Consider the following 144,179-nt stretch of genomic DNA (forward strand, 5'->3'; position numbering starts at 1 on the left):
TGCCACTTCGCGAAAATGTAAATACAGTGGAAAATATCTGTATATTAGAGAACTGATTCTACAGGGTTATTCAAAAGTCCCATTAGCATCCCTGTATAAAATGTAAAGACTTAGGCTAGGATCAATTGGTCTTGATAGAAACAGATTATGCCTAGCGGGAACCATATAGGTGTGTTCCAAGAAGACGTCCGCCATATTGATAGCCGCCATATTGAATTCAACTCAACATTTTTAAATGGGAAGGGGGTGATGTGGTATATCAGTTCAGCCTAGAATTTCACGAGAAATGCAATGGCGAAGGCTTTTTAAAACCTATCTTTAATCAGGAAATCGTTATTACTGCATGATTGTAACAAAATGTCTCATTTTCCAGGTGTGAAAAAACAGTGCCAGAATGTTTTTATAGGGATCTTAAACGGACTTTTGAATTCTTTATCTAATGCATTTAATAGATCTGTCGTAGGGTCGATCCCATCACTGTCAAAAATAAATATTTTCACCTGAGGCCGAGAGAAGAGGCGCTCTCTCAAAACGTCGTTAATTCATTCGGTTTATTTAACTTCGCTTTCCTGTCATTTCTGGATAAGAATGATTGATTGATTGATTTAGTTTATTTTACTTCGTGTTTTGTGCCTCTTGGCTAATTTCGAAGATGGGGATGAATGATGAAATTGATGAATGGACATTCACAAACAACCAAGCCCGAGCGGGATTCGAACCCGGGACCCTTAGCGTCGCAGTGCGATGTGCTAACCACTCGGCCACAGGGTCCGGCAGTTAATCGTGAAAATGAGTGATGTCATATGGTGAAATTGGTAAAGGTGCCTGGAGGCAACCCTTGGGGGGTAATAAAGGCGGCCGGAGCGTGCTGCTGGTACATCACCTCCAAAATGGCCGGTATTGAAAATGGGACCCTTTTCTCTACGTTCCAATCGTACTCCAACGTCGTCTAGTTTCTCGTCATTAAGCTTACGCCGTTTCACCCTTCGCTTCTAATAAAGAACAGACCCTGATTCCCTAAATTGGCCATGCTTTATAATGTGCTAGACGTGAAATGTGGCTGGTAGCACTCTAAGTAGTTCAAATGGCATGTAAAGAGGTCACTAGTGTGCACGTTCGTACGGGCTGATGTGCGGAACGATGCGATTTCCCAACACTTTTGCTTTTGGCACTTACAACGTTTACCACTTTTAGTCGTCAGTTACTATGCCGGTGTAAGGTTGCGAAACTTGGTCTCTAAGTTCAAAAGAAGAACATACATTGAGCGTTTTTGAAAATAGAGAACTCAGGATAATATTTGGGCCTAAAAGAGACGAACAAACACGGGAATGGAGTATATTACATAATAATGAACTGCATAAACTATATTCATTCTCTGTTGGAAGAAAAGCTTCTTGTCTTTGCACTTGCAACTGAGAGTGTTGTATTTCCTTACTTTGAAATTGAACACGGAAACAATATTAACAAATATAAAATTTTGTTAAGAATCTTGAAGTTGTCTAAACATTTCTCCATTTTCCTAAGAACCCGCCAGGACCATTTTTAGGACCAGAAAAACAGGACATGCCCTGGTAAAAGAGGAAGTCTGGCAACCCTAGATCCTTCGCATCAAGGATATGTTGGAACTTTTCCTCTGAAGACGTATTCATGTCATCGCGGTGACATCCGTGGCGTAATGGTTAGCGCAGCACTGTACGGCGCCATGGGCCGGTGTCGAATTCTGGTTTGGGCATGGGCGTCGTTTGTGAGTATCCTTTTATGATTTTCATCATATCACTTCTCATCCTCATCTTCGCGAATACCAAACGAGAGCTATTAGTAAACCAAATTAAACAATGAATAAAGTACAAAGGAAGCAAAACTATATAACCTCGTTATTTCTACGAAAATGTGTCTCAAAATTGCTCCAAATCTGTACATTTTTCCGTTTTCGAAATTACCAAGAAATTATAGAAAGCGTTTGGAGATTTTAATTAATGTAGGTGCGAAATTCTCTGCAGAAATTGATTAAGTCCGCCAAAAGAATAACAACAGTCAAACTAGCGAGATTTCACGAAAACGAAAAGTGGTCTTATTCCATGTAAATAGCTGAATTAATTAATCTGGAAATTATTATTGTTTCTAATTGCATTAAAGTTAAAATATTTGTAAACGCACATAATTTTCATGCATCTCCAACAAAAATCATTAGCACCTGTAGCCTCTATGCTTCACAGAAACCGCAGACAAACTTTTCTACAGATTTGAGGAATCACACAGCTAACACATTTTTGTTAATGCTCGTCATGCATTCAGGCTATGCCATCATACTCAAGACCTTCTTTTTCAATTGTTATCAGACACTGCGAAGTAGTAAATAAATAAGTAACTAAATAAAATATAATAAGTTAACCAGTGACAATGTGATATTTACATTGAGCAAGTCCTGGAGTCCTGGCTGATCCTTTCCTAGTTTTCCTTCAACAATCCATTTAGTCGTCATTCATGCTAACCTTTGCGATCAGCCAAAGGAAGGCTGGTTTCTATTTTCCAGCAGTGAAAGTCAACAAAGTTGCCGCTTTTGTCTCGCCATCGAAATCGGAATTGTCCTCGTTTTGTAATCAAGGTTCACGGGTTCGACACCCGGGGGTGACACCAAAACATTCAAAAGGTTCACTGCGTAATGGATCGCAACTCTAAGCCAAACAAAGGACTCTGTTTACCTAACAACCATCGATTACAATGCGGAACCGCAGTCATGAAAGTCCATTGATTTTTACCCCTCCTTGATATGAGACACCAACATGCGTGCAGTCAATAAATGAATTTCCTTCTGCTCTTACCTACGCCACTATTTGTGATATGGAGTCACGCTTTGTATGGTGAGGAGGTTGAAGTTTTGGTATCACTGTATATTTTAAACCTGACGGGCTGATCCAAAAACCTTACGGTGACCTTCATTTACTATACCCTGTCCCATCTATCTCTGGAGTAAGGTCGCTCATTGTGATAGAAGTGGGGAGAATTTATAGCCGGATCAAAGCAACACACGCTGCTCGAATGCTGGTATCTGCAGGCGCTTCTCCCCTCCATGCAATCCTGTTCCTCTCACGTGTTCATTGGTGGAACTGTCTCACGTCACTACTTACGCAGAGACTTGTTTTCGTTCGCTTTCTCCACAGATATCTGGGACAGAGTATACAAATGGCTAGCAGATCGCCCACTAATGCAGGATCGTAGGTTGGACATATATGCAATACATTACGTTTGACCCTTCACTACCCATTCAGCTCACGTATACTCTGTCCCAGGAATTTATGCAGCAAACGAACGAAAAATGTGTTCTGCGCAACTAGTGACATGAGAGGGCTTCATCAATGAACGCGTGATGGGAAAGTGAGTAAGTGGAGGGGATAACGTGGTTGCAGCTGCGAGCTGTTTGCAATTGTATCAGCACGCACTGCTTTGCTTCACCCACTCGCTTCCTCCCATTCTCTGCCGTTATGCACTGCCTTGCCCCACAGATTTCAGGAACAGAGTATAGGTCAATCATGACGTTGTAAATGCACACATACAACTACTGTGCAACTTAATTCTATAATTTAATTTGAATGACAATTCCATTCGCTAAACTCTGCGAATACATTAATGTGGTGTCTAGTTTCCAAATATGTAAAAATATGCAAAAAAATATGGTAAAAACAATGCTGTGGTATCTAGTCGACACTTCCTAAAAAGATTTATGCAAGTTGATGCTACAAACTTTGTAGTTGCGTTGGGTCAAAAGGATATGAGCTTATAGGATCTAAGATTATTTTCCCTTCAAATTTCTGAGGAAGCAATTTTGCTTCTGAAGTAACTGAAATCAGATCTAATTTGGAAATTCCTATCTATATCCCGCAACTATAAAGTAATAGTGAAGCTCAGAAGAATATTAAAATTTGTTACGCATAATGGAGAGCTTTGTAGCGATTACACTAAATATATTGCAATTAATAATACTAATAATTATCATGAGAGTAATAATAACAATAAATGTGGTAGCCTTGAAATTGACTATACTTTTTTAAATGATGAATAGGAATGCATCCCCTCAAGAGAAGCAATTCTGAAAAGTCATTTTTACCTTTTTTTTGTAACAAAAATTGAAATTTAAGATGCTTCGGAGGAAGACAAAACAACCAACTTTTCACATAAGCTCCGACATGACATGCAATGTTGATGCACATACTATTCAGATAGACAACAAAAAGCACTCACTATATTTGCAAAATAATTATGAACAATCTTCATTCATTTTTTTCAACCTGTCTAATACATTACACTTTTATTTTTATCATCGTAATACATGAATGCTTTGAGCAACAGCCACCAAACTATTCATCGGCATCAACCCGCTCTAGGACTTGGTATCAAAGCCCTTAGCATAGATCAACAGGAGATGATCACCGACTGAATGGTCGTGCGCCATTCTTCGAAGCTCATTGGTATCTCAAAATCGGCCATCTGCAGAGTTCTACTGTGGTCCAAGTTACTGGGAGGCGTTGTCGAGATGACCAAGGCCAGGTGGCTGCGTGTGGCAATCGGAGCAATCTGCATACTACCCGAGCCAATTCCCGCCTGTCGTCCAGGAACGTTTCTCGGGAGGGCGGTGAGCAAAGCCACCGTCAGTGGATAATGAATAGGCGGCTGGGAAAGGGGAGACAGTTCGGATGTCGGCCAGTGAAAAATCAAGTACAGGAACAATGGACGAAGGAGGTCCTGACGTGAACGTGGAGCAAATAGAACAACGGGCTGTGGACCTATGAGAACAACTCTTTGAAATGAATTGTGAGGAGTGAGTACGATACCTCAAAGCCAAACGGTGCACCACCGAGTTCAAGATACCTACCGTCATGATGGCGGTGGATGTGATGGTGCTTCTCTGCACTTCAATGTGCCCCTACACCGTATCGAGGACAACGTAGAACGGTACACGTACAGAGACAGTCTCGCGAATGTCATGTACCCGTTCGCTCGTCAGCACATTGGACGCGGCTTCTTCCTGCAGGAGGACAACGACAAGAAGCACCGATCGGTGGAAGTCCAGAAGCAGATCAACCACCATCACACGACTCGCATGAAGTAGCCAAGCTAGCAACTGGACGTCAATCTCATCGAAGACATGTGGAACGACGACTCAAGCAAAAGGGAGCAAAGAATGGTAACGAGAAGTTCTCCCTGCTGAAGGAAGAATGGGGCAACATCCCTCAGACAGTCATACACACATATTTCGACTACATGCCACGAATGTGCTAGGCTGTGATCGATGCTAAGGGCTTTGAAACCAAGTACTACAGTGGTTTGACACCGACGACTAGTTTGGTGATTGTTGGTCAAAGGATTCATGTAATACGTACATTGACAAAAAAAGTGTCATCTTTTGCCAGGTTGAAAAAAAAACGTAATAAAGATTGGCAACAGTTATCTAAATAGTCCGAACTGATCTACCAGCTATTCATACGGATGAACCTACCTCTCTGCTAAACACATAAAAATATCACTTGAATCTATGAAGTATGAAATATGTTGTCGGAAGGAAACGAAATGTTGATAAACTATTGCACGATACTGTGGAACTCATAATAAAATACCTGTCCTCAGAAATGTAGAATTTGATGTATGACTTAATCAAATATTGCTAAATTCTCCTGTGTGCATGGAAGGTCTTTTGAAACAACAGGAAGCTCATAGTTGATTTTTCATACCTTTCCAATCGGGAGATATGCTTGTATGAAAAATATGTTTCTGAAGACAAGGAATAACCTTCACTCCAATTTTCAAAATAATTTTACCAAATTTTAATTGTGCGTATATTCAGTATCAAAGCATAAGATGATGCAATGCAGAATTATGAAACAAACAATGAATTATTACAAAATCGTTTATTTACAAATAATTTACCTTTATGACATGATATAAAAACATTACACACAGGCATTTCCTCGCATAATTACAATACAAAAATAGACAAATATGTGTGTACATAGAAAACATCAGTAATCATTACATTCATATGTGTTTATATATTTTTTTAAAAAAAAACAAATTCATTTCATAGTCTTGCATGGAATATAAATCAAAACTACACAATTTTCACTTTTGCTAACATGTTAAAAACACGGTCTTCCTCCGAAAAATATTATTACTTGTATCAAATGAACACCTTGGGTTTCTGAGAATACTTATTTCTACTAAATACAAACTTTGAGGCAACAAATGCTACTTCTATTCTCAAGTGTGAAATAGCCTACAAAAGTTTTGAAATGGTGTAAACTTTTTCAATCCAAAATATTTCCATTCCACTCCCCTCACATACTTTTGACAGTTATGAAAAGTCGTGTTGGATCTCGTTTTACTAAGAACGGAGTTCCTTCTGTGTGCCTTATCTTGCCTTCAAACAGGTATTGAAACCATTACATATTTATACCACGTTATGACGTTTAGGGCTGAGCCGATACCACCATTTGCCGATACCCATACCGATACCCTGACCGAGTCCAGCCGATTCCGATGATTGTATAATTCCAGTTTAAAATACCAAAGGTTTGTTACAGAGCCATAACAACTCATTACATCATATTCTATTAATGGCATTTAATTAACTAAAGACATTTTCTCATGAAGTATTATAGAGCTTTAAAATGTCTTCTGATATTTGATGTGAGCTTCTTTCTAGACCCAGGCGTTGCAAAGGAAGGAACAAGAAGGAGATTTTGAAAAGTTGCAAGCCTTTCTAAAGTGTTGAAGTTACACCGAATATCGGTGGATTATTTTAGGTGGCCCTGATTCAATTTCATTTTAAAAAAAAACAACATTCTTTTCATTTGAATTAGGCTGGAGAGGAAGGAAAACGACGTACGTATATGCAAATTCAACAGATATATATAATAAAGCCTATTTGGTCGGCTCTGTTTGTTTGCTTTCATAATAACCACTGAAGAACAAAATGCATCTTAATTTCTCTTATAATTGTTTCATTGTATATTAATATACAAGTATATATGAAAAATAAAATTCCATGTTTCACATATTTTGCTTTCCATTTAATATTCTTGGGACATACATTTAGAAGTTTAAATTTAACTTACAACATACTTGCACGACATTCACAGTATGTTGTTCTAGTTATAATTTTCCTTCAATATATGAATATAATTTAAAAATATGGAATTTCCACTAATATCACGGAGTGAAAATATAAAGCAAGCCCGTCACGTTTACTTTCAAGCAGCATTCAATAAACAAACATACCTTGGAGTAAGTATTACTCCGTGTCGAGAACACGACAATGTTCACATCTTATTTTCCTTTAGCAATACTTCCCATTCTACTGAGATGCATGAGCGTGAATGGTATACAAGCTAAAAATTGCAACGATGGGTTGTCGAAACCCAAGGCGCTTTGTGGTCAGACTCGAGATATACACACGTCTGTTTGATTGTGTGGTTGGAGACATGAATTCTAGAGTTCTTTCTCACGACTTACTCATAATTTCGAACCAGGAATCCTTGACTAAGGTATTATATTCTGATCCGATTAATAAAATTCTGTTGTCACAGAAAGTTCCAATATACATCACTTATGCACATAGACTCACAAGTAAATATCACAAAGTAGAGGAGAAAATTAACCTAAGAATAAAATACAAATATTTGACAGGAATAAAGATAAAATAATATAATCAGTAAAATAAAATAATGCAATCCCAACAGGCAATCCAAAAAAAAAAAACATGTATACATTCATTCAACCATTCTTGGTAACATTATACAGAATTACTAAATCATGTAAAAATGACTTCCTCCTATTACCCTTATGTATCACTGTTACTGCTCGATAATTTGGAACGCCATATACGGGGGCGGTTTAGGCCCAATTTCATAACAATATTCGGGCATGATATTTTGCTAGTCAAAATAGTATCTATAAAGTAGGATTCAACATAACTTCTTCCTACTAATGGCAAGCTTTCTAATAAAGAGACAAGATAGGAATGAATAATTCAATACATGCAACATGCGTGCAATTTCCTAAAACATAATCACCCATTTTACTTAATTATCTCCAGCGTAAATTCTCTCACCCAGTGATAGTAATTGACAAAATACATCCTTTCGTATATGCATGCTCCGTATGAAGAGGATGACGGATCTTCAAAGTCTGCTACAGTAATTTGAAGATTCACTTGAAGATTTACGATTGCAGTAAATCGAAAGTGATTTTATGAAAACCAATTGAACAATGTTTTGAAAAATGTACTTTTCTTTTGTGGTTTGTTTTCTGGTTTCTTTTCAAGAAATAAATATTCCATGAAGTAATTTACTTCATATGTTGTTGATGTCGCATGAAACACTTTTGTATTTCATCCTCCATTTCCTTTTTTATCCATTGAAAAGCACAAACACCATATATTTTCCAATGACACTGCCCGGTTTTATGATCATGGTTCTCCTTGAAGTAATCTAGGCAGTTACGTTCGAAGGAGTCCCATCGCATAATAAAAGCCAAAAGGTTATTTCCATGAGCCATGATTCTCTCAAACAAGAAGTCGAAAAATGTTCCTTTCTAACCACATTCAGCAGAATTTAACAACGGTGCCTCAATAATTGGTGTTTGCTCCCTTTTAATTTCCGCAACAATCAATTTGATTGGTTCAAGATGCATAATAGAGCAAACAGCACAATGCAGAGGTGTACGTCCAATAGAATCCTGTTGGCAAAGGTAGAATACGACGTTTCCTTTGTTTTCTCTGATGAAGTCAACGAAAAAGCGCAACAGGCCACAATTACGTCTATAGGCTGCTAGATGAATCAGTGACTCCGCTTGAACATTCTCTGGGAAGAGAACTGACAAAATATCTGTTCCCTCTTCCTGCAGCCTGCTATAGATACGTCTCACTGCTTTACCTAAATCGTATGTTGCTGCAAAATGCACCAACGTCTCACGTGATTCAAACGGTTTAAGAATGTAAGAAGGAAAGTCTTTTGTGATCTCAGATATTTTATCAAATGCTATCGCCATTAAATCGTCGTACTCTGAGAAGATAGCTAAAAGTACTATCTCCTTGAGTGGATCTTTCCTCTTAATCATAGAATCTACCATTGCAGAAAATACAGCTTTGATATGTTCTTGATTGCCCTCAGAAAGAATTTCCCTTAAGAAAAGGAACGCTCTTCTCCTAAACATAAACTTCAATATTAATTGCAAACAGGTTCCTTGATTCTGTGACATAGACGTAGTTTGTTTCCAATTAGGAGGGAAGAAAAACAAAAATGTAAGATCATGACGTTCAGCGCTTTTTTGAAGAAACCTAATCGTGCCAACATCGCCATTATCTACGGATGTGTTTAAGTATCCACTCGCATTTAACGTGTTGTCTCTCAAAATTTCGTTATATTCTTTTATTCTTCCGTTTCTGTACAGGCATGAAAGAAACCAATAATTTAAATTTCTGATACTGCTCAGTTCTAGAGCTAGTTTACATGGTGCAAAGTTTGCAACACTTTTCATTAGCCTTTAGATCACATCCTCGGCTGACGAGAAGCTCAAATGCTTCCTCGCACTCATGGGCACCTGCTACACTAAGTGACAAGCGGGTCTTCCAAGAGCATCTCTTTCGTTAGTTTGCTCCGTTTTCTAATTCCTCTCTAAGGGCATGGACGTCATTTGAAAGAGCAGCAATGTGAATTCTGCTCTTAGCTAATGCACTATCTACAAACAGTCTTATTACTTGATATCCTTCTTCATAAAATTTGCTCTCAAGAAATTTCCTGAATTTCTTGCAAGGTCTTCCGTTTGTTATGATTTGTGCTAAGTGTAATGCAAAGAAATATTCTGCAAAACTCCTGTGGACAAAGGATATGTTTCCTTTATCGGATTTGTGCAAAATCCCAATTTTAAGAATATCCTGCTCATCCAGAAACCGTGATTTCCTCAATGTACTTAGACAGCAGTCACATCGGAGTACATTGTCTGGGAGTAGCTCATCAAGGGCTTTCTCTGCGCACACGCTTTCGTGCTCCTCGGAAACCATGTCGATGAGGTTCTTCTGAAACAATGAGCTATGTTTTGAGTCACTTTTTATGAATTTCTCGCATTTAATATTTTCAAATTTACTGTAAAGTAAAAGTAGTTTAGTGAAAGGAAATTCAACAGACACATTTTCTGCCTCATGTTTGTTGCAAAATAACTTGCATCTTTCTTCATACATCTTTCTTCGCGAGCAAGGTTACTTGCAGGGGAATGCCAATGAGGCTTCCTATCCTTCTGTTGGCCTTCTTAGAGAAATATTTGACTACATCTCTTGCATACACATACACGCGTTCTAATTTCTCATAATCGGAAGAAACATCCAGATTCTTAATCCAAACTTCTGCCAGCAGCTTTCCCTGTTCTGTTTCGTCCAATGGCTCCAAACGATAAGCAAAGGTTGAAGTCGCCTCCTCCAACTCCTCCTTGAAATGGAGCCTCGTGGTGATTATCACCTGTCCACGTGAGTGCTCCTTCAACTTCTGAAGAATTAGAAGAACTTTCTCCCTTTCTTCTCTTGATGCAATCTCTTCGTATCCGTCCAAGAGGAGGAGAAACTTCCCTGTTACTCCGAGGCTGTGTTGAAACAGGATCTTGGAGAGAGTTGTTTCTCCTTCCAACAAGATTTCGCTCAAATACTTAGAGAAATGTGTAGTACTTACATCCATATTCATGTTAAGGAGTCTACTAGTTAAGTCCTTGAGGGCTAAATTAACAACCCACCAGTCTCTGTGCTTCTTCTTCACTTCTTCTGCTATGTAAGACAGCTGAGTGGTCTTCCCCATTCCTGGCTCAGCTGCTAATACAACGATTGGAATCTGATCTGTTTCCTTCTTGTACAATTTCTCACTCTTCTCTACATACGATCTCAATATATCCAGCGAACCGTGAGACCAAAGCCATTGTAAATGTCTAGAATTGCCTTTCATTGAACTCTCAAGCACATGGATGTTTTTCCATGGATTCGAGAGACGACGTTTATTAAAGGTTTCACAAGTTTTTTCACTATTCACAGGGAATATGTTATTTATTTCTTTATACCTGTCAATTAATGCTTCATAAAACCCTTCTCTTGATGTAATCACAACATACTCATCGTCTGATAGACTAAATAAATATTCCTCACGTAAAAAACTTTCAACATAAAATTTTCTTGAAACATAGCTATTCACAGTGGTCTCTGTCTTAGGTACATATTTACCTACAACTACCTCTGGCTGTGATAATAACAGCTCAATATGATGTGATCTTAACGCTGGAAAATTGTTCTCGCCGCAGATTTCCTTAAATGTAATTGAATTTCCTTGGAACGTTACCCTCGTTTGCATTAATAAATGCTGCGTTTCACTGTGTAAGTTCCATCTTCCCAAGGAACTACATTGCTTACTTCCATAATGTCTTGCATGCTCTCATTTCTTTGAACAACAATTAACTTTGAAACATGACTAACACTAGGAGTTTGCATCCTTGTCCAGCACCGATTCTGCTATTGAAAGTTTGTAGTAACTCAACTTGATTCCGAGGTTCGATGTTTCATTTCCTGCCTTTTAGGGCCAAGGCCTAACTTGAAGTTCTTCAATAACTCGAGTCTAAAGGGAAAACCAGGTTTCATAAAAATGGAAGATATTGAACTGATGGATACCACTCTCTACACATATGTATCTGTTCTTACATGAAAACGTTTTTTTAGCAGTAAAATGAACACTTTCATTTTTGTTCTACTATGGTTGGTTTATGATTGTAACCTCGTGACATTTCACTTGATTTTTCAATTAATATTGTTTGAACTCTCCAAAATTACCTTTTCCTATGTATTGCGTGTAAGTACAGTCGTGTACACTTCTGGGTTGCAACGACCCTATTGGGAGAGCATTATAGTAAGCTCTCGATATCTGACCACCGAACGCCTTGCGTTTAGACAAACAAACCAACGTTGCAATTCTGGGGCTTGTATACCATTCACGGGTAGCTCAAAATCTCAGTAGACTGAGTAATGATGCCAAGAAGAACTACGAGATGAAAACGTGTCGGAACTAATGCCTCGTGTACATTATTAGGTCTCTTAGGAAAATGAAAGGATATGTTAAAATATCAAAATAAGATGCGGGTTTTCTGGTGAAAATGCCTGGGAGTCAATAAGACTTCGTCAAAGATATAATAGAATAAATATTTTTCCCTTGGCTGCGATCACTCCTAAGGCTAGTTGACGGAAGCTCCGTACGTAAACCAATACCCTACCCATAACACTTTTCATTTTTCAGTTAGAGTCCTTGCTTCCTCAAAACCTGAAGAACAAAATACCGTCATTTCATCACATAATTGTTTCATTGTTTACTAACAGAAACCACGTGTATGAAAAAATATATGCATACGTACTATGGGAAAGCACATGTTTTTCATATCGTGCTTTTCATTTAACGTTTTTGGTACGTAAAAGGAACCGCGAATGTGTTAGTAAGCTCTACGGCGAAGTGGGTTGGAAACCCTGCGTGCTCCAGGGCAGCTTTATTAAGGCACCTGGATTGTCTCTAGCTGAACCAGGAAGTGGGCGATCTTTAGTCCCGAATGCCATTCTGCAAAACGCATTCCAAAAGAGGTTGGTGTGTGGATTTGGTGAGCATGAAATAGCTGAGTGATGATCAGTGAAAGTTTTTCTTCTGTTTTCGTTATTTTACGTTGCTTTGCGACCTTTGGAAGTTGAATACAGAACTGAGAAACACGAAAAAGCCGACCCCGTGTCTAATTGGTTAGCGCACGCGCTTCGAAGTCGAATATCTGGGGTTAGAACCTTCGTCAGAAAATGTGGATGTGTCGTTGTCTTCATCCCACATCCATCTATCACGTGACTATGACAGTGATATGAAATGTTTCTCATTTTATAAGCTATAGTAACACGATGAGAGCGATAGATATTCCTCGTATTTTCGATTTTCTCTTAAAGTAATTTCCCGTTTGCGGTGATAATGAATTCTACTTAGCATGGGAAATATTTTTAAATCAATTTTTGCTACTCCATGCATACGTAACTGATTAAAGAGAGCCTCCACGATCGCCTCGTTGCAAGCAAGGAGTTTTCGTTTCGATGCCCGTTGAAGGCACATAGTGATTAGGATTTCAGTTTAAACTGTAGATCTGGTCCCGAGTTGCCTACCTGTGCACAAAGTGGACTTGAATGAAATACTTCTTCAAAATTTGTGGCAATTAGTTACTGATGGTAAGTTGTATTCTTATGTGATCTGCGGATAATAGACGTGTTGAAAGCAGCTTTTAATTTTCACATAGATTTTAATTTTTGTCATTTAGTGTCGCCTTTCTGTCACTTTTGAGTAATCACGACGAGGAATATGAGTGATGATGTGATAGATGGACACTCAGAAGAAAAATGCCAGGCAGAATCCCTGTCGTCGTACCGCGCTGTGTTAACCACACCTCCACGGAGGTCGAGAACTTTCACATACAGTAGATGCTTACACATCTTCCCAACACATTTTGATAGCTACAGCTGTCGCTTGGCAGTGAATGAGTATTGTATATTTTCATTTCCTGTCGAGGCACAAATTCCATCACCCAGATTTAATATTTGAAAATTGTAGGTCCAGTATAGCTTAATACAGGCACGTAGTCAGTATTTTATTTCAAGGGGGACTCACCCCTTATCAGCATCCACCATCTAAAGCTAAAAAGTTGGGAGGGTAGAAGCCCTGACGATAAATTCCTCAGTATATTACAACTAATTATACAAGACTTTCAATCCTGCTAAGGAAGTACAATTAATGACCACTATCCAGTGTAGAATTTCGGGAGGGGCTTCAGCCTCCTTAGCATTCTTCTTGGCTACGTACCTGTTTAATGATTGTGGATTCGCGTAAGTCAGAAAACATTTTCCGTTGCAATGTCCAACTGATCTCCGTTTAGCACGTCACCCTTGAAGTGTAAGCTATGATTCTTTCTCGTATATGAACGAGATGTGCCTCACCCCAACCCCATCAAACAAAACGGTAATTGACCCCGCAGAACGAATTTTGGATCTATTGCCACTTATACATTAAGTCTACAGAAACAGCTATTATGCTTCAATATAACAGAAAATGCTCCTTAGCAAGTACAGTCACGGACACTTCTGAGTTGTAACTATTCCATTAAGACTCAATGTTTTTGTTACAACCCAGAAGTGTCCGTGACTGTACAAATAATTAATATGTGACTAAACTTCCTGCTTTTGGTTCCGAGTTCGAGACCTGGTCTCAGCATGGAGTGATCTCTCTCTGAGTGTTCTTTATCAATTTAATCTATAAAACTGTTAAGAATAATAGAAACACTGCATTCTATGATGTGTATTTGTTTGGTGCTGCCAACTGGTGGTCGAGTGTAGAACTTATCAAGGTTGGTGAGTAGTATGTGTGGTACATCACGGATTATTCTGTGTTAGCAGTCTCAACTGCATGGACGTTGATTTTTCCTCGTTCGTTTTCTCTGTCTCTAATATTCTTGTACGATAAACACAATATATGCTAGTGCTTGAAATTGATACTTTGACTATTTCTTCAAATAACATTAACAGGTTATGGGCACCAGAGCACGTTGTGCGTACAATTTTGAAGTTTGTTTCCGTGTGAGTGCACATGTAAAATTGGCTGCATCCAGTGAATACAAAGTATCCATCGACAAACTTGAAGGTCCTGATGATTGGGCAAAATGGAAGTGGCATATGAACATGGTGTTGGGTGCATATGGACTTGAAACAATTGTGGATGGTTCGCGAAAATTTGTTGAATTACCGGTAGAACCAACGAGCGAACAGAAGGCAGCATTCGCGGAATGGCAAAAAGACGATGCAAAAGCAGCAAGTGTAATAGCTGGTGCATTAAGAAAACCGATTGAAGAACTCGTGTTGACGTGTAATCATGCAAAAGAACTATGGGATAAATTGTGTGCCAGGTTTGAGCACAGCAGTTCAGAACGCCTGAATATGCTCATAGAGACTTTTCCCGAATCCAGCTTATGAAAAAGAAGACATTAGTGCACATGTGGCCAAGTTGTAAAAACTATTTGTGGACTTAAATGATGAAATAAAGAAACACGAAGAAAATACATTATCTGAAAGTATGTTGAATGGTCGAATTTTGTCAACTTTAGGTAAGGAATATGATCATTTCAAGGATCTGTGGGACACAATTCCAGCAGAAAACCAAACTTTGAACTTACTTATTCAGAAGATATGTGCCATTGAACTGCATGACATCCAAAGTGAAAAGACTACGTCTGAAGCTACAACACTTTATGCACATGGTGAAAGTAAAAGTAAAACCAAAGCGTGTGAATATAAATAGGACTGTTCCAGGAAACTTGGAAAAAGTAGTGTTGATCGTGCTAAGAAAAATTATCCCTGTAATAAATGCAAGCAGGTTTGTCATTGGGCAGCAGAATCTCCACAGAAAAGAACAGCCCGCAAAGGAAAACTAGCATTTAGTGGTGATGTATTTTTTCATGTGTAATGGGGGCATCAGTTGGTAAAACATTAGTGCAGATAGATGGTATTGTGATAGTGGTGTATCAAAACATATTACTCCAAACAAACAGTACTTTACTTCATTTACCAAATTTGCAGCTCCTGAAATAATTTTATTAGGAAAGCAAAATATAATGATGCAGGCACATGGACAAGGTACAATTAAGATTCAGGTTCGTCGTGATGGTGCTTGTCATGATGCTGAAATGAGAAATGTGCTCTATGTACCTGATGCAAATGCACATTTATTTTCAGTAAAAGCAGCTACACAGCATGGGTATAGCATTACAATGAAGAATAGGGGTATTGGGGTGTAAGGGGTGACCTTCCGCGTAGTACACCCAAATGTCAACCTCACTTCCACATTAGTACACCCTGGACTGAAGACTAACGAGGCTCTGGCGACTGGTCCCATGGCCAGTATAATTTTGTTTGTATTGTCCTATTGTCCTTGTGTGCTGAGTGCCCCTTTACAGCCTCAGCTTTTAACAGAAGTCAGAACATTTTAAGATTTTTAATTATGCAACGTTAGAGTTGTTCTTTGTAATGGTAAGGGACTGACCCCCGTATAATGTGACGGAAGCAAAATAGCCTAAGTGCTGACGCTCCCACAATTTTAAAATCAAAATTAAAAAATCAAATCAGAATAGGGGTATTACCATTCGTACTTCAAAAACTGATAATGTAGTTATGAATGGGTTTGTCAGTAATGGACTGTATGCTTTAAACATGCATGTTGTGAAGCCTAAGCATGCTGTACAAGAAATTTGATTACTACTAGTGATACATTGCAGTTATATCATGAACGTTTTGCTCATCAAAATAAACAGCATGTGAAACAAGTGTTTAAACAAATGAACATTGATGTAAAAGATGGAGATGAACAGTTTTGTGATGGGTGTGCTTTAAAGAAAATGCATAGTTTACCATTTAAGAAATGTTTGAATCGACCTAAAGAAATTGGTGAAGTAATTCATGTTGATGTGAATGGAGCCATGAGTGTTACATCTCTAGGAGGTGCTCGTTATTATGTTTGCTTAAAGGATGACTACAGTAAATTTCGCAGAGTGTTTTTCTTAAAACATAAGGATGAAGTTTCAGCAGTTCTTGAAACTTTTTTGAATGAAGCAAACACTAATGGTCATGTGATAAAAACTTTCAGGTGTGATGGTGGAAAAGAATTTGATAACAAGAAAATTGCAGAATTGTTAGCCAGTCGTGGTATTGCGTACTGTATTACTCCTCCATATACTCCTGAGCAAAATGGTGCTGCTGAACGAGAAAACCTCACTATTGTTAAGGCAGCTCGTTCAATGCTAAATAGTACAAAACTACCAAAGGCTTTATGGGCTGAAGCTTGTAATACTGCAGTGTATATCTTGAATCGTACAGGAAAATCGCCAGTTTATGGTAAGGCACCTTACGAACTGTGGTATAGACGAGAAGTTGGTAAGCTTGAGCATTTACGTATTTTTGGAACACAGTGTTATGTTCATGTGAACAAGAATTTCCGTTCCAAATTTGACAATAAGGATATTTTTGGGTTTCTTGTTGGTTATGTTAATGACAAGGATGGTTATCGGGTTTGGATTCCTTCGCAAAGGAAAGTAGTACTTAGTGATGATGTAAAATTCAAGGGTGAAATTACCTGTAAATTGCACCATGATTCTACCGTATCAGAAGATGATAAGGAACTTCAAAATTCTAACAAGAACATTAATGTTACTGTGACTGAATGTATGGAAGGAAAGAAGGATGTACAATTTGACACCCAGATCTTCAGAAGAAGAATATACCATATTGACATCCTAAGGAAGTGAAGTTCAACCAGTACACACTGATGAGAGAAGAAGTGAACGCAGAAAAGAGAAACCAGCTTGGATGGAAGGTGATGAATTTGTATGTATGACTGATGCGAAAAATGACAGTGATAAACACCCCAATTCATATTCCGAAGCTGTTGAATCAAACAATCCCAAGAAATGGATGGAACCTGTGCATGAAGAATTAGATTCATTGAAAGAAAATGAAACTTGGGATTTTGTTGATGGCTCCTCAAGCTTCTAGTCATGAATGACTCCCAGTGGCAGCATTGCCAACTTATTTTTGGCTGGTCAAAATCTTTTCCTACTCTTATATCTGCTGCTGGGTGTACATACATTTAAAAGTTACACTTTATATATGTCTGTTTCCATGTACGTTTTGGGGAGTGGGAGAAAGTGTGCACGTGTAACATGTTGTTCTACTTGTGATTTTCCTTGAATACATTAATAAAAGTGTAAAATATAGTCTGCATTAATTTAACCAAAACAACATGGACCAGGTTCTATTGCATGTCGAGAACATGTGACATTGCGTCCCAAATGTTCATGTTCTTAATCTCTTTCTCATCACTGTTCAGTCTACTGAGGATGGTATACAAGCCGCATAATAGCAACGTTAGTTAGATTGTCCATACGCAATGCACTTTTAGGTCAGACCTCGAGCTTACTCTATCGCTCATTCAAGACGGTACGTATGTATATATACACTTTTGTGTGTGTGTGGTTGGAGACATGAGTTTTAAAGTTGCTTCTTACGATTTACTCAGCTATTCGAACCAGAAACCTAGGACTAAAATATCACATTCTGATCCGAGTAATAATATTCTGTTGTCGTCATGAGCTGATAGTGAAGTCACACACATTCCAATGAGAAGACAAGATAGGAATGGAGAATTAAATACATGCAATCTGCCTGCAATTTCCAAATACACAATCTCATATTTTGCTTCATTTTATCTAGCGTAAATTTGGTCACCCAAATAAAGGAATTAAACATAACAAATGACATTCCGTCGTACATGCATGCTACAGATGAAGAGAATGACAGATCTTCAAAGTCTACTCCAATAAATATAAGATTGAATTGAACGATTTACAATTTCTCTAAATCGCAAAATGATTTTTATGAAGACCAATTGAACAATTTTCTGAAAAAAATTCTTTTCGTCTCTGCTCTCTCTTCTGACTTCTTTTCTGCTTTCTCTTCTCGTTTCTCTTCTGGTTCCTTTTTAAGAAATAAATAATCCATGAATTCATTTACTTCATATGTTGTTGATGTCGCTTGAAACACCTTTTGTATTTCCTCCTCCATTTTCCTCTTTACCCATTCTAAAGCACAAATACCATCTATTTTCCAATGACATAGCATGGTTTCATGATCATGGTTCTCCTTGAAGTAATCTAGGCAGTTACGTTCGAAGTTGTCAAACCACATAATGGAAGCCAAGAGATTATTTCCATGAGCCATGATTCTCTCAAACAAGAAGTCGAAAAATGCTCCTTTCTCGCCACATTCAGACGAGTTCACTAACTGTGCCTCAAAAATTTGTGCATGCTCACTTATGATTTCCGCAACAATCAATTTTATTGCTTCACAATGACTAAACCGAGCAGCCAAATGCAGAGGTGTACTTCCATTAGAGTCCTGTTGGCAGAGGTAGAATGCGACGTTACCTTTGTTCTCTCTGATGAAGTCAATGTAAAAACTCAACAGGCTACAATTGCAGGCTGCGAGATGAAGGAGTGACTCCTCTTGAACATTCTCTGGGAAGAGAACTGACAAAAAATCTGTTCCCTCTTCCTGTAGCCTGCTAAAGATACGTCTCACTGCTTCATCTAAATGGTATGTTGCTGCAAAATGCACCAACGTCTCATGTAAATCAAAAGTTTGTAGGATGAAAGAAAGAAAATCTTTGGTTATCTCAGATATTTTATGAAATGCTATGTCCATTAAATCGTCGTACTGTGAGAAGAGAGCTAAAAGTACTACCTTCATAAGTGAATCTTTCCTCTCATTCATAGAATCTACCATTGCAGAAAATACAGATTTGATATGTTCTTGATTGCCCCCAGAAAGCATTTCCTTAAAGAAAATAAAATCTCTTTTCCTAAATACAAACTCCATTATTAATTGCAAACAGGCTACTTGACTCTGTGCTATGGACGTAGTTTGCTTCCAATTAGGAGGGAAAGCAACCAGAACTAGAACATTAGGACGATCAGCGCTTTTTAGGATAAACCTGATCGTGTCAACATCGCCATTATCTACAATGATTGGAAGTAAATTGTTTAGGTGTTCTTGCGCATCTGTGCGGCTATCTGTCAAACTTATATTATATTCTTTAGCTCTCCCTTTCTTATAGAGGCACGAAAGAAACCAGTAATCTTTATCATGGACTTTCAGAGCTTGTTCACATGGTGTAAGCTTTGCCATATTATCTTTAGACTGTATATCACATCCTCGGCTGATAAGAAGCTCAAATGCCTCCTCGCACTTGTAGGTTGCTGCTAAGTGACAAGGAGTTCTTCCAAGAGCATCTCTTTTGTTAATTTCTGCTCCGTTCTCTAGTTCCTCTCCAAGGGCATATACGTCATTTGTAAGAGCAGCAATGTGGATTCCGCTCTTAGCTAATGCACTGTCTACAAACAGTCTTATTACTTGGTATTCTTCTTCATAAAATTTGCTCTTAAGCAGTTTCTTAAATTTCTTGCAGGGTCTTCCGTTTGATATTAGCTGTACTAAGTGTAAAGCAAAGAAATACTCTGCAAAACTCCTGTGGATGAAGGATAAGTTTGCTCCCTCGGATTTATGTAAAATTCCGATCCTAAGAATGCCCTGCTCTTGGAGCAAGCGCGATTTGCATAATACTCTCAAGCAGCAGTCACAACGGAGTGAAGAGGATCGGAGTAACGTGTCAAGGGCTTTCTCTGTGCACACGCTTCTGTGCTCCTCGGAAACCATCTCAATCAGGTTCTTCTCAAGCCATGGGACACTCTTAGCATCACTCTTGATGAATTTGTCGCATTTTATATTTTCAAACTTACTGTAAAGTAAAAGTAGGTTAATGAATGGAAATTTCACAGAAGCATTTGCTGTGTCTAGGTTTTTGCAATATATCTTGCAACTTTCCTCAAACACTTCAGCGAGCAATGTCACTTGCATAGGAATCCCAATGAGGTTCCTCATTCGTTCGCCGATCTTCTTAGAGAAATCACATACCAGTTCTTGAGCGTACACATGAACACGTTCTGACATTTCCTCATCGGAAGAAACATTCAGGTTCTTGATCCAAATCTCTGCCAGGAGTTTATCCTGTTGTGTTTCAGACAATGGCTCCAAGCGATAAGCAAAGGTTGAAGTCGCATCCTCCAACACCTCCTTGAAATGGAGTCCAGTGGTTATTATTACCTGTCCACGTGAGTGCTCCTTCAACTTCCGAAGAATTAGCAGGACTTGCCCCCTTAAGTCTGGCGAACCAATCTCGTCGAATCCATCCAAGAGGAGAATGAACTTCCCCGTTTCTTCAAGACTGTGTTGGAATAGCAACTTTGAAAAGGAGGACTCGTCACCCAAGAAAATTTCGCTCATGCTCCTGGACATGTTGGAAATATTGTCTTCTGAATTCAGTGAGAGCAGCTTGCAAGCAACATCTTTCAAACGTACGAAGACAACCCATCGGTCTTTATGCAACTTATTTACTTCCTCAGCTATGTGGAGCAGCTGAGTAGTCTTCCCCATTCCAGGCTCTGCTGCTATTACAGCAATTGGACTCTGTTCAATTTCCTTAATGTACCATTTATCACTCTTGTCTATATACGTTCTCAATGTACGCAGAGAACAGTGAGACTCAATCGGTGTCAAACGTAAACCCCAAAAACCGAAATAACTTTCAATTACGTGGATATTTTCCCTTGGATTCGTTAGACGTAATTTATTAAATGTTTCACACACTTCCTCAGGAGTCACAATGAAAATATTATTTTTCCCTTTATATTTATCAAATAAGGACTGGTGGTTATTGTCTTCAGATGTAATCACAACATATTCATCCTCATGTAAGTTATCTAAACATTCCTCACGCAAGAAACATTCAAGGTACAATATCCTTGGAACAAACAAACTCATACTGGCCTCTGTGCAGGGTACATCCTTACCTACAACTACCTCTGGCTCTGATAATAACAGCTCAATATGATGTGATCTCAACGCTGGAAAATTGTTCTCGCCGCAGATATCCTTAAATGTAATTGAATTTCCTTGGAACGTTACCCTCGTTTGCATTAATAAATGCTGCGTTTCACTGGAGAGACTTGCAAAAGTGTAAGTTCCATCTTCCCAAGGAACTACATTGTTTTCTTCCATAATTTCTTGCATGCTCTCATTTCTTTGAACAACAATTAACTTTGAAACATGGCTAACACTAGGAGTTTGCATCCTTCTTACAAATGACTCCAAGGCTTGTTTTTCCTCAACTACATTGTCTCCTTCTTCAACTACAACAACTATTATTGTGGGTCCATTCAGTGGAAGTGAAGAGAGAAAAATATTTTTCACCTTCATGAAATCCTGGAGCTGCAAGAGAAACAACTTTTTGGAACCCTTTGGATATGTGAGGTATTTTGTACAACAAAGCTTTAGGGAACACGGAACCGTGTGAAATGCACTTTCACTGTTTTCAAAAAGTTTATCGAGATCATCGTAGTCTGAGAATGTAACATTAGCCAAGGCTAGTTTGTCTTTTGAAGTGTCCGAAAATATTTTTAATATAATCTTAGCAACATCAATTTCTGTAAAATATATAGCTTTCGTCTTATCTTCCTTAAACCATTTGTCCAGGCCAGTACACAGATTGTCCTTTAACTTTCTTGGTTCGATTCCTGTATTTGCTTCCTTCAATTTCTCCTCCAAAAGGTTGTCAATCTCGGTGTCTGTTGGCTGTCCTACAGAGAACCACAAATTACCCAGAAAGGAATCTACTTCTGCCTCTGCAGCTACTTCTGCTTCTACTGCTTCCTTCAAGTGATTTCTGATGTAGTCATTTGGTTGCAACTGAAACAATGAGCCCTCACTCTTATCCAGGAAGCTATATTCGTCTGTTACCCTTTTGAACATCAAAACATGATTCATATATGTCATCTTACAAGTATTGTCGTCGCTGTGATTGGTGTCGAAGTGAAGCATTGCTGGTGTGTATATGATAAATTTCTCCACATCTGCTCCTTTAGAATCTTGGTTTTCCCTAATCTTCAAGAAGGACTGGAAATACTTGATCAGTGAGAAATCTCCCTTCTCCGAGAAGAGGAGATTTTGAAATAATATTTTGGATCCTACTCCCTCGTATTTAGCTTGGACACAACACATAATGCTTTGTGATTCTTCAAAAAGTTTAAAGACGACGTCGTCAAACTTCTTTGCAGATTTATCTTCAACCGAAAGATTGTATCGAACGTTCTGTCTCTTCATGGCTGAGGCCACGAACAATGCTGCTATCTTTACTTGATATCCTCCGCCTTTCTGAGCCCTGGGAAGTCCAATCAGCTTATTGAAACCATCTCTTCTCTTTTTGAGCCACGTCTGATCACCACTCTTATTGTCGTCCATTGTTTTCTATCTAAGAGGACATCCAAATATTTCAAATGCAATTTTGATGAGATTCTATGCGTCTTCTTTCTCCTGTCCTTTGTCCTGAAAAAATAAAACAATATTTTGAGAACTCAATAAGGAATCATTGTGATGTATATTAAGTAACTCTCAGTAGAAGCCACTTTTCAAGTTGGTCTGTTTCCTGTAGCGCACAACAAAATCGAGGATCTCAGATTCCAAACCTCAGTAAGGCTTGGCTCAATCTGTTTCCTTAATTCACCATTCATCTTCATCGATGCGATTCGCACGGATTTTGGAAAAGCTACAAATAATATATTTTATATTGGATGATGTTTTACAAGGTATGTGGTATAAAATTATTTTAATAGACATCCCTATACCAACGGAAGATAAAAATAACAATACACAAGATAATTGTTATGCTAAGGTAGAATAGATCTTAAATAAATTTTCCCAGCATGGTGTGAAACTTTTGTTAGGTGACTGTAATTGGTGAAGATGAGACATTTAAACACACTATTGGTAATGAAAGCCTTCATAAATTAAGTAATGATAATGCTATAAGATTAATTAATTTCTCAAGGTCAAAGAATTTAAATGTGTAAAGAACCAATTTTAAACATAAATATATCCATAAATATCCGTGGTCTTCTCCAGTTGGTAGAACTCATAATCATAAAGATCGTATTCTAATTGCTAAATGAAGGCATACTAGTCCATTGAACGTTCGATCACATAGAGGTGCTCACTGGTCCACGGACCATTACTTAGTAATTGCTAAATTAAGAGCAAGACACTTAGTTGTAAATCATAGCGATTAAAATCTAAAAGTTCTATAATTTAGTACAGTAAAATTTTTTGATGAATGAATTAGGGAAGATTATAAAATGAAACTTTGAAAGAGTTTTGATATTTTGCAGATATTTTAAATGATGATGAAAATATAAATGAAGCAGATGCAAATGAGAATTGAGAGCATACACGTAATGCAATAGACTCAGCAGCTATAGGAAGTACCAAGACAAAGTGAGGAGTGGTTTGATAATGATTGTTTGTAATCTAATAGAAATTAGAAATAAGGCTAGAATTAAGTGGTTTAAAAACTCTAATGATACAAGTTTAAACAATTATAATGGAATAGAAAGAGAAGTTAACCACACATCTAGAAGTAAAAAAAATATTACTTGAAATGCAAAATTAACGAAATTGAAACAAATTGAAAAAAATCGGAGATTTATGTGAAGGAGAAAATGATTTTAGTATGGGCTGACAACGTACAGTAAATTTAATAAAACATAAAAACGGTTAACTTTTTGACTGATCTAAGCTAAATTTTAAATACATGGAGGAACTACTTTAGTGAACTTTCAGAAGATCACGTAGGAGATAAATCAGAAGTAAATGAAGTACACACAGTAGATCCTATTGTTCCAGATCTTGACTTGACAGAAATAAAAAATGTTATTAAAAGGGGAAAGAGTATCAAAACATCTGGCATTGATTTAATACCAGCTGAGTTAATTAAATATGGTGGAAATTCGTTAATATGTCCAATTCATAAATTATTTGTCTAATATGGAATAAGGAAAAAAATCCTCAACAGTAAGAAAATCCATCCTTTGTTCTTATGTTTCAAAAAGGTGATAAAACGAAATGCAATAATCATCGTGGAATATCTCTCCTCTCAACATCACTTAAAATATCATCTACCATTATTTTATTTATTTAGACCAAACCCCTATGATAATGAAATTATAGGTGATTGTAAATGTGGATTTAAACGTAACCGATCAAATATACTAGATCAAATTTTTCGCATCGGACAGAGACTTGAGAAAAAGTGGGAATATGATGAACATGTCCATCAGGTATTCATTGACTTTATACAATTCATGATGGGTTAAGACAGGTAGATGTATTACCTTCATTGTTCTTTAATTGTGCCTTAGAATATGCTGTTAGGAAGGTAGAAGAAACTATTGAAGGTCTAAAATTAAATGGTCTGACTCAGTTCTTAGCATATGCAGATGATATAGACTTGTTATGGGATTATATAAATACAATTAAGAATAATGGTAAAATATTTTCCAAAGCAGCTAAACAGACAGTCTTAGACGTTAGCAAAGATAAAATTAAATATATGCTTACAGGATGAAACCAAGTAAGGTAGTAATCTAAATCTAATTATTGATGACAACCCATTTGAATGAGTTTCCAATTCAAGTACTTAGGAGTGATACTAACAATTGAAAATTATATTAAAGAGGAAATAAAAAGCAGGCTTTATTCAGGAAATGCTTGTTACTTTTCTCGTCATAAACTTTTATCTTATCATATAATATTTAAGAAATTAAAAGCTAAAATATACAAAACAGTAGTTTGCCTGTAGTATTATACGGATGCCCATTGCATTAAAAGATGAATGTAAATTAAGAGTATTTGAAAATAAAATCTTTATTAAAAAAATATTTGGACCTAAAGGGTGAGTGCAGAAGGTTTCATAATTAAGAACTACATAATTTGCATTCATGTCCAGATAATATTAGAATAATTAAACCAAGACGACTTAGGTGGGAAGGACCATTTGGCACGAATGGGAGTGGAAAGAGTTTGCAGGATTCTTTTTGTGAAACCTGATGGTAAGAAACTAGTGGTATGGCCCAAGAGTAAGATGAAGGGAGAACGTTAGATTGGACCTAAAGGAAATCTGTAAGGATGGAAAAGATGGACTTGATGTTGTCCACCCAGGATAGGGACAGATTGAAGACTTGTGTTCCTGCGGCCATACACTTAGGGTTTAAGAAGGATAGAGTTAGTTAGTTAGTTGGTTAAAATAACTAAATACAGACGGGCTGTGAATGCATGTATTTGAAATTAGGAAAACTTTTAACAAAAAATGTAATCTCTGAGCTAGATGTTGCACAATGTTCGAATAAATTGTAAGAATTTGCTTTTGAATTGCAAACCAGATTCCATTTATTGTTTGAAAACAACAACATTTTCCTGTTAATTTTAGTTCTTTTGTATGTACACTTCAATGATGAAAAGATTAGCATTGAAAAAATGACTAGTTTCATGGGTTTAAATCTTCCATAAAGCAACGATAGTACTTCCATTGGTTATTAGGCCTAGTCGTTGTCGCGCGTAAACTAGTGACATAGACAAGTCACAAGAAAATTAAAAAAGTTTCTAAAAATAGCGTTGGTCTACTTGATATAGCATCGAGTACCTCTCGCCTCGTAAATAAGAGGTTAGAGAGCACAGCTACATCAAAACCCGCAGGGTAGTGTGACAAACAATCACATGCTAAACAATAGAAAATCCATACAAAATACGTATAAATGTAGTTATTCTTAGTGATAATTTATAGATTATTTAAAATTTTTTTTTCCCATTATATTTGTGCATTACTCATACTGTTTATAACTTCAAAAGGTTGATGTTTCTTGTCTCAATTTCCTTAATATTATTCGGGCATGATAATTTTAAAGTCAACATATTATCTATTAAGTAATTTCAAACATTATTATTTCCCCTATCTGACAATAACCTCAGATTTAATCCAAGTTACTTACTTCCATGGAAATAATTAGTACACAATAATTGAAATGGAAATTAATAGACGGATTCCTTTGAACACTTGGAGTTGGTTATTATACTTAGTGCATTTCCAGCTCCAAATAGCCGTTGGGAATTCAAATATTTCTATAAATCGTAGTCGAAACGATATTACAATTACAGATTTGTACTTGATATGTGACCTTGAACGTAATGTATTGCCCAGGGCTGCTTTAGTTTTTATAACTCTTTGTAAACCACGCAATCTGAAATTCAATCGAGAATCAGATATTATAAATAAGTCTTATATGTATTCAATCTTTTCAATTTTGAAGTTACAAAATATTTTTAAAAATATGTTGAGTTTCTAGCCAATGATAAATTTTTGGATCTATCTTTGTTCCAATCTAACCCATTAACTGATAACAATTTATTGACCGAGTTAATATTTGTTTTAAGATTTCTAAGGTCGTCATTGGATACAATTTATTTATATAAGTATATATCATTGCCAAGCATTAAGTATTAATTACTATTCTTAATTCAGTTTCCTACGTCATTTATACAAGTAAAAAATAATGAGGGATCCAATGAATATCCCTGGGTAACAGCAGATTAGAAAATTCCTTCCTTAGAAAGTCTTCCATTAATCTGACAAATTGCCCATTTACGTTATCCTCAAGCAATTTACAGAATTGGGGGAAGTTAGGCTGTTCGAATGCTTGGTAAATCACTTCATGAAATTCTTTAGCAACATCAATTTGTGCAGCATATAGTTGATGGAGTGTATTAAAAATTTATGCATGTCTGTTCAGATATAATTTAACATTAACAAAACCTTGCTTATTATCTGCAAGAAGTTCCGATCACTTATATACGGGCAAATACAACAGAATGAAGCAAGCTGACTTTAGACAGGTCCCCGTGGCTTTTTCTCACAGGTTGCAATAATATTGAATGTGACGAAATGCTGAAAGTATAAAGGGTCTGTCCTGGATTTCTCGCCCTTGAATTCTCTATCGCCGCCCTTGACATTGGTTATTCTCATTGTTAATTTCCTCGTGTAAATATATAATGAAAAATGAAAAATTTCCACACGAGTGGATGGAGGTGTAGATGCACGTTTAGTGATTGATTTCAGTAAATTTTGTGCATTTTGTGCTTGTTACAATTGGACATATTACCAGAACAACGAAATTTGTAATTGTCATTACCTGGCATTATTGTATGAGTGGAAATCTGAAGCTATATCTGGCAACACCTGATGAATTCAGTGGAACCAGTTTCACATTCAGAGAAACCACAATCCCGTCCAGGAGTTCCTACGAAAGCGTCTTGGAACACGGTAACTTCAGGAATCCTAGAAAAACAGTATGATCTCTAATTACTAAATGTGGACAATCATGTCCTGTTCCACAAATATTACTTCGATTGCAATCAGGAGAGAAAAAATATTTGTTTGAATAAGTTGTTTCAATTTTATGTGACATCCAGTGACGGCATTGAGTAGTAGTATTTGTGGTATAACTAGGACGAGAAAAGAGGAGGTCTTGCTTGTACCAAAATTAGGCTAAGTTGCCTATAAAAAATTATGGCTTAAGTGTTCTTCTCTATCAAATTTAAGATTTTTGTACAAGAAAAGTTTTTGAGAAATGAGGATCTTCTCAAATTGATGTGGCTACACTTGAATTTGCCACCCACACTAATCCCACACCCACCCACCCACACCCACCCACACCCACCCACACCCAACCACACCCACCCACACCTATATATATTTACTTCCGGTCCACTTCTGGTTTATTAAATTTAGAATATTAATATGTTAACTCAAATATTTTAATAGCACACCAGGCTCAACTTGTTTATCTAATACTAGACACAATATTATATGCAAAAGTCTTCTAGAATTGCTCTGTGACTCTTTCATTTCTTACATCATAAACATATGATTTTTCACCTATAAGAATAACACTACATATGGTATCATCAGGGAGTGTTTCATGGAATTCACAGATAATTTTAATATTTGTCCTGTCATTAACCACAACTTGTTTTCTTTTTGAGGTGTTGATAACAAACATGGGTCTCTGTGCTTTGAATTCATCTGGTGAGTAATACATGTCAGTATTCCCAATTGTAACTCTTTTGAATGCTGTAAATGCCTCATATAATTTGAGGAAATCATCCTTGGACATGTTTAAATTATAACTTTCTCTAGGAAACACCTCATTTCTGCCATTTTTAAGATATATGTTTTTGATGTTGCAGTTATCAAATCTACTTGAACTTTTTTCCTGATTATTGTGTCTTCCAGTCTGAAACAGTACCACCACAAAATCTGGCATGTCATATTGTATACTGGAGAATGAGTTTGTAGCATCAAATTCATAATAGCTACCAGTGGCAGGCTTCTGTACACATTGATATGTATAAAATTGTAAAGGCACCTGTGGATTTTTTAGTATATCTGCTTTGTATTTAAGAGCATAACTGGCCTCATATTCAACTACTGGAATTCTTAGCTCCATAGTCTGAATAAGGCATTTGCCTTCATCAGGTAGGGTATTAGGCAGAGCGGCTCCAGTAGAGTTTAATGAACTGTACCTCATCAAAGCATTATTATCATTGGCAGCTCTTCTAAATGTAATTCTTAAACCACCCTTCCACATAATATCTTTGTAATCTGAGAAGAATCCAGGCAACAGGCGCATAGGAAACAGTACTGTGTGGTCCTTAGATAATATCTTATCACCAGCCTCAAATCCACCTATTTTGTAGTATGAGGTCTCGGTTTTAGATAATTTTAGTGTGGCCTAAGCAGTAGATGTAATACCAGGATAGTCTACTCTGTTTATAACAACACCATGTTTTCTAATCTCGATTTCAGAGAACAGATGTGGCACAAAATTGTCTACCAGTCTTATATTTGAGTTAGCCGGATAATCTGTACCATCGAGTTTTACAACATCAAATTTGATATATAGGTCTGCTCTGTGAGGGTGTATAAAGCCATCCCCTACATCAAGGTCAATCTCAATCTCTGTGTTGGCTTGATTTAAATTTGCAAAGGTCCTCCTGTTTCGGGGGAATGATTGTAGCTCATAACTCTCAATATTTTCCATTTTATTTATTTATTTATTTTATTTTATTTTTTATATTTGTATGTATTTTTATTTAAATATTAATTTCTATGATAGCAGTTGTTGTGGCTCCAGCAAAATCAACTAATTCTTCTTTATCATTAGTGACCATCAACTCAATGTAGTCGATTCTATTATGGCACACAGGAAAATATAATGTTGGCGATGGAGTATAGATGATCGGTTCCATAAATTCAGAGTTAGGTTTGAATGTTGCAATAATGCCAGTTTGTTTGTGAGTGCCTATGCCATTTGATTTGGTGATCATACCCTCGGCCACATTACAGTGAATATTCAAAGTTTCTATGGCTAGGAATTTATGTATATTAATAGCAGTGTGTTTAATAGCTGGTTCAAGTTTTGTGTTGTTTTCGAATCCTAATAACTCTCCTATAGTACCCAGATCTACTATTTCTGTAGCAGACACAATTTCTACTCTGTGAGTAACAGAATTTTGAGTTAATACTATACCTCTGGGTAATTGAGCATTTAGAGTAGACAGATTATACTGCCCTGGAGTGATGACAATATTTTGGTCACCAACTGCAATCTTGTTGTTGTGGTGTGTAATATTGGGGATCAAGTACATGGCATAAAATGTTCTGAGAGCTATTGTTTTGGGATATACTATATCATCATGTAAACTAATTTTCAATATTGAATTTTGGCTGGTAAGATGGAATACCCCCATGATGTTTTAGATACCACAAGGCTTTTTGAAAATTTTCAATCCATGGTTTATTTATTTGAGATAGATATCTAAGAACAGATAAACACAAATGTCCACAATTAACATCTTTGAAATTTTGAACACGGGTATTATTATAATAAAGATTAGTTGATTTTAGATATTTTACTAAATTCTCAGGTGGAACACCTCCAAATGAATCAAACACAAATGCCTCATCTTTTAAATATTTAAGATAACAGATCCAGTGAGTGCCCTGATTTTTGTACTTATCCAAATTAACTATGCCGCACTCTTTTTTGAGTGGTTGTTCTGGTAAAGAATCAGACATGTATACTCCTCTAAAATGTTTGATGTCCAGTGGTTTGATTAAAGCTTCAATATCTTGGTTGGTAAGCGGCTCTTGTTTTTTTTTTAACTTATTCATAACTTTCTTAACACCTTTGCCTTGTTTTTCCATAGCCATATTATGGCGCTTTTGTTCATCTAATTCTGCTTTATTCTTCTTGGCATCTATTACTGTTTTTGCTATGGCAGCTGATCCCCAGCCAAGCTACCCACGGCCCCCAATGCTGCTAAAATAGCTGGGATACTAAATATGAATCCACCTATATGTGATTTTTTTTTAGATTGCTGTAATTTTTTTAATTGTGGGGTACTAAGTAACGATTTCATACCATGTCCCTTGGCAAGACAAGAAATTTTTTTCTTGCGCTGCTTTTTGGTTAGAAGACTATCAATAGTTTTAAGAGATTTAAGACCTGCATAAGGTATCTGATACATAACACCCTTGGCCTTCATTTTTTTGGTTTATTATATACATATTCTGGGATTAACTAGTTCAATTAAATTATAGCTAATTTACTTAATTTATTACAACCCCCACCCCAATTTTTGTTTGGTGTTCATAGCTATGGTGGTCCCCAATGCTGCTATTCTCTCACCCAAAGAAGCATCTTTGCTTACAAATCCACCAAATGCAGCCTCTTCTAATTTTTTGTCTGCCACATGTCGCTTGTCAAGGTCAGTATGTGTGTTGTATGCTATGTCATGGTCTCTGCAAGCAGCATCTAGGGGATTAACACCAGGGTCACCTCTGTTTAATCTATGGTCTAGTTTGGTGCCTGGACCACAATACTGATAGCCTGGTATGTGTAGCTCAAATGGCAACTTATTTATAATATCATTAACCAACCCCCGACCCTCAGAGATATTCCAAAATTTAGGTGGTAGAGTATTAATAATTTTTATAAGATATCCAATACCGTTAGTGTCATTGACTATAAAATTAGACAATTTGGTGCTTATCATATCCATAATTCCAACTTTTTCATTGTAAAAATTGTGGTTACCGGCATTTTCTTCCCCAGCTATGACTAGCAATCTATCTACAAGTTTCCTGACATCGTCAACCCAGACAAATTCTTTACGCAAGGTGTTGTACTGTTTGATCCCACTACCTGTCTTGATCTGTGACCATATGGGTTTGATTAAATTGTTGTATTTTGCTCCACTGCTAGACTTGACTCTTTTTTGTGTGGGATCATTGTTCTGGTATAGAGCATCTGATTTTATTAATATTTCTTTGTAATGCTCATAGTCTTGATCTGTATAGCTGCCAGGTCTCTTCCTAGTCATCAGTTCCCACAATCCAGGTGTGCCAGGATACTTAACAAAACCACCTCTTTCTCCAAGATGAGATTCTGAATATACTATTAGATCATCTCCCATAAATGTTACCCTAAAATTGCCAATTCTATGTATGATGCTACCATCACGCTCTGTGTCAGCATATAAACCAAAAACCTCATCTTTGTTGGGTTGGCCGCGGTGGCTCAGTCGGTAACGCGTCTGACTACCATGCTAAAGGTCCCGGGTTCGATCCCCGGCCGGTTCAAATCCGGGAACTTTTCTAACGGTGAAAGCGGCCCCGGCGCCCACCCAGCGTCGAATAACATGGGTACCTGGGGGAAACCCTGGGGGGTAAAGGCGGTCAGGGGCGTGATGCTGATCACATCACCCCCACTCACGACCGGATCAAGAAAGTGTGGGGCGTTACCCCCACATCCCCTATACGCCTTCATGGCGTGGTGCTATGCACAGGGGGGCACTTTACCTTTTTTCATCTTTGTTGTCTTTAGGTGTGCTTAAATATTTTTGAGCAAGAAGACCCAATTCAATAGGATCCTGAGTAGCTTCAATTCTTCGAGGAGCAACAGGACTAGGTGTATGGATACTAGAAAGTGGGGTGATTGGATAATCTAATATGTTCCTAGCAGCTACCGGCACAAGCTCTGTGATTAAATTTTGATTTTGCTCTGTAACACTTTTGATATTTTTACCTAGTTCACTAATAGCATCAATAATAGGCTGTTCTGTGCGCTTGTGTTTTTCATAAATACCTCGGTTCTCTGGTTTCCATCCCTTAAATCTTTTTACAAGATAGTCTCTTAATTTAAGATCATCAATAATTGGTCTTTTCATGGTTATTTATATATGTTTCAATATCTAGAAAATTGTTTATTTTATTTCTATATTTAGCATTATTAGGTTTTCTTGTCATATCAATTGTGACAAGGTGTCCTGGTTCCAACACCTACTGCAAAACTTAGAAAAATTATTGTAACTCAAGTCGCCACCTACATATTCATCATGTATGTGTTTGAGGTTGGTATGGTCTTGATGAAACACACATATAAAATTGCTGTTGTCTCTTATCAATTGTTTTGGTATTTTAGAAAAAGTCTGTGCCAGGTAGAAGCAATCTATGTTTTTGTGTCGCCCCTGTGTAAAAAAAAATCTAACCTTGTTTTGGTTTTCCAATATAATATCATCAAATACAACAACAGAGTTATCGAGACAGTCATCGAGTGGCATAACATCTGATTCAAAACTGGCTATATCCAGTCCATCATATAGATTCATCAGTTGCTGATATTTTAATTGTTCTAAACTCTTAGAGAAGACATACAAGTGCCTGTTTTTCCAGTCTAACCAGTTGGGTGCCAATATAAAATTATCAATCATCATTGTAGTTTTACCACAAGCCGATGGCCCAACAATAAGGCATCTAATATTATCAGGTAGTAGATTGCCATTTTTCTTAGTCTGCTGTTCAGGATCTGGTAGTCTTTTTATAACATCCCAGGTGTTTATATTATCACTTTGTCTGCCTGGATCCAACTGTGTTCTGGGAGACCTAGCCATTTGACCAGTATTTTGTTGCCTTTTTTGCGAATAACTTTTTCTATAAGATATGTGTCCGGCTGTTTAGTTTTGTTATGTTCTTCTTCATAAAACCTGCCTTTGAGAATTTCTCCTCGGTGATCTTTTATTATATATGTGTTACGGGTCCCAGGTTTAACTTGAACCACTGTAAATAATTCAGTACTCCAGTTTCTTGTAAAACCTCTTTTGAATAAGTGCTTATATTTGCTAATTCTTACTTGATCACCAACTTTGTATTTAGCTTTTTTTGTTGTTGGTTGGTATCTAGGATAATAAACAGTACTGATCAATTTTTGCTCATCAGATGAAGTTACCTCAGAGAGTCTCATGTTAATTGTGGTGTGAACCGAGTTGTTATATCGATCTAGAAGTTCTGGTAGGATACTGAGCCATTTATAATTACCTTGAAGGGTAAATTGCTTATACATATGATTTTTTAGGGTTCTGTTGAATCTTTCTACAATAGATGCCTTGAGATCACTGTAACTCGAGTAATGTTTTATGACTGGTTTTTAATAAATTGTTGGAACACCAAATTATAGAATTCTTTGGCATTATCTGTTTGTAGATAGCGGGGTGATCTTCCACTCTGATTAATAATTGTCCTAAAAGCTTCTGTAACACATTTTCCAGTCTTAGATTTGAGTGGCAATGCCCAGGCAAATTTTGAAAATGTATCTATGACAGTAACTATATACTTGTATCCTTTGTTGACCTTGTCTAAATTTTTCAGCTGTCCCCCATGAGGTGCCATTTCAACTAAATCACACTGCCATAAATCATCTATGCCTTTTGTAACCACTGGCAGTCGCTTATAGTTACGTCTAGCTGGTTTGTGTAGTTCATTAACAATAGTTTGTCTAGACATGGTATGTAAATAAGAATATTGCAACTGTGGGGTGTTCAGCAGCAGATACTACAGGATTTTCTAAATATAATTTGTCTCCTATTTGTATTTTAAATTCCAGAGAACCGTCATCTTCAGCATAGGATGTTTCTAATGTATTGGGATCTGTAAAATCCTCTAACTCTATTTTGGTGATTTTTGGTTTGTTGTCAGCATTAGTTATTGATAAGGTAGGGTAGTAATGTGCCTGTGGTTGTAGCCAATATTTGATCTTGATTGGTCTAAGTGTGCCCCCAACAAAAAAACTGGTAATAAAATTGTGCAGGGGACAGCTTATACAGTTTACCACCTGGTGTAAATGGTGAATCATATTCTTTGTTAGGGATACTGTTTAATTCAAGAATTATTGTATGCTTAGGATTTTCGATTAGGCCAGTTATTTCTTTTTCTGCTGTAAGCAATCTACTTATTACAGATTCAAGATGCTCATTGATAGTCCTAACAATCTCATCGTGACCTGGTTTTATTCTTATGTCCACAGCACGTTTTTTGTATTGTTGCACAATTTCTTGAAGCTGGGTAGCAAAAACAGACAGAGCATTTCCTTGGTTGGATTCCATGCTTCGTAGATGTTGCTTGATATTAGCTACAATTTGCTGTAGATTTTCAACAACTGCCAATTTAGAACTTTGAGCAGTAAGATCATGGACTTGTCTTCTGATATCCTCAAACAAAGCATAAAGTTCATTAATATGTTGATTAGTTGGTAGAGCGGCCACTGTCTGAGTAAGCTGTTTGATCTCTGTCTGGATATTCTTGATATCTTCTGATTTTAGTATGCGATTTACTGCTCTCTTAATATTTTTAAGTTCCTGAGATGTAGGCAGATTGGCGACAGTATTCTGCAAAGATTCCAGGGCCAATTTCACAGTGTTTAATTCACTAGCGTCAGCCACACTACGCATAGCATCTTGGAGCAGGATTATGCCTGCTTGAGTAGGTGTCGATTGTTGTAAAATTTCAAGCTTTGTTTGGATATCATCGATCAAGTGATGAAAATGAGATAGCTCAGATTCGGTGTTGAGGTTTTCAAGTTTGGTTATTTGTTGCTGAACACTGACAAGGGTGTCTACAATACCAGGCAAGCGAGATTCTAGAGTTTCTTGTACATTTGTCAGATCACTTTGTACTGCTGCTATGGAACCCTCAAGGTGGGTTATGGTACTCTGAATTTTTCCAAAATCTTCATATGTCTCAAGTTGCAGCTTGATGTTAGCTACACTACGAGTTATAGCACTCAGAGCATCAGAAGATGGTAAGTTGTTCATAAAATTTTCAAGTGTCTCAATTTTTTCTTTAACCTCGGCAATGGCATTGTTCAAGGGGTCCAGATTAGGTATTTGTAGTGATTGAATCTGTTCTTTTAGAGTGGAAATTACTAGATCAAAATCTCCTTGTGATTTTATGCTATTGACAATTGTTTGGAACTGTGCCTGGACACTACCAATTTGCTCTTCTAGTTGCTGTTTTAATTGTTCAGAGTTGGTAGCCTGAGTTTTTAATTTGGCTTGAAGAGCCGCTACAGCCTCCTCTAAATTTTGAAAATTATCCAATGTTGCCAAATCAGTATATTTTTGAAGAAATAATTTAAGTTCTAAATCAATTTTAAGAAGAGGGTCCATGCATTGTGATTGTAAATTTGTAATTTCTAGTTGAAGACTGGCATTGAGTGTGGTTTGTAAAGCTTGTAAATCACTTCTTAATTTTTTAACTCTGACATCAAGCATCAGAATCTCATCACTGTGATCTTCGCGCCTTGTATGGCCAAATATATCATTAGGCATTTTTGTTTTTATTTTGTTTTAGTGGTTATTTATTATAAAATATCTAATTCTTAATTCTATAAAAAAAGGTATAAGTTTGTCATAATATCCCGGGACCTCAATATATAAACAATCACCTGCAGAAACAGTATATACAGTACCAGAAACCATGTTTGAGTGCTTAATTCTATAAATATTTCTCCCTACAGAAACCTTGACATCACCCTCGGGTGTTGTAATAAATTGTAATTGACCACCTACAGGTAATTGGTAATGATTTAAATTATTATTAAATATGTATAATGTTTTACCTGTTTTATCATCAACATCTGTAAGTATGCTATTCAAATGAATAATTAACAAACCACTTAATTTAGATTGTATATCAGGAGAGGGGGCTGGTGTCGGCAAGTCCATAATATCTTGTTTTTTAAAACCAAATAAGTTCATTGGCATGTTTTATTTATTTCAAATCATGCTCTGTAATTGGGCATTGATTACCACTTCTCAAGTCACAATGCCCCCACGGTAAAGTATGTATGCCACATGATAAAATACATCTCTTATTGTCATGTGGGTCCAGAGCCACTTTTCTTACAATATTTGTGGTCAACAAATGATCCACACTCTGGATTCTACATTCTGATGTTCTAATTAACCTATCTGATTTAAGACAATCTTCATAATCTTTAAATTCAAGCTTTTTATCTACAGTTACTCTACCAACGCCCTTGGCTTTTTTAGTAACACCACCACTACATGTTTTAAAACTATACATTTTGGCCCTTAACCCAGCAAATCCTACAATAACATCGCCAAGTGTCTCATCTTTTAACTTGCCAGGCACCTTTTTGTTGTGGGATTGAATTTTTGAATGTTCACTAGTATCAAAATATTTAAACAATTCAGGATGTGTTATATCTTCATAAACATCTTCTGTTTGAATATCAAGAATAAAACTATCTGTGTCCATGTACATCAATTTTATATTATTACCATAAAAAGGTTTCAACACATTATAATAGAGGTTTAGCATATGTAATTTCGCCAATTCTAATATCACAGCCCCTACATAAATAGGTTTATCAAACTTAATCTTTGTTTATTTCATATTAAAAAGTGCCATATTCTCATCATAAATTCTTCTGTAGTTAAAATTCGTTTTGCCACCAATTTTTTGCTCCGGCTGGGGTCGGTAACTAATTTAACATCACTATGCTTTCTGATATTTTCTATAGTTTTGCCATATACTGAATTGACCATTAATTTAAACAATGATTTATCAAATTGGCTTACTGCAGATGTTCGAAGCTCGGTGTTCGTATCAATATATGGTTTTAACCATCTTGAGTGCCTGAACCTCAAAATTTTCCCAACCTTAGTTACTTTAACACCATGACGCATCAAAAACTGAAGGTTTTTGTAATATATTACATAATCCTGTTTTGATTCCAAAGTCATCATCAATTTCTTTTGTTTAGAACCGGGTGAACACTTAACCTCAGAAATTGGGGGCAAATCAGAAAACTTATTGTGTAAATTATCTGGAATTGTCAAATCAACCTCTAAGAATAAACCATAGTGACTGTCATCAAAATCCTGAAGATCCTCAATATTAAAATCTTCGACCCATTCAAGCTCTGCATATGGTAATTTATCCATCATAGCATGACCATACAAGCTATTAGCATCCACATAAAGTATATAATTTGATGGCAGTGCTGGATCATAATCGGGAATATATTTGTTGTTAGCTCTAGCATATCTCTGAGAGCATTGTACCATGCCCCCACGTATACATTGTTCCATAAACAAATACATGTCCTGTTCCTGGATGAGATCCAATTGCATTTTAGTATTTAAAAACATGGCCGACCATGCTAGGCCTGGAGCACTATAGAAATAGATTGGATCCAGTTTATAATTTTTCATGGAAGATTTTCTAAATGCCTGAAGTATATCGGCTAAAAGAGTCACATCAAGTTTTAAATATGCATTATGATAATTACCAAGCGTCTGGCATTTTAAATTGTCCCACATTAGTTGAGCATGGTGATAATCTTCATCAGTGATTTCGGATGCTCTGAGTTTACTGTAGAATGCTTGTTTTGGTGGCAAAGCACACTCATCAAATTTAGAAAAATCTGTAACATAGTCATATGGGTATACCCCTTTTCGCCTAATTAATTTCAAGTCCTGATTTGGAAACGTGTCACAAGTAATTTTAAATTGATCATCAGATATTTGACTGGCCAGAGTAGCCAAGCTAGCCGACAAAATTCTGTATGAATCAAGAAATCTTAAGTGAAACGGAACACCATTAACTTTAATTATCTTGCTAATAGATATATATTTCTCATCATTTTCTGCTAAAATATTTAAATTCTGCTTGTCAAACCCCTCGTACCTAATCAAGTGATGAAAATCATAATTGGATGCACCATGGCAAAATATTGGGACAAATTTTGGTCTCTGGATCTTAATATTACAGTTATTACACAGAGCCATTAAGAATTTACCATCTGTATGTGAATGGTGTTTTACCTTGATATTTGTATTTGAAAATTTAAAATCACATATCGGACATTTTTCTGTATTATTGAAATTTTGAATTTGTTCTTCTGTTAAAGGCATCATAAGTTTTGATTTTAATAAGATATTAGATGCTATGTCATGGCACTCATTTTCTATTCTATGTGCAAATTCTTTGATAGCATTTGGTCCCATATATAAATATTCTTTACTAACAACACCATTCTGTACAACAACATAACAAAAACTAGAAGGTTCATGTAACTGGTATGATGTAATTGAAGATTCATCAGGATCTGGGTTGCAGAATGCAAGAGGTTTCAGGTTTGACTCAAAATCACAAACTATATATGCTGGGTGTTCCAACAAGGCTTCAAATTTTTTAAAATTGGCATTTTCATTTGGATTAGGCATCACCATATGAACAGGTTTATGTTTGCCACAATATTTTAAATGTTCAACCAATTTGTTTTTAGCAATTTCTGTATTCTCTTCACTAACCCCATTTATCATTTTTCTACCATCAAATACAGTTAAACATCTTCGGCACAACTTAAATATTGTTTTAGATTTGTCTAGTTGTTTTCTTACTAAAGCTTCAAGATTGCGTATTAGAGTGTAATGGTATGTGCCATCCCCTCAATTAAGAGTAAATCAATCGGAATAGCCAAATTATCATCAAGTGTACTAATTCTGAGAGGTTCTATCAAGCAATTCCCAGCACCATTAGAACAAATAAATACATTAATAGATAATTTTTTACCATTGATATCTCTGGCCTTTTTTTTCAAATTTATCAATATTTTGAACAGACATTGGATATTCTAAGCCCTCCATTGCATCATTAAAATCATTTTCATGTTGTTTATAATAACTTATTCTTTCTGGATGATCTAAAACTGGAAACAAAGCAGCTAAAATACACCACAGGAAGCATTTCTCATCATTATTTTTTAGGTTAACCACGGCTCTTCTGTTTTTAATATTAGCAGGTAATGGCAAATATGTAGAACCTTGTAGTGGGTTAAATTTAGAAATATTAATATATAACTTGTGTGGACTTCCACATAAACTCCATCCGGATTCTTTTGCAGCAAATTCAGAGTGTTTAATAATCAATTGCTCTATCAAACTACTTATTATTTTGTCTAAATTTCTATTTGAATAAACAACTACAGTTTCTGTTATGTGGGGGTGTGTAAATTTTGATCCATTTGGTTTCTTATATTGTGTAAATAATTTGAAAGATAATTTATAAGATCTATTTTGTTTATTTAGAATATTCTGCACATCAGAATTTATATTATTCAAAAAATTCTTAATATCACATTTTGGAGCTGATATAAAACGGTAATCCTTTAGTTGACTATTAAAACTACTATGAATAGGTGTATAGCGAAGCTGCTTTGCTGATCTAGTATTATTAGATGTTTCAAGTTTTCTTTTTAGACCAGATGAAGATGTAGATGGTTGTACATAACAAGTATTTTTATGTTTATATCAGAAATATTCCATGTTATATTTTATATGGCATTTTGGGCATATTGTTGTTAGTGTTCTGCATTTGTCGGGATTACAATTCTTTTGGTGCCTAGTCCAATTATGGCTAGATATATTTTTATTGCATTGATTACAATATTTTTGATTTGGCATTTCTATTATTAGTTATAAGATTTCTTGGGGTTTAAATTAAAACTCTATACTTAATATATAATATTAATTGGGTTTAATAATATGCTTTATATACTTAATATGTTAATATTTATTTTATTATTATATAAGATTTCTTGGGGTTTAAATTCAAACTCTATCTTTATTATAAAATATCAATTAAGTTTAGCAATATGTTTTGTGTACTTAGTGTATATATTTTTAGTGTGTGAGTATTTTTTATCCTAGGTTTATCATATACAATTTTTTGGGGTTCAAATCAAAATTCTGTACTTAATAAAACTATGACACATTGTCTAACTAAAGCCACTTGTGCGAAGGTGGAATAATTGGTTGGTTGGTTGATTTAGTATATTTTACTTCGCGTTTTGTGCCTCTTGGCTAATTTGCGAAGATAAGGATGAGTGATGAAAAAATGAAATTGATAAATAGACATTCACAAACAACCAAGCCCGACTGGGATTCGAACCCGGGACTCTTAGCGTCGCAGCACGAAGTGCTAACCGCTCGGCTAAAGAGTCCGGCGAAGGTAGAATAAATATTGATCTACGGAAGCACCGACTCCAGAATCACTGACCTAGCACCATTCTGCAAGAGCATAGAAAACATTGACCTAATGCCGTGTGTTATGTTTCGATCTTGTATATTGCCGTATCTACCAAACAAGAAAACTTGCCAACGCAAAACCAAGCCGCAACACTCAACAAACTGAGAATAGGCACGCGAAGCCAAGCATCGAGACTCAGCAAGTTGAAAATAGCCACGCAGAGCCAAGCAGCGGGACTCAACAAATTGAGAATAGGCACGCGAAGCCAAACAGAGCAATTCTAGAAGACTTTTGCATATTATATTGTGTTTAGTATTAGATAAACAAGTTGAGCCTGGTCCTGAATTAAAATATTTCAGTTAACATATTAATATTAATATGTAATAGTAATAGTTAAGATGAATTATCGTCAAAGTATACCGTTTTGGACTGTTTTAAGTATGTGTAATATTGGACTGTGCTTAAGTAAGTGTAGTGTCATGTATTTGCTTATACGTGTGTAAGGGCAAAAATATGTATGTGTGAGTGTGAGTGTGTGTGCCCGTATCTATAGGTTAGATTACCTTTCTTATATGTAATTTCTCTTTGTATTTTTTATTTCTCTGTAATTTTTTATATATTTTTTTCTTCCTTTTTTTCAATATTTTTATTATTTCATATTCAATTTTTCTGTAAACATGGTCAAGTGGAAGAAAAGGCTCCACAGCCTTAACTTCGCCATGTAAAAGAAGACGAAATAAATAAATAAATAAATATTCTAAATTTAAACCAAAAATAAACCAGAAATGGACCGAAAGTAAATATAAATGTGGGTGTAGGTGGGTGGGTGTGGGTGGGTGTGGGTGGCAAATTCAAGTGTAGCCACATCAATTTGAGAGGATCCTCATTTCTCAAAAACTTTTCTTGTACAAAAATCTTAAATTTGATAGAGAAGAACACTTAAGCAATAATTTTTTATAGGCAACTTAGCCTAATTTTGGTACAAGCAAGACCTCCTCTTTTCTCGTCCTAGTTATACCACAAATACTACTACTGCTTTGAAGCCCACTTAATTCAAAGCTGTGAGGTGTCTCTGAATTAAAGGACCCCTTCAAATAGTTGGCATCGTTCCTTAAGCGAACGTGCCGCAAACGTTAACCACGAAGAAAAGACCGTATTATATTTTAGAATATATCAATTGTGACTTTGGCACTTAGGAAATGTACCCCTCCCCTGGTCTGCTTCTTTAATTTTTACTGGCGTCGTCATTACGTGTCACAGCCACTACAAAAAATGATGAATCCATTAGTAATTCTAAAAGTTTATATATCCTCTAATAATGGAGTTCAAAATGTTTTTAGTAAACATATACTTATTTCCGTCATACATTTTTCTGTTGCAACTTGGCCACAAAACTTTTGGCTTACAACACATGGTTAAGGAATGGTTTGGAGGATTGCAAAAGTGGTCACAGAAGCATACATTTTAAGAGCAAATTCCAAAGCTACAACATACCTTTTAAGCTGGTTTTGTGATGTATTAGAGACAAATTAGTCGAATTGCTTCAAGATGGCTGACGAGAAACATATTTTCCTGTGTTGCAAGCTTCTCAAATTCTGCTGGTAATCTCTGCATAGCAAATGTCCAAATTACCCGGAAAGTAAGGAAATTCTGTCACTGCGTGAATTAAGCTAGAATTAAGAAAAATGAGAGAGAGTGAATGATTGAAAACAGAGTTTGTAAGACATAATAATAATTGAGACCAATATATGATACAATAATCATCTGTTATTTATTCCCTTACATGTTATGTGATATATTTTACTTTGGCAATGCTATTTTCCTCTTTTCCGATTCCGTTTACAACTGAAATATTAAGTTATAGAACGTAGTTCATTTTTATTTTTGAACAGACTTACTGCCTTACAATATTTAGGTCAGCTGACGAAGGCAATATAAAAAAAACTGTACAAATTATAATATTAACTATTGGCCTAACTCTAAGAGAATTGACAGGTATAACGATAACATTTTCATTTTATTACAGTATGCCATGCGATTTTCTACTACCAAACTAACTGTATGAGATCTTGTCTAGGTGATATGATTATAATCAGCCTGCAATGTTAATTGGGCACTATCTATTCTAGTGGTTTAAACTCTTCTTACTCTAACACTACATTTCGAGAGAGCACGTTTTCGCTCGTCTTCAGGTGAAATGTCTTCTTCCGGTGGTGGGAATTGAGCATAAGGCAGAAATGCGGATTTACTACTGTAAAAAATGGCCGTAACTTTACATTGATTACTCCGAAAAACTCACAGGTTATTCACCGTAGATTCATTCTACAGAATTTTCCCCGTAAATAACGTTCAAGGCAGTGAATCCAACATCTCTTTCACAAATACTGTATGCAATAAGAAATAAATGTATAAACACATTATTTAAATGTTATAAAACATTTATCTGTGTCGTGAATAGTTATGATTGATGCTAAAACGTATAAACGGGTTAATAAATACGCTCTTAAAAATTGCTACTCAATCTACAGTGGGTTGGTGCTGTTGGTGCTACTGCTGTGAAAGAAACAAATGCAACGCAATGTACGCCGAGAAGACGCCAGCCGAGGCAAGGCATGGCGGCCATACACCTTTAGAAGACAACAACCGTTAGTGTGTTCGGTGTTAGACTGTGAAATTATAAAAGTAAGTATTGAAGCCAAGGAGTATAGTGTATTCAAAACCTTCGCAATTCGAACGTAAGATATACATATATTTTACAAGGAGGGAAGTGAAAATTGCATGTGTAACTGAAAGTAATTCCTAATGCAGAAGCACGAATCGTGAAATACAATTCCCAACACCAGTTTAAATATTACCTCCATACAATAGAGCTTATTTATTTTAGGTCATAATTTTAATATTTTTCGTGTTCATGATAAGGGGCTACTTGCTCTTGTAAGCAATGTTTTATTATTATTATTATTTGTCCAGAAATGTCAGTATTTTATTGCAAAAGCAGTGTTGTAACGAGTTATGCAACCTGTTCACATTCAAAATTTGCATTACCCTTGTATTTTGTATATTGGGAAGCAACATATAAACGGAGTGACTATTTTCACCAGATGGGGAAGCTAACTTTTGAGCTATTTTCAACAGATTTTAAGCTGCATGTCAGAGTGTCTACGAAAATAACAAATCCAAAATTCGTGACTTTTTTCCCTTTTTCTTAGCATGTACTTAATATCATCCCCTACTTAGGAATGGTTGGAAATTAAGAAAAATAGATATTTTTATTCAATGAAAAACCTCTACCACATGGGTGGTTAAGATGAAAACTGAAGCTGTACTTTAACAAGAGATTTAGATTTGCTTTAATTATTAATGCTTCAGACTTCGTCCTCGATGGGGAATGGCCACATTACTTTAAAATATTTTACAAACCTTTACGCTGTAATACTTAACAAACGAATCGAAAAAAATTAACTACAACTCAAGGCAATTTTAGATTTCCAATTTTATCATAAACACCAGTAGAGGTACGTATATAACAATGTAAATTCACTGCAAAAATTCTTGACTTTTCCTTGGTAGACCTACTGTTGATTTCTTGACTGGTAGACATTATGCATGTGCATCATCTACAATCTGGCCTGGCCTGCTAAATGGATGTGTGTATTCTTTAATTGCTGATGTGTATGAAGCTTACATTGGTGTTCATTTGCTTTCATTGTTAGGTTAGGCAGGTCAGGTTTATGGCTATTAGCATTAAAATTACTTCTGTAAATACTTACCAACACCTTGTAACGTGCCTGCAGCTCGAAAACTCAAAACTGAAACTCGAAAAGTTCATGTGACGTACTCAACGTGCAACAGTACACACTATGTGAGTTTCGTGGCCTTGATGAATAGGTATGCTAAATGGAAACTATCACACTACGATCAATCCCATTTAGATGAACACTGAAATTATTTTAATTCAGCCCACAATTTCAATGTAACCCATTACCCTGGTAACGCTGGTCGCTGTGTCCGTTAACGAACAGGATTACATATCCACAGGCATACTAAGCAATAAAGTAAAAATTTGCATACATGTTCACTTCATTCAATTACATGAAATTCGTAGAGAAACAAGTAAGTTTCACCCAACTGAAATTGTATTTTTCAGTGATTGAAGTGCCAATTCACATCAGTTCACCCTATATGTGAAACTGAATAACTCGCATACTAATTACGGTTCAAGAAAACTGAATAGTAAACAACAATTCCCATTCCAATTGATAAAAATTTTGATTCACCATACAATTTTCTACTCTCTCTCCTGGACCTGACTCGCTTGTGTAAATATCAGCTGATGTACTGGAGACTGGGTCACAAGGAAAGTTACCCAAGGGAGGCTGTGTACATAGATCTATAGATTACGATCTGAACTTCAGTGAACTTCAGTGAACATAACCCTTTCCAAAACCAAATTCACATGCTTTAGATGCGACTCAAAATCCTTAGACTTTATGATGATGTCATCCACGTACACCACCACAAAGTCCAAGAAGGAACCCAACACTCTATTCATAACATCTACAAACACCGCAGTGCCGTTCACAGAACCAAATACCACCCTTTTGAACTGATACAATATACCCTCGAACGCAAAGGCTGTGAACTTGCGACTGTCAACATGCAAAGGCACCTGCCAATATGCGTTTCCCAAATCGAGTGAAGTAAAGAACTTACAGCCCAGGAATGACGTCAATAGATCGTTAACTTTCATAGGCGTAAGTTGCATCGGTCTCACGTGCTGATTTACTTTTTTCAAATCAACACATAGACGAATCCCTCCATGAGGTTTTGGGACTACTAACAGAGGCGATCTATGTTCCGAATCAGACAGTTCGATTATTCCCCATGCCAGCATTTGATTCAATTGTTCCCTTACTCTATCCCTGTATGAGTAAGGAATGGGATAATTCTTCGCAACGATTGGTGCATCAGTATCTAGTTCCATACGATGTACATATTCTTTGCACAAACCCGGAGTGTCAGAAAAGATTCGTTCAAAAACGCTTAACATTTCTATGAATCTTAACTTTGAATCAACTTCCAAACTTAGCAAATCTTCAATTTTAACTTTGAAATTTGAGTGCTCAACTACGGCAGTGTCAAGTTTTGATGAAACGTTAGTTATCGCCATATCCGGTGCTATGGTGTCTACGTCTTTGAGAGGAGTAAATTTCAAAAAAGTTCTACCGTTAGGAGTACTATAGAAAAATGCATCCTCATCAAAATTAAGTTCCCCTTGTATCCCGTAAATTACATCTAAGCACAACAAAACTGGTATATTTAAATTCTTAACCACAACAAATCGTACATAATAATCATAACCCCCCCAAATTGATCATTAACTCAACAATCCCTTCAACAGATTTTGATTTTGTACCCGAATAATCTATTAATTTAATTTTGGAAGCCGATTCCAACCTTGGCCTAGAGATCATGTATGAAATTGATTTCCACGCGTTGAATTCAAGCAGGCTCACCTCAGCGCCACTATCACAGAGGACGTCATAAGGTTTGCCTAAGATAGTTATCCTGATCAAAGCTGATGCATGTCGCTGAGAATCAGCATTAATTGGTATTCCTAAAGTCATTGAATCGTCGATATCACTCCCATCACCAACATCATTAATATGTACAAAAAATATAGCAGGATGTTTTATCTTGCCCACCCCTGCCCAACGGTAAGAGCTCCTCTCCGGTTTTCCGAACTTGGATATTCCCTGGGTGGTTCATCCATCGCATGGATCTCAGCTTCAACTATGATTTGAGAACCAGGTTCGGAAACCCCTTGTCCTATCTTTCTTAAAATTCCCCTTTTCCTAAGGAAATTGAGAACCTGAGACATTCCTTCTCTGTTCCAATGTACTCGATCAACTTTTCCCCACGAAGGATTTCCCAAATATTCTTCATAAACGTCATATCGAATTTCACCCGAGCTATCAAAAAACAAAGAAGAGATATCGTGTACTTTGACCTTTCTTGCATCATGAAACGAGGCTATGAAATCATTAATCCCTTTCCATTTGTGCCAGACATGGGAATTTTTGTTGCGCATTATACGTGCTATGGGAGGTAGGGTCAACCAATTGATCTCCTTAGTCCTTCCTTTCAACAATTCCAGCGTCTCCGACAAGTTGCGCTTTATAGTTTCTTCCGTCTGGAAGTTAATTATATCGTTCGTACCTATCATGACTATCACTGAGTCAGCCAATTTTGAGCACGACTTTAACCTGCCGTTTAATTGCTTGGTAGTTTGTCCACTGACTGTTAATCCTATCCTGCGATTTCCTTGTTCATCGAAATTGAGCTGATAATTATCAAACTTCTGAGCTACTCTGAGTAACATACTGTCGCCGATTAATTGTTTCCCTTCTAACAACGGTTGAATAGCACTTGACTGTTGTTCTGCATCCTTACTACTCTGAGGTAACGCAGACGCAACCCTATTAACTGGAGGTTTATTCATGCCTAAACCCACATCACCTCCTACGATGTGAGTTGGTCTCCGTTTCCCAACAAGGAATCTTCGGCTGAATCTCTATTGTACTGAAAACGTCGTTTCGATTTGGGACTGAAATTTGTGTCCTTTCTAACCCTAGTGGGTGAAGTCTTTAAAGTCTGAGCCCCTGGTTTACCCTTCACCTCAGAGCCCTGAGACGCGACGATCGTGACTTTGTTTACCCCAGCTTTAAAGCTTTTGCCCTTTTGAAGCGGAGCTAGATCTCGCTTCATGGGTAAATCCCTTAACGATTCAAAATTTTCTATAGCATGCGTGGCATCTGCAAATGACGAGATGTCTTGCATAACAAAGTGCTCTCTTAATTTATATGGCAAAAGTGAGCCTAATTGAGCAACAATATGAGACTCTTCCGCCTTAGGTTGTATTGAACGTAGCAACTTGAAGTTTTTAGAAAAATACTGTAATACACTTCCCTCAGAGGTTTTCTGGTAAGGAGAGTTCAAGATTTTGGCAAGACAAGTACTACGCCACCTAGAACTTTCGTAATGGCTTATGCATTCCAATTTAAATGCATCCTAAGAAACCAACTGAGCCTTTCTCTCTGAAAACCAGAGCTTCGCACTTTCAGTCAATAGTTTAGGAACATATTTAATGTAATGTGCTTTATCAATTCCATATAACTCCAAAAGTTCCTCTACCTTTTCCAGGAATTCGGTTGGAGTTACATTCGTGATCAAGCCATTGAATTTCGGGAACTTTACTAAATCCTGAGGCTTTATACTATATGCTTTCACAGGAGCAACACCATGAACAGCATTAAAATCAGATTGTTCCTTCTTCCCTTCATACACTCCCTTTGGATCATCATCTTTTTCCCCAAACCCACACATTTTAGATCTTCTGTGCCTGATTTTTAGGTAACCCTTCTTACTAGACGCTGAATTAACTCTCCAAGATTTCTCAGCATCAGTCGATGACTCTGCACTGGAAACACAATAGCCCGCAAATGGTTTCCGCATTATACCTGACTTGACATTCACTGCATCCGAATTGTCTGTGGAAGTGGCCTTATCCAAACGACCCACCCCAGTGAAATCAGTTACTGAGTGATCACGACTTTTACCCTTAACCGGTTTCTCTCCACTATTCTGCATTTCAAATATATTACGAGGGCTTGCACGCTCCCAGCTGGCCATAACCTTACTAACCCTATCCATTGAATTCTCGAGAGACTTTAGCGTTACCATAACTTCTGTTGGCAGAGTATTCCCAACCGAAGTCTCACACCCTAAGTGCTGAGAAGTAACATGCACAACCGGTTGAGAGGATGAAGGAGACTCCCTCTTTACCCCTACCACTTCACTATCACTGACCGATTTTCCTATTTGACAATCCTTAGAAACTCGCAGGGACTCCTGACTTCTACCTGAAATCTTAACCAACACCCTGTCTATAATTTGCCCTTCCAAAGATCTAATGTGACTTTCGTTATCCGTTCTAATTTGTTCCAACGATTTCTGCACACCCTGTAATTCCGAATCCAACCTACGTGCCAATTCATCACACTTCCTATCTAACCCTTCAGCTCTACTCATGCATTCTAATCTGTATTGAGAGACTGTCAAAGTGAGATCATGAAAACCCTCACTTGTTTTGACCACATCTTGTTGCAAGTCTAAGATGCATTTGCTAGTATCACTGAGGTCTGACTGAAGTTCCCCCACCAACCTACTGGTGTGAGCGGTAAGTTCAGACTTCAGCAATTGGTTACTGTCATTCAATTCTGACTTCAGCAACTCAGTACTTGCTTTCGACGCTTGGAACCGTTGATCATTCCTTTCATAACTTTGCTTGATGAACGCGAACAACGATTCCAACGTCACAGGTTCGTTTTCTGTTCCAATTTGTTTTATTATTAAATACAAAAAAAATTAAAATAATAATTTGCTTAATTCCTATGAAACTTTTAACACTGCCGTCTCATAATCTTAATGTAACGTGCCTGCAGCTCGAAAACTCAAAACTGAAACTCGAAAAGTTCATGTGACGTACTCAACGTGAAACAGTACACACTATGTGAGTTTCGTGGCCTTGATGAATAGGTATGCTAAATGGAAACTATCACACTACGATCAATCCCATTTAGATGAACACTGAAATTATATTAATTCAGCCCACAATTTCAATGTAACCCATTACTCTGGTAGCGCTGGTCGCTGTGTCCGTTAACGAACAGGATTACATATCAATAGAGTAGATAGTATTTGTATGTTCAAGCACAACTCTGATTTCTTGACCAAACGACCACAAAAACCTGAAAATCTCACTTTCTCTCCACGTTCCGCGCCTCATTTATTGCGCTGACGATGTTTCACGGCGCAGAAAAGCCGGTACGAGTAAATTCACTCTCTCATTCTTGAAGTACGAATGCACCTTATCGTAATTTTTTCCAAGTCCTGGCCAAATGTTTATATATCGTGACCTTTGTAAACCTCTCTCGGGGAAACGATGTGCAACACACACACACACGCGCGCGCGCGCATGCCTCTCATTATTTTTTCCGTATTGTGACGCAAAACAAACAAATAATAATAATTGTTGTTTTTTTTTTTTAGGATCCCCTGGCCCCTATATAACCTCGCCAGGGTGTGCGGTGACAACGAAATCGTCACGAGTTTGGATTTGTACTGCGAATGTTGTCAAAAATTCAATCAACGTTGTTCATTCTCAATGCTAGAATCTTACATAGATTATTCTCTAAAACGAAAATCGATAATCCTATGCAAAGCCCCCAAGGCATTCAGGCAATTTTTAATATTGGCTGTACTATAAACCCACGAAAGTATGAACCCCCCTCCAGCAGATTTGCTTACACTTAAAACTAGCTCAACATGCCCATATGAGCTTTTTGCTCTAGTGTGGAACCCCGCCTAATTTAAGATTTTTGTAAAAAATGCCCCTCGGAAAGTATGACCCCCTCAGATTGATGAGGCTACACTTATAAAAGGCACTTCTGAGAGATTGTTGTCCATAAATTTGTTAAAAATATGCCCCTCTTGTGGCCACACTTAAAACTAGGCCACACACACACACACCCACACACACACACACATATTTATTTCTGGTTTAAGTTCAATTGGATACCAGCTTCAATTTGTTTATCTAATATTAAAACAATGTAATTCTTCTAGAATTGCTCCGTGACTCTCTCATTTCTTACATCATAAACATATGATTTTTCCCCTATGAGAATAACACTACAAATGGTGTATAATACATGTTAGTACTGCCAATTGTAGAAAACAGTAAACAAAATTTGCCTGTTTTAGAGATATTCCAAAAAAATAAGCAACAACAACAGGGCCATCTATGTGCAAATGTCTGAACTCGGTGAACACTTGGGAACAAGTCAATTTTTTTCAATATATATATTTGATAAGCAACAACAACAGAGCCATCTATGTGCAAATGTCTGAACTCGGTGAACACTTGGGAACAAGTCAATTTTTTTCATTATGTCAATATTTTTAACTCTTTTTGCCAGTAATAGGGAAATGGTAGGAAGCATTAGACAAAGTACTTTGGAGCTGAATATGCCGTTCTTAAGACGTCGTATATTACTAAAATATCTTTAATTCACATATTTCTCATACCGCTGTATCTTGTTCTATTAGGTTTTTTCAATAAAATTGCCTCTTCAAGAAAATTGCTCAACAGCAAAAGAGGTACCAATAGGACAAGCATACAATGATATGGGGATATGTGAATTGTTGGTTTCTTCGATTCAGATAAATGGATTGAATTGAAACTGGGATATTTTGCATTTGTTACATCCAGCTTGTTTGTTGTAATCTTTTCATATATAAAATCAAGCACCGAGAGGGTATAAGATCAATACTTGAACAATATGTGCGCATGACGGCCCCAAAGCGGTGGGATCGATACTTGGCACGGGAGTTCTATTGCCTGTAATTTCTCCCTATCAAATGATCGCCGCAGCGCGGTTCTCCCTATTGACATCGATTAGTTCCAGACAATTCCGCTTCCCCGGCGCTGAGGCATGGCGCTGCGGTATGGATTGCATGTACGCTCAGCAGAAAAACGGGATACACTCAGAAGAAAGTACTTCGGCAAAAATGTTAGAGAATAGCTCCTGTTTCTGAATGCACCCCAACCCACCCCAACACACCTACCCACATCCATACATATTTACTTCCCGGTCCACTTCTATTGCATTAATTGATTAAATGGTTATGACATAATGTGCTGATGTGGTGTTTTCTGATTGGTTTAAATAAGCAGTGTTTCTATTGGCTCTGTAAATCTATATAAGCCAGGGCACAGTGCAGATTCTTCACCATTGCTGGATCGGCAGTGGAACCCACAAGTGGGGGATAGAACCTGAACAGGCTCCACCAAAGTATAGGAGACTTGAAGCATATAATTTGGCGGAATAACCCAAGTAAGGTCATAGAGACAATATACACTGATGCAATAAAAGCCAATTTTTGGCAGGGGGGTCAAAGTGGTTCCTAAATACAAAACTCAAGAACTAATTGACATAGAGCTATGCAGTTTTTTTGTCTGTACTGAACTCAACTGATCTAGTATAGAGTTTTGATTTGAATCCCAGGAAATTGTATATAAATACTAAAGCCAAAAATATTAAGTGTATACACACATAAACACATACACACACATACAAAGCACAGTGCTGAACCCAACTGATATTTTTATCCAGCATAGAATTTTGATTTGAAACCCAGGAAATTGTATATAATAAACAACAACAAAAATGCCGAATCAAAAACATTGTAATCAATGCAATAAAAATATATCCAGTCCCAATTGGGCCAAGCACCAAAAGATTTGTAACCCGGACAAATGCAGAACTCCCACAAAAATTTGCCCCAAATGCAATAGAAAATACAGCATGCAATACTTCACATATACACATAAAGATACTTGCTCTGTACAGTCATCAACATTGCCCCCTCAACCATCTACATCTGGTCTGAAAAGGAAACATGAAGCACCTGTTAATGTTTTACCAGCAAAACAGCCACGCTATGAACCCATCCGTAGCAGTTTTAAAGGCCAATTAAGAGATCACCGGTTTGTATCAGAGCCAAGATGTGGCATTGAGAATTTCTTGAACAGTATAAATTCTGATCTACAGGCAATTCTTAATGCACAAAATGGCTCTTATAAGCTCTCCCTCAAATTGTTTGTACAATATAAGAAGCCAAATGGCACAAAATTTACACAGCCCCACATAACAGAAACTGTACCGGTATATTCAAATGCAAATTCAGACATAATAATAAGCAGATTGATGGATCAACTGAATATCAAACACTCTGAATTTGCGGCAAAAGAGTCCGGATGGAGCCTATGCGGTTCATCACACAAGTTATATGTTAATATTTCTGAATTCACTCCATTACAAGGATCTACATATCTGCCATTACCTGCCAATATTAAAAACAGAAGAGCCGTGGTTAATATAGAAAATACCGACCAGAAATGTTTTCTGTGGTGTATATTAGCTGCTTTGTTTCCAGTTTCAAGGCATCCTGAGAGAATAAGTTATTACAAACAGCATGAACATGATTTTGACGATGCAATAGAGGGTTTAGAATATCCAATGCTTGTTCAGAATATTGATAAATTTGAAAAAAAGGCCAGGCACATCAATGGCAAACAATTATCTATTAATGTATTTACTTGTTCCACTGGCCGTGGCAATTGCTTGATAGCACCTCTCAGAATCAGTACATTTGATGATGATTCTGCTGTTCCGATTGATCTGCTCTTAATTGAAGGGGATGGCACATATCATTACACTCTGATACATAATCTTGAAGCTTTGGTGAGAACACAACTAGACAAAACTCATACAATATTCAAGTTGTGCAGAAGATGTTTATCTGTATTTGATGGTAGAAAAATGGTGAAGGGGGTTCGGGAAGAGAATGCAGAAATTGCAAAAAACAAGTTAATTGAGCATCTGAAATACTGTGGGAATCATAAACCTGTTCATATGGTGATGCCCAATCCAAGTGAAAATTGCAAATTCAAAAAGTTTGAAGCCGTGTCGGAACACCCAGCATATATAGTCTGTGATTTTGAATCGAACGTCAAACCGATTGCATTCTGCAATCCAGATCCTGAAGAATCTTCAAGTACATCATACCAGTTACATGAACCTTCCAGTTTTTGTTATACAGTTATACGGGATGGTGTAGCTAGTGAGCCACACTTATACATGGGACCAAATGCCATCAAAGAATTTGCACATAGAATAGAAAATGTGTGCCGTGACATAGCATCTAACATCTTATTAAAATCAAAGCCTATGTTGCCTTTAACAGAGAAACAGATTGAGGATTTCAACAATGCAGAAAAATGCCCGGTATGTGATTCTGAATTTTCAGATACAAATATCAAGGTGAAACACCATTCTCATACAGATGGTCGATATAAACAGGCCCTGTGTAATAGCTGTAATATTAAGATCAAGAGACCAAGATTTGTCCCCATATTTTGCCATGGAGCATCCAATTATGATTTCCATCATCTGATCAGGTACGAGGGGTTTGAGAAGCAGAATTTAAATATTTTAGCTGAAAATGATGAGAAATATATATCTATTAGCAAGATAATTAAAGTTGATGGTGTTCCTATTCACATAAGATTTCTTGATTCTTACAGATTTTTATCTGCTAGCCTGGCCACACTGGCCACTCAATTACCTGATGATCACTTGAAAATTACACGTGCCTCGTTTCCAAATCAGGACCTGAAATTAATTAGGCGGAAGGGTGTATATCCATATGACTATGTTACAGATTTTTCTAAATTTGATGAGTGTTCCCTGCCACCACAAGAAGAGTTTTACAGCAGAATCAGAGGATCTGGAATCACTGATGAAGATTATCACCATGCCCAGTTGATGTGGAACAATTTAAAATGCAAGACATTTGGTGATTATCACATGGCATATTTGAAACTTGATGTCACCCTCTTAGCTGATATACTTCAGGCATTCAGAAAATCTTCCATGCAAAATTATAAACTAGATCCAATATATTTTTTCAGTGCCCCGGGCCTTGCATGGGCCGCAATGTTTTTCAACACCAAAAAGCAATTGGATCTGATCCACGATCAAGATATGTATCTGTTTATGGAGAAAGGTATAAGAGGAGGGATGGTGCAATGTTCCCAGAGATATGCCAGAGCAAATAACAAATATATGCCTGATTATGATCCAGCACGGCCATCAAATTATATACTGTATGTAGATGCAAACAGCCTGTATGGTTATGCCATGATGGATAAACTGCCATATTCAGGGCTTGAATGGGTCGAAGATTTCAATATTGAGGATCTTAAGAATTATGATGACAGTGACTATGGCCTCTTCCTAGAGGTTGATCTGACAATTCCTGATGATTTGCACAATAAATTTTCTGATCTGCCCCCAATTCCCGAGGTTCAGTACTCACCTGGCTCTAAACAGAAGAAGCTCATGATGACTCTGGAGCCGAAACAGGGATATGTCACATATTACAAAAACCTCCAGTTCCTGATGAAACATGGTGTCCAAGTGACCAAAGTTAGAAAAGTTTTGAGGTTCAGGCACTCAGAATGGTTGAAACCATACATTGATACAAATACGGAGCTTCGAACATCTGCAAAGAGCCAATTTGATAAGGGCTTGTTTAAATTGATGGTGAATTCAGTGTATGGCAAAACAATTGAAAATGTCAGAAAACATACCGATGTTAAAATAATTACTGACCCTAACCTGAGCAAAAAATTGGTTGCAAAGCCTAATTTCAATTACAGAAGAATTTATGATGAGCACATGGCACTTTTCAACATGATGAAAACAAAGATTAAATTTGATAAACCTATTTATGTAGGGGCTGTGATATTGGAATTGTCCAAATTACATATGTTAACATTGTATTATGATGTGCTGAAACCTTTTTATGGTGATCGTGTAAAATTATTGTACATGGACACGGATAGTTTTATTCTTGATATTCAAACAGAAGATGTTTATCAAGATATGTCACAGCCTGAATTGTTTCAATACTTTGATACCAGTGAACATACAAAGATTCAACACCACCACAACAAAAAGGTGCCTGGCAAATTAAAAGATGAGACACTTGGTGATGTTATTGTGAAATTTGCTGGGTTAAGTGCCAAGGTGTACACTTTTGAAACATGTAGTGGCGCTGTTGCCAAAAAGGCCAAGGGCGTTGGCAGAGTTACTGTTGACAAAGATCTCCAATTTGAAGATTATGAAAATTGCATCAAATCCCAGAATTCAATCAGAACATCAGAAAATAGAATTCAGAGTGAGGATCACTTGTTGACTTCAAATATTGTAACAAAAGTGGCCCTGGACCCACATGATGATAAGAGATGCATTTTATCATGTTGCATACATACTTTACCATGGGGGCATTGTGATTTGAAAAATGGGAATCAATGCCCAAACACAGAGCATGATTTGAAATAAATAAACATGCCTATGAACTTATTTGGGTTCAAGAAACAAGCTATTATGGAGCTGCCAACACCACAACCCTCTTCTGATATGCTGTCTAAACTGAGTGGCTTGTTAATTATTCATCTGAACAGCATACTTACAGATGTTGATGATGAAACAGGTAAAACATTGTACATATTTAACAATAATTTAAATCATTACCAATTACCTGTAGGTGGGCAATTACAATTTATTACAACCCCTGAGGGTGATGTCAAGATTTCAGTAGGGAGAAATATTTATAGAATTAAGCACTCAAACATGATTTCTGGCACTGTATATACTGTTTCTGCTGGTGACTGCTTATATATTGAGGTCCCTGGATCATATGACAAGCTCATACCCTTTTTTATAGAATTAAGAATCAGATACTCTATAATAAATAACCACTAAAACAAAAATGCCTAATGATATATTTGGCCATACAAGGCATGAAGATCACAGTGATGAGATTCTGATGCTTGATGTCAGAGTCAAGAAATTAAGAAGTGATTTACAAGCTTTAAAAACCACACTCAATGCCAGTCTTCAATTAGAAATTACAAATTTGCAATCACAATGCATGGACCCTCTTCTTAAAATTGATTCTGAACTCAAGTTGTTGCTTCAGAAATATACTGATCTGGCAACATTAGATAATTTTCAAAGTTTAGAAGAAGCTGTGGCAGCTCTTCAAGCCAAATTTAAGACCCAGGCTAACAACTCTGAGCAATTGAAACAGCAATTGGAAGAGCAGATAAATAATGTCCAGACACAGCTCCAAACAATTGTCAAAAGCATAAAATCACAAGAAGATTTTGATCTAGTGATTTCCACTCTAAAAGAACAGATTCAATCACTCCAGATACCTAATCTGGACCCTCTGCACAATGCCATAGCCGAGGTTAAAGAAAAAATTGAGACACTTGAAAATTTTATGAACAACTTGCCATCTTCTGATGCCTTGAATGCAATAACTCGGAGTGTAGCAAATATTAAGCTGCAACTTGAAACATATGAAGATTTTGGAAAAATTCAAAGTACCATAACCCATCTTGAAGGTACAATAGCAGCAGTGCAAAGTGATTTGGCAAATGTACTAGAATCTCGCCTGCCTGGGATTGTAGACACACTTGTCAGTGTCCAGCAACAAATCACAAAGCTTGAAAACCTCAACACTGAATCTGAACTATCTCATTTTCATCACTTGATAGATGATATCCAAACAAAACTTGAAATTTTACAACAATCCACACCCTCTCAGGCAGATATAGCCCTGCTCCAAAATGCTATGCAAAATGTGGCTGATGCTTCTGAATTAAACAATGTCAAATTGGCACTTGAATCTTTGCAAAATACAGTATCAAATCTGCCCACATCACAGGAACTTAAAAATATTAAGAGGGCAGTGAATAGGATATTGAAATCAGAGGATATCAAGAATATCCAAGCAGAGATCAAACAACTCACTCAGACAGTGACCACTCTACCAACTAATCAACATATTAATGAACTGCATGCCCTGTTTGAGGATATCAGAAGACAGGTCCATGATCTTACTGCTCAAAATTCAAAATTGGCAGTTGTTGAAAATTTGCAACAAATTGTAGCTAATATCAACCAACAGCTAGGGACCATGGAATCCAATCAAGCAAATGCCCTGTCTGTTTTTGCCACCCAGCTACAAGAAATTGTGCAACAATACAAGAAACTTATTGTGGACATAAAAATCAAGCCAGGCCATGATGATGTTGTTAGGACCATCAATGAGCACCTTGAATCTGTAACAAGCAGATTGCTTACAGCAGAAAAGGAAATAACAGGCATAATCGAGAATCCAAAACATTCAGTAATTCTTGAATTGTACAGCATCCCCAACAAAGAATATGATTCTCCATTTACACCAGGTGGCAAAATATATATGCTGTCCCCTGCACAATTTTATTACCAGTTTTTTGTTGGGGGCACATTGAGACCAATCAAGATCAAATATTGGCATCAACCACAGGCACACCACTACCCTACCTTATCAATAACAAATGCTGAGAACAAAGTGAAAATCACCAGTGTAGAGTTAGAGGATTTTAGAGATCCCAATACATTAGAAACAGCCTATACTGAAGATGATGGCACTTTGGAATTTAAAATACAAATAGGGGACAAATTATATTTAGAAAATCCTGCAGTATCAGCTGCTGAACACCCTATAGTTGCAATATTCTTGTTTACATATTATGTCTAGACAAATTATTGTTGATGAATTACACAGACAGGCCAGACATAATTTTAAGAGACTCCCAGTAGTCACAAAAGGCATAGATGATTTATGGCAGAGCGACTTGATTGAAATGGCAAGTGGAAAGTTGAAAAACTTAGACAAAATCAACAAGGGCTACAAGTATCTACTCACTGTGATAGATACATTTTCAAAATTTGCCTGGGCTGTGCCACTCAAATCCAAGACTGGAAAATGTGTTACAGAAGCCATCAGGACAATCATCAATCAGAGTGGAAGATCCCCGCGCTATTTGCAAACAGATAATGGCAAAGAATTTTATAATTCTGTGTTCCAACAATTTATTAAAGGCCAGTCAATAAAACATTATTCGAGTTACAGTGATCTCAAAGCCTCAATTGTAGAGAGATTCAACAAAACCCTAAAAAATCTTATGTATAAACAATTTACACTTCAAGGTAATTATAAATGGATTAATATTCTTCCAGAACTTCTACATAAATATAACAATTCTGTCCATTCCACAATCAACATGAAACCCTCTGAAGTAACTTCATCTGATGAGCAAAAATTGATCAGGACTGTTTATTATCCTAGATACCAGCCAACAACAGGAAAGGCCAAATACAGGGTGGGTGATCAAGTAGGAATCAGCAAATATAAGCACTTATTCAAAAGAGGCTTTACAAGAAACTGGAGCACCGAATTATTTACAGTGGTTCAAGTTAAACCCGGGACCCTTAACACATATATAATAAAAGATCACCGAGGAGAAATTCTCAAAGGCAGGTTTTATGAACAAGAGCTCAGCAAAACTAAACAGCCTGACACATATCTCATAGAAAAAATCATCCGCAGAAAAGGCAACAAGTTACTTGTCAAATGGCTGGGTCATCCGGATAACAGCTGGATCGATGCAAACAAAATAATAATATGAGCACCTGGGATGTTATAAAAAGGCTGCCAGAACCTGAACAACAGAATAAGAGAAATGGAAAATTGCTGCCTGATAATATTAGGTGTCTTATTGTTGGGCCATCTGCTTGTGGTAAAACTACACTAATGGTTGATAATTTTTTATTGGCACCCAACTGGTTAGACTGGAAAAACAGGCACTTGTATGTCTTCTCTAAGAGCTTGGAACAATTAAAATATCAGCAGCTGATGAAGCTATATGATGGATTGGATATTGCTACTTTTGAACCAGATGTTAAGCCACTTGATGAATGTCTCGATAATTCTGTTGTTGTGTTTGATGACATTATACTGGATAATCAAAACAAGGTTAGAAATTTCTTTACACAGGGCCGACACAAAAACATTGATTGCTTCTACCTGGCACAGACTTTTTCTAAAATACCGAAGCAACTGATCCGAGACAACAGCAATTTTATATGTGTGTTTCATCAAGATCATACCAACCTCAAACACATACATGATGAATATGTAGGTGGGGACTTGAGCTACAATGATTTTTCTAAATTTTGCAGCAGGTGCTGGAACCAGGACAGTTATGGGTTTGTCACAATTGATATGACAAGAACACCTAGTAGTGGCAAATACAGAAATAAAATCAACGATTTTCTAGACGTTGAGACGTATATAAATAAACATGAAAAGGCCAATCATTGATGATCTTAAGTTAAGAGATTATCTTGTAAAAAGATTTAAGGGATGGAAATCAGAGAACCGGGGAATTTATGAAAAACACAAACAAACAGAACAGCCTGTAATTGATGCTATTAATAATTTAGGTAAGAATATCAAAACTGTTACAGAGCAAAATCAAGATTTGATCACAGAGCTTGTACCTGTAGCTGCTAGGAACATATTAGATTATCCATTCACCCCACTTTCCAGTATTCATACACCTAGTCCTGTTGCTCCTCGAAGAATTGAAGCTACTCAGGATCCTATTGAATTGGGTCTTCTTGCTCAAAAATATTTAACCACACCTAAAGACAACAAAGATGAGGTGTTTGGCTTATATGCTGACACAGAGCTTGATGGCAGCATCATACATAGAATTGGCAATTTCAGAGTAACATTTATGGGGGATGATCTGATTGTTTATTCAGAATCTCGTCTCGGAGAAAAAGGTGGTTTTGTTAAGTACCCCGGCACACCTGGGTTGTGGGAACTGATGACTAGGAAAAGGCCTGGCAGCTATACAGATCAAGATTATGAACATTACAAAGAAATATTAATAAAATCAGATGCTCTATACCAGAACAATGATCCTACACAAAAAAGAGTCAAGTCTAGCAGTGGGGCAAAATATAACAACTTAATCAAGCCCATATGGTCACAGATCAAGACTGGCAGTGGAATCAAACAATACAACACCCTGCCTAAAGAATTTGTGTGGGTTGATGATGTCAGGAAACTTGTAGATAGGTTATTGGTGATAGCTGGGGAGGAAAATGCTGGGAACCACAATTTTTACAATGAAAAGGTTGGAATTATGGACATGATAAGCACAAAATTGTCTAATTTTATAGTGAATGACCCTAAGGGGATTGGATATCTCATAAAAATTATTAATACTCTACCCCCCAAATTTTGGAATATTTCTGAGGGTCGGGGGTTGGTTAATGACATTATAAACAAGTTGCCATTTGAACTACACATTCCAGGCTATCAGTATTGTGGTCCAGGCACAAAATTGGATGATAGATTAAACAGAGGGGATCCTGGTGTAAATCCCCTAGATGCTGCTTGTAGAGACCATGACATAGCATACAACACACATTCTGATCTTGACAAGAGACATGTTGCAGACAAGAAATTAGAAGAGGCTGCATTTGGTAGATTTGTAAGCAAAGATGCTTCTTTGAGTGAAAAAATAGCAGCATTGGGGACCACCATAGCTATGAGCACCAAACAAAAACTGGGGTGGGGGCTGTGAATATGTATATAATAAACCTAGGATGAAGCCCAAGGGTGTTATGTATCAAATACCTTATGCAGGTCTCAAATCTCTTAAAACTATTGACAGTCTCTTGACCAAAAAGCAGCGCAAGAAAAAAAGCTCTTGTCTTGCAAAGGGACATGGTATGAAATTGTTGCTTAGCACCCCCCAATTAAAAAAATTACAGCAATCAAGAAAAAATCACATGTGGGGGGATTCATATTTACTATCCCTGCCATCTTAGCTGCTCTCGGGGCTGTTGGGAGCTTGGCTGGGGGATCAGCTGCCATAGCAAAAACAGTAATAGATGCCAAGAAAAATAGGGCAGAATTAGATGAGCAGAGGCGCCATAACCTGGCCATGGAGAAAAAAGGCAAAGGTGTTAAGAGAGCCATGAGTAAGTTTAAAAAAAACAAGAGCCGCTTACAAACCAAGATATTGAAGCTTTAATCAAGCCACTGGGCATCAAACATTTTAGAGGTGTGTACATGTCTGATTCTTTACCAGAACAACCACTCAACAGAGAGTGTGGCATTGTTAATTTGGATGAGTACAAAAATCAGGGCACTCACTGGATCTGTTATCTTAAATATTTAAACAATGAGGCATTTGTGTTTGATTCATTTGGAGGTGTTCCTCCTGAAAATTTAGTAAAATATCTAAAATCACCTAATCTTTATTACAATAATGCCCGTGTTCAAAACTTCAAAGATGTTAATTGCGGACATTTGTGTTTATCTGTTCTTAGATATATGTCTCAAATAAATAAACCATCAATTGAAAATTTTCAAAAGGCCTTGTAGTATCTGAAACATCATGGGGGTATTCCATCTCACCAGCCAAAATTCAATATTGAAACTCAAATTACATGATGACATAGTGTATCCCAAAACAATAGCTCTCAGAGCATTTTACGGCATGTACCTGATCCCTAATATTACACACCACAACAATACAATTGCAGTAGGGGATCAAAAAATTGTCATCACTCCAGGGCAATATAATCTGTCCACTCTAAATGCTCAATTACCCAGAGGTATAGTGTTAAGTCAAAATTCTGTCACTCACAGAGTAGAGATTGTGTCTGCTACAGAAACAGTGGATCTGGGTACTATAGGAGAGCTGTTAGGCTTTGAGAACAACACAAAACTTGAAGCGGCCATCAAACACACTGCTATGAATATACCTAAATTCTTAGCCATAGAGACTCTGAATATTCACTGTAATGTGGCCGAGGGTACGATCACCAAATCAAATGGCATAGGCACTCACAAACAAACTGGCATCATTGCAACATTCAAACCTAATTCCGAATTTATGGAGCCAATCATCTACAATCCATCCCCAACATTATATTTTCCTGTGTGCCATAATAGAATAGATTACATTGAATTGATGGTCACTAATGAAAAAGAAGAATTAGTTGATTTTGCTGGAGCCACAACAACTGCTATCATAGAGATTAACATTTAAATAAAAATACATACAATGGAAAATATTGAGAGTTATGAGCTACAATCATTCCCCCCAAACAGGAGGACATTTGCAAATTTAAATCAACCCAACACAGAGATTGAGGTTGATCTTGATGTAGGGGATGGCTTTATACACCCTCACAGAGCAGATCTATACATCAAATTTGATGTTGTAAAGCTCGATGGAACAGATTATCCGGCAAATTCAAATATAAGATTGGTGGATAATTTTGTGCCGCATCTGTTCTCTGAAATTGAGATCAGAAAGCATGGCGTTGTTATAAACAGAGTGGATTATCCCGGCATTACCTCCACAGCTTTGGCCACATTAAAATTATCCAAAACCGAGGCATCATACTACCAAATAGGTGGATTTGAGGCTGGTGATAAGATATTATCTAAGAGCCACACAGTGCTGTTCCCCATGCGCCTGTTGCCAGGATTCTTCTCAGATTACAAAGATATTATGTGGAAGGGTGGGTTAAGAATTACATTTAGAAGAGCTGCAAATGATAACAATGCTTTGATGAGGTACAGTACATTAAACCCTACAGGAGAAGCTTTGCCTAATACCTTACCAGATGCAGGCAAATGCATTATTCAGACTATGGAGCTAAGAATCCCTGTTGTTGAATATGAGGCCAGTTATGCTCTTAAATACAAAGCTGATATCCTAAAAAATCCACAGATTCCTCTGCAATTTTACACATATCAATGCGTACAGAAGCCTGCATCTGGTTCTTATTATGAATTTGATGCTACAAATTCATTCTCTAGTATACAATACGACATGCCTGATTTTGTGGTGGTACTGTTTCAGACTGGGAGACACAATAATCAGGAAAAAAATTCGAGTAAATTTGATAGCTGCATCATCAAAAACATATATCTTAAAAATGGCAGAAATGAGGTATTTCCTAGAGAAAATTACAATTTAGACATGTCCAAGGATGATTTTCTTAAATTATATGAGGCTTTTTCGGCTTTCAAAAGGGTCACTACTGGCAGTACTGATATGTATTACACTCCAGATGAATTCAAAGCACGGAGACCCATGTTTGTAATTAACACTTCAAAAAGAAAACAAGTTGTGGTGAATGACAGGACAAACATTAAAATTATCTGTGAATTCCATGAGGCATTACCCGATGACACCATATGTAGTGTTATTCTCATAGGGGAAAAATCATATGTTTATGATGTAAGAAATGAGAGAGTCACGGAGCAATTCTAGAAGAATTACATTGTTTTAATATTAGATAAACAAATTGAAGCTTGTATCCAATTGAACTTAAACCAGAAATAAATATGTGTGTGTGTGTGTGTGTGGGTGTGTGTGTGTGTGGCCTAGTTTTAAGTGTGGCCACAAGAGGGGCATATTTTTAACAAATTTATGGACAACAATCTCTCAGAAGTGCCTTTTATAAGTGTAGCCTCATCAATCTGAGGGGGTCATACTTTCCGAGGGGCATTTTTTACAAAAATCTTAAATTACGCGGGGTTCCACACTAGAACAAAAAGCTCATATGGGCATGTTGAGCTAGTTTTAAGTGTAAGCAAATCTGCTGGAGGGGGGTTCATACTTTCGTGGGTTTATAGTACAGCCAATACCACTACTCGCGTGGATAGCGACGCTCGGTAGAACTTTTCCCGTCGCTGTTGAGAAATTGTGTTTCGTCGCTCAATGTAATATTTTCATCACGGACCAAACTATTTTTCGAACCGATCCAGAAGCATTCGCGCAAATTCGAAATTACCGAATGTCATTCGATAGTGGTTTGGAAAAAAATTGAAATCGATTTTCGATTCGTTGAGAGCATCAACTCAAACGTTAGCTGCCATCCCGGAGCTTGCGCGGCGAGAAATAATTGTTTCGTCCGAGGTGAAATTATTGTTTTCACGCAACGTGCAAAGTATATTGCAAGCATTTCCAAATCTGACATCATACAATAATGCAATTTTGAAAACAACGACAGGTGTTGAACGTTCATCGTGGCTTCGAAACCTTACCCATTTTTTTTTGTTCCGTGCGCGCATATTGGAGCGATTCACGTGGAATTTTTATGGAATCACAAGCACGAAACAAGTGGATGCTTTGTTTCAGGCATGGTTGAGTTTTGTGCTGGGGTCGCCCGTTTCACACACCACACCCTGACGGGGCGTGGAATAGAGGCCGAGGAAAAATGATCGACAATACATGCATGGGTGGAACTGTCAACGCCCGTTCATTGTTATTTGTCCCCCACAGGATATTGTGCACATCACAAAAGTCTTTTGTTGAAAAAAAAAAGTATAGCATGAGTGAATCGGTCAACGGGGGTTCATTGCTAGGATATTGTGTCTTAACCAAAGGGGTCGAGAGGGTGGGGGTTCCTATATAACGTACCAGTTTCCTCTTTTGTACATCATTATCATAGTGAACGTCAATCGTGACAGTTCAGTATTCTTTAATTTGTTTGTCTGGCAGTATACATACATATCAAGTGAGCTACAAGTTTTATTTTGAAGTCTCTCTATCTCTCTCTTGAAAGGTAAGTTTTTTTTCATGATATATATATATTTATTTTGTTTTGCGTCTGACACACACACATATTCAGAGGAGTCATAAAAAATTGACACACACTTACATGTCGCATATTTTTTACCTCCTACAACAGTGCACACACATACATACATACTGTTCGCGTCTAATATATATATATATATATATATGTGGAAGGAAAAAAAGGCTAGACATTTTTTTCAACTTTTTTTTCCTTCTGTTTCAGTGTGCTTTCCCCTACCACCACCACCACAACCCCCCCAAAAAATTTCTCTGTATATATATATAAATAACAGAGGAATATGGAATCGCAACCAGGTCCCTCAGGTCTTTGCGGGAAAGTGGCATGTCGAAACTGCGGGAAGTTGATTTCGAAATCGAACATCTCGAAGCATTTGAAAAAATGTCGTCTACCGGAACATGATGTCGTCCCCCTGGCAAAGAAATCTCGCATTGATGCCCATCAATGCCAGATTTCTTTGAATAAAAGTGCACGCATCATGAGGTATAAATCTGGAAGCGAGGAAAAGTGTGACTCGAGCACCTTCCTCGACAATGTGAAATCTCTGGTAGTAGATAAATTACGTGATTGCCTCGTCAACGTTGGAGTTAAAATTCATCTCGTCTTGACCCTGCTGTATGAGAAAGTTGTCTCGTCCGAGTCAAGCATTTTCAGCTTTTACGTAGGGTGTGAAGGCTTACACGATGACAATCACGAGGATCTTGACGAGATAGTGACACGGCTATTTGAGCACCTGACACAAAAACAAGAAGAGTTTGAAGGTAGAGGAAGTGGGTGGAGTCTTTGCGGTCGCAGCCACATGTTAGAACTTCGAGTCTGCAATTTTAAAGCGTTACGCAGCGCTCAAAAAAAACAAAAACAAAAAAAAAAGAATGTTGCACGAGACATTAAAAAAAAGCCGTGTTGAACATACAAAGTAATGATGCAAAGAGTTTCCTGTGGTCTGTCATCGCTGCATTACATCCAGCTAATAATAACCCCCAACGTCTGTCCAATTACAGAGGATATGAGGGGAGATACGAGAATATGATGAGAGGAATTTCCTATCCTGTGCCTCTGAATAAGATCCATCAATTTGAAAAAAACTATAGAGAGGAAAAAGGAGAAGATATCGATATTTCTGTCTTTGGGGTTGACGATTCCGGCAATATTCGTGTGTTAAGACCTGCTAGAAGCCAGAATAATGTAATTCGACTCTTGCTTGTAGATGGCCGTTATAGTGTGATACGGAATTTCTCACGATTAGTAGGAAGACAGATTAGCAAGCATTGCGATAAGATCGAAATTTGCGATCGATGCTTGAGAATTTTTCGCGGGGGTAAGAAGATGAAAGAACAGCACAAGTGTTTTGGCTCCGTGAATGCAGAACCCGAAGATGTCATGCCGGAACCCGGAACCAAGATGAAATTTCAGAAACACCAGGCTCTTCTCCACCATCCCGCTGTCCTTTATGCCGACTTTGAAAGCTTCCAAGTTCCCATGACGTCTTGCAACCCTGATCCTTCTACCTCAAGCACGATACAAATTTTTCACCACGAGCCTTGCAGTTTCTCCATCTACGGAGAAAAATTAAATGATGTCATCTTGTATTGCGGACCCGATGCGGCAAAACATTTTGTTAAGAAGATAGCGGAATGCGCGAGAGAACTTGCACCCAGCCTGAAAGGATCTTACGTTTCTCCACCTGCTCTCACGACGGAACAACAGCGGAGACATGACGCGGCGACAAGATGCGCGGAGTGTAACCAGGCTTTCACCCCCGAAAATCACAAGGTCGTACACCATGACCATCAGAATGGATTATTCCTGAGCACGATCTGTAATTCGTGCAATCTCAAGATTAAGGAGTCGCATTTCGTTGCCGTGTTTCTGCACTACACGGAGAAGTACGACACGCATCTGTTCGTCAAGGAGTTGTACAACATCACGACTCGAATCAGCATCATCCCTAGAACGAGCGAGAAGTATATTGCGGTGAGGGTGTGGATCCCTCTCCAGGCTGGAGGAAGTGTGGAAGTGCGAATCCTGGACTCGTACAATTTCCTGTCCTCCAGCCTGGCCACCCTTGCATCTCAACTTGGCGACGAAGATCTTGTGGCCACCAAGCAAATGTGTTTTTCGGGGAGAGATGAGAATTTGAATCTGTTGCGTCGCAAGGGCGTCTACCCCTACGAGTACGTCAACGATTTCGACAAATTTGACGAGACGGAACTTCCACCCCGGGAGGCATTTTATTCTCATCTCACGGAGGACGTCTGTTCCGAAGAGGACTACGAACACGCTCGTAGTGTGTGGACGGCCTTCAATTGCCAAACTTTTCGTGATTATCACGATCTCTATCTCAAATTGGACGTGACAATAAGTTACGCGTTCTCGAGTGTGAAATTCACACGAGAGAGTGGGGCCACTGCAATGGAAGCGATAAATGTGACGTGTGTTAACTGTAACCCCATAGCCATGAAGTCCGCTGTGTCTTTTGCCATTCTTCAAAAATATACGGAGGAAAAGAGGGGCCCTCGGGCGATGAAAAGTTGCAAGTTGTTATTATGTCGTTAAGCCCGCTCCAAACCGAGGCTCATTAAATTCAACTCTTACTTTTTTTTCTTCTTCATCGTGATTTAATGACATAATTACAGGTTCGAGCCTTTTGAATTGCATCGCCGCAGATAAAATCTTCTCTTCTCTTTTCCTCCATATGTTTTTGAAGAATGGCAAAAGGCACAGCATATAGAAAATTTAAATAACTGACAAGGACAATGAATCTCTTTGGCTTCCGCAAACAGATCAACATGGAAAGTGCACCACCAAATTCCAATAACCTCTTACCTTCCGTGTTATCTAAACTCAATGGTCTACTAATTGTACACCTCAACAGTATTTGGACGAAATTGAATGATGATGTGGGCAAGATGTTTTACGTCTTCAATAACAATTTACATTTCTATGAAATTCCGATCGACGGGAAACTTCAAATCACCGTGAATCCGGAGAACGCAGGCGAAATCAAAATTTCTACCGGCAAGAACATTTTTCGAATGAAGCACGACAAGGTACTTTCTAACATGGCGTACGATGTTTCTGCAGGAGATTTACTTTACGTGGAACTCCTAGGAGATTATGACAAACTCGTTCCTCTCTTCGTAGAATTACGAATCGTCTATCCTATTATAAATAACCGTTAACCAAAAATGCCTAACGACATTTTCGGCAACAGCAAGCGTGTAGACCACGCAGAAGAGATTCTCATGCTGGACGTTCGAGTCAAAAAGTTGAGGAGCGATTTGATCGCTTTGCAGGAGACCTTAAACAAAAGTTTAGAGTCTGAGATCGCTACGCTCCAAACGCAATGTCTCGACCCCATTCTGAAAATCGATTCCGAACTGAAGACGCTGATAAAAAATTATGTCGACGTACCTTCTTACGACAACGTTCAAAATATACAGTTGAGCGTGGATTCGCTTCAAAATGATTTGGCCAAATTACAGCAATTTCAATCGAAAAATGAAGATTTGGAAAAACTGAAACTCGAAATCGAAGAACGAACTTCCGCAATAGAAAAGAATTTCTCTGAACTTCAAACCGTCGTGAACGATATAGATGCAGAACGCTTGCATGTCGTCGTTTCCAAATTACAAGAAGAATTCACCAGCACGTTGGAAGAAATTAAATCCAAGTTGCAGACTTTGGAAGATACCATGACGAACCTACCATCGTCGGACGAACTGCAGGTCATCGGTAAAAGCGTCGCGAACATAAAAATTCAATTGGAGGCGTATCAAGATTTCGAACACATTCAAACCACCATCGCTACGCTTCAGGCGTCTCTGGAGTTGATCAACGAAGAAATTAAAAATATTCACGCTGAAGCAAGAGCGTTGACGAGCATACAAGACACGTTGAGCACGGTTCAGCAGAAGATCGAATATTTAGAAAATTTGAACGTCGAAACGAACCTCGCTCATCTTCATCACGTACTCGACAACATACAGGGTGACTTGGAATCGTTACGGACGAGCGTGCCTTCGAGCGAAGATTTGGAAAAATTGAAAACGGCGGTGACGGCACTATCCGAATCGAGCGACATCAAAAGTTCGTTGAGCGATCTCGAGAGTAGGGTGGCCAATCTCCCCACCTCCAAAGAATTCCACGCTTTGAAAAGGAACATATCTCGAATGCTGAAACGACTGGAAACGGAAACGGCGAACGTGGAACAGATTCGAGACGAAATTACTTCGCTGGTGTCGACGCTGCCCACTTCGCAGAGCGTCGCCGAACTTCACACGCAGTTTACAGAGATGCGAAGCATCGTGAACGATCTTACCGAGAAGAGTTCGAAATTGAATCAAGTCGAGAACCTTCAGAACATTGTCGTCAACATCAGAGATCAAGTTGGAGTGCTGGAATCCACGCAGGAATCGACGCTCGCCTCTTTCGGTGCCAAGTTGCAAGAACTCAACGAAAACTACAAGCAGTTGAACGTGGAAGTGAAAATCAAACCGTCGTTTTCTACCGTAACGGATACCATAGTCGAGCATTTGCTGCCCATCGAAAATAAACTCGGACACGTTCACAGTAACCTGCTCGGCGTCGACACTAAATTCGCCAAATTGTTCACCTTGCAAGCCATCGAAATCAACAGCGTTCCCAATCAACAGAGAATCTCCACGTTCGTCGAAGGTAACAAACTGTACATGTTACATCCTTATCATCCGTACTACAAGTTTCTCCTCGATGGCACGATTCAGATAAACGAATTTTCGTACTGGTCTCACGGCAGAAAAGCTAGCGTTCCCACCATGACTTTGATATCGAATCGTGGCATCCAGAAAGCAGGAAACATTCCTCTGGCACGTTGGAACGAAACGCGCAACATATATGAAATACACGAAGACGAAGACCTTACCGTTTTCGACGTGAGTGCCGGCGATAAGCTGATCGTTCAAAACACGAGCGAGGTGCCACCCTCTTTGAATCCCATCACGCTGGTGCTTCTCTTCAAACGTAATCTCTAAAAAAAAAAAATGTCTAGGCAAGCCATTGTCCAAGAATTGCATAAACCTGCACGCCGCAACTACGAACGTTTGGCTGTGGTAACCAAGGGAATCGACGACCTCTGGGAAAGCGACCTCGTGGAGATGAGTAGCGGCAAGTTGAAAAACGTACATAAATTGAACAAGGGCAACAAGTACCTCCTCGCCGTCATAGACACGTTTTCGAAATTCGCATGGGCTCTACCTTTGAAGGCGAAAACGGGAACGTGCATCACGGAAGCATTCAAGACAATTTTTCGCGAAAGCGGCGGCAGACAACCTCGGTTTCTGCACACGGACAAAGGGAAGGAATTTTACAATGCCGTATTCCAAAAGTTTATTCGGAAACACAACGTTCAAAATTACTCGACCTTCAGTGACGTCAAGGCCAGCATCGTGGAAAGATTTAATCGCACTCTGAAATCGCGCATGTGGTCACGCTTCACGCTTCAGGGAATCTACAAGTGGGTCACCATTCTTCCGGAACTCGTTAACGACTATAATCACACGGTGCACGGAACGATAGGCATGAAGCCAGCTGACGTTACCAAGTCCGACGAGCAACGTTTAATTTCTACCGTTTACTGTCCAAAGTACACACCCACGACAAAGAAACCTAAATACGAAATTGGAGACCAGGTGAGGGTCAGTAAATTGAAGAGAACGTTTGACAGGGGTTTCACACGAAACTGGACCACGGAACTTTTTACCGTGGTTCGAGTTCTACCCGGGAACCGTCACACGTATATAATAAAGGACAGTGGCGGTGAAATTTTATTGGGGCGCTTCTACGAGGAGGAACTCTCTAAAACTAAATACCCCGACACGTACCTTATCGAAAAAGTTTTGCGTAAGAGAGGCGACAAACTTTTGGTGAAATGGCTGGGACTTCCGGACACAAGTTGGATCGATTCAAACGAAGTGATTCTATGAGTACGTGGAATGTCGTGAAACGTCTACCTGATTCTGAAAATCGAACGAAGAAAAGGAACGGCGAATTGCTCCCCGATAGCATACGGTGTCTGATCGTAGGACCTTCGGGGTGCGGAAAGACGACACTGCTCATTGATAATTTTATCCTCGCACCCAATTGGTTAGACTGGGAAAACAGACACCTCTACGTATTTTCGAAAAGTCTCGAACAAGCGAAATACCAGCAACTTATGAAACTGTACGAGGGACTGGGCATTGCAACTTTCACAACTGAAATCATTCCACTAGACGATTGTCTCGAGAATTCCGTTGTGGTGTTCGACGACATGATCTTGGAAAATCAAAACAAGATTCGTAATTTTTTCACTCGAGGTCGTCACAAAGGATTGGATTGTTTCTACCTGGCACAAACTTTTTCCAAGGTTCCGAAACAACTGCTACGCGACAACGCTAATTTCATATGTTTGTTTCGACAAGACCACACCAATTTAAAACACGCACACGATGATTACGTAGGGGCTGACATAAATTACGATCTATTTTCTCAATTCTGCTCCCACTGTTGGAACAGTGACGATTTCGGATTCGTGACCATCGACATGACTCGAAAAGCAAACCATGGAAAATATAGAAATAAAATAAACGTTTATCTAGACGTCTCAAAGGCTAACAAGAGGACAATTTCAGATTTGCAACAAGAAGAAAATCCAAAAAAAAAATCAAAAGGTCGTGAGAATCTAAAAAAATAAAATTTGAAAAACGTTCTTTTTTTTTCAAACGTCTGACAAGCATATATAAAATAACCATTACAACAAAAAGTGAGTGTTAGAAAAAGTGGATAGTCTCAAGAGGGTGACAGCAGAAAACTACGAGAACCGAACGTATAGGCTGAGAATTCGACGTTTCAAAAACGTTTCAACGTATATAGAAAAAAATGTCAAAACGGTTTTTTTTTTTCAAACGTCTGACAAGCATATATAAAATAACCATTACAACAAAAAGTGAGTGTTAGAAAAAGTGGATAGTCTCAAGAGGGTGACAGCAGAAAACTACGAGAACCGAACGTATAGGCTGAGAATTCGACGTTTCAAAAACGTTTCAACGTATATAGCAAAATGTCAAAACGTCAATTTCAAGAAGACGAAAATCTCAAGTTGCGAAAATACCTCGTGAAACGCTTCAAAGGTTGGAAATCCGAGAATCGCGGATCCTACGAAGAGAAGAAACGTCAGGATCAACCTGTGATCGATGCCATCAACGGTCTAGGTAAAGAAATTAAAAGTGTCACGGAACAAAATAAAAATTTGATCAACGAACTCGTACCACTCGCAGCTAAAAGTTACGCTGTACCCACGCCCATTTCGAGCATTCCTTCGACACCGTTCGAACTGAAGGATGTACCGGCACGACGTCGAGCCATAGGTAGCACGTCGTCTTCGGATAAGATCGAGTTGGGACCTTTGGCACGAGACTACCTGAGCACGGGGAAGTTCGACAAGGATGAAGTGTTCGGATTGTATCCGAGTATGGAAACCAACGAGGGTGTCGTGTGGAAGATTGGAAAATCGAAAGTCACCTTCGAAGGCAACGACATTAAAGTTAATTTAGGCGAGAAGGATAGTTGGACCAGGTATCCGGGTACGGTGGGACTGTGGGAACTCGTTGCCAAAAAGCAGCCGAAAGATTACACCGACGAAGATTACCAGAGTTACAGGGAAATTCTGATCATGACGGATGCCATGTACCAGAACAACGATGCCTCGCAGAAAAGGGTGAAATCGAGCAGCGGCGAGAAGTACAGGAATCTCATCAAACCGATTTGGAACGAGGTGAAAAGTGGAAGCGGCGTCAAACGCTACAACACGTTACCCAAAGAATTCGTTTGGGTGGACGACGTTAGGAAACTCGTGGACCGATTGTTGGTGATAGCCGGCGAAGAGAATGCAGGCAATCGTAATTTCTACAACGAGAAGGTTGGCATCGTGGACATGATCAGCACCAAACTTCATCGTGAACGACGACAAGGGCATAGGTTACCTGATCAAAATCATCAACACGCTGCCTCCGAGATTCTGGAACGTGGCCGAAGGAAAGGGACTCGTAAACGACATCATCAACAAGTTACCTTTCGAGATGCATTTACCTGGCTACCAGTACTGCGGACCGGGTACCAAACTCGAGAAAAGATTGGAGAGAGGAGACAAGGGTGTGAATCCGTTGGACGCCGCATGCAAAGATCACGACATCGCTTACAACAACACGCAGACGGATCTGGATGCACGTCACGAAGCAGACAGAAAGTTAGAGCACGCAGCTTTCGAAAGGTTCGTCAGCAGAGACGTGTCGCTGGGTGAAAGAGTTGCAGCACTGGGCACCACCATCGCCATGAACACGAAACAAAAATTTGCGTGGGGTGTATAAATAACATACAGTAAAAAAAACAACATGGCTCATATAACCAATTTGCCACCCGAGCTACTATCTAAAATATTCAAAAAGGTAGTAAACGGAGATATAGGAAAACTTTTGATAATAGCAAGAACGACGCCAGCATTTCGAATTCCGTGTGAAATGGTTGTTAAGGACCGTCTTCGGGAGATTAGCGGCCTGAGGTGCGGTGATCTCGACACACTTCTTTCGGCTGCAGGGGAAAAATTAAACAAGAGAATGGATGAATTGCACGAGGCAAGGCAGGGAAGAAGACGGTACACAGTAGATTGGTGCAAGTCTAAGCAGGAGACGGAAGATATCATTACGGACATCATCGCGTTTTCCGAAGCACGGACTTTCTTCCTCTGTTAAAAAAAAATAATAATATATACGTGTCAAAAAAAGTATATATAAATAACACACATCGTGAAAAAAAAATAATCTTCGGTATATATAAATAACACACATCGTGAAAAAAAACAATTAAATTTCTCTCTAACACTCTGAAAATTTCTCTCCTTCGATATGACGACTGAAAAAAAAATGACTGATCTCCAAGCATTAAAACAAATGCTAAATTTGTCAGTCGAGTATGTAAAAATTCAGGAATTGGAAGTCGGCAAACCTTACACGATAACTTCCGGTTCAATCGTTTCTACCCAGTATGGTCCCAAGGTGCGTCTGTTGCTCGACGGACAATACAGTCTATTTTTACCAGATCGATACGCTAACATGTTATCCGACGAGAAGCTAGCTATCTTAATCGAGAACAAAACTCGAATCGTGTACAAGGGGACAAAGGTACTTCTCGGCAAGAAAACGAAGCACGTAATAGAATTTGTGTAACGGCTGCGAGGAGTATATTCTTGAAAAAAAAAATACACGAAACAAAAAAAAATCTCGGAACATTTATATATAAATAACATACCGTGAAAAAAAAATTACACGAAACAAAAAAAAATCTCAGAACATTTATATATATAAATAACATACCGTGAAAAAAAATATATAGAGCATCAACATGAAGCCCAAGGGTGTCGTGTACCAGATACCATACTCCAATCTAAAAAATCTAGGTGCCCTCGATGGGTTACTCACCAAGAAACAACGCGAGAAGAAACGTTCTTGCTTGTCGAAAGGACACGGAATGAAATTACTTCTCAGCACACCTCAATTGAGAAGATTGCAGCGTTCGCGGAAACAGCAAAAGATCGGAGGTTTCATATTCAGCATCCCGGCCATCCTAGCAGCATTGGGGGCCGTTGGAAGTTTGGCCGGGGGTAGCGCCGCCATCGCGAAAACCTTCATCGACTGGAAGAAGAACAAGGCGGAATTGGAAGAACAGAAACGTCACAACCTTGCCATGGAGAAGAAAGGGGGGAAGGGCGTGATGAAAAAGTTTAAAAAAAAGAAACAGCAGCACTCACCAACCGAGACATTGAATCTTTGATCCAACCATTACAAATCAAACACTTCAGAGGAGTTTTCATGTCCGACTCGTTACCTTCAACCGTTAAAAAAAGAGAATGCGGCGTAGTCAACTTGGACAGTCAAGAAAATCCAGGCACGCATTGGATATGTTACCTCAAAAACGACAATAACAAAGCATTCGTTTTCGATTCTTTCGGAGGTGTTCCACCTACAAATTTAGTCCATTATCTGAAAACGAACAAAACCTCTATATACTACAACGACGAACGAATTCAAAATTTCGGAGACGAGAACTGCGGTCATCTCTGCCTCTCCATGCTAGCGTTTCTCTCTAAAATAAATAAGCCACCACAGGTGGAAGATTTTCAGAAAGCATTGTGGAACCTAAAACAGCATTACTAGGATGGGCGTGTTCCATCTCACGAGCGAATCTTCGATCTTAAAACTCACGCTGCACGACGACATCGTCTATCCTAAATCCGTGGCTCTGCGTGCATTCTACAGCATGTACCTCATACCTAACGTCACCCAGCACAACAACAAAATTAGCGTCGGAAGCGAACACATCGTCGTCACGCCAGGTCAATACAATCTTTCCACTTTGCAAGCTCAATTACCCAAAGGCACGTACCTTTCTCAAAATTCGGTCACGCACAGAGTCGAAATCGTATCGGCGACGGAGACCGTGGACCTGGGCACCATGGGAGAACTTTTAGGTTTCGAGAACGACACAAAACTCGAAGCTGGCATCAAGCACGTAGCAACCAACATTCCTAAATTCTTGGCCATAGAGACTCTGAACGTACACTGCAACATAGCGGAAGGCATGATCACGAAATCTTCGGACGGGGGGTTGCTGGGAAGTCACAAGCAGACGGGAATCATAGCCACTTTCAAACCAAGTTCCGAGTTCATGGAACCGATCATCTACACACCCTCTTCGCCGATCTATTTTCCAGTATGTCGCAACCGCATAGACGACATAGAGTTGGTGGTGACGAACGAGAAAGGAGACGTGGTGGATTTCGCAGGTGCAACGACCACTGCCATCGTGGAGATCAACGTATAATAAATAACCATACACATCATGGAGCAAATCGAAAGTTACGAGTTGCAATCTTTTCCTCCCAACCGTCGCACGTTCGCAAATTTGAACGAAGCGAACCGGGAGATCGAATACGACGTGGACGTAGGGGACGGGTTCGTTCATCCTCACAGAGCGGACCTCTACCTTCAATCCAGGCATCACGTCGACGGCAGTGGGAACGTTAAAATTATCCAAAACGGACGCAGCATACTATCACGCCGGGGGATTCGAAGCCGGGACCAAAATATCGACGAGAAGTCACACGGTGCTATTTCCCATGCGTCTCCTTCCGGGTTTCTTCTCGGACTACAAGGAGATCATGTGGAAGGGAGGACTGAGGATCACGTTTCGAAGAGCGGCCAACGACAACGACGCACTGATACGATACGCTACTTTGGGTCCGGACGGCACCACGCCGATAGCCAACACTTTACCCGAAGCAGCCAAGTGCGTCATCCGGAGCATGGAATTGAGAATGCCGGTGGTGGAATACGAAACGAATTACGCCCTCAAGTACAAAGCGGAGATCTTGAAAAGTCCGCAGGTACCGATTCACTTTCACGGTTACCAGTGCGTGCAGAAGATGGCGTCGGGAAGTCACATGGAATTCGACGTGACGACTCAGTTCAACAACATACAGTTCGACATGCCAGATTTCGTCGTAGTGCTTTTTCAGACCGGGAGGGACAACAATCAGGAAAAAGATTCCAGCAAATTCGACGACTGCAAGATCAAGAACGTTTATCTGAAGAACGGTAGGAACGAAGTGTTCCCGCGCGAGAATTACAACCTCGACATGACCAAAGACGATTACCTCAAACTTTACGAAGCGTTCTCGGCTTACAAACGCGTGACCGAGGGAAGCGTGGACATGTATTACACGCCCAGCGAATTCAAAGCACGCAGACCCATGACCGTCATCAACACATCTAAGAGAAAGCAGGTGGTGGTCAACGATCGAACCAACATCAAGGTCGTCTGCGAGTTCAACAGTCCGTTGCCCGAGGACACCGTGTGTAGCGTCATCCTGATTGCAGAGAAGTCCTTCGTCCACGACGTGAAGAACGAGAGGGTCACAGAGCAGTTTTAACAGGTTTTTAACATCTTTTCTTGCACAATAAGAAATTTTTAGTACTAGCACAATCAGTTACAATGGCACAATACGAATTTCACTAGTTCAGATCAGTTACAATGTCAATTTCATCAGTTATCAGTTACAATATCTTTTTTTTTTTCATCACTATAGCACGAGACAATCAGAATTTTTGCACAAAATTTTTGTTGTTTTTTTACACGAGAAAATTAACAATAAAATTCTTTCTTTTTTTTATCGTTTCAGATGCTGTCGAACATCAAAAACACATACACATACACACACACTAGAAAAAAAAAGCATGCAACTTTATTTTGTAACACACACACATATTCTCCATCTTCATCAAGAAAAATATTATAATAAACATAATTTTTTTATCTATCTCTCACAATAAAACTCTATATCCAAAAAAAATTACAACATCAAAATAACACTAGAGTCGTTAGTACACGTTGCATGCATTACGGAGGTCCTCTGTAGAGTTTCATGGAAGTTTGAGAGAAAAAAAAAAAACAAACACGTGAAACACTCTATAGAGGTGTGGTAATCTATAACCGCAGCCGTTAGAGAACCTTTTACTTTTTTTTTTGGTTGGGCACCACGCACCCCTGGCGAGGTTATATAGGGGCCAGGGGATCCTAAAAAAAAAAAACAATTATTATTATTTGTTTGTTTTGCGTCACAATACGGAAAAAATAATGAGAGGCATGCGCGCGCGTGTGTGTGTGTGTGTGTTGCACATCGTTTCCCCGAGAGAGAGAGAGGTTTACAAAGGTCACGATATATAAACATTTGGCCAGGACTTGGAAAAAATTACGATAAGGTGCATTCGTACTTCAAGAATGAGAGAGTGAATTTACTCGTACCGGCTTTTCTGCGCCGTGAAACATCGTCAGCGCAATAAATGAGGCGCGGAACGTGGAGAGAAAGTGAGATTTTCAGGTTTTTGTGGTCGTTTGGTCAAGAAATCAGAGTTGTGCTTGAACATACAAATACTATCTACTCAATAGGCATACTAAGCAATAAAGTAAAAATTTGCATACATGTTCACTTCATTCAATTACATGAAATTCGTAGAGAAACAAGTAAGTTTCACCCAACTGAAATTGTATTTTTCAGTGATTGAAGTGCCAATTCACATCAGTTCACCCTATATGTGAAACTGAATAACTCGCATACTAATTACGGTTCAAGAAAACTGAATAGTAAACAACAATTCCCATTCCAATTGATAAAAATTTTGATTCACCATACAATTTTCTACCCTCTCTCCTGGACCTGACTCGCTTGTGTAAATATCAGCTGATGTACTGGAGACTGGGTCACAAGAAAAGTTACCCAAGGGAGGCTGTGTACATAGATCTATAGATTAGGATCTGAACTTCAGTGAACATAACCATTTAACCTGACCTAATTGATGACCCAACTGTCATATATATTCCTGGGCATTATTCATACTTTAGTGACAAGCACAAAATGAACTTCTTCCTGAAAAGCAACATTTACATTAATTCAAATATGTAAATTCTTGTTATAATGCACAGAAGGAGCCTTTGTTTTGATAAATGTCAACACAATGAACTGAGATATTAATATATTTTTTATTACTAGAGAGGAAAATAAACCAATAAACTAATTTTCAGTACTTATGACATTCAATTTACCCACTATGCCCTATAGCAGGTTACATATTGCTTCATTCAACTTAAAGAAAATTATTACTCCCTGTGACTGAAATAACAAAATAAAATGTGATACATTGAATCAGCTGTTTTAGGCTGTCATCACATGACCCAATAATCCGGCACAATTATTTCGACACATTCTATCGATAACTTTTGTGGATATTATTAAAGAAATTCAATAACAGAACTTTGTGTATTTCTCGCTTGAACCTACATTAATTATTAAGTCCTTAAGAGATCGTGTATTCAATATTGAAACACTTCTGCAAAACGTCAACTTTTCATGCGTACAGCGGGCATAGTTATTTCTATATGCAGCACAATGTTTTACCCTGTAACGTTTGTCCCTTTTGCGTGTTTACAAACCTTACATAATTAAAAATTGCAAGTTCAATTTTTAGCCATCGAGGGCGTTACGCCTCACGATTGCTCTCTGGTGCTGCCCCTGGCGGCAAACTTTTGCGGCTTATGCCCGCTCGGAAATCCTGCTGCACCAGGCAGTTCAGTTCGTCCTTCGTTCTCAACCTTGCACGCTCGCTTCGAACGGCTCGCATCCTGTACGGTGCTCGTCATCTAGTCCTCGCCGGCAAGGGAGTACCCGAACCACGACCTGTTGATCTGACGTCTGCCACGCCGACCGCTGAATGGGGAGAAGGTGATGAAATGAGTACAGTGACTCTAGCGGAAGGAAGGCATTGCAGCTCTACGTGATGTGAATATTCATGGGGAGGTATGTACAAACAATCTCTAGACCGTGAAAGTGGGAATAAGATTATTTCCTTACCGTTCGCTGCGAAAGTTTTGGTTACCACGTTCCCTCGGCATAACCTTCTTTGAAATAAGTGAAATTACGAGAAGATCTATATATATTCCTCTCCATTTATTTGTGCCCATGACTTGCATACTTGTTTCTTCGCTTGTTTTGCACGGTGAACATTTTTGTTGCGCCATAAATCAGCGTACGTTTTCGTGCTAGTGTGGACTTAGTATAACTTCACGAAGCAGCCTTTTTTGGTTAAATCGGCGTTTGTGGAAGTTGCAAAGAAAGAGCGTGGGGGAATTGTTAATGAACCCTTTTTGGTCAAGTGCCATTGAGCAAAAGTAAGAACTTGAACCTTTATAGTGGAACTTATTGTTCTAGGTGGGACTACCCTTGTTTCAAGCAACGTTAAATGCGGGCGCATTCACACCTGGATCAAATAAAACAAATGGACTTGGAATAATCGCGATCCCCTGCCTGTTATATCCCAATAGCAATCCCGTCTGCGTAGAGGTAGCACTAATGATGCACTGAGAAATGGGGGACACACAAAAATAAAGTACAGGGAGTAAGTTAAAAATAAAGGTCGTTTTGGTCTTTTGTTTGATTGAGCAAAGAAGAACGGGACGTTTTTATCCAAACATGCAATGTACACCTTTTGAGAGATTAAATGCTCCTGCATGTAAATTCATTGTATAGCGTCAGTTGGTAAAGAGACAAGATTGTTAAGCGGACGGTTACATTTAAATTTTCGCTTGATTGTTAAAATTGAATGGGGCATTTGTGTAATATGGTAAAAATGGAGCGCCGGTCGCCCGAACTGTTAATTAATTAATGTGTTATTGAATTACTCCCAGTATAAATACTTTGGGCTTGTTTGTCGTATTCATATAATGTACTTGGTAACAATCTTGAATACAATTATGTTTATTAATTGAATTGTGTGGTATCTTGATTTCTAGTATCATTTTCTGAACAGCAAGAATTGCGCGATAAAAAAAATGGTTACGAAACAATCCTAAATTTAACACAACAAGAAAAGGGGATGTACATGTATTTAATTTTTGTATAAGTTACAGTAGCCAGAGGAACGAGAAAGGAGGTTACGTTTGAGTAATACCGTGCTGATTTTGATTACAGTGAAGAAGGCTAACATTGCTATTCGCTGTTGGACCCTGTTTGAAACTTCTTGTGCACGTTGCGTGGCGCACGTGAGTTTCCTTGTTTTCAGGTCTCCTTCCTTTTTTTTTGTCTCGTGCTTCTTGTACTCGTCGCCCGTAAACTCCTGCGTCATTGTGCGGGAAGTACGACACAGAAAGGGGAGGAATATAACTTGTTACGTGAAGAGTGGGTCTCGAACCTTTTGTATTCTGAAGGTGAGTTGCCGCGTTCCGCTTCCAGTTAATTACCGCGTGCAATCTCACTTAGCCCCTCTCCCCACGTCACAACCCTTGTTCAACTAACAAAACTCTGATAACATCGTAATAATATGAATTGTGTGCATTAAGTAGAATATTCAACGATATTTACATTTAACGATTTACAGTTTGCAATTGCTGATCAGCTGTATTTTTACGCCAATATGGCTACCCCACGCGCTGCTTTCCCGCTCAAACTAACGGTGCGATACATACTAATTAATGGCCATTAACGGCGCACACGAATGCTAGCATATTTTGCGAAGTAGAAATCTTTAATGCAGTTATTCCTAAAGACGTCTGGGTGCACTTAATACATAAAGTTTGGTACTTACAGCGAATGCCCGAACCACGATCCGTAGATCACTTGCACAACAAAGTTATCAAATATCGGCTGTATCCTTACTTGGTGAACCGATATTCTTTGCGTTTTATGTTTCCTGAACCTTTATGGATCATTTACGACATATGGATTGCATGGCAAATTTCCAGATGTTCGGATATTCCTTGAAATTCTTTTCCGAACAAAACCTTATGGGCTCTCCATCTTCCTTTCCCGGACGAACGAACCGCTGAATCGCTCTTTTACCCGTTCGTCAACAAACGAGTCCGCTCTTCGATTCGCCGTAATAAGTTCAATGTTTCGAACTCCGAAGCTTCAAATTCACTCCTTAAGTTCGAGTTTTCACTTAAATCCACTTATTAGAATATCACATTACTCACATAACCATCACAACCATTTTTCTGTCCAGAATCGGCTCGGACACCGTAATCCAGTATGGTATGTGAACCGATTATATGAATCATTCCTTTAACCGTTCCTCACACTGTTGTCTTTTCGTGTACAAGATTTTAGCTACAAAGTCCACCAATAGAATGATAAACGTAGTGTGGTAGCTTTGATGAAATTTACAAAAAGTAAACGAGAATTATTGAAGTACACTAAAATAAGTACATACAAATATGTTCATTTTAACATTTCTTGTTATAACGTGATCATGTAATTTCTGGTCTTGAGCACGTTATGATATTCTCTCTACCTGGCGACGCACACATTTTTAATTTAAAATAACTTCTTAGGAGTAAGTTCAGCAACACTGCCAATGAATGCAATAAAATAAGATAAAATACAATGTCATGGTATGATTCAGGTAATTACTTTTGCTGGTGCAAATAGACACATATGCTGTTCCTCGGCACCTGGTGAAAATAGTCGCGGCCAAATATAATGACAGGAAATATAAATATAAATGGTGTTCACGTTGTTGTTTTAGTACTGAATGTACCATATATTATTGGTAGCCAATAGAATATCGATACGAGAATCATATTTTATCCTGCAAGGAAAATGTACTTGTAAAGTGTAAAAATAGTGTTTTCATCCATGCTAGTACAGGATTCCGGTACTGTTTATTATTGGTAGCCGATGGATGTCAAGTCTTCCTCATATACTATGCCTACTCTAACTTTTCAATTTTATGATGAACCAAATGTAGCTTATTGGCACTTTTAGCAATTCATTATGTTAGCTCACACTAAATAACATTTTAAAATCTTTATTTCAGTGAATATCAAAAGAGGTCAGATCAAGAGGAGAGTACATAGTTAGACACCCAGTTGCAGATGTTGCTCAAATGTAAGAAGAAATATTTTATCTAGTCAATACAGTAACAATTATGTGAATTTTTAAGAAGTTTTTCTGTCCATTTCATTTTAATCCTTTTCTGGCTGCCACATAAGGGAGTTTGGTAGCCTTTTTCACCAGGTGGTGAGGCTAGCTTTTGAGCTACTTTTACCAGATTTTAAACTGCATGTACATGTTCTGCAAACCTGACCTGCCTGCTACACGAATGTGTGTATTCTTTAGTTGTTGATGTGTCTAAAGCTTAAGTTGGTGTGCATTTATTTTCGTGCAGGAGACAAGTAATTCTTTTCTGCACATCACGAAGTTGAAAATGCATCGCAAGATGTTCTGATGTAGACTGGTACTGCTAATATGTCACATAAGTACGAGGGGGTATTACCTTCCTAAATGCTTTCATTGTTAGGTTAGGCAGGTCAGGTTTAGGGTTTTTAGCATTAAAATTACTTCGGTTCGGTAAATACTTTCCAATACCTGATCATGTAATTTCTGGTCTTCAGCATTTTCTGCTATTCTCACTACCTGGTGACTAGTAGTCACACCCATTTTTAATTTAATATAACTTCTTAGCAGTACGTTCAGCAATACTGCCAATGTATATAATAAAATATGATAAAAGACAATGTTATGATTCAGGTCATTATTTTGCTAGCAAAAACAGCCCTACGTGCTGTTGTCAGCACCTGGTGAAAATAGCCTTACATGCTATTCTCATCACTCAGTGGAAATAGCTCCACATGCTATTCTCACCACCTGGTGAAAATAGTCGCAGCCATAATTTTTTGTCATGATTTTCCAGTTCAAATGATTGGAATGGTCATCCATCCATCTGTAGTGGAGTGCATGGAAAAATTTGTACAATTTTCTATACCATAATGACATAGAATAGGAGCGGGATATTAGAAAACCATTATTGCACATTTAGTATGTTTTGTATATGTAGAAAACTTGAAATTAAATATTTGCAAGTTAACCTAATATTTGTGACAATATTTTGCCTGAGCTAGATAATTGCATACATAATTGAAATAATTTAACTTAATTGTATGTTGGGTCTCCCCGATGGTGTAGTGCTAATGCTGTGTCACTTTGTAATGGAGGGGTTCTGGGCTCAATCCATGATGGAGGCACATTACACAGTGGTTGGAATACCATTTGTAACTGTGGGTCCAGTTCCAATTGATCTATCTGAGTGTATGTTGTATGAAGCGTATGTTTAAGATTCGCCCTTCCATTTTGACATCACCTCTTTTCTTTTGTGTCCTCTTAACTCCATTCTCTTGGGGGGGGGGATAGCTTTAACTAATGTGCATTACAGGCTTTAAAAATAATAAAGGTATCAATTGTAAAATGTATGGTTTCTGAATCCCATGTTAATCTGCAATTCCAATTTTGCAATTGCTTATGCAAGTGAACAATAAGTGATGTGCATTGGTGCATGAGTGCTACTTTATTTTAGAGGGATATGTGCTTATTATTTTCTTGTCCCCTTCCTTGTACTCCACAACTTCATCACAGTTTTATCTGAAACTTGTTGATACGTAAGAAATGCCGTGCATTAATATGAAAAAATCTAAAAATACTACAGTAGCAGTGTAATGGGTGACCTTTTTAAAATGCATTTAAAAAAATATACTCTCTCCACATACAATATTTTGGAAGTGCATGTGGGACATTTCATGAAAAGTGGTCCCACTCCATGTAAATAACGAAACGAATTAATCCGAAATATATTAGTGTTTTCAATTGCATTAAAGTTTAAATGTTTGTGAATGCATATAATATCCATATTTCACAAACAAAAATTATTAGCATGTGTGTAGCCTATATGCTTCACAAACAAATGAAGTAACATTTTGCTACATTATTGAAGCATCACACATACCACATTTTTGATAATCCTTTTCATGCATTCAGGCTATGTCGTCATACTCAAGTTTTTTTCATTTGTTAAGACACACTACAAAGCAATTCTTAATTGTATGAAATCAGTTCATTATGAAATTTTAATCCAATTGCATGTCTATAATCTTACTTTTTGTGTGAAATGTCACATACGTAATGCTGGAATGCACTATGAATGCAGGCTGTGCCTGGATTTGGCTTTTATAATCGGTATGGGGATTTCAGGCCTCATGTGTGTGTGTTGTTAGTTCATGGATATCTGAAAGACTTTTTTCAGAGTGGCAAGCAAAACATATTTTCAACAAAAACATATCTGCTTCTCAAAAACCACTGCTTCAGTTTGAACTTTTTGTCTTCCTGCGATGACCATGTACCAGCCTTACATGTATGATTGTAATAATTAACAGTGTGACTGAATTGAAATTATTACAGTGTGAAGTATAGTGGAGATTTAGGATAGTATTCATTTTTCAGGTTGGTCATGCTGTCCTCTTGCCTTCCTTCCCTCACCCCTTTTCATATGTACATTGACTTCATTATTGGTTTTAATGGATTAATGAATTTTAAGTACTTTATTTTAGCAAAATATCTGTGTTCCCTTTATTGAAGGGCTTGCCCTCTTATTTGTGACAGGTGGAAATAGCCATTGTTCTGACATTTGTTTAGTTATGTTATGATTTCATTGAAGCAGGAATACTTAAATTTTTCAAATGGACTCTTATGTGTAAAAATTATACATGTATCTAATTTATGAGAAGATAAAAATAGTATAACTGATTGTGTGCAGACAATTTAGGTAGGGAGATGCCGGAGAGGTAATTCTTACCTTCTCAGCAATTGATTTTAAAGTGACATAATGTACAAATGATTTAGGCTAAATAATGTACCCCCCACGCTTTCCTGCACACTGGAATTTTGTTGCCTCTTAATTAGATTCCTGTGCAAAGAACGTGCACACTTCTGACAGAAATGCATGCAATTACCATGAACTTTCAAATTCAACTTCTTTATTTGCCTGGGAGATGAGATATAATGTGTTGCAATCCAGAATTGTCTGAGACTACATTTCTAACAATATACAAGAATTATTAGTACTGCACATCCACTATTAAATGTTATGGTAGGGTTATTTTTTATTTTGCTGTCCCTCCTCTTAAATCTATGTTCAAATGTGAAGTAATTATTTCACTTTGCAAGAGTAATGCACTGAGTTTCATATTTCAAATTTTCTTCCCCATCACTCTCTAGATTTGCGTCTGCATTTTCCAATTTTTTTCAGTTTAAAAGAAATGGAAGCAATTTGCATGTAATGTTTACATTTTGTTGTTTGCTTTGTCCTCAGAAGCTAAATTTAGGGAATTTAGGAATTTACTGCACTTTTTGCAAAAAAATATACTCCTTGTGTGCATCTTTGTTTATTTTATGATATTTTTATAATTTCAGGTGGTAACTGAGGCAAAGAACCTATCACTCAGCAAAGAGCAACTTTCCAGGCTAATATGAAGGATGCATATAACAATGGAATTTGTCAATATCTTTTGAAATAAAGATTGCTTATTCTACATGATCCATTATTCTTAATTAATATCTATCCCAAAGATAAATATCACCATTTAGATATCCAGCAAACCTAGTGAAGTGAGAACAGTTAACCATTAAGCCACACAAAAGCCTACTTTTTACCAGTTTCTAATTTGGCTTAATGATTACTTGCTCTAACTTCAGGAGGTCCAGTTTGCTGGGTTTTTAATTGCTGATTACACTTGATTAATAACATAAATTTGCTACATTAACACTGGAAATCAATCCTAACCAGCAATATTAAGGAATAACTGTGCGTGTGATGGTGTATTTGTGTGCCTATTTTTTTCTTTTCATATTTCCAGTCCTATTTTTTACTGCTATGTAAACACCGGTAAGCATGAAACTTACAGTCCTATGTTTCGATCAATAATAACAATAATGAAACTTATACCCCGTAGTAGCAGCTATGTGCTTGGTGGAAGCATGATATCATGCTATTCATTTTAAAACACGAGATGAATACTAAAGTAGTGGTATGTTATTCGAGTATAAATGCTTTCATTTCTCGAATAGCACGCATTCAAAAATGGCGCCTGGCACACCCACCACGTGCACCTTGCCTCTTATTTACATTGCATTTGAGTCATTCCATAAGAAATCAACACAGCCCACAACCTGACCAACTTCGATTTGAAATTATGCATGGAACGTAGTAACTATGAACATTTTTTGTTTCGTTTGTCTTGTAATTGTTAAATTATTTAATGTCAAAGTTCTCATAAATTGCCCTTTTTGAGCCCGCTTAGCTATACTAAATGTGCTGTAACGCCGACCCTACTTCGCCTAGGAAGTTCAAATAAAGCTTATTGTACAGGGAATTAATTAAGCTTTCTAGTGATATATAATAAGCTTATCTTTGGATAAAAATATAATTTTGTCACGTAACATTGACATTTGACCTTGAATATCTCAAAACATGTCATCACCAAAAATCGTGAAAGAAATGTGTTTGGTGCCTCATGCCATACTCTAAAACATATCAAAAAATCATTCTGGGACTGCAATGGGATCAGAAGATACAAAATAATATGTGTAACTATGTGACTGATAACAGCCTCATTACATGAACTATGACGAGTCAAATGTCCCTTAACACCCCCTACAAAATGTAAAGAAGTTATCCTGGTCGGTCATGAAAGAAATAGGTTAGGCACAGGGAGATCCCTAGCTGTGTGTGTCAAACGCAGGTCCGGCATATTGTTGACCACCATATTGTATTCAACGCAAAAATTTCAAAGGAAGGAGGTGATGTGATATATCAAATCAAGCTAGAATTTTACTAGAAATTTTACTTCCCCCACCGCCACCCCCTGCTTCCACCCTCACGGAAAACTTTCATTTTGACATCGGATACTTATAAACAAGCTTCCTTCGAACGCAGATAGCAGGAGGACATGAAAAGCATTGCTTTAGAACAACAAAGCCGGTCTTCCTTTGTCGGCAAAAATTTGACGTTGAAAAGAGCCGCAAAAGAGAAGTACCTTTTCCCGCCTTTTCCCCTTCATTTTCATGAAGACAAAAAAATTGCAAAAAAACATTTCTGTTAAATACATGTGTTAGGAACAATATAAAAAAAATAAAATCGAAATTCTAGCCAAAAATAGAAAAGTTATAACGTAAAAACTACGACCTTGACACAGCGTTTCGATCGAGACGCTTGGTCCCATGAGGGTTACTTTTGGGTATCTCGTTCGAGACGCTTTAACAGCAAAAGGTCAATAGTAGTAGTAGAAATAATAATAATAATAATAATACAATTAATGTTATTGTTATTATTATTAGTAGTAGTAGTATTAATATTATTATCGTTATATATTATTATAACATTTTAATATATATATATATATATATAACTGCCATTATTAACGTTTTTGTTCTGATTATTATTGGTACGTTTATCCTGGTACTCGTCCACCTAACCCGACAAAAAATTCGTGGTTGCGCCTCTGCAATGTCTAATATATAATTGCACAGATTGGCAGATGGCGACGATGAAATTGACGTAATATATAGTACTACAAAAAACTCTTTATACTCCACTATAATACATGTCCGAGAGCTAAAACCAATATCAATCATTCATATGGAACATAATCTTCTTAAGTCACGTATTATTTAAAATTTCTCGTGGTGGTAAGGAGGGTTATGGGTACCCGGATACGTTAAAAAATACGAAGTTATGTGTCGTTATTTTTATTATAATATAATATGCACATATGTGTCTGTGTCATTATTTTAATCTAGGCACGTAATGCAACCTAATCTTTATGGATTTTATTTCGACTAAGCATGTTGCAAATTTACTGGTTTATGCGAAAGGTTCATCCAATTTGGGATGCTTGCGAACCCCTTCTTTTTCTTTCTCACCCCCTTCAGCACCCCTTCTTCAAAACCTACTTTCAACCCAAAAAATGTTTAACTCTTGCAATGTCGCATCACGTTGTGACTTACTAAAAACCATATCGTCATACTGAGCGCAGAATGTTTCTTATTGAAGTGAGACAATACATCCGCTCTCCTCTACAGGAGAAGTCTGTACAATTATCAGCGGCTGTTGTCTTTCTTTCGCTGATATTGTTGTTATAAAATTATTCTTATTCCTTGAGACACAATACATGTTATTGGCCTGCTTAAACAAGCTTTGCCCGTTTCAAATTACAAAACATGCTGTTGTAGTGGTCGAAGCAAACGATTGATTGATTTTGTGTTTTAAGGCCACTTTAAGCACAGTAAGGGTAATCGGGACTGTAACTACAGTTTAAAGTGGGATCTCAACCACTATGTGCCTCCACCGGGTATCGAACCCTGGACCTCTTCATTATAAGGCGACGACGACAATACAAAGCAAACAAAAACGAAGCCAGTTCTAAACTTTGTAAAATTTGTATGGATGTTTCTGCTTTCATAGAAGCTTACTGAAAGTCGACTGTCCTTTGACGTGGTGCCTAAAGCATGCATGCAGGCACGTAGCCAGGAGGAGGGCTCGAGGACCCAAATCCTACAAATATCTCAAATATATAGTGTATAGTGGTAATTAATTTTACTCCTTTAGCAGGATTAAACATCTTGTATAATAAGTTGTAATCAGGCCAGTCGCCAGAATTTAATTTCGGGGGGGTTTCATTCAATATCAGCACAGGAGTCACCAGAAATATTTCTAGAGGGGGCAAGCCACTGATAAAACTTGATTCGTTAAAGTAATAATGACATTAATAATTATTTTGAAGGATATAATTGTAATTCTACAATAAAAATCTATTTTAAGTTATTATTATTATTATTATATAAATGGAGAGTCTTTGTTACTCGAGCCACCGTATGAGTGAATACACAACGTAAATGTTCTTCATTATTTTTCTCACATTTTGTACAGTTAGAGAACTGAAATTCACTTTGTTAGCTTTAACGCATTCCGTTAAAAAAGATTTAAAAGTTATGGCCAAGTTTTACTCATAAAGTTTACATTCTTTAACATCTCACTAAGAAAACTATGAATTTTGAGAGCTGTGGATCCATTGATTATTTGGATTAAATCATAGAATGTTAAAATGTAACCTGATTCCTCTATTGTACACTATTTTTTTCGATCTAATGTATAATTCTGCTAAGGAAGTTAAATTAATTACTGCTATACACGATTTAAATTAGATGTACTGAGAAATTCATCTTAAGGCAGAATTTTTGTCTGGGGGAGGCAAGTACCGAGATAAATGTACCAATAATAATAATGATGATAATAACAATAACAACGATAACAATATCATTATTATTGTCAGCAGTAGTAGTAGTAGTACCAAAGACGTTTTTATCCTCGTAAATCACGCAAATATAGGTAGAAGTCGCTGCTAAACATTTGTATTGGAACAAAAGAGTTGAAATATTTTTCAAAACGTTCAGTTTCACATTAATAGTGGAAAACAAGCACTAACTAAACTAACTCTCTAGCCATCTTAGACACGAAGGTTCATGGCTGCAGCAACACAGATCTTCCATCTGTTCCTATCCTGAGCAAGATCTATATACTCTTTTCCATCCTTACCGATTTCCTTTAGATCCATCTCAACGTTGTCCCTCCATCTTCGTCTTGGCCTTCCTACAGGTCTCTTACCATCAGGTCTCCCAAAAATCCTGTAAACTCCTCTTTCCTCTCCCATTCGTGCCACATGGCCTGCCCACCTAAGTCTTCTTGATTTAATTATTCTAATAATATCTGGACATGAATACAAATTATGTAGTGTGGAGTTAGAAATTGGTGGTTTAAATTTCAGTACTGAGGTTTTCATCTTAAAAGGATTTGGAACTGATCTTCTGTTAGGAATGACTTTCTTGAAACAGCACGAGGCTGAAATCAACTTCAGGAAAAATATGGTAACGTTATCGTTCGGAAAAACTTCTGAGCAGAGAGAGAGAGGGGAATCCTTTAAATATTGATATAGTGCGGTATATCCAAAGAATCCAAGATGAAGAAGTGGATTGGATGTATGAACCCACTGACCTCAGAGAGAAGGTCGAGACGATAAATATTTTGCTCGATTCCCAGAAACAGGAGTTATTCAGTGTGCTGCTGAAGTATCTAGAGGCATTCTCAGAGAAACCAGGAACCATGGAAAGTGCTGAATGCGAGATCGTACTGAAAAGTTCTGAACCAGTTTACCGCCACCCATGCCCAGTACCGCTTTCCAAAAGAAAAGCTTTGGAAAAGGAATTAGATCTCTGGAAAGCATGGAATATCATCCAACCATCTCTGTCTCCGTATCTCAACCCATTATTAGTGGTCGACAAGCCTGACGGAAGTGTACGGCCTTGTCTGGATTTTCGTCAACTCAATGCAATCATGGTGGTCCCTAAGAGCTCCGTTCCACCAATTGACGAATCTTTACAACGAATCCGAGGATCACGATACTTCACTAGTTTGGATCTGGCCTCAGGTTACTTGCATATTCCCCTAAGAGCAGAGTGTAGAAAATATACAGCCTTTTCCAAAGGTCGTCAATATGAATTCCTAAAAATGGCCTATGGCTTATCGAATGCAGTTTCTACTTTTGTATCTGTTATGCACCGTGTGTTTGGACCTGAGACTGAAAGTTATTTAACGGTGTATATTGATGATCTCCTTATTTTTGATTCGGATTTTCCAACTCATTTAACACACATAGAAGAAGTTCTTTGCAGACTGGAAGAAGTCGGTCTCAAGGTGAAATTAAGAAAATGTAATTTTGTGAAAGGAGAACTAGTGTATCTCGGACATTTAATCTCTGGTGATCAGATCAAGGTAGATCCAAAGAAGAATTAAGCCATTCTAAGGTTCCCTCGCCCTAATAGTAAAAAGGACGTTAGAAAATTTTTAGGACTAGCAAACTGGAGAAGAAAATTCATAAAGAACTTCTCTGTGATGACCGAACCTCTGGTGCAGCTGCTTTCCAAAGCTACCAATGGAATTGGAGTCCAGCTCAAGAACATGCTTTTTCTCAGTTAAAATAAGAATTGGTAAGTACTCCAGCGTTAGTGCAGCCGGATCTAGATAAAGAGTTCTGTATTCAGAGCGATGCCTCAACTAAACGTTTAGGGTGCATCCTATTTCAAGACCAAGGAGAAGATAAAGCTGTTGTTCAGTATGCTAGTCGAAAATTAAAGAACAATGAAAAGCATTATTCAATTCATGAGCTTGAATGTTTGGCCCTTTTTTTTGGAGTGAATAAGTTTGAAATTTATTTGAAGGGTAGACATTTCAAGATTTATACTGACCACCGTGGATTAGTATGGCTACAGAACTCTAAGAACTGGAATTGCCGTCTTACTAGATGGTCCCTCAGATTGCAGTCCTACTCTTTCGAGATTATTTACATCCAAGGAAAAGAAAACTTAGTACCTGACCTGCTTAGCAGATATCCGGCGGAAGATGAAGACGTGGAACTAGAAACCAGAAATTTCCATGTAAACTACATCTGGCAGGAGCGAGATGAAATAGAGGAAGTGGAAAGTTGGATAGAAGCTCAAGAAGCTGATGACTTTTGCCGGCCTATCATCAAAATCCTAGAACAAAAGGAAGAGCAAGATTCGCCTGCAGAAACAAAAGTTAAGATGTTGTACCAAAGGTATGGTAATCTTTTGTTCAGGAAGAGTTCTGGAGATGAAGTAACGTGGAAGTTGTGTTCCAGAAAAGTTCAAGGAGAAAGTTAGGAAAGAAAATCATGACGAACAGGGACATTTCGGGCTAGCCAAAACCTTAAGCCGAATAAAGGCCCGTTATTTTTAGCCAAAATTGAAGGCAGATGTAGTTAAGCATGTCAGAGATTGTCTCACGTGTGCTAAGACTAAGATGGATAAACTAGGAATTCTTAAGGACAAGATGCACATAAATGAGAAGGATCCTCACCAGCTGCAGTCCATAGATTTAATTGGAAAGTTACCTTCATCTCAGGGATACCAATATATCTTGTCCCTGGTAGACGTTGGTACAAAGTTTGTCTCAGTTTATCCTTTACGGCGAGGGACTGCAAGAGAGATAATAAATATAATGGAGAGAGGATAGTTTTCCCACTTTCCCAAAGTTAAGGCCATCTTGTCAGACAGGGGTACCCAGTTTACTTCAGGACTATGGAAAGACTATCTTGACCAGAAAGGCATAAGATATTTCTTCACGACCGCCTACCACCCAAGCAGTAATACAATTGAAAGGATGAATCAAGAAATTGTAAGGTTACTCAGATTGTTCTGCCATCGTGAACATCAAAGTTGGTCTACATTTTTAACTGAAATCTGTTGGCTACTCAATAATTCGGTATCCCGGCTTTGCTCTTTAAGAATTATTCTTCAACAGACCCGTTCCTAACGAAGTCCTTGATCATTTCCACTGGCCTATCAACGAAGTAGACCCGCAAATCTCCAACTGGAATCAAAAGCTGTTTCTAGCCAAGTCCAAAGAGCGTTCTAGAGATATCAAACGAAAATTTAAGACTAAAGGCCATGCGCTCGAGCTGCACGAAGACGACTTGGTTCTTGTTCGAAATCATAAGCTTAGTTCGAGGAAGAATAAAACAATAGCTAAGTTCTTCGATGTGTATATTGGACCTTATTTAGCCTCTGATCTTCGGAACAACACAGCAATGTTAGTTCACCCCAGGACCAGGCAACCTGTCGACCGAGTCAACTTCGAAAACCTTCGCCTCTACAGGTGTTCATCGGAGCGATGAAGAGAAGTGGTAGGGGAAGAAGATGACCTAGTGACTAATGTGTAGGAGAAACAGACTCTTATTACTGTCATTTCTTCTATTGAATTTGAAATCAATGTTTCATGAAAATTTTTCATAAATTGTAAGATTTAAATTTCTTCAAAATTTTCGCCCGAGGAAGGGGCATATGTAACGACCCTGCTTGGTCGCCATTTAATTATTATTAGACCTTGCGTGGTCACTATATTCTTTTTAATCTGATGAAAGAGTTAAGCGGAATGTCCCTGCGAGGCGTACGCTTTTAGTTTAAATGTATTCTGTAAACGTTAACGGTACCAATTCTACGTTTACTAGCTTCACTCATTACTAGACCCTGCGTGGTCGCTATATTCTTTTTAATGTTATCAACTATTGTCATGTACACTGTTCAACCTGTTGTTTAGAATAGCAGAGTCCTGCGAGGCTCATTATTAATTGTATTGTCTGAATGCACACAGTTTAAGCTGTCGCGTGCACCTAGTGATTTTCCCACTAGTGATTTGTCAATGTCAAAACCTTGATATTTCTCTGTACGAAGTTTGCAATATGTAAAAAAATGAGCTAGCAACGCGTACTTGTAGTTAAAATTTTCACCACCCATGCGCCACCGCGAGTATAAAACCCAGCGCAGCGAGACCGGAGTTCCCTCTCTGTCCGAAGGGACCTGGAGTGGAAACCTCACGGTGCCCAACGAAGCTCCAGATCATCGAACGTCGAGATCGCCGCGCCATAGACACGCGTTCGCGCGATGTCAGTGAAGAACCTCAACCTACCTGACCCCGTCCAGGGAAATAATGGAAGACGTCCAACAACCCAATCATCCGATAGGCCAACGAGCTCAACCATTCAGGGGGGACAATTCGTGTTCCCAATTCCTCCCCCTGATAGGATATCGAAGCAACCAATAATAGATAGCGATTCTGAAATGCACAATATCGACAACCGGGAACCTCAGGGCACTGCATCGGAGTACGGTTACACATCAGATTCTGTTGTAAATGAAGAGACAAGAGTATCCGCTCACACGGGAGCCATCTCCATATCGCAAGGAGGGAAAATGCACCCACCACGACGAGTATATTCCAGATCTTTCGAAAAGTTATTTATGAAGCCAACGGATAGAAGAGAACGTTATATGCAATCCACACAAAACAAGACCGTTGATCTCGATGGGTTTCAACTCGTACCTCCAAGAAAGACAGTTCCGGCCAGTACTGTGACTGCTGATCCACCATCAATAATTGAAACATCAAATAGATATGATGCGTTCACATCAGACCAACCGGAATTACCACCTGAAAATATGCAGATTCAAACAAAGGGAGAAAACGAAATACCTTCCATTTCTACACCAAAACCTACCAGAGAGCCGTTGATCTATGTCTATCATCAACCGGCACCTCAAAATTTTGTCATGAAAACTATCGAAACTACCAAGATTAACCCAAGGGTGCGTTACACAATGGATAGTATACGTTTCCAATGTACTTCATCAAATGATTTCAACAAATTGAAAACATATCTTCAAACAAACAGAGAAAGATTCGCGATAGCTCCGAATCGTCAAAATCGTCCACTTCGGGTTGTCATTCGACATCTTTCTATAGATCTAGATACGAAGTTCATCATGTCGGAGCTCATTGATTATGGATTTGAAGTTATGACTGTTCACCAAATGAGCCAGCGTAACCCAAAAGGTCCCGGAAGGAAGAACATACCACTATTCCTGATTACTCTCAAGAGATCACCAGCAGCATCAACGATCTACGATTTGGAAAGTATTAACATCTATAGGATTGAGGTCTTAGAATATCTGCCCCCAACAGTCATACAATGCCATAAATGCCAACGTCTAGGCCACACCCAGCAACAATGTTTTACCATACCACGCTGTGTTAAATGTGGTAAACCACATGAAGCATATACTGGTAAATGTCAGAAGAAGAGGGATGATCCCCCCACATGTGCGAACTGTGGGAAGAACATCCCGCAAACTTTAGAGGCTGTCGGATCTTCACTGTAATAGATCAACAACAGAGAAAACCTCAGATGATAACTGCCAGTCAACCTGTCAGAACCACCACTACAGCTCCAGCAGCTTCAGCTCCAGCTCCAGCTTCAACATCTATCAGGCCCACTGAAGCAGCACGTTATACATCTTATGCCTACAGAGCTGACCCACAGTCTCGAATGGGACAACGTCACCAACCTACAACAAATACTGGGCAAGCTGGCCAAGGTCTGCAAATACTCCTGGATCTGGCTAATACATGGAACTTTACCAAGATATGGCAACATGTATCCCGACGACTACAAAAGATCTCCCAAGCAACCTCGGGAATGTCTATAGTACCAATCATAATACAAATACTGATGGAAATGCAATCTGATGGCTGTTTTTAGTCGACATAATTTGCTTCAACATATCAATTTGCTGATATACAATGCCGATGGCATAGCAAATCAGACACCTGAACTCACTCATCTACTTTGCAATAAAAATATAGATATTGCACTAATTAACGAGACTCACCTCAAACCACATATGAAATGGACCATCTCTCGTTATAGAATTTTCCGTGAAGACCGACTCCAACAAAGAAAAGGCGGACTTCTCATATTAACAAGACAAGGAATCAACGCGGCAAGAATAGCACTACCCACATTTACATCAATTGAGGCAATTGCAATTAAGGTGCATACTACTTCAGAAGATCTGATATTAGTTGCAGCGTATCGGTCTCCAGCTACAGTGCTGGATTATCAAGACGTACTACAATTGGACACACTCGGATCCAACGTTATTGTTGGAGGCGATCTTAATGCCAAGCATCCTATATGGCATTCCAGAATATCTAACCCGTCTGGAAATATTCTACTGCAAGCGCTGCCAGATACTGAATTTTCTATATCTGCTCCACTGGACCCTACTTTCTACCCTAGGGGTAGAGGAACACCTGATGTCTTAGACGTACTTTTGAACAAAGGAGTAGGCATTAGTACTGCACCACATGTTGAAGACGCTCTTATGTCGGATCATCTCCCTGTTATCGCAGCTATCGCCCAGGGCATCTACTATCATAGATTCCAGGCACTAAAGGAACCCAAAACAGATTGGAATGCTTTTCGCCGGCAATCACATATGAGACTGAACCTCCATCAATCAATGAATACGGCTGAGGAGATCGATGAAGCAGTAAACAACTTTACAGAGGTTATTAAAACATATTGGAGCCGAACAACGATTACCATGTCTACTTTACCTACGCCAAACACTTCTCCAGTACTGGAAATTTTACTTTGTTTGACACGATGGGCCCGACGTCGCTGGTATAGAACTCAATCACCCCACCATCTTTACGAATGGAGGTTGCATGCCAAAGAATTACATAATTTCCTAGTAAGAGAACCACAAGATAGGCAATTTTGGAAGTTAGCGCGCACTCTCAATGCAAGAGATAAGCCAACGTTGAACAACTTGTCAGAGTCGTTGACTATATTGCTGTTCATAACAACAGAAAGCATCGTGTCGCTGGTCTATTTCTGGACGTGCAGCAAGCATTTGATAGAGTATGGCACGGTGGACTAATGGTCAAATTACAACAACTTCCGCTACCTCAGTGCTACTTAAAAGTTATGATGAATTATCTGCAAAACAGAAAGTTTATAGTAACTGTGCAAGGGCAGAAATCTACTTCCAGATCTATTGAAGCAGGGGTGCCTCAAGGCTCTGTCCTTTCCCCTACGTTATACTCATTATATACGGCAGATATTCCATATCCGAAAGAAGAATTACTAGCAACATATGCAGGTAATACTGCATTGTTAGTACATGCAAAATTACTGGCCACTTGCGAAAAACGAATTAACAAGTATGTGCCAGAATTAATAAAAATGGACTCAGAAATAGAAAATAAAAAAAAATAAAAAAGCAACACCATAGTTTTTGCATCGAGTGGAGCTAGGGAGAAAATCAAACTCCAAATATTCCAGACGCCAGTCCCTACGGTCAATAAGATAAAGTACCTAGGAATAAGCCTTGATACAAGACTGACTTTTGGCCCACATCTAGATGAGGTGGCAAGAAGGGCAAAACAAAGAACAGGATACCTCATGTCTCTACTAAGATCACCAGCGTTGTCAATTGAAACAAGACTCCATCTGTATCAAATGATGATTACACCTATATTATTATATGCCGGCCCTACATGGTTACAGGCCGCTAAAACACATTTACAGAAATTGCAATATGTACAAAACAGCACTCAGATACATTGGACATTACCCGTTAGCGACACGTATACAACAACTCCACGAAGACATGGACCAGCCCAGGATTAAAGATTTACTACATATTGCCCGGGATAACCTGTGGAGGCGGATTACGATGCATCCAAACCCATTAGTGCAAGCTATAGGTCAAATAAAACCCAGAGTAGAGAGGGTTTCACTTCCCCGTCCATGACTGTTTATATAAACCAGATAAATGAAATGACAATCAAGTTAATGTAATGATTGTGATTGTGAATGTTCATATATATGTAGTAGTGAGTAGCTTTTGGGGATTTTCTGGGAACATTGTAAATTGTACTAAAGCGACAGTTGCGTTAGTTTTTGTAAAATATTGATGTAAAGAAAAGTAATTATTGTAACAGTATAGTAAATTATTGTCGATTCCAGTTAATGTTAAATAAACAATATGCTGGGATACACAAATCCTGACGTCAAATCCAAAAAAAAAAATAAAATAAAATAAGAAATATCACACTTTCGTCACGGATCGACGAAGCTTTTAAACTTAAAGGAACTCCTCGGTGTTGTGCATATCTCTTGGTGTGGTAGTTCGGGGCGCAAGCTAGGTCTATGTGATCATAGGCTTGCCGATAGCCACGCATTGAGTTTATGCGTTTTAGTTGAGTCAATTCATCGACAAAGCGAAATCGTCGCCTTCGTCTCCAGTATATTTACATTAAAATTGCAATAAATAAAGAATAAAACCTTTCAGTTTATAAACACTGTAGTAATGTGCTTTTATTTCTCTGTGCTGTGAATGTTGTCTTTGCCTAACACTATCCCTGTACCTGAGAGGAGTCTGTGTATTTCGCCGAGTCTCATCGTTCACCGCTGATTATTATTAAGTTATTATTAATAAATATAATAATACGTTTAATAGTATAATAATACAGGCTTGAACGTATCAAGTGGCAGTCCAACGTGTTGGCTCGATATTGTAGTGTACAAGGGCAAGACAATTGTTTAACGTTGAGATTCATTGTGCAAGAGCACTAAACTTTTATATTTGTAGAAAAGCACAGATACACTTCGTTCGAAATGGAAAGAAAACATTTGCGTAGCGCAAATAAAAAATCTTGCTTCAAGTTCAGAGCTTAATGTTCCCGATTGTTGTCGGGACATTAATAAAGAAAGAACCACATTTGTGTGCAAGAAATGAACAAAGCTTCTACATTATGAATATTGTAGCCTAGATATTCGAACTGAAAGCCACGAAGCTACCGATTTGGTTTGTTAAGATTGTGAATCATTGTCTACGGATAGTTCATCTGATACATTGAATATGTTCAAAGCATTAAAAGCCAAGATTGAAGGAATTAGCAAGCAACAAGTCGAAAGTATGGAAAAATTACAGGCAGATATTAGCAAACAGTCAGAAACATTACAGACTGATATTAAACAGCAAGCTGATTCCATTAATAACTTGAAGGCTGATATTAGCAATGATATTAGCAAACAGTCTGAAACATTGCAGGCTGATATGTGTAAACAGTCTGAAGCACTGAAAGCTGATATTTGCAAACAGTCTGAAACACTGCAGGCTGATATTAAACAGCAAGGTGATTCCATTACCAGCTTGATAGCTGATATCTGCAAACAGTGTGAAGCACTGAAAGCTGATATCTGCAAACAGTCTGAAGCACTGAAAACTGATATCTGCAAACAGTCTGAAACATTGCAGGCTGATATGTGTGAACAGTATGAGGCACTGAAGGCTGATATCTGTAGACAATCTGACATATTAAAGGAAGATATCCTCAGACAATGTGCGTTGCTAGAGGATGATATCGGTAAGCAGCACGATGAATCTATAAAAGTATTAAGAGCTGAAATAGGCGAGATGGCCTGTGAGATTCAACAACTGAAGTCTGAGAACGAGAAAACTAGGACGCGATTCTCTGAAGAAATCCGGCAGGCTAGAGAGATAGACTTTGATGACTTCCGGCGTAGCTTGGCAGCCGATGTAAATAAAGCCACGGAAAATGTTCGCACTTATGTGGAGGATATTAACTCGAGATTCACTGGAGAGTGCAATAGGATTATTGAAAAAGAGCTGAAAATAGAACAGATGTTGGCCGAGGCCGAGACTGACAAAATACAGTTCCGGGCTGAGGTCCAAGAAAATATTAGTCAGATTTCAGTAGTTGTGTCTCAAAGAAGCAAGGATGTTGAGGAAATAAAGACTCAAGTAGAACAAATTACAAATCAGTTAGAGAGTATGCACGTTTCCCGGCAAACGAAAATAGAAATTGGATCTCGAACAGCTGGTCACCCGTCTGCAGTTGCTGAGAGTGCAGTGTTGCCCACTATGAACAGTGAACTAAATGAAGCGATGGACAGTGGACAGAGCCGGTGGAGAGAAAACTAGAGAAGACAAACAAAAACTAAATGAAGCGATGGACAGAGCCGGTGGAGAAAAAACTAGAGAAGACAAACAAGTCTGTCACCCACGAGTTACTTCTGATTCAAGAGCTAATGAAGTGGCCCCTGTTATTCCACCTACCTTTAGTCTTTCAGGCGATGACAGAGGTTACAGAGAGCGTGAATCTCGCAGGGCCCGGCACAGTCTTTATGAGGAAAGGACAAAGAGGAAACGTCTAGAAAGGAAGAAGAATCGCAGTTCCTCCTCTTCCAGCACCAGCTCTGACTCTCAGTATCAAGCAAAAATCAGGAAGCGAACACGAAAGCATGGAAATTCAAGGAGCGGGCCAGATGAGTCGCCGCCAACAACTCAGCGATCAGCAATGACTGGAACTCCAAGGATGGCAGACCTTAACTCCTTGTCGAAGTTCAAGGGAGACCTGGAAGCCGAGAATGCTGAGCAATACTTAAAATAACTTAATATCAATTTTGATTTAATGCAGATTCCATACGAATACCGATTGGAAATTATTCCTCGGCTTTTCAAGGGCCAGGCTGAGCATTGGTTTCGAGCAAACCAGTTAGAGTTGAAGTCCTATTCTGATTTCTGCCGTCGTTTTCGCAAACAATATGCTTCACAAGAGGCCACAGAGAGGCAGCTGACAGCAGTGAGATCTCGCCGATACTTATAGCAGTCCGGTATGAGCATGGAGGAATATGCTTGGTCTATTTACTCAACCTACCGCAATCTGTCTCGTTACATAGAACCTGAGAATGTGAATTTAATCATCTCCCAGCTTCCATATAGAGCGCACAGTCTGAGTCTAGCTAATTCCCCTCAAACTGTACGGCAGCTAGCCGACTTTCTGAAAAGGTTCGAGGTGCTTGAGGAACAGGACAGATGGAAGCCTGCGGGGAATAGAAAAGGTGCTGGTCAGGGAAATGCTCCTAGACAAAATAGAATTGGAATCCAACCCCCCCCCCCCCGGGTCAGACAAGTTACGCAGAACCATAGAAATGGTTATTCCAATTACAACAGGCGGCGTAATCCTCCTAGAAGGGATGGCAGGAACAACTACGCACGTGGGCCGCGTCGTTACAGATCTGACCCAGAAGACCATTCCCGTGACTTTTCACGTAACGCCTCTGAACCCAGTAACTTCAGAGCGACGGCGCCTCCGTTTGAACCTTCTGCTTCACGTTTGACGAACGAGCAACGTCAAAGCGTCGACATAACAAGAGACTTTTGGAGGGCACCATCGACTAGTGGTGGGAAGATTTAGTCGGATTTAGCCAGTCGCCCAACGTGAATTCTTCGTTCCCGATCACGGTTGGGCTAAAATCTTGGACTTCCCTGGGAACAGATGACAGCGTTATAAATAGTGAAGACAATCATATTTTTGTTGTGCTGACTCTCAATGAAGGAGAACAAAGTTTAGATAGAGCACTACAACAGGCAGTTAGAAAGGAAAATTTACCCAGGGCTCCGTTAATTAAAGCAACTGTAACAGGCGTTGATTTTATTTGTGTTCTGGACACTGGCAGCGAATGTAATCTCATGAGCTACTCCATTTGGAAGAAGATTAAAGAGAAGCTGCCGTCATTGCAGTTACAACCATGTCCAGATGTTAGGCTGACTGATTTCACTGGGAGAAACAAAACTAGAGTTGTGGGATGTAGACAAGTATATCTAGAGATTGCTGGAAGAAATTTATTGGAGGACATGTTTGTCTTGAAAGGTTTCGAAGCTGACTTTATTTTGGGCTACCCATTCCTCAGGAAATATGAAGCAGGAATTGACCTAAAGCGCGAGAAGTTATCCCTCACCGTAGACGGAGTTCCGGTAGAGCAGGACCTCGTGAATAATGTATCTTCGACAGGGACGTATGTAAGAAAAGTCCGTGAAGATTCCCATGTCGATCAGTGGACGGCTAGTCCTGACGACATTCTGCAGAAGGTCAATGCGAATGAGATTTTATGCGAATGGGGTAGAAGCCAATTGAAAGAAGTCTTATTGAAGCATAGAGATGTATTTTCCGAGAGACCAGGTACTATTAAAAACTTCCAGTGTGAGATTGAACTCACCACCACAGAACCAGTGTATCGATCTCCATATCCCATACCTATAGCAAAAAGGAAACTCCTGGAGGAAGAATTAGAAACGTGGAGACAATGGGGTGTTATAATGCCTTGTAATTCCCCTTACTTGAACCCTTTAATTGTAGTCGACAAGCCTGACGTCCATGCATTGACTTCAGAAATTTGAATAAAATTGTACGTGTTCCACGGAATTCAGTTGAGCTCATTTCGGATGCCTTGCAAAAATTTAAAGGTGCTCGTTATTTTACAAATCTGGATCTGGCTTCTGGAAATTTACAGATCCCTGTAAAAACTGACTGACAACCATGTACTGCCTTCTCCTATAAAGGACGTCAGTGGATGTTTGCTCGAATGCCTTTTGGTATCTCTAGTGCTGTGTCAATTTTCATAGCTGCCATGCATGCTGTATTTGGTCCTGAAACCGAAGAGTATCTAACTCAATATATGGATGACTTGCTGATTTTCGACAAAGAACTCTCCAAACATCTCGAACATCTGGACGAAGTTTTGCAGCGACTCCAAGAAGTGGGGATGACTGTAAAGCTGCGAAAGTGTGAATTTGTCAAAAAGGAAATTACCTAATTGGGTCACGTTGTTTCTGGAGATGCTATCAAAATCCAACCAGCCAAAAATTCAGCCGTTAAGTTATTTCCTAAACCTAAAAGTAGAAAGGATGTTCGGAAATTTCTTGGCCTCGCCAACTGGAGGCGGAAGCTCATTGAAAATTTTGCAGCTAAATCTGAACCGCTCTCCAAGCTGTTAGGTAAAAATCAACGTTGGATTTGGCGAGACGAGGAAGAACAAAGTTTCCAGCTACTGAAGAATGAACTTGTAAGAGATGCTGAATTAGCACAACCTGATTTTGAACAGGAATTCTGTATCCAATGTGATGCTTCTGGGAAAGCATTGAGTAGTATTCTTTTCCAAATGAATGGTGAAGAGAGAAAGGTCATTGAGTATGCAAGCCGAAAACTGAAGGAGAACGAACGAATGTTTGGCCATAATCTTTGGAGTTGAGAAGTATGCTGTTTATTTGAAAGGTAGGCCCTTCACTATCTACAGTGATCACAAAGGGTTGGTATGGTTACAAGACGCCCGTGACTGGAACAGTCGTTTGACTCGCTGGTTTCTGAAATTCCAACAGTACCAGTATAAAATAGTATACGTCTCTGGTCGCCAAAACGATCTGGCAGATATTTTATCTCGGTATCCTGCTGATGATATACCCCAGATTCATCCTGAAAATAGCCAGCAGACATTCACAATAAACTACCTGTGGGCCGATAGAGGAGAAATAGATGACGTCGACAAGTGGAGAGAGGCACAATCTGAAGATGAATTCTGCAAAAATTTACTCAAATCTCTAAATTCTCAGGAACCTAACCTCAGATTGAATCGTTCCTATCGCATTCCGGAAGGGATTTTATTTAAGAAAGGATCGCATAATCAGTCCCTTTGGAAATTGTGTGTTCCGGTGGTAATGAAGCAACCTCTCTTGAAAGTAATTCATGATGAAGCTGGACATTTTGGAGTATCCAAGACATTGTAGCGACTTGCAGTACGATACTTCTGGAAAGGCATGAAGAATGACGTGATACAGTACATCCGAGATTGTGAAATTTGTGCCCAGACTAAACCAGACAAATTGGGGATACTCAAGGAAACCCTTCATATCAGTCCCAAGAAACCTCATGAGATGCTTTCTCTGGACTTGATTGGGAAGCTTCCTCAGTCTAATGGATACCAGTACACCTTGAGTCTTATTGATGTGGGTACACGTTTTGTCTCCGCATATGCTTTACGGACTGCCAGCAGCACACAAATTATAAACACGCTTCAGATAGGATATTTTGTTCACTATCCAAACGTTACGTTTACCCTGAGCGACAGAGGAGCTCAGTTTACCTCTAAGCAGTGGCACGAAGTTACCAAAAAGCGTGGTATCCATCATGTTTGCACAACAGCTTACAATCCAAAGGGGAACATGGTAGAACGAGCAAATCAAGAGATAGTCAGATTTCTTCGTTTATTTTGTTATCGAGAACATCAGACTTGGTCGCGATACATATCAAAAGTTGTTTTTTAATTAATTATTCTATTTCTGAAACTACTGGATATTCACCTGGTGAACTATTCTTCAATCATCCTATACCCAGAGAGATCCTAACACATTTCAATTAGCCCGAACGGGAAGAAGCCCAACCGGATTGGAAGTCCAAATTATTCTTAGCCCAAGTCAGGGAGAAGAAGAAACTGTCGAAGAATATAAAACAGAAGGGAAACGCCAAGACATTGACAGTTGGAGACTTCGTGATGTTTAAAAACCATTCCTTAAGCTCCTCACTAGATAGGACCATTCAAAAGTTATTTATGTTGTGGACAGGACCTTATCTAGTGAACAAAGTGGAAAATAATGTTGTGACATTGCTAATTCCAAGGACTAAAGAATTATATGGTAAGGTTAACTTGGATAACCTAAAACTGGTGCGTTTTTCGGAGGATAAAAAGAAAGAGTTTGTACTTTAAAACTAAGTTTCCTCCAGGTAGATAACTTCCTTCCTGAAACTTAGTTTCCGAAAGGAAGGGGCAGATGATATGATCCACATTTTTATGTGACGTCACCAGTAGAAAATATGTCACTAATGTATTTATTTTTGTGAAGGAAACCGTAATTTCTTTGTTATTATATGTAATAATGCACCTTGTTTGTAATGTATATCTTTTGTTTACTGTTTATTGTATTTTATGCTACATTATGGGTAATTTAATGTCTTTTGGTTTGAGAGAGTGCACTATACGAATTTGTATTTCTAAACATGCATAGATGTCAGTTTTGTTGGTACAATCTTTTTGTAAATAATGAGTGATTCATCTGTACTTGAATCTGTGTTCTCGAAATAGTATAAAAGCGAGGATATCGCGTAAGAAATATCACATTTTTTCGCCACGGATCGACGAAGCTTTTAAAATTAAAAAGAACTCCTCGGTGTTGTGCATACATCTTGGTATGGTAGTTCGGGGCGCAAGCTAGGCCTATGTGATCATAGGTACGCCGATAGCCATGCATTGATGCTATGCACAATACTGCAACCATTCTACGTTAAATAATAAAGTTAGCCTAAGGATTAATTTGGAAATAAAAGGCTAAAGAGCAAATATTGGCTCAGTTATTATTGCATATCTCTTGGTGTGGTAGTTCGGGGCGCAAGCTAGGTCTATGTGATCATAGGCTTGCCGATAGCCACGCATTGAGTTTATGCGTTTTAGTTGAGTCAATTCATCGACAAAGCGAAATCCTCGCCTTGGTCTCCAGTATATTTGCATTAAAATTGCAATAAATAAAGAATAAAACCTTTCAGTTTATACATATTGCAGTAATGTGCTTTTATTTCTCTGTGCTGTGAATGTTGTCTTTGCCTAACACTATCCCTGTACCTGAGAAGAGTCTGTGTACTTCGCCGAGTCTCATCGTTCACCGCTGATTATTATTAAGTTATTATTAATAAATATAATAATACGTTTAATAGTATAATAATACAGGCTAGAACGTATCAACCTAAGTCATTAAATCTTATGATAACATTACATGTGATTTACAAAAAGTATATTTACATTCTATGACAGGGATTATGGAGCCGGCTGCGCCATCGGGATTTTGGGGGGGGGAGGTTTCCCTTCAAATAATGTAAAATTCAACATTTATATATTTTCCAAAATATATGTAAAAATTTTACACCTTAAACGCACCATATTTAATATACTCCTCACAAAAAGTGTACAATATTGTTATATTAGACAATAGTTGATAGACACGGCTTTGGAATGCAACAACACATGGTATCTGTCTGGTGGACGTTCTGGTCTCTTTGCCTATATATGCCACAGTGCCTATTACCTATTGCCTAATATAGTATTATTCCAAACTTGTTGTGCCTAATGTAACAATATTCCAAACATTTTGTGAGCAGTGTATATTAGATGAAGAAAAGAAAGTGTTTAAGGGTATTATCGAAAAAGGGGGAGGGGGAATATCCAACTCTTACATATTAGGCCTTAATTGACACATGGGTTCTGGGGAGATTCTGAATTAAAAACGATGGGAGGGCACAGTATCCAACTCTAGGTTCTAGATTATAGCGGGTATTTTAGTTAGAGGGGGATTGAGCATTAAATTGAGGGGGTATCCAATTCTTGTGTATTACTATTGTCTTAGACTGTTGGGGAAATTCTGGTGTGGAGACTGAGAATTAATTATTTGGATTTGGATTTATTTTAATTGTTTTCCACTCCTCAATATGAACAGGAAGTCTAAAATTAACATGGACATTTTGGTGGTAGGATTGAGAATTAAATTTAAACTGTAAGATAGGAAGCTCTTGATAAAGTGTTAAATCTTAGATTGTCAAGGGATTTCTGTAGTGGAGAGAGAGTTCGAACATTAAATTTTGTAAACTGTATTTAGCGATATGGAATTCACACGCTTTCGACCCCGAACGTGCCAAAGGAGAAGCTGGAAAAGACTAAATATCTCGGGATCCTAAGAAAGTACTGACACCCCATTAAAATAATATTCTTGAAAGCCTGAAAAGAAATGGACGTAAAACATTTATTGCTCGTTTCGCTCGCAATCACGTGTTCCGAGAATGCGTACTTGGCGCTTTACTGAGGTGAATGTAAAATTTTATACTATAGCTGCATTTTTCTCGATATTCATTAATAACATCACTACAGTGTTGCTATGCTGCATCATTTGGAACAAAAATTAATCGAATCCGTATTTCTAATATCTTGTCACAGGGAAATTTTACTTTAACAAGTTAAATTTGCACTGAAGATATAATCCACGTAATTATTGTTCTTGATGAGTAAAATAATTATATTTACCCCAAGAAAACGGGGAGGGGTGAGTTCTTTGAAAGAGGAACCGTCCGTATTATATTATAGCCATGAACTTAAGAATTTCTAGCTAGGGTTCTATAATGTCCCGTGAAACAATAATTGAATCGGTCATACGGCTGGAGAATGTTATTTTGTTTGCCAAGGTTGAATTATCTATCATTATCTTAAGTTGTGTAATAATTTGTCTTAAATACTCGAATTGTGAGTTTTATAAACCCACTCACAAAAACTGTTTATAGCTATGCATATTTATATAATTTAATTTACTATATTTAACCAATCAATGTGCTAGCTTTAGGTTTCTTCAAAAATTAAACAATTAAAAATATAGACAGTTTAAGATGGTATTTCATTCAAAAAGACATCAATTATTACGTATTTGTACATTTATTTTGTGGGGATTATGATGAACGATTTTAGTGGCGGTCTTGAGCGATGGGCCCCTGCTTAGGGAGGGGGGGCAGATCAAGTATAGTGTTCAGTAAAGCTAAGGAGATTGAAGGTTGGCAATCCTGGTGTGACGTTAGAGGCGCGAGATTTACTGCAGACGATGTTTGGGTGGGTCGCGCCATTGGCCTCGAGGGGTGGGGATGGCACCCTTGTTCTAGGAAAGGACAAACTCATTCACAAAAGGATATATCGAACTAGTAACACGGAAAACAACCTTATTTCTATTTCCAATTTCAAACTGAATGCCCATCTAACGTACCTACAAGTGTCTTGTGGACTCCTTAATACCTGTGAAATATCAGCATTATGCCATGAAAACTGAAGCTGAAAGCAGCGTGATGTTGTCTCGGCTCGGTGAGATTGGTGAGTTTTAGAATGGTGTCCTTCTTCAATTAAAAATACTGTATACTTTACGACAGGAAAATCTCTGATGACTGGACCAAGAATATTCACGAATGATTTTTCACTTGTGTTAACAAATGGTACACCATACGCTTTCAATTAAACTTTCCTTGAGGGCAGGGGCGGTGCCAGGGGGTGCTTGCGCACCCCTTAATTTTCTTCCGCACCCCCTTCAGCACCCCTACGTTCAACTGAAAACACTTGAAAGAGATGCCGATATACATACTTTCCTGTATAAAGATCAGCGGCCGTTTTCTTTCTGTCGTCAGCATTGTTGTTAAGATTTGTTTCTTCTCTACTTTCTTCAAGTGGCCTGTTTGTGGTTTCTGATAATTGCCTGTAGCTTAGTGTTAGTGTTCTTTTCCATTTTTCCTTTTTGCATTGTTGATGAACGGATTATTTTCCACCTACGTGTTCTTCCTCCCACTAGAGACAAAATTTCAGCTGCTTTCAAGGTATCACCAGGTCGTGCTCGGGAAATTATTTAATGCGATGAGAGTTGTGACGTGAAGGATACTTTTCTTGTTAATACGTTCGATGTTCAATGTTCTACGTAACATGTGTAGTAAACGTACCATTTCAGACTTTTTCAAAAACTGTTAGGACGACGCGCAGTGTTCATGAATAAAGTTTACAGTTCATTGATGTGGATAGTTTGGCAGAAAGGCTTTTAACGAAAACTAAGCTGCGATTTGTCCTGAAGCGGCAGATGGAAGGTACAATGTACTATGTATTTTGTACCTCCATTGGTTACATTGAAAAGATTCAAAAATTGTGTTTTTAAAGGCAAGGATAATTACACTTTGTTGATTGATTGTTTTGGTGTTTTAAGTCCACTTTATGCACAAAGGCTAATCGGGACTGGACCTACAGTTTAAAGTGGGATCCGAACCACTATGTCTCTCCAGGGTATCGAACCCGGGACCATTTGATTGCAAGTCGACAACGCTACCACTGCGCCATCGGGAAGGCCCTAATTTAATTTTGTATTTCACTACATGGTTCCATGAGACTGCAATGTGCATCTGAATGTTTACACTCTGTGACCACTTTCTTGGAATATAAGACTTAATACATATCATCATTGACGTCCAGGGAGAAGCCAAGGGGGGCACAGCCTCCATGGAAAATGAATGCCAATTTAAAGTTATATACTTCTCACATATAATTTAATTTCAATCAGTAATTTATGTCAATCAGTGGGGGCTATTAGGGGTGCAGTTGCCCCCGCTTTTTGCTATTTTCCCTCCGCACCTTATCTACCAAGGAAAAGGAAACTCCCCTTGCCCCCTTCCCCAGTTTTGAAAGGTTGTCTGAGTGTTTCATGTTTTCCTTATTTTCAGCATCGCACCCTCTAAATTTCATCCGCACCCCCTCAGCACCCCTAGATCATTAATCCTGGCGCCGCCGCTGCTTGAGGGGAATACAAACATCCTTGGCAGGGATACAATTTATTGTGGGGGGGAATCCCCGGCATTCCCCGCCCTCCGTTAATTCGCACACTCTGCTTACGTCAGAAAATGAAATACGCCGCTTGCGAGGAAGTTCTTTGGTGCACCCAAACACCGTCTGCAGTAAATCTCGCGCCTCTGACGTCACACCAGGATTGCCAACCTTCAATCTCCAATACCGCTCCAAGATACAAACAACAAATATAACTGAACTTCATGTCAAATTTCGTTCACATCTATTTGCCATTCTTTCGTCAAGTCATGACTTTCAAAACCAACACTTTTCTACAAAACCACTTCAAAAACAATGTCTAATACATAATTGCACAGATTTAGTTCATACCACAGGCAGATGAAGACCATGAAGATGACGTAATAAATTGCAATACAAAAAACTCTTAATACTCCTCTACAATACATCTCCGAGTGCTAAAACCAACATCAATGGTTCGTATGAAACAATCTTCAAAAGTGGCTATTTTTTATAGTTTCTCTTGGGGGAACGGAGGGTTAAGGGTACCCGTATACTTTACAAATATGAAGTTATGTATCGTCATTTCAATTATTCCTAATCTTTGTGGTTTCTATTTTTGCTAAGCACTTATTCGAAAGCTTCATCAAATCAGGGAATAATAACATTTTATTACACACAGGGGCGGCGCCAGCGGTTTGCCAATGGATGCTTGCGATCCCGTTAATTTTCTTTCGCACCCCCTTCAGCACCCCATTTTCAAAATCTACTTTCTACCCAAAACATTATTAACTCTTGCATTGTCACATGGCGTTATGACTTACTGAAAACAATGTCGTCATACTAAGTAGAGAATATTTTGTTTTCAAGTGAGACCGCTGATATTGCATCCAACAGGCAAGGCATTCAACCCGCTTTCCTCTACGGGGGGCAATTTCTACAATTATCAGCGACTGTTGCCTTTTTTTTTTTTTTTGCTATTATCGTTGTTAAAAATATATATTAATTATTTAAGACACAATACATGTTATTGCCATTGGCCTGCCTAAACAAGCTTTGCTCGTTTGAAATTACAAAATACGTGGCTGTTGTGGTCAAAACAAACACAAATGAATTAAGTTCCAAACTTTTGAAAAAGGTGAGTGTGGCTTACCCAAAGTCGATTGGTGTTTGATGTGGAGGCTAAAGCATGCATGCAGGCACGTAGCCAAGGAGGAGGACTCGGAGGATGGGGCCAAGCCCTCTCCCAAATCCTACAAATATGAAAATTAAATAGTGTATAGTGGTAATTAATTTTACTTCTTTAGCAGGATTAAACATCTTCTATAATAAGTTATAATAAGGCCCGTAGCTAGAATTTTATTTCCTGTGGGGAGGGGGATTATCCATTATCAGCACAGGCGTCGCCAGAAATATTTCTAGAAGGGGCACACCACTGATAAAAATTGATTCGCAAGAATAATAGTAACAAAGATATTTATTATCACTGATATAATTGTAAATTTACAACAATAAACTATTATAAGTTATTAAAAATAAAAAAAATAATCAAAATTTATTATTAATATTATTATTACTCAACATAAATGTTGTTCATTATTTTTCTCACATTTTGTACAGTTAGAGAACTGAAATTCACTTTATTAATTTTCACACATTTCGTTAAAAAAAGACAGTTTTAAAAGTTAGGGGCAAATTTTACTCATAAACTTTACATTGTGTTACATCTCACAAAGAAAACTATGAACTTTGAGAACTGTGGATACATTCATTCTTTGGACCAAATGGTAGAATATAAATATTATATATAACCTGGTTCCTCTATTATACACTATTTTTTGGATCTAATGTTTAATCCTGCTAAGGAAGTAAAATTAATTACTACTGTACACTATTTAAATTGGATATTTGTAGGATTTAGGGGGCTTCAGTTCCCTTAACCCTCCCCCTGGCTACGTGCATCGTTGTAATATACAGAGAAATTCATGTTAAGGCGGAGGCCCAACCACGAATTTTTTTTGGGTGGGAGGGGGAGCAAATGCATGGATAAACGTACCTAATAATAATAATATCAACAACGAAAATAATGCCATTATTAATGTTATTATTATTATTAGTAGTAGTATCAAAGACGTTCTTATCCTAGTAAATTACGCAAATAGGGGGTTGAAGTCGTTGCTAAAGCATTTGTGATGAACAAACGATTTGAAATATTTTTTCAAAACATTCAATTTCACATTAATAATGCAAAACAAGCACACAAACTGTATTTCTGAAAGACAGAAAATGCATATGTGCATTCCAAATAGAATTATGACATGTATACCTACCATGCACATCACATACGCAACGTGGAAAAACATAAAATGAGAAAATACATATGCAGCATGTCAGGCCCGTACCCAGGCGGGGCCAAGGGGGCCATGCCCCCCCCAATGAGCCATCAAATATTTTGATGCAAACCTAAAAAAACATGGATAATTTTTAAGATTTTGAAACAATTTAGATTTTCTGATTGTATAAATGAATGGGTTGTCTCTGGAGAGAGGCAGACTCCAGAAGTCTGCAGTCTACTATATTTAGTAATTTTAGTTTTATAACCATTTATGCGAAGCTACTAAATGTTCCAATTTGTTCGGGAATGTTCACCATATTTACTCCCTGGTTTGACTTTTTTCGAACTTCAGTCTTGATGAGAAAATGTCCTCTTCTTGGGGTTAATTCACATTCAGATATGTTCTTCATTATAAGGATAATTCCATAGCGTTGGTTGTCACATTCAGGGTACGAATCCCATGGCGGAAGGGGATATCACACATTCCCACCAATGATCTTGTTCTATTAAAAAAATTTCCGAGGTTAAGAGTTTGTGTTATAACAACAAAGATAAGCAATTAATTTGGACTTCAAACATACTTCACAAGGATAACATCATAGACACATACAAAGAAGGAATAACAAAGAATGATGTCAGCCTGTGTGTGAATGTTGCATACATCTCCTGTTCTCTCTCTCTCTCTGTCTCAATATCTGTCTCTCTCTCTCTCTCTCTCTCTCTCTCTCTCTCTCTCTCTCTCTCTTACTCTTTCTCTTGAGGGCTGGTAACAGCATAGGGTAAAATCGTACATCTACAGTCATAGATAAGATTTTAAAATTATATCAAATTTCACTAATAAAAAATGGAGCCGTATCTGCGAAGGTGGTTGTCATTGTCTCCCTAGGCCCCTGGAACATATAAATTTGACCGACCTGTTATTTCTCCTCCATTTCTCACCTCCTTTCATCGGGAATAAAACATAGCATTTACATGTAAATTTACTAGGAAACTAATGTCTTCCTAAAGTTTCTAATTCTTTGTCCCTCCACCTAGTTATATTTAATTTGCAAACGATTTTGCAGATAACACACACTGCTTCAATGAAGATGGTGTAGTGGGCCTCTTCAATGGTGCACTGGTAGCGTCGTCTCCTTGTAACCAAGGTGTCCCGGGTTCGATACCTGGTGGGGGCACATAGTGGTTCGGATCCCACTTTAAACTGTAGGCCCAGTCCCGATTAGGCTTACAGTGCATAAAGTGGACTTAAAACACCAAATCAATCAATCAAAGATGGTGTAGGATGCACAACAGACTGTCCTTTTTTTAACATCCACATTTCTTGAATGCAAAGTTTTCTTTTCATCAGATTCAATAGAAATCTGTAAGTACATAAAATTTCTACAATGTCTAAGTATGCCAGCTACATCTAGGTAGGGGGGGTGGAGTGCAAATTTGGTGTAGGGGTGCGAAAATCATTCTCGTCCTGGGCGCTGAAATCTCTAGCTACAACTCTGATAACATAAGGAAATATTTCCTTTCGAGAGACCATTAAAAGATTTAGACCATTATAAAAACATAACGCAATAAAAGTATGAAAATGTAATTATCATTTTTAATAAAAAGCAATAATTAAATTATATCTAATCCTTATGGAAAAATATTTCACCTATCTTCTAATTTCTTGACATTTTGAACCAGTCGTTAAAGGGATTTATTTGCTAGTTTATAAATGTAGCAATTTAATATGTTTATATACATGTTTATAAATATATACAGGGTGTCATTTTAATGGCGCCCACAGACCACGGAAACGTATAGAGGACATCAAAACAAACAACTTTTCTCAGTAACATTTTTCTCGTTGCTGCGTAGATTCGACGCTACGGCCGTTCAAAAAAGACCGTTTTGCCGCCTGGATGCTGGCAACCCAACAGAACATTTGATTGCATTTCTGACGTCATATCCCGTCGTGAAGCGATGCGTTCGAGGGTTGCCAGGAACACTCATATTCTGTGACAAATGACATAGTTACAATCAGCCACATTACGTACCGTAAAAGAAAACCAGAAAACACGTTCTTTAACCTAACAGAAAGTAAACAAACGATACGAAAAATGGTAGAAAGAAAATAGGATTCAAGTGGAAGTGGTCATAGCGAATTTTGTGTCAGCTTACATGTCAAATATTTGCAAATCTATTTACCAAGTTGGCATCTACAATTTAGTCTATCCACTTCGTCCTTCTGATACTAGTTGTCTGTGATACACTGAACAGATGACAAACTAGAAATGAAAGAACTCAAAATTCCAAAGGTAAGCAACTCATAATATAATGTATATTCAGGGCATTATGAGGCAAGAGACAAAAATGGGTGTAAAACAAGCTATCCGACGACTGTGTTTATCTATGCACCGGATACACATGTAATAATTTTCAACTGTGAACAGGGCAGTATATTCGCTACTGATTCATCTTTAGATTGTTACTGTGGTTGTACGTGTTTTAGCCGTAATGTAACAACGTGAACCTCGGATACTTCCGTTATTAGCACAAAAGTACCACAAGGCATCTGGACACAATCCTGTAGATATCAACCTTGCAACGAGATTTGCAAATTTTTTACATCTGAGTGTAAACAGCCACATTTAAGCTGTAAGTCCAATAAAATGTATTGTTGATGATATTTGACATGTAGGCTGAGACAAAATCCGATATTCACACTTCATTTTGAATACGTTTTTACAATTTCTCATATCGTTGGTTCACTTCCCCTGAGATGACTTCTGATCTTCTGACTTGTAGGCTATGATGTTCGGTCTACTGGACGCGTTTCTCGCTTCGTTTTACACCTAATCATGTGGTTCGTAGTTTGTCAATTTTCACAAAATGTGTGTTCCTTGCAACCCTGCCGTGCGCTGTTTCGCCGCAGGAAATGACATCACAGATACGATCAAATGATCTGTTGGGTTGCCAGCATCCAGGCGGCAAAACGGTCTTTTTTGAACGGCTTTAGCGCCGAATTGATGCACCAGAGAGAAAAATGTTACTGAGAAAAGTTTGCTTTGATGTCCACTATACGAATCTGTAATTAATTAATTATTTAATAATTGACATATATTTCATGACAATTATATATATATATATACACAAAGTTTCGGGTTTTCCCCCCTACAAAAATTCCTGGGTATGAGCCTGCAGCATGTTAGCACTTATTTATGTGCGTCAATTCATCCACCTCAAAATAAACCAACAGCAAAAATGATATAAATTGTCTCTCAAATGTGCACGCTTCCTTTCCTCTAAATAATTGTTCGTGCATTTAAGACAAAATGAATTAGAAGTCTTACTTCTCTCGCTGGTAATTTACAATGCATTACAGGAAAAAAAAAAACATTGCGAACGAAGCAAGCTAGAATATTCTTAGATCCATTTTTTTTCGAACTGATACCAGTATTGATTTAATAGAGATCAAAAAGTTTCACGGGGTGCCATGGAATTCTCTCTTTTATCATATTTCGGAGCCCAGGACCGACTCCCACCGCACAATGCACGGCCCCTAGCTATCGCTCTGAACGTGATGAGACTAAGAAAAGCAGTTATTACCGGCGAAGCAAGCAAGAAAATCTTACGAAATGTATTTCTACTTGCATCAAATTTGAACTCGAGGGGACTAATTGCCCTTCTGTGTCCCCCCTTAGATGCCCTTGGGCTGTCGATGTTTGCTCCAACTAGAATTGACTTCCTTCCAAGGTTGGGTGGGGGGGGCAAGGTTGCACCATTAGCTTTTATTCTTCCACTCTTGCTATGGGATGAACCCCCTCCGAAATAAAAATCTGGCTACGGGACTGCCTGTATGTTTCATGTTTACTTCATTTTCAACAACTCAAACATTCACTCCGCCCCCTTCAGCACCTCTAGATGATTAAACCTGTCGACGCCACTGCTTGCCACCGAGTGAGAAGACTGTTCAATTAATTAATTGGTGACAAAGGATGCAGTAATTGAAGCACGAGGAAAGATTACTCGTTTTTGCAACAAGCAAAACGCAGCAACTGAATATTTTTTCACGTGCAACTTTATCCATTGTTTTAAGAACTTGTTCGAAACTCGTGCTTTTAGTAAAGTTTACTCTGCCATGTGTCCACTCCACAGTAACCATTCGTAGCACTTCCATTACAACAAGCAAATTGCTATAAATACAAGAGTACATACCTTAAGAAACACAAATGGTTGCTCGAGTCTTCATCAGGAAGTTTTGCATCACGAGGCTTCGCCCAATTGAGTCAGCTGTGTGACCTTGTACGAACGTCCACGCCAGTGTTGCCACAATGGGCGAGCACAATTTCCCTCTCCAAGGGTCAAAATGTCCCTTTTCGGACAATTTTTTCCCTTCACCCCACAAAAAATGTCTAAAATAATAATAATAATAATAAGGAGAACAACAATAAAAAGTAGTACAAGATTTCCGGTGGCGCAGGAACGGGACGGGGCGTTGCAGGGGTACAATGTATAGAATTTCCCTAAATTAAATACTTCCGCAATTGTCACAAGAATTATGGGAATATCATATAAGTTTATCACAAAATTATTTACAGATATTCACAACTCGTCTCATCTCGATTCATGCTTCAAGTCCATCTCGTTTTGTTGAATATTTCCCGCGCATACCTTACTTTCCTCAGACTACTAGTAAAGGTTAACAAACACAAATGAGATCAGACCACGATACGTACTCCACACTGTTCCACTGCGCTTGTCACACATTAAAAAAACAAACAAAAAAAAACAACACTATTTTCATGTCACTGAATTGCACATTCAGCTGTAGATATTGGTACATATTGAGGCGGAAAAGTGTTTTCGATTTTCTATGTAGAAGAGAAATGCTATAAGTGATATCCCTTACCTTAAAGTTAATCTTTTCGCATAAATGAGAAATTAATATGTCACCATAAAACACATGTTTTCAAACTATTTTCTTGTAAGTACTGTGCCATACAAGATGAATCAATCGTTTCCAAAGTTTGAAATGTTCTTCTAGCCAAGACAACTTCTTCCTATGCTCTAAAAACTGAAGGATATCGTTTTTCACAAGCAATGATAGTACTTTTAGTACCTCTAGAGTGGCCTGTAAGCCTTTGTAGCAACACTAAAATGTAACGTAGTACAGCCTGGACTGAAATCTTGCAGACTAACGAGGCTCTGGCGTCTGGACTTGCAACCACTATAATCCTCTGTGGGGTCCGTGTTGTGTCCGGTCCATGGGTGTTTGCGATTGTCCCTCGCCCATTTAATTTTATCACCACTAATTCTCATCTTCACGATTAGCCAAAGTTGGGAGGAAAGTGTAAAGGAAATCAATATATTACTTGTAGAGCATCCTAGGGATATTTCGCACAGAAGTGACACGAGACAGGCGACAAGTGACACGTTTGACTCCGAAGCTAACCCTCAGTAATCAATTGAACCTTTCGAATAGAAGAGACCCGACAAGCTGCTGGTGCCTCTTGCGTGTCGCTCAGACTGGGGTATTTATCTCAATATCCTGCATCGCGTCGCTTCAATTTGCTGTTCATGCATGCGCAGTGAATGCTTCACCCCCAACGATCTATATTTAAACTCCAGAAGAGAGACCATACAGCATTTCTGACTCTAATTTGTTGCTATAATAAAGCATCAATATGCACAATATTTCAAAATAAAACGCAAGGTTGTCTTGGCTTTATCAAGTTTGTTGGTGCAGTTATTGTCTGTAATTTGCCTTCAACATCATGAAGAGAGACCGTGTTTTGACTATTTAAGGCGTGACTGCTCTTGTTCCTTAACAGCCAGCGCTTGTAGGCAAGTCCTTCCATAGTACGTTAGTCTATCACCCGGCTCTTGTGTCAGTTATACTGGGAGACTATAGGTTCTGCAGAAAGCGGTTGACAAATATCATAATCCTATTTTCTGAAGCCGTGAGTCGCTTTGGTGTAAAACTCTCGCGTCGCCTCTCGCTTCGAAATCTCCCTTAAAGTACATCCAAAATAAAAATAAAATAACTGTTTTGTCAAATGTTTACCTGTCCTTCCAGTCCTTGTAACGTTTGCATTATTTTTGCTTTACAAACATTACACATTCAAAAAAAAAGTGAAGAAAAAGCGACGTTCCCTTTTTTTTTAGCCATCGGAGGTCACTTTACCTCACGATGACTTCTGGTGCTGCCTCTAGCGGCGATTTCGGCCGCACTGGCCTGCTTGTAAAATATGCTGCTCCAGTCAGTCGGCGTGTGCGATTTGCCTCTCGCAGCTACTTCCTACTTCCGCTCCGAACGGCAGGTGCCTGTCCTTGGGCACGACGTCTAATCCTTCGTCGGCAAGAGATACTACTCCACCACTGTTTTCTGAAGTGAAGCCTGCCATTCCAACCGATAACACGTAGAAGCCTGTTGAACGTGTATAGTGGAAGGATGGCGTGGGTCTTGGTGTGTATTGAACGTTAGTGGAGGTATGTACAAAAAAACAATCTCTTTGACCGTGATATGGGAATGGTGATTACATCTCGCGATCTTGCCGTTCGCTGATAACGATTGACAATTTGCTTTTGACTTATTATGGAACCTTGAGTAACGAATTCTATAAAACGAACATTAGTTCTTCTTCAGTCCCCCCCCCCCCTTTTGCCTTTTTGTCGCTCTCGTTGAACTTTCTGATAAGTGTTTGAAACCAATGCATATATTGGTGAGTGCGCGTTAATAAAACAAAGGAGTCAAGGAAAGAAGGCGTGTGTGTGTACGCGTGAACTTGTGCTATATGTTGCTGACGCGTTTTTATAATCTGATACTTTGAAAGAATCCCACGCAAAACGTGACTAGCTGCATAATTGAACTATTTAATAAAGTTTATTCATGTACAGGCAGCGCATAATGATTGATAGTGAAGCATATCATTTTTGATCGCCCAGAAGTTGGGTCAGTGAAGTTAAATGCACGCACGTGCGCGCTTGATAGTCGAACCAGTAGAAAATCGCGATTCTTGCCGTCTTGTTCCAATTACCATCTAGTAGTTTAATAACCTCTCTCTGTTATGCTTGTATCAGTTAGTGAAGAACTTTGAATACAAGAAACCCGAGGAAAGAGGTCCACTCAATGAGGCAATGAACATGTTGTTGCCCATGATACATCAGCTGTGTGTGCGTCTTCTCCCCGATCAGTCAGAACAGTCTGTCCTCCTCCAGAAGCAGATCCTGAAAATATACTTTGCTTTAACCCAGTATTCTCTTCCACTCGATTTGATTTCACGTGAGGTGTTCTCCCAATGGATGGAAATTGCAAGAGTTGTAGCAGACAGACCAGTTCCTGAGCAGACAAATGCCATTGATGAGGAAGAGCGTGTGGATCTGCCTTGGTGGAAATGCAAGAAATGGGCCCTTCATATACTTCAACGAATGTTTGAAAGGTATGGAAGTCCAGGCCATGTTTTAAAACCATATAGAGAGTTTGCCGAGTGGTATCTGAAGACTTTCTCTGCTGGTATTTTAGAAGTTCTTTTAAAAATATTGGACCAGTATAGAAGAAAAATATATGTATCACCACGCGTAATTCAGCAGACCATTAATTACATAAATCAGGGTGTCAGCCATGCATATTCCTGGAAATTCTTGAAACCACACATGTTTGCTATTATCCAGGATGTTCTTTTCCCACTGTTGTGTTATTCCCAAGCTGATGAGGAGTTGTGGAACACTGATCCATATGAATACATTCGTGTGAAGTTCGATATCTTTGAAGACTTTGTGTCCCCAGTAACAGCTGCTCAAACCCTTCTCCATTCGTCATGCAAGAAAAGAAAAGACATGTTACAGAAGACCATGAACTTTGTAATGCAAGTTTTAACTTCTCCAAATGCTGACCCACGTCAAAAGGATGGTGCCTTACACATGGTTGGTTCATTAGCAGACATCTTATTAAAGAAAGAATTGTACAAGGAACAAATGGACAAATTATTGTGTCAGTATGTTTTTCCAGAATTCAGCAGTCCTCGGGGTCATATGAGAGCAAGGGCATGTTGGGTACTCCATTACTTTAGTGCAATAAGATTTAAACAGGAGCCTGTACTAGCAGAAGCTATAAGACTGACAACAAATTCATTGCTAAACGATCAAGATCTTCCTGTCAAAGTGGAGGCGGCAATTGCTCTGCAGATGCTCATTACTAGTCAAGAGAAAGCTCAAAAATATGTAGAACCACAGATTAAACTGATTACTTTAGAACTGTTAAAGATTATCAGAGAAACTGAGAATGATGACCTTTCGAACGTGATGCAGAGGATTGTTTGTACGTACAGAGAACAGCTCCTGCCAATAGCAGTTGAAATATGTGATCACTTGGCCACAACATTCCGTCAAGTGTTGGAAACGGACGAAGGCTCAGACGAAAAAGCTATAACATCAATGGGATTGCTCAACACATCCGACTACATCTCGGGGAACCACTGGACTCAAGTTATTTTTTCTCCTTCTTGTTGTAAGACACAACAAAACACTGCAGCTCTCAACAATCGCATTAACAATATTAAAGGACGAAGCTATTTAACATACGTTAAAAAAACGCCCCATTTCTAGTATTCGGTGGAAAAGTGCTTGTGGAACACCCTCTAGAATTCTAAGGAAATCACCATCATATAGCTATGGAACTCTAAAATTAACTGAAATGAAATGAACTGGAACCCTATAAGTATGATACATATTTAATAATATAGTTTACATATCCATTGTGCAAAGAAATTATTCCTGGTTGGGATGTGTCACTCATAACCAGAGGGTGGGATGGTTCAAGACAGAGGGTGGGGAAAACTTCCACTTCTCATCATCAATTCAAATCGCACTTTGCATTAAAAGGAATAGATGATTTTATGTTCTTAACTTTAACATTACAAACTTCAAATTTTCCCTTTCATTAAATTCCAAATGACCAAAGAACAAGGCTTAGTGTTTTATTTGTTTGGGAATTGTTATATAAAGCAGACATTTATGTGTGCTATTCTAAAATGTATTTTTATATTTATACACACACGCACCATCACACCTGTTTCTTTTGTCTGTGTGTGTGTGTGTGTTTGTAACCCTCCAAATGAAGCTGAGCAAGTGGTAGTTGTTGTTGTACGGTATTTCCTTTGATCCATGTTGGTACGAATGGAAAATGTTAATCACATACTTCACAGCCTATCGCATCAGGAGCAGATGTCCCACGTTTGAATCCTGGTCAGGCATGAATGTACAATTGTGTTTGTTCCATCCTCTATTCATCGTTCATCCTCATCGTCGCTATTAGCCGAGATATACAAGCGACGTACAATAAACGAAATAGGAAAAAAATAGATATAGGCTTCAACTCAAAAGAAGTATCAATAAGGAACGACATAGAAATAAAGAACTAGCGCACACTAAAACGTAATGTAATCCTCGATTTTTTCAATATGTATCTTTTCGCATCAAGTTTGGTTCGAATTTCGCTGCAAAAAGGGGAATTTTCCTTCGTGTGGAAACTTGACTGCACGGCGGTTGCACACTGTATGTGTTCGAGAGGGGAGGGACAGAAGTTCGGAAAACGCCGGCAGAGGTCATACGAGAACAGGCAGGATGACTCCATTGAGGAGACCTCTTGTGGCACAGAAGCGAACTACGTCAGTAGGAGAAATATTGAGGAGAGGCAAAAATTGTTGTGGCGTGTAATGCAATTATTGGCTAGCGTATGGGAGTCAAATTTGCCAAACTGTAGCAACCTAACCGTAACAAACAGGAGTAGAAATATATTGTGTCCGTAAAATGACAATAAGATAATAACTTTTATAAAATATTAGTTACATTTGCATTTATATTCAGAAAATTGTGATTACTACCAAGATGAAATATTGTAAAATATATGCAATTTGAATGATGATATAAATTGAGGATTTACCGATATACTTATTCGAACTGATGGTGCATGTCGAAGTTAATTAGCAAATGCTGCTCCAACTGGTTATTTATAATTATTATTACGCAAAAGATTTATAAATATAATTATTTCCCTTCATTTTATTTTTATTGTTTAGCGTCCATGACACGGACTACGCCATCAAATGTTGATGTTTTTTTTCAAAGAATAACATAAACTTCAACATGTATGTATTATTGTGAAATATATTTAGAAAAATACACCTTGACACCCTGCTGCGATGAGGTGGGGGACGTGGGATCAATATATGTTTCACTGATTATGCAGTTACTGTAGCTGCTTCCAAGTCACTTTTGCTACTGGGTGTACCATACTTAATAAATCAGATGAAGAAAAGGAAGAATTTAGAGGGACAGATCAAGTAAAGTGTTCAATAACATTAAAAAGTGACTTTCAGTAACAGGACAGCAGTAGGCACGCTGTGATAATTCAATACTTCATGGGGATTATGACATGATATGGGGGAAAATGCGCCTTCAAAGGCGCCGACTTTGGGGGAGGGACACGGCACTTTCTGCCCCTGAAAATTCACGTAAAGGGGGCATATTTTATTTATATTTACACACATAAAAAATTGTTTATGTCAAACTTGCCCCCCCACCACCCCACAATTTACCTTTCACCCCAAGATTTATCTTAAGTTTGCTCCTCTGTGCCACATTGCCCTTGGGGTGTTGGGATAAGCACCCCCTGCTCATCTATGACATACTGTTCAGCAACCAAGCGAATTGTTAAGTTTTAGATTCAGTGGTAAAAATGCGAAACTCACCTCAAATAGTTCAGGCTCCATCCTCCTGACAAAATGGCGGCCCAGAAACACAGGAAGTCCTTTTCACGAAAGGCTTTCCTTATCTGCGTTGCGTAGGACTTCCTTCGGGAAAATATAACGTTTGAGCCTGCTTCATTCTGCTGGGAGACAGGTGCCTCTCCCGGCAAAGGAATTATCTCGAAAGTAGGCTGTGTAAAAATGCCTCGTGATATATATACACACGGAGACAAACATTTGTGGCACCACACACTGATGACCACTCAAGTATAAAAATACAGAATTGGACAGACAATGGCGGAGCCGGGAGGTGCGAAGGGGTGCTTGTGCCCCCTTAATTTTCTTGCGCATCCCATTCAGCGCCCATTTTTTCATAACCTACGGTTAACTCTTGACAGAGAGAAAGTGTGGAATAAGACACCCCGCCCAAAGTTTATGGCAACCAATCATTTGTTTAAACAAATTATGAACAAATTACATGATTATTCACCAGTACTAAATGCTTCTTAGTAATAGTACACATTTGCTTATGGTTGCTAAAGAATTTCATAATGATTACCAAACTTATTATCTTTTTAGTTTAGTTTTGTTTCGGTATCGGAAAGCTTAACCAAACGTGTTAATTCATTCAACCGAAATCACTTGTAACCTTTACAGTTTCATTCTACACTAGGACTGAAAATGATATGGCCATACTCAGCGTATAATGTTAGGGACAGAAAAAGGACCTCTATTATTGTATTGTACAGGAAACACATTTGAGGTGACCTAATACGGAAGCCATATTTATTCTCTGTCCATTTTGTTGTAGTGAAAAGGAGCGAAATAATAATAATAATAATAATAATAATAATAATGGCAGTAGTAATATCCAGTTTCATTGCCTTATTTCCATACAAGCCATAGTTGCTAAAGGTTGGACACATGTTTTATTTTCCATTATTTTCAACATCGCACCCCCTAAATTTCAACCCGCACCCTCACAGCACCCCTAGAGTATTGATCTTGGCGAGACCGCTGGAGAAACACGAGATCTCTATAAACCTAAATACGTTCTCGCTACATATAACAATTATTCTGTCTATTCGCTTTTCAACTGTCTACCTACTCATGGCACCCGTGGCGGAGAGGCAAGCACACCCCAGTACGAGGCCAGAGGTCTTGGGTTCAAATCCCGGCCTCGGTGTTTTTTTTGTATCCTTTCATCAATTTCATCGTATCATCCATCATCCCCATCTATGTGATTAGCCTTAAGTGGCAGAAATGCGAAGTAAAATAAACCAATAACCTATGAATGAAATCAACTTCGTACTGTTGATCGCAACGCTCACATTGGCGGGTTTAGCGAAAGGAGCCCCTCGGAAAGGGGACGATTAAGCATTTTAAAAACACTTGATAGCATTAAATTAAAACTAAAAAAATGTTCAATCAATCTTTTTCCAGATAGTGAAAGAGTAACCCTAAAGTTTAGAACAAATACGTTAATAAGGAATGGACTTACTGGGCACTTAGGTTAGACTATCGCGGAAATCTCACCTAGGCAGGGCTTGTTTGTTACAAGGCAATAACGATTAACTGATGGACATAAGCCAAGAACGTTCTAGATGGATGCGTGTGAGAGTTTCGGTTGAGGAATGAATTCTCAATCTCTTTCTGTAATCCTGTTAATACAAATTATGTAGAAACATTTCTATTTTACGAACATCTACTAATGCTCTCACCCTATAATCTAAGATTCCTTGGATCGTGTCCTGTTGGAGGCATCGGTGTATTTCTAGGAGGAATATTAGTACTCTTACTTACACCAAACGAAGTATTATTTAGTCCTCGGATTCCTCTTCCTCTTCTGCCTCGATTACCTTATTTGACCAACAATTTAACATAAAACTTGCTCCAGTATTCATCCTGATGTGGATTTTGATTCATTTGTTTTTATTTAAATATTATTTTATGTTTTTAGAAAGCAGCGTTTAATCTTCAATGGAACAACATTCCCCGATATCATGTCGGTAACTTCGTCATCTTCTAATCAAGGGGCCCAAGTTCGTTACCCGGTGATGGTACAGCCACACTTTAAACTGCAGCTCCAGTCCGAATTAGCCTCTCAGTGCATAAAGTCATTGGTCAGACACCTACAAATGCGAAAGTTGAAGAGTGAGAATATCTTCCTTCTACTCGTTGTCCTAATAGAGCTGCTCTATGGAACTAAACAGAGGCCACAATTAAAAAAATTAAGACTGGAGTAACAATTCATAAGTATAGAAAAGAACATGATACGTGCCCTGCATCACTTTTCAAATATCGCAAAATTCTCCCGAGTGCAAGGAAGACAATTTGAAACTCCCTGAAGCCGAACAATTGAATTTTCATGTCTTTTCTTAAGATAAAAGATTGAATGAAAAATATATACCTGAAGACAAATAAATATGCCCCACCTTTCAAATGTTAAAATATTCCCACATTCATTTATCAAACGATAAGAGGCCGTGATTCAGAATGAAGTGAGAAAATGTTAGAAAATGGTTGTATTCTTACAATATTTGTGAAATCATTACACAGTTACTTATTTACATAATTCCATTATATTAATGCAAAAAAGACAAATAACAAATATATAGCAAATATTGAACAAACATTCCATTTGAGTATTTTATACATTTCAAGAGTTTCGCAATCATCACATAGCCTTGCATGGAATATACTAATACTACAAAATATCTTGTGTGGTAAAAATCCAAACATCTGACATGAGTACATAATTATAATATAGAGAGATCATTACATACATGTATTTAAACACAAAAAATCTGTAGATCCTCCTCGATCGCGCAGTGGTAGGATCGTCGCCTGCCCTGTAATCAGTTGTCCCGGGTGGCAAATAGTGGTTGAGATCCCACTTTAAACTGTAGGTCCAGTCCCAATTAGTCTTTCTGTGCATAAAGTAGACTTATAACATCAAAACAACAACAATAAATGTGTAATTCCATTACAAATCCTTACACGGAATACTAATATTTTCTTGTTCGAGAACAAATGGAAAAGATATACCGGAAACATAACATAACACTCAGCATTTTTGGTATCACTTGCTTTATTGCAAAAATTAGGTTATCTATGACTACAAATTTCTTCTAAATACTACGTTTAAGCAACCAGTGATACTTTCTTCTGAAATGTTGATTTTTTTTCACAAACGTTTTGAACGGTATAGGTATATATCCACTAAACGATTCGATCAAACAATTTCAATTGTACTCTTCTCAATTAATATTAACAGATATATAAAAATGTGACATTGAATCTCGTTTTAGTAACAGACCGAGTTCCTTGTGTGCACAGTATCTCCGTACAGCGAAGTTTTGAAACCATGACATGTTTATTCCACATTACATTGTAAAAGGAAATGGGTTAAAAGTGAGATAAGATAAGGTTTGGTTTAAGGAAGTAGAACACAAAACTTTACATTTTGGAACAGTGATACATAATTATAATTACATAAGAGATCGGGTGATGCGGGATGGAATCATTTCATGAAAGAAATTAACCTTTTCTACCTCGACAGCATTATCAGATCGGTGTTTATTATATTGTATTAAAAGTCTAAATGGACAATGCATAATCTAATGCCTTATTTTTAAGCGTTAGTGTTAGTGGAGAAAAATATATTACTTTCATTTAATGTTTTTTGGTAAAATTTGGTAATTGACTTCTTTGCACAAAAAAACATTTCAGAAAAATCACACAATTTAAAATGAATCCAAATTCACTCTTCGTTTCTAAAGTAGTTGAGAGATTTTTGTCAGCAGAAACGTGCGATGGAATAAATGTAAGAGAATATTTAATTTGACAGTCTATATTTTCATGTATATACGAATATAGTCTTGACGCATATGAACGTATTAAATGATTGTCTGAGGTCCTCATAAGTATTATACAGCAAAAACATGGAAAAAAGTTCTGCAGATTTATGCCTTGTGATTACCACACGATTGAAAGTTGATATGCTTCGTCCATCATCCTTTTCTTCTGTCCTTTTATGTCCCTGATTATTCTCTCTCCGTGTTTCTGTTCCGAAGGAATCGGCGATCGCCTCTCATAATGACATTTACTACTACCAACCTGAAGAAGTATAAGATTTATGACTTCTACTTTATCCTCGCCTCCTGTATTAATATGAAGTTGCAAAGTGTCTTCACATAGTTTGTGTGCATACATTTCTTTTCCAGCACCGATTCTGCTCTTGAAAGTTTGTAGTAACTCAACTTGATTCCGAGGGTCGATGTTTCATTTCCTCCCTTTTAGGGCCAAGGCCTAACTTGAAGTTCTTCAATAACTCGAGTCTAAAGGGAAAACCAGATTTCATAAAAATGGAAGATATTGAACTGATGGATACCACTCTCTACACATATTTATCTGTTCTTACATGAAAACTTTCTTTTAGTACTAAAATGAACACTTTCATTTTTGTTCTACTATGGTTGGTTTATGATTGTAACCTCGTGACATTCCACTTGCTTTTCCAATTAATATTGTTTGAACTCTCCATAATTAACTTTTCCTATGCATTGCATGTAAGTAGAGTCTCGTACAGTTCTGGGTTGCAACGACCCTATTGGGAGAGCATTATAGTAAGCCCTCGATGTCTGACAACCGAACGCCTTGCGTTTAGACAACCAAACCAACGTTGCAATTCTGGGGCTTGTATACCATTCACGGGTAGCTCTAAATCTCAGTAGACTGAGTAGTGATGCGAAGAAGAACTACGAGATGAAAACTTGTGGGAACTAATGTCTCGTGGACATTATTAGGTCTCTTAGAAAATTGAAACATCAAAATAAGATGCGGGTTTTCTGGTGAAAATGCCTGGAATCAATAAGACTTTGTCAAAGATATACCGTAATAGAATAAATATTTCTCCCTTGGCTGCGATCACTCCTAAGTCTAGTTGACGGAAGCTCCGTACGCTAGAAAATACCCTACCCACAACACTTTTCATCTTCCCGTTAGAGTCTTTGCTTCCTCAACACCTGAAGAGCAAAATACCTTCATTTCATCACATAATTGTTTCATTGTTTACTAACAGAAACCATGCATACGTACTATGGAAAATCCCATGTTTTTCATATCGTGCTTTTCATTTAACGTTTTTGGTACGTAGAAGGAACCGCAAATGTATTAGTAAGCTCTACGGCGAAGTGGTTTCGAAACTCTGCGTGCTCCAAGGCAGCTTTGATAAGGCACCTGGATTGTCTCCAGCTGAACCAGGAGGTGTGCGATCTTTAGTCCCCAATGCCATCCTGCAAAACGCATTCCAAAAGAGGTTGGTGTGTGTGGATTTGATGAGCATGAAATAGCTGAGTGATGATCAGTGAAAGTTTTTCTTATGTTTTCGTTATTTTACGTTGCTTTGCTACCTTTGGAAGTTGAATACAGAACTGTGAGACACGAAAAAGCCGACCCCGTGTCTAATTGGTTAGCGCACGCGATTCGAACTCGAATAGCTGGGATTAGAACTTTGGCCAGAAAATGTGGATGTGTCGTTGTATTCGTCCCACATCCATCTATCACGTCTTTAATGTTTATCATCACCATTAACCGAGAGTGGTAGAACAGTGACGTGAAATAACAAAAATAGAACCTTCCGTGTCTGCCTTTGAGTTTGAAGCCTTGTTGTTTCTTCAGTCAATATCGGCAATAGACTGTGACAGTGATATTAAATGTTTCTAATTTTATAAGCTATAGTAACACGATGAGAGCGATAGATATTCCTCGTATTTTCGATTTTCTCTTAAAGGAATTTCCCGTTTGCGGTGATAATGAATTCTACTTAGTACTTACAAATAATTATAAGCTACCTCGTGTCCGAGAGTTTGTGATGTAAATTAAACCACTGCTAAAATTATACCGTAGAAAAGTATTACTTTTAATGCCTTTTAGCCGGAGTAAATTAGTCCCCCGAGAATTTGACTCGAAAATCTCCACTAATTTCAGGCTGGCGCCGTCATTGTTCCTCATTAATGGGTTTGTTCTAAACTTTGTGTTAATCTTTTATTATCTGGAAGATTTTTGTTAGTTTCAATATAATGCTATCAGGTGTATTTATGATTCTTAATGGTAGGAAATTGATTTGATTGATTGGTTTATTTTACTTCACATTTCTTCCACTTAAGGCTAATCACGAAGATGGGGATGATGGATGATACGATGAAATTGATGAAAGGACACAAAAAACACACATGCCCAGGCTGGGATTCGAACCCAAGACCACTAGCCTCGTAGCGGGGTGTGCTTGCCTCTTCGCCACGGGTGCCTTCAGTAGACAGTTGAAAAGCGAATAGAATAAATAATTGTTATATTTATACATCAGGTAGCGAGCACGTATTAATGTTTATAGAGATCTCGTGTTTCTCCAGCGGTGGCATCAAGATCAATAATCGAGGGGTGCTGGGAGGGTGCGGGATGAAATTTAGGGGGTGCTATATTGAAAACAATGGAAAACGAAATACGTCGAATACCTACGAACTCTTAGAAGGCTTGTATGGAAATACTGCATTAAAACTGAAAATTACTAGTGTCATTATTATTATTATTATTATTATTATTATTATTATTATTATTATTATTATTATTATTATTTCTCTCCATTTCAGCACAACAACTTGTACAGAGAATAAACGTAGCTTCGGAATTAGGTTACTACAAATTTCTTTGCTGTAGAATACAATAATAGAGGGCTTTCTTCAGTCCCTAACATTCTACGCTCAGTGTGGCCGTATGATTTTCAGTCATAGTGTAGAATGTAACTGTAAAAGTTGTAAGCGATTGAATTAACAAAACAAGTTTGATTTAGTTTCCGGTACGGAAACAAAACTAAAGAAAAGAAGAGTAAATTTGGTATTTTTTAAGAAATTCTTATGGAACCGTAAGCAAATGTGTACGTTTCCTAAAGAGCATTTAGTACTGGTGAATAATCATGACATTTGTTCATCGTCTGTTTAAACAAATGTTTGTTGGTTGCCATACACTTTTGGGTGGGGGAGGCTTATTCCACACTTGCTCTCTGTCAACAGTTAACCGTTATGAAAAATGGGTGCTGAAGGGGATGCGGAAGTAAATTAAGGGAGGCGCAAGCACCCCTTCGCTCCGGCACTGACTCTTTAATTCTGTATGTTTATACTTCACTGGTCATCAGAGTGTGCTGCCACAAATGTTTGTCTCCGTGCATAAAATCACGTGACACTTCTACGCAGCCTCTGTTCGGGACAATCCCTTTGTTTCGAGGAGCAACACAGCCTCTGTCTCCCAGTGTAATGAAGCACTGCCCAAAGGATATCTTCTCTCGAAGGAAGTCCTACGCAACACAGATAAGGATAGTCGTTTGTGCAAGGAACTTCCTCTGTTTCTTGGCTGCCGTTGAAAACGCAAGATGGAGACTTTTCGTCTATTTTACGTGAGTTTCGCATTCTTACATCTCTCCCTATTCGATTGGTTGGTGAACAGAATGTAATAGATGAGCAGGGGTGCTTACCCCACCCCGCACCCTTAAGGACAGTGGCGAACTCTCCCCACATCATGTGATAATCCCCTTGAAGTATTAAATTACCGCACCGTGTCTTCCGCTCTCCTGGTACTGAAAGTCACTTTTTGAACACTTTACTTGATCTGCCCCCATAAGTTGTTTATTTTCTTCACTTAAGACTTCGACGCCAGGGGTCCCGGGTTCGAATTCGGGCCTGGGCATTGATGTTTGTGAGTGTCCATTAATCAATTTCATCATATCATCACTCAACCCCATCTTCGCAAATTGGTCAAAAGTGACACAAAATGCGAATTAGAAAAAGAAGAAAATTAATCAATCAATCAATTCAACCAAGGGATTAAATATGGTACAACTAGTAGCAAATGTGACTTGGAAGCAGGTACACTAAATACATTACTAAGGAATCGTATCCTTATTTCTCCTCCCCACCTCATCGCAGCAGGGTGCCAACACCCCCTATACGCCTTCATGGCGTGGTGCTAAGCACAGGGGAGCACTTTACCTTTACCTTTATATTTTATAATAAAGTATACATGTTGACTTTCATATTATTTTTTGAGAAAATTCCCCACCAAAGTTTTGATTGCACGGGGCGGTCCATTATCTTTCTCTGTGGCACCCCTGTAGATGAGTGGTTACCGTGTGTTTCTTTTTCATGAAAGGGACAAATAGTACAAAATAATTAATAATATAGATGAGAGAAACATTCACTCCCTACCACAAACGATGGATAAATAATAATAATAGAAGTAATCCCAAATATTCACATGGTAGTTCTGTTGTAGTGTTCTCATTACCAGAAGCTTCATTTCTATCCCACTTTTATGTCCTGCACTTTGTCAGTCTCTGAGCCTGTCCGGTTGCGTTATCGTTTTTACCTCAATTTTAGATTTCTTAAAATGTTTGTTCTTAATGGCGCTTTTCTGCCACTTTCAGTTAATCGCGACGATGACGCTGAGTGATGATAGTATTAAACTAATGAAGGGATGCTCCCAAAGAACACCCACGTTCAGGTCTGGATTCGCATCAGGGACCTCTAGCATCATGTGTGCGGGGCTAACCACTGTCCCACGAGGTCGGCTATCGTTTCCTCATCAACTACAAATACCAGATTGCAACAATGGTAGACCCAGCACACAGCATAATGAACACAACAATCGATCTAATTTCAGGGGCGTAACGATACTCATGGGGGCCCTGGGGCACACCACTCAAGCGGTGCCCCCTGTTACTGCGATTATTGTGGCTGGATCTACGAATACAAAAAGTGCGTAATTTTATCATATGGGGTGAAAGGAAATATAATTCTTTTAATGAATAAAGTTGTGTTTCTTTTTGATGATATGAACAAATAGTACAAAATAATTAATAATATAGATACTGTGAAATACATTCCTTACTCATTAATAAATTAAGATTAATGATCAATTACAATGTTTACATTATAGTTTAAAATTTGCGCCAGAGCATCGATTACTTTGGTAAACTTGTTTGTTTATTTTTTTTCCTATCATTTTCAGTTGAAAGTTAAACAGACCACTAACAAGTTCCTGGCTCATGGTACTGCGTAAATAGGTTTATACTATTTCAAATTTAGAGTAAAGTAGAGTCACCGACAATAAATATGGGACACTTAGATCCTGAAATGCAATTCGTTATGTGTGTTGCATAACTCTGAGGCTAGAGCAGAACTTCCTATTAAGAGTTGCCATTAAAGCTGAAAAGCGTAGAATTGGGGAAGCCAGGATTTCGGTGTCTCATTTTTATTGCGGGTGACCGTACATGAAACAAGCCTTGCGCTCATCAATATAACTGGGAGTCAATGCACTATGTTGTATCACAACATGTTCTGACGTAGTTCCGGCCTCCGCCACCAGATATCTCGTCAATGCATCCAGTCAGCCTGTTCTTACGCGACATTTGGTGGCGTTTTGCCAACCCCTTCTCCTAGCCTCCTCTCTGCAGTGTACTCTGCAACCGCCAGTGTTTCCATATGATGAGAAATTTCCCTTTCGCAGGGAAATTAGAACCAAATTTTAAGGGAAATTAAGGGTAATTAGATGAAAAATCTTTTGAAATTGTGGGAAATTGGATGATATCAGATTCAGTGCAAATTACACTACGTTCCAGTGTGCCACAGCTAGTAATTTTTATTTATTTATTTATTTATTGCTGTCGTTTCTTATTTCTACTTCTTTGAGTTGACACCAATATATTTTTGTTCTGTTTCGTTTATTGCACATGGCTTTACTGCATCTCGGTTAATAGTTACGATGAGTATGAATGATGATGGAACAAACACAATTGTATAGTCATGTCTGACCAGGGTTCAAACCTCGAATATCTGGTCCTAAAGCGATGAGGGCCTCCCCGATGGCGCAGTGGTAGCGTCGTCGCCTTGTAATCAAGGCGTCCCGGGTTCGATACCCGGTGGAGGCACGTACTGGTTCGGATTCCACTCTAAACTGTAGATCCAGTCCCGATTAGCCTTAATGTGAATTTGAATTTAAATTTTGGTCCGTCAGCGCTTAGGCTATTTTGCACCCGTCACTTTATACGGGGTTCAGCCTCTTACCATAACTATAAGAACATAACCGTCATGTCGTGCCGCAACTAAAATATTAAAATAAATAAAGTTTCTGACTGGTTAAAAGCTAAGGCTGTTAAGAGGCACTTAGCACACATAAGGACAAATCACAGGACGACACAAAATCATCCTCGCCATGAGGCCAGTCGCCAGAGCCTCGTTAGTCTGCAATTTGACTATTGGGTGCACTACGTGAAAGGAGTACCCCTTACTCCCCTAGCCTTAATGTGCATAAAATGGGCTTAAAACACCAACCAACCTGAAGCAATGAGGTTTACATGTAATTAATGCAACATTTTTCATTCATACGCAAATGGAACAACGTTAATACTACTACAGTTACCGGTGGCAAAGAAACGTTTTTCATTTCGAGGGCTAAAAAAATCAACCTAGACAAACACACACACACATTATACATAATAGAAAAATACATTTTAGAATATCACACATGAATATCTGATTCTTTTCATGGACAGTTTGCATAAATAATTTTACATTTATTTACTTTTTTAGAATTTATGGTTTGTTTAAAATATATAACAATTCCCAAACATGTAAGCTTGTTCTTTGGTCATTTGGAATATAATGAAACGGAAAATCAGAAGTTTGAAATTTGGAAGTCCCGAAAATCTCATTTTAATGAAAGGTGCAATTTGAATTGATGATGAGAGGTGGAAGTTTTCCCCACTCTCTGTCTTGAACCATCCCAACCTCTGATTGTGAATGACACTTCCCCACCAGGGATAATTACTTCCCCCAAAGGATATGAAAACTATATTATTAAATATGTACCATACTGACAGGGTTCCAATTCATTTCGTTTTAGTTAATTTTAGAGTTCCATAGCTATATGATGGTCATTTTCTCAGACTTCTAAGAGAGTTCCACATGCACTTTTCCATTGAATACTAGAAATGGGGCTGTTTTTGACGTATGTTAAGTCGCTTCGTCCTTTAATACTGATCGAGCGATTGTTGAGAGCTGCGATGTTTTGTTGTGTCTTACAACAAGAAGGAAAAAAATTCACTTGAGTCCCCGTGGTTCCCCGAGATATAGTCGGAAGGACTGGAAGGACTGGTAAACATTTAACAAAGAAGTTATTTTATTTTATTTTGGATGTACTTGAAGGGAGATTTCAAATCGAAACGAGAGGCGACACGAGAGGTTTACACCGAAGCGACTCACGGCTTCAGAAATTAGGATTACCTTATTTGTGAACCACATTCAGCAGAATCTCTAGTCGCCCTGTATAACTGATACAAGAGGCGGGGGATAGAGAAACAGTGAACAAGAGTATCGTGACTGATGTGCTATGGAAGGACTTGCTTCCAAGCGTTTTTCCTTCTCTATTTTATTTTTTTTTTAAATTTTTACGAATCACGTCCTAAATACACAGCCTCATTTTCATGATGTTGAAGGCAAATTACAGCCGATAACTCCACCAACAAACTTGATAAAACTAAAGGAACGTTGTGTTTTAATCTTAAGACATTGTACATATTGATACTTTATTCTATCAACAAATATGCGGTTCAAACATGTTGTAAGACTTCCGGTTAGGCTCTCTTCTAGAGTTGAAGTATAACTCGTTAGGGCGAAGTATGTACTGCACATACGCGAACAACAAACTGAGGCGATTTGATGCACTGTAGTTTGAAAACGGCACAGTCCAAGCGACACGTACAGCTTGTCCTGTTAAGCGACACGTAGGCTGTACTGCGTTCAAGTGAGGTTGGCATTTGGGCCTTGCTAGAAAGGGTCGCCCTTTACTGGGCACTTTACGGTACTGAAGGTACTTATGCAAAACCGATATTTTTCAGTTCTTAGAGAACAACAAGAATTTGACGTGGTTAGAAGAATTCTTGAAACATTGAAAATGATTGATTCGCCGAGTATGAGGACAGAAGTTAGAAGAAACTCATAGTTCGAAAATCGTAATACGTTCTTTCAATATTCGGTGGACAATGTGAATAGCCGGTATCTCCAGATAAATGCAGAAGCCTTCAGCCGAGTGAAAACATGTATTTTATGGTGACAATCCATATCAATTCCACGCATATGAGAATAGGTGAACTTTAAAGCGTTTACGGCATTTCTCGTCTACAAAGAAATCGAAAACACGTCGCCCTCTCACTCAAAGATCTGGTGAATCCAATCGAAATTGTACGAATATGTACAGCTGAATGTGAAAGCGGATAAAGTACTATGAAAATAGATGTTTTTCTTTTTTATGTGTGACGCGCGCAGTACCACAGTGTGAAGCACGTATCGTGGCCTGATCTCAATTGTGCCTGCTAGCCTTTAGTAGTGGTCTGGGGAAAGAATAGTATACGCGGGACATATTCAACAAGACGAGAAGTACTTGAAGCATGAATCGAGATGAGACGAGTTGTGACTTGCCCCAACCTCGTCCCGTCTCTTGTGTGATGCGAAGGCCTCCAGATGGCGCACGTTGTCGCCTTTTAATGGAGGGGGTCGTGGGTTCGATACCCGGTAGAGGAGGCGCATAGTGATTCTCATCCCTCTTTAAACTGTAGGCCCAACCCCGATTAACCTTACTTTGCATAAAGTAGATTTAAACACCAAATCAATCAATCAATCAATGCCTGTGTGATAAAGTCCCTCTCGTTCTTGTTGTCATCTTCTCGTTTAGGACTTAATACGTAGAATAGGTTACAACCTATCAGGATCTACAGTTACAACAGGATCTACAGTTTGAATAGAAAAATCTATAAATAATTTATTTGATGAACTCACATCATATTTTCATTGCATTTATGCATGCATAGAAAGCGTAAAATATAAATCCTACTGATGGTGATGGAAGTTATAATTTATATAATTTCATAGTAAAAATTCCCATATTTTTTGTGACAATTGTGGAAGTATTTAATTTAGGGAAATTCTGTACATTGTACCCCTGTAACCCTGCGCCACTGAAAAACTTCTACTACTTTCTGTTGTTATAATTATTATCATTATTTTATATGTATTTTTGGGTGAAGGGAAGAATTGGCCCAAAAAGGGAAATTTTGCCCCTTGGAGAGGGATATTGTGCCTGCCGATTGTGGCAACACTGGTGCAGACGGTCGCACGAGGAAACTCGGCTAACTCAGTCGCCTCCTGATGCAAGACTTCCTGATAAGACTGGAGCAATCATTTGTATTTCTTAAGGTATGTAACCTTGTATTTATAGTCATTACCTTGTTGTAATGGAAGTGCTACGAGTGGTTACTGTGGAGTGGACGTAGTGCAGCGTAAACTTCACTAAAAGCACGAGTTTCGAACACGTTCATAAAACAATGGAAGAATTGTCAGTTGCTACGTTTTCCTTGTTCTTGCACAATCGAATAATTTGTCCTCGTGCTTCAATTACTGCATCATCGGTCACCAATTAATTCCTTGAACAGTCTTTTCACTCGCCGCCAAGCAGTGGCGTCGCCATGACTAAACATCTAGGGGGTTCCGAGGTGGTGCGGAGTGTAATTTTGGTGGTGAGATGTCGAGAACATGAAACGTGCAGAATCTTATTTCGGAGGGGGCCCACCCCTTACCAGCCGCCATCTAAAAGCGCAGGAGGGGGAGAATAGAATTTCTCAGGACATTACAACCAGGCACCTTGCCAGGGAAAGGGATAAGGATGCTGACGCTCCCCCCAAAATTCTGCAAATATATAATTTAAGTTGTGTATAGTGGTAATTAATTTTAGTTCCTTAGCAGGATTAAACATTAGATCGAAAAAAATAGTGTATAAAGAGTAACCAGGTTGTATTTTTATATTCTGCCATTTAATCCACAGATCCTAAAATTCATAGTTTCCTTTGCGAGATGTCACACAATGTAAACTTTATGAGTAAAAGTTGACCCTAACTTTTAAAGCTTTTTTTTAACGGAATGTGTAAAGGTTAATGAAGTGAGTTTCAGTACACTAACTGTACAGAATGTAAGGAAAATAATGGACAACATTTATGTTGGGTATTCACTAGGGCTGAGCCGATACCAATACTTATACCGATTCCCACCGATACTTGAAAATTGTAATAATTAAAATTTGTTCAACATATTTGTCACTATTTTTCTGAATTAATTCTTCTCCATTTATATGATTCAATTTACCAAGAAATTTGCTTCATAATATTCAAAAATTACACCAGAATATTAAAATAGATGTTATCTAATCAACAAATACAGTTTTTCGTGCATAAGGTTTTGCAAAATAAAAATAAAATTTGAATTTTTGCATAATTTCCAGGATAATTAAGATTCGGCGAGAGACCCAAATGCCGGAAAAGTATCGGCTGGTATCGGTAGAAGAATTCCAACCGATACTTTCCGATACCGATACCACTGGTCTCGTCTCAGCCCTAGTATTCACTCATACGGTGGATCGAGTAGCAAAGTTTCTCCGTTTATATAATAATAGTAATAATAATAATAAGTTGAATTATAATTGGTTTATTTTAACAACTTATAATAGTTTATTATTGTCAAATGACAATTATAACAGCGATAATAATAATTATTATCATTACTATTTCCACTTATCAAGTTTCATCAGTGGCCTGCTCCCCTCTACAAATATTTCTGGCGACGCCATTGCTGGTAATAGATGACCCCACCCCCTCGAAATGAAATTCTAGCTACGGGCCTGATTACAACTTTTTATACAAGATGTTTAACTCTGCTAAATAAGTAAAATTAATTGCCACAATACACTATTTTATTGAGATATTTTTTAGGATTTGCGGAAGTTGGGGTTCAGCCCCCCAAGCCCTCCTCGTGTTTACCCCAATCGACTTTTAGTGAGGTTCTATGAAAACATAGAACCATCCATTCAACGTATTCAAAACTTTGGCACTTAATTCATTTTTGTTTGTTTTAACCACAACAACCTCATGTTTTGTAATTTGAAACTAGGAAAGCTTGTTCAGGCAACCCAATAACATGTATTTTTTTAACAACAAGTAGCGAAAGGAAGACAACAGCCGCTGATAATTGTAGAGACTGTCTCCAGTAGAGCAAAGCGGGGTTTCTTTCAGATTAGGCTCAATGGCTTGTCTATTGTATACAATAACAGCGATCTCACTTCAAAACAAAACATTCTGCGCTCAATATGACGACAGTAAGTCACAACGTGGTAAGACATTGGAAGACTTAAAATGTTTTGTTTTGAATTTGGGGTGCGGAAGAAGATTAAGGGGTTCTCAAACATCCATTGGCAACCCCCTGTGTGTAATAAAAAGTTATTATTCAGAAATTGGCTGAACCTTTCGAATAGACCTGTAAGTTGCAAGAAGTGCTGAGTCAAAATTAAAACCATAAAGATTAGGTTGGACTACGTGCCTGGATTAGGTATGATGAAAATAACGACACATAACCGTATTTTTAGAGGTATCCGAGTACCCTTAACCCTCTGCACCCCCACGAAAAAGTAAAAAGAAAAAGATGATGTTCCAAACGAACGATTGCCGTTGGTTTTCGCTCTCGGAGATGTATTATAGTGGAGTATTGAGAGGTGTTTCTGTAGTAGGTACTATTTATTATGTCATCTTCATCATCGCATCTGCCCGTGGTATGAACTAAATCTGTGCAATTATGTATTAGGCATTGCTTTTGTAGTGTTTTTCACACACAGGCGTGCTCAGACCCTCTGATTAGGGGGAGGCAAATGCCTTGATGAAAGTTCAGTCGGGAAAGAAGAACCTCATTTCATCTCACTGTTTTTGTTATATTGTATTGATGGTATATAAGAAACGCAATTCTTAATTAACTTTTCCGTACTTTCAAATGAGCTAAAAATAAAATGGGGTTTCCATTTTAAAAAAAAACTAAGTTTGTGTTGAAAATCGTACTTCCTTACGTACTTGAACGTATTGTGTCCACTAATTTCATGAGCCCCTCTCGTATCTATCTTCCGACAGCCAGTCTCCCTCCCACAATCCTAAATGCATAATATAATGTATAATAATATGGGGGGGGCATGGACGTGTGGAAGGGGGTGGGGTAAGATTGACCACACGCACGCCCTTAGAAAACGAATGTCAAGCTAAGCGTACATATTTCACACGTATAATGTCATTTCAGTCACAGTAACTTACACTAATTATTATAATGGAGATGCAGGAACGCGAGAATTTCAAATTCAGGTCGTGTTCTTTTCAGGGGGCAACACTATTATTGGGGTATTATCTTCGTTTACCCCCTGGGAAAATACCTAGCTTGCCCTTCCGTGGAAAACATATCTGCGAACGTTCATGATTAGGGGGGACAACTGCCCCTCTTGCCCCACCCCCCGTGCGCACGCCTATGACACAAAAGTATTGGTTTTAAAAGTCACGACTTGACGGAAGCATGGCAAATAGATCTGGACAGAATTTGTTTCGTTATTGAATGTTGACAATCCTGGTGTGACGTCAGAGGCTCGAGATTTAATACAGACGACGTTCGGTGATCATCCCGGATATGACTCATCGCACCAAACAACTTCTTGTCAAGCGTGGTATTTTATCCTCTGACGTAAGTGTCGAATACTTTCGTGGCTAGGTTCGGCTTGTTAGGTTTAAAACTCTTGGCATAAATACACTAGACTTAGTTTAACAACGAAAACATTTAGCCTGAAGTCAAAAGGCGAAGCGAAAAACTGCACTTGCCGAAGAAGGTGTTCGAGATTGGTGCGATGAGTTACCCTCATGTCATATGGTACGTGGCTTTTGTTTGGAAGGAAGGCGTGGTACGGTAAGTGCTTGTGAACCAAAATTGAACATTGTTCCGATGCATTTTTAGTCGGCCGATAGCCGGAGATTTATGCCCGTGAGTTGCAGAGGATTCTCTAGTGACTGTGAACGAGAAATGTGTCAAGTGCAGCAGACGACATTGCAGGAATGAGATGAAGTTCAAACTACTGCAGCGAGCAGAGGGTGGGTTGGTGAGATTTATTTTAGGTGTTCCAAATGTAACTTCGATTGCTCCACTCTGGCAGGAAGATTTTCTGCAAATATAGAACTGAGTCTGAGGTGCGTTTATTTCAGTTATATTTCTGTGATCTTGGCAGTTTCCCTTCGTCCCATCATCTCCTTTAAGTTCTTTCAAATAATATATATTTTCGTTCATATTGGAAATGATTGTTAGGTTAGGAGGGCTATGTTTAGTGGAAAGAGTAATTTGTTACCTCAGGAGTGTTACCTTGCTGATGTTTGGGAATTGTTACGGGAAAAAGGAGCGGAAGTAGCCAGGAATGGGAGTTTGTTCTATTTAAGCTGGCGATACTTTGGGATTAAATATCTCCGTTATTTGTGTTTTTCTGCACGCTGGAACCACTTTTGCATTAGGGTGATTGACTCCATGTCAAATCAACGAAGGTCTGAACTTTGACATCTCAGAGATTGATAATTTTTGGTGCAGTGGTAGTACCAGTAAAGTTGACGAAAACTGCAAAATTTCAGATTTTTTCGGCTCTTAGTTTTTGAATTATTGATTTTCAAAAAGCAAAATTTGACAACATTTTCAAATTTTTAAACAGCTGTAGATCAAAACTATTTGACCTAGAGATCTCAAATTGGTGTCATTCTCTTCTGCTTTTAATGGGCTTTAATTTGAAATGCAACATGACTGTTGTATTTGAATTTTGTAATGTTTAAGGAACTCGAGAGAAAGTTTCTTTCAAAATCTCAAAAACACAATTTTTTTAAATATATGTTTTGAAGACACGAATTGACTATGTGTGTGCAAAATTTCCTAATGGGACGGCAATGGGTTCCTATGGAAATGATTTTTTTTGTATTGTAATGTGTGCGAAATTACTAAATTTGCTGACTTCCATGTTAAAAGTTAAAACTTTTACTTAAGTTGAGTGGTTGATGTTGAAGTTTTCGTATTTGTCTATTTTATAATTTTTGGACTACAAATAATATGAAAATTTGTAATATTTATCACCTTTAATAACAATATATTGGTACATAGTTTATAAAAAAATAACATGTTATGTTAATATATAAAAGTATGATATTAAAATTTGAGGAGCTTTCAGACCGAAGTGACATGCAATAGGCGATACATTTTGCTTGTGCCTTTCACGTCATGTTTTTACACGCCGAAGGTTAGTGTATAATAATAATAATAATAATAGTAATAATAATAATGACAGTTTCTGTAAGTTATGGCCTTCCAGTCACAGAAAGCAATATTTTTCGCTTTAAAATATTGCTACAATATCACCAGTCGAATTACATTAACACTTTCCAGAAATCTCAGGGGGGCACCTCTGCGCTCGCCCTTGCCCCCCTCCCCCTTAGGTAAGTAAGTTTCTCCTACGGCACAGGTAAGCTATGGTAAAAAACAATCGACGTAATTCTCGAGAGGGTACAGTAGGTCAACAGTCCCGAGAATGTTTATAAACCGAGACGAGACGAGACGGAGAACGAGACATGCATTTACACATCGATACGAGCACGAGAATCAGACAAGTGCAGTCTCCTCTTGATACCAACAAGACGTTGCTATGCTTCAGAGGACTAACATTTAACTGCGTTTCAATTAAAACCGGTGAGAAGACTTCAAGTTTACTTTAAACCTACAAATTATTTTTTAAAAAATTTACAATTTCCCTGAAGCCGTGTATTCAGTGATATTTTTCAAGAAATGTCCTGCAAGGGTTACAAAATCCAGTAGCAACTGGTTCATATTAACGTTATTAGCCTCGTAGATATTATCGCTAATCACGATGTCCTGGATTCGGTTTCCAGTCGAGCTACTCTACCGTTCCCATTAGCCCAAGGAAAACGTAGCAACTGACAATTCTTCCATTGTTTTATGAACGTGTTCGAAACTCGTGCTTTTAGTGAAGTTTACGCTGCACTACGTCCACTCCACAGTAACCACTCGTAGCACTCCCATTACAACAAGGTAATGACTATAAATACAAGGTTACATACCTTAAGAAATACAAATGATTGCTCCAGTCTTATCAGGAAGTCTTGCATCAGGAGGCGACTGAGTTAGCCGAGTTTCCTCGTGCGACCGTCTGCACCAGTGTTGCCACAATCGGCAGGCACAATATCCCTCTCCCAGGGGCAAAATTTCCCTTTTTGGGCCAATTCTTCCCTTCACCCAAAAATACATATAAAATAATGATAATAATTATAACAACAGAAAGTAGTAGAAGTTTTTCAGTGGCGCAGGGTTACAGGGGTACAATGTACAGAATTTCCCTAAATTAAATACTTCCACAATTGTCACAAAAAATATGGGAATTTTTACTATGAAATTATATAAATTATAACTTCCATCACCATCAGTAGGATTTATATTTTACGCTTTCTATGCATGCATAAATGCAATGAAAATATCATGTGAGTTCATCAGATAAATTATTTATAGATTTTTCTATTCAAACTGTAGATCCTGTTGTAACTGTAGATCCTGATAGGTTGTAACCTATTCTACGTATTAAGTCCTAAACGAGAAGATGACAACAAGAACGAGAGGGACTTTATCACACAGGCATTGATTGATTTATTGATTTGGTGTTTAAATCTACTTTATGCAAAGTAAGGTTAATCGGGGTTGGGCCTACAGTTTAAAGAGGGATGAGAATCACTATGCGCCTCCTCTACCGGGTATCGAACCCACGACCCCCTCCATTAAAAGGCGACAACGTGCGCCATCTGGAGGCCTTCGCATCACACAAGAGACGGGACGAGGTTGGGGCAAGTCACAACTCGTCTCATCTCGATTCATGCTTCAAGTACTTCTCGTCTTGTTGAATATGTCCCGCGTATACTATTCTTTCCCCAGACCACTACTAAAGGCTAGCAGGCACAATTGAGATCAGGCCACGATACGTGCTTCACACTGTGGTACTGCGCGCGTCACACATAGAAAAGAAAAAACATCTATTTTCATAGTACTTTATCCGCTTTCACATTCAGCTGTACATATTCGTACAATTTCGATTGGATTCACCAGAACTTCGAGTGAGATGGCAACGTGTTTTCGATTTTTTTTGTAGACGAGAAATGCCGTAAACGCTTTAAAGTTCACCTATTCGCATGTGCGAGGAATTGATATGGATTGTCACCATAAAAGACATATTTTCGGTCGGCTGAAGGCTTCTGCATTTATCTGGAGATACCGGCTATTCACATTGTCCACCGAATATTGAAAGAACGTATTACAATTTTCGAACTATGAGTTTCTTCTAACTTCTGTCCTCATACTCGCCGAATCAATCGTTTTCAATGTTCCAAGAGTTCTTCTAACCACGTCAATTTCTTGATGTTTTCTAAGAACTGAAAGATAACGGTTTTGCATAAGTACCTTCAGTACCGTAAAGTGCCCAGTAAAGGGCGACCCTTTCTAGCAACACCCAAATGCCAACCGCACTTCCACGCAGTACAACCTTCGTGCTACCCAGAAGCACCCACGTGTCGCTTGGAAGCAAACCGTCAGGAATCAATTGAACCATTAGAACCAAAGCGACAGGAAAAGCTGGACGTGTTGCTTGACGCTTCTGTGTCGCTCGGACTGTGCCGTTTTCAAACTACAGTGCATCACGTAGCCTCAATTTGTTGCTCGCGTATGTGCAGTACATACTTCGCCCTAACGAGTTATACTTAAACTCTAGAAGAGAGCCCAACCGGAAGTCTTACAACATGTTTGAACAGCATATTTGTTGATAGAATAAAGTATCAATATGTACAATGTTTTAAGATTAAAACACAACGTTCCTTTAGTTTTATCAAGTTTGTTGGTGGAGTAATCGGCTGTAATTTGCCTTCAACATCATGAAAATGAGGCTGTGTATTTAGGACGTGATTCGTAAAAATTTAAAAAAAAAAATAAAATAGAGAAGGAAAAACGCTTGGAAGCAAGTCCTTCCATAGCACATCAGTCACGATACTCTTGTTCACTGTTTCTCTATCCCCCGCCTCTTGTATCAGTTATACAGGGCGACTAGAGATTCTGCTGAATGTGGTTCACAAATAAGGTAATCCTAATTTCTGAAGCCGTGAGTCGCTTCGGTGTAAACCTCTCGTGTCGCCTCTCGTTTCGATTTGAAATCTCCCTTCAAGTACATCCAAAATAAAATAAAATAACTTCTTTGTTAAATGTTTACCAGTCCTTCCAGTCCTTCCGACTATATCTCGGGGAACCACGGGGACTCAAGTGAATTTTTTTCCTTCTTGTTGTAAGACACAACAAAACATCGCAGCTCTCAACAATCGCTCGATCAGTATTAAAGGACGAAGCGACTTAACATACGTCAAAAACAGCCCCATTTCTAGTATTCAATGGAAAAGTGCATGTGGAACTCTCTTAGAAGTCTGAGAAAATGACCATCATATAGCTATGGAACTCTAAAATTAACTAAAACGAAATGAATTGGAACCCTGTCAGTATGGTACATATTTAATAATATAGTTTTCATATCCTTTGGGGGAAGTAATTATCCCTGGTGGGGAAGTGTCATTCACAATCAGAGGTTGGGATGGTTCAAGACAGAGAGTGGGGAAAACTTCCACCTCTCATCATCAATTCAAATTGCACCTTTCATTTAAATGAAATTGTCGCGAATTTCAAATTTCAAACTTCTGATTTTCCGTTTC

At 38.3% G+C, this 144,179-nt stretch overlaps 1 long non-coding RNA gene and 1 pseudogene across 1 annotated transcript; one reads left to right on the plus strand and one right to left on the minus strand.

Annotated features, from left to right (window-relative positions):
* Positions 1–22,801: 22,801 nt before the first annotated feature.
* On the minus strand, positions 22,802–115,999 carry LOC145999512 (uncharacterized). Its single transcript, XR_014443408.1, has 4 exons — positions 115,920–115,999; positions 42,519–42,694; positions 27,760–27,905; positions 22,802–23,068 (listed from the first exon to the last, which is right to left on the minus strand). It is a non-coding gene; the product is annotated as an uncharacterized LOC145999512 (long non-coding RNA).
* Positions 116,000–117,894: 1,895 nt separating this feature from the next.
* LOC145999348 (importin-7 pseudogene) lies at positions 117,895–120,308 on the plus strand (annotated as a pseudogene).
* The last annotated feature ends 23,871 nt before the right edge of the window (positions 120,309–144,179 follow it).

Source organism: Lepisma saccharinum, chromosome 15 (genome assembly GCF_977018435.1).
Source record: "Lepisma saccharinum chromosome 15, izLepSacc3.1, whole genome shotgun sequence".
Taxonomy (NCBI): Eukaryota; Metazoa; Arthropoda; class Insecta; order Zygentoma; family Lepismatidae; genus Lepisma; species Lepisma saccharinum.